The sequence below is a fragment of the Rana temporaria genome, chromosome 7 (assembly GCF_905171775.1).
Source record: "Rana temporaria chromosome 7, aRanTem1.1, whole genome shotgun sequence".
Taxonomy (NCBI): domain Eukaryota; kingdom Metazoa; phylum Chordata; class Amphibia; order Anura; family Ranidae; genus Rana; species Rana temporaria.
In genome coordinates this window covers 42,807,277-42,924,334 of record NC_053495.1, presented here as the reverse complement: position 1 = coordinate 42,924,334, position 117,058 = coordinate 42,807,277, and the positions used below count along the sequence as shown (strand labels likewise).

Sequence of the window (117,058 nt, the reverse complement as noted above, 5' to 3'; positions counted from 1 at the left end):
ATCTGGGATCTGCAGATTTCGAGCTGGGTCTTATTTTTTTCTAACTGGCAGCAGAGTAGCATAGTGGTTAGCCTGCCTTCTTCTGCCTGGCAGCACTACGGTCATTGGTTCAAATCCCATCCACAACATTACCTGCCTGGAATTTGCAAGTTCTCCTTGTGGGTTTCCTCTTACCCTCCAATAACATGCTGGTAGGTAAACTGGCCTCTGGACCTTAGACTGTAAGCTTCTTGAGTACAGGGACTGACTTGAATGAACAATATATACAGTATATCAAGCACTGTGTAAATTGTCAATGCTATATAAATGCCAATAATATTCCACTGGACTGGTGTACTCTTGGTATCTGACTGATAATCGGAATGCAAGAAAATTCACTCTGCCAACGTGAATTTTTCGCCCATGGCCCCTAAGGCCTTACACAAAAGGGTAATGTGTAGAAGTCAAGATATAAGCAGACAGTTCAATCAATTTTTTTTTAATTAAATTAATGTGTAAAACTGTATCTTTTTAGCCAATTTTCAAGTCGAGACATCCCTGTCAAATGGCACAGATAGGCTCTGACCTCCTATCTCCACTGCATTTGAAGCAATGTAGTTTGGGCAAAGACTGTCCAAGCTTGTGATTAGATAGTGAAGTGGCAGCAACACACTGATGATGACAGCTCTGTGCTCTATAACAGCCGGCACCTTCCTTTCTGCAATAGATTCTGATTGGTTAGTAGTGGTCTTCTGGGCTGAATGTAGGCTGAATCTTCCTGCTTTCAATTCAATAATAATAAAATACATAACATAGGTCCGCTTATCTATTTATTGACCTCTCATTCACTCACAAAAATATTGAAAATCCAAGTATTGTTCATAAGCTTTATTGTATTAACAGTGCCATTATTCAAAAACTGCATTGCAAAAGACCTTGAAATATGGAATGCTGCGAAGATTTGCTCTGCTCTGAGTTGGATGTTTAGACCATACTTTTAACAGCTTCCACAATAGCGTCTTTATCGATACCAAACAACTTGAGAAGCTCCGTTGGTTTGCCACTGCGAGGAACTCCAGATACTGCCAGTGACTTCACTTTAATTCCGGGCTCTCCAACCATAGAAGCTGCCACTGCCTCTCCAAGACCACCTAATGTATGAACACATGTATATCACATAACTTACACAAATTTTCAATTTACCTTTCTTTTAATAAAACGTCCATGACAACACATTGAGAAACACATAATTCACAATACAGTATGTGTATATTATAAATCACTACATGAACCTAACATTCTAATTAATAACTACCTTTTATTATAATGCCTTCACTCTGTAACTACTTTTTAAAAAGCCACAACACATAATAGACACATTTACAAACACTTACACAGTGGCTAAGTAGTTAGCACTTCCGCCCAGCAGCACTAGGGTTGTTGGTTCAAATCCCAACCATGGCACTACCCGCCTGGAGTTTGCATGTTCTCTCTGTACCTGCGTGAGTTTCCCTCCACACTACAAAGACATGCTGGTAAGTTCACTGGCTCCTGTCTAAATTGTCCCTGGTATGTGTATGAATGAGAGTTAGGGACCTTAGATTGTAAGCTCCTTGAGGGGAGGGACTGATATGAATGTACAATATATATGTAAAGCGCTGTGAAAATTGACACTGCTACATAAGTACCTAAATAAAAATAGATTATTTCCTTGCCATGCAATACATAGGTTAGAATTATAATGTTAAGGTAGACTTATACCTTGTACACCCGGGCAGATTTTTGACCGTGCAAAAGTAAGACGGAAAGAAAGAGAATAGGTTCTCTATCTAAGGTCCATCGGACTTCCGAGAAAAAAAGTCAGATGGAGGCTACACACGGCCGGATTTTCCGAGAAAAAAAACCTGTCTGACTTTTTTTCTTGGAAAGTCCAGCCGTGTGTACGAGGCATTAGGCTACAAAAGAAGAGGATGGTTAAACATGTACCGTATTTTCCGGCATATAAGACGACTTTCTTAAAAGTCTGGGGTCGTCTTAAACGCCGGTAACCTAACATCCTTACCTTATCCTAAGACATGCAGAATCGTGGCCGTACGTTTTTTCAAAAGCCGCGCCTCCTACGTCTTCTGTTCCGTGATAGGCGGAACACTCAGCTTCCCAGGAGGCACTGTGTTCAGTGTTCGCCTATCACGGAGGCCCTCTCGTCCTGTGTTTAGTGTCCGCCTATCACGGAGGCCCTCTCGTCCTCGGACGAGAGGGCCTCTGTGATAGGCGAACACTGAACACAGTGCCTCCTGGGAAGCTGACTGTTCCGCCTATCACAGAACAGAAGACGTAGGAGGCGCGGCTTTTGAAAAAACGTACGGCCGCGATTCTGCATGTCTTAGGATAAGGTAAGGGCACAGCGAGTCTGGCATGTAATGGGGCACAGTCTGGCATGTAACTGGGCACAGTCTGGCATGTAACTGGGCACAGTCTGGCATGTAACGGGGCACAGTCTGGCATGTAACGGGGCACAGTCTGGCATGTAACGGGGCACAGTCTGGCATGTAATGGGGCACAGTCTGGCATGTAATGGGGCACAGTCTGGCATGTAATGGTGGCACCGTGAGGCGAGGCATGACTAGTAGGAAGGGGGTAGTCTTATACGGCGAGTATATCCCAAAACCAACATTTTGGCTGGAAAATTAGGGGGTCGTCTTATACGCCCAGTCGTCTTATACGCCGGCAAATATGGTAGGTACAGCCCAGATGTCAGAAAATTATTTTTTTGCTAGCTTATATCATAAACATGCATGTTTGGGTTGCCCACATACATACGTTTTTAGCTATAGGAAAATTGGAAGAAATGAGCAAGACACCTCCAGCACTGGCCACTAATCATCAGGCAAGGTTTGCTAATCTGTACTACTGATCTTCTGTTCAAGATTGAATTGGTGGAGAATCTGCTAATTCCCAGAATTACATTTATCCCTTATTACCCCATACACAATACTGGGATGCAATGTAGTCTTTTTATAATACTACAAACAGCAATGTTCAAAGTACAGCAACCCTTAGCAACTAATTAGCAACCATTGTTTTGATGTTCTGACTACTCCAAGCTAATAAATATTCAAATTTAATTGGATTCTATTGATTAGTTCCCATCATTGCATTTGTGTTATCTTAGTGTTATCTTATTAATAAATTAGAACCTATTAGACAGCTTGCAAAATACAAACAACATACTGTACTTCCACATGTCCTCACCTTCATGGTAATGGTCCTCCACAGTTATAATTCGGCCCTTAGTGGCCTTGGCACTTTCAAGGATGGTTTTTGTATCCAGAGGTTTGATGGTGAATGGATCAATAATACGGATATTGATATTATCTATGGGGACACAAGAGATAATTTGAGTTCATGATGACTAATGTTAGTCAAATAAAAAATATTTTTACAAATTTTTTCCCCCTTTTCAGTATATATGGTAACAGACAGCCCTAAATGGCCAGGAAGTTGGACTGGCACAAGGCGTATTTGCCTCCAAGGCTGCGGTGGTTTTTGTAAGCTTCAGAGTTAGATGGTGTGTGATAGGAATCTTTTTTTCTATATTTTAGGCTCTGGAGTCTAGTCATTAAGAGTGAGAGTGGGCTCCACGGTCAGGTTTGGAAGCTAAGGCCGGGATTCACATACCTGGGCGCATAGTTATGCCGGCGTAGCGTATCGAATATACGCTACGCCGATGTAGTGTAGAGCGGCGAGCACAGTATTCACAAAGCACTTGCTCCCAACGTTGTGCCGGCGTAATGTAAATCCGTCGGCGTAAGACGGCCTAATTCAAAGTAAGTGGAAGTGGGTGTTATGCATTTAAATGAACCGTGACCCCATGCAAATGATGGGCCGAACGAATGGCGCATGCGCCGTCCCGTGGACGCTTCCCAGTGCGCATGCTCAGAATCTCTTCGGACCGAACGCCTAAGATACGTCGAATCACTGAACGTAACCTACGCCCAGCCCTATTCACGTAGTACTACGTAAACGACGTAAAATACGATGGCTGTTACGTGGTCCATACCTTTGCATGGGTTGCGCCTCCTATATGTGGAATAACTTTACGGCGGACGTACGCCTTACGTAAACGACATATATTCCTGTGACGGCGCAAGTACGTTCGTGAATCGGCGTATCTCAGTCATTTGCATATTCGATGCGTAAATCAATGGGAGCGCCCCTTGCGGCCAACGTAAATATGCGTCCAGGATACGACGGCGTAGGAAACTTAAGTTGGTCGGATGAAGCCAAATTTCAGGCGTATCTTGCATTAAGAGTCAGGCGCATAGATACGACGGCGCATCTGTGCACTTACGCGGCATATCTAGAGAAATGTCGGCGTAAGTGCTACGAGAATCCGGGCCTAAGTGTTTTTTAAGAACACAAAGTTTATATTTAAGGTCGGTGGTTTAGAAGTGCTAAAGTGAAACAACAAAACAAATATATAGGCAGCTGCATGGTGGAATTCCTAATGCCGCGTACACAAGATCATTTTTCGGCATGTAAAAAACAAAGTTTTTCAGCATGTAGAAAAAAACGACAGCAACGACAGCAACTTCATCATTAAAACGACGTTGCCCACACACGGTCGTTTAAAAAAAATGCTCTAGCAAAGCGCGGTGACGTACAACACGTACAATGGCACTATAAAGGGGAAGTTCCATTCGGATGACGTCACCCTTTAGCTGATTCCGTGTTAGTAAAAGACGATTCGCGCTTTTTTGTCTGTTAAAGCGTGATGAATGTGCTTACTCCATTATGAACGGTAGTTTTACCAGAACGAGCGCTCCCGCCTCTTAACTTGCTTCTGAGCATGCGCGGGTTTTTAACATCGTTTTAGCCCACACACGATCATTTTTTACAACCCAAAAAACTACATAGTTTAAAACGTCGTTAAAAAATGCAGCATGTTCGAATTTTCTTTTTGGCGTTTTTCAGAACCCGAAAAATGATGTGAAGCCCACACATGATCATTTTAAATTACTTTTTTTAAAACGTCGTTTTTTTACATGCTTAAAAATGGTCGTGTGTACGCGGCATAAATCTCTGTTTATGATGGATCTACCCTTGCAAGGGAAAAGTTGCAGTAAACATTATTTTGCAGAAAAAACATGGGCTGAAAGCCTGGTTTATTGGACTAACCTTTATGCATAATCAATCTGAAGCTATAACGTGTAAAAAATATACTCTGCCATTGAAATGCTATTTTTTTACCTTTCTTCAGTTGCGATGCTGCAGCAAGGGTTTCGTGCAAAGTGACCGCAGCACCAATGACTGTCACCTGATCATCTTTGCTCTGTTGCACCACCTAATACAAAAACAGACATATGGTAGAGATATTAGGCTGCTGTTTGCTATGATGGAAGAACATGTCACAACTGGATACCACAGAAGGTCCTTACATCTGTACACCATCCAGTGGTGTATTTAGGTTTTGTGCTGCCCTAGGCCTGCCTAAACTGGAGTGCGCTATGTACAGAATGTAGTGTTCAGGAGTTCGCTATCTATGTACAAAGTGCAGAGTTCATGAGTTCGCCATGTACAGAGTCCATCGTTCAGGAGTGCGCTGTGTACAGAGTCCAGCGTTCAGAAGTGCACTATGTACAAAGTGCAGTGTTCAGGAGTTCGCTATGTACAGAATCCAGTGTTCAGGAGTGCGCTATGTACAGACTGCATTGTTCAGGAGTGCGCTATGTACAGAGTGCAGTGTTCAGGAGTGCGCTATGTACAGAGTGCAGAGTTCGTGAGTTCGCCACGTAAAGAGTTAATGCATGAGGTGAACCTCTGTATCTCAGGTAAAAAGAAATACTAGGACTAAAAACTCTGTGCAAAAAACCCTACTGGGACTGGATTTGCACATTATTTATAGCGCAAGCACTTGACAAACACATGAACTGGTTTGTTTTTCAAGTATATGAAGCCATTGCATATAGCTATATTGAGATGTTTGAAGGAATTAGCTTAAAAATGTAATGGTTGGCAACTGACTTTAGTTTGTTATTTTATGAGATATCAGGTAGTGCAATAATATAGAAAGAACACATTTATAGTATTATCTAAAGCTGTTATTGTACATTTTATCACATTGTCCGCCTCCAGAAAGTAATGCAGGAAGTCTGTGTACTGTATGTCCCACTGAGGATCTTAACCAAAAGCCTTGCTGGTGTCACAATGCAGCATGAATAGATTGAGAAAATGAACTTGTCCTCTGAAGCTGTTCTTTCAACCTCTCAAATAAGGCAGGCTGGGGCATGGGGCAGGTACAGTGCCCTTCTAATTGGCTGAGGAGGCAGCAGAGGGGTGGAGCAGCTGAAGGCTCTGCATGTTTACTGACACTGAAGTGCATATAAATCCACCCCTGCCGGGACAAACTAAGGAGCAGCGGGTTTTGTGGCCAGAGCTGCTGTATCCCTCCACAGGGGAAAAAAGAGTCCCCAACCTTCTGGCATTAATAGAGGAATTTGCAGGTACAATGCTAATAAAAAAACAATGTTGCATGTGCAAGAAGCGGCTTGTGAATTTTGAATGTGCTTAAAGAATTATAGGGGGTGCTTTAGCACACCCAAGCACCCACCTGGCGCCGCCCCCTGGCTGCCGCTCTGTTCAAAAACATCAGGCCAGTCACCAGCCGACGGACGTCTTATCATACCGACAGCAGTGCCGCCACTTTATGGGGACCCCAGACCAATTTGCCTCCTGGACCCTGCCCCCTGGCCCAGTCTACCCCAGAAGACGGGTACAAAACTAAAAGTGTAGCGCAAGTCAGCAGTGATTCATGCGGGAGCCGTCTGTTTTTTTCTTGTGTGTGTGTGTGTGGGGGGGGGGGGGAGTGCCGCCCTAGGCCTGGGCCTTGTCAGCCTAGGCCAAGATACAGCGTCGCCAATTTTTTTTCTCATGGTCTTATAATGCAATAGCTAAATTACAAATAAGAATTAGAAATAAAAAATTAAGGTGACGATAGGGCTCAAAAGATCACACACAATCAGAAAAGTTATTTTTTTGCCAATCTAGGGCATAAAAATCCACGTTCATGGTAGTCCAGCTATAAAGTAGATTTATTGCCATATGGTGCAGCCAACCACCTCTGGCATCATATAAGGTATACGAACATGTCTAATTAATCCTAACATCAGAATTCATTGGTGGGGAGTCTGTCACATTCCCACTCATCCTACAGGACCTACACAATGTAATATCCTGTTATCCCTTTTAGTGCCCAAAAACTACTCCCATATTCTCAACAGTGTACTGCACAAACACCTTTATCATCATCACCGTCATCATTACATTTCTTTCATCTTATATTACCGAATGGTGGGCCTTTCTCCCATGAGAATTCCAACATATTGTCAAGTCAACCAGAGGATATAATCATTTTGGTTCATCTACCAAAGGGAAGTTGTAAGGTGCCTCAATCACCCACAGAAAGGCCATAGACCTTTAGGCCTCTTTTGCAAAGGCACCTGCATTAAGGGGGATTAGCTTGCTCAGCGGGGGAGCTCTCTGCAGATCCCGTGTCTGCTCTGCTATGCAAAGCGAACACGGACACATCCTGCTCTCGTCTATGGGGCAATCAGATGAAAACCTACTGTCTGTTTCCATTGGATCTGATCCACAAGACGGATGGGGAATAGGTCCCCCATCCGTCTGTTTTTGGCAAACAGAATCGGACTGGATGGCGGTGGGTGTCAGTGGACATGTGTCCGCTGACATCCGCTGCCCCATAGAAGAGACTGGAGGGTCCGATCAGGTCTGCATGAAAAACTGATAGGTGAACCTGATCAGATCGCACGTGCGAAAGGGACTAAGTCTGAAGTCACACCAGAAATCAATGTGTAAATGCATGTTGTGTAGATGGACATGGACAAGGGTTGATGCAAGTTAAATTGTGTTAAGAAATACATCTCAATCAATTAAATGGCAAAAAATACCTGATCAATACACCTATATGCAGCAAAGAAGGCCACTGCCCCCTTAAAAACTAACATATGTGAATAGTGGTGGAAACCCCCTATGTGAATGTGAATTACCAGAATGCTGTATCCAACTTAGGCTGATGGTAAACGGACATTTAGGAGCAGTTAAGAGTTTTTTTCAACTGCGCCTGAACTGTCCTCCATGTTATCTTTTCTGTCAATGTACACAGGGTTATTTACAGTCGTTTCTAGGCAGTTGAGTTTAGAGGCATTTTTTGGAACGCAAAAAATGGGTTCAGAAGCTGAGTTTACAGGCATTTCAAGCGCCAAACGCTTATAAACGCAGCTAAATGTGGTAAATCGCATTTCGTTTACAGGAGTCTCTAATTTTTGCCTATTAAAAAAAAAAACAACGCCTCTAAATGCAAACGCGGCACGACGAGGTTGTAAAAGCGTCCCGTGTACATGAAGCCTTATGCAGCATAAGTTGCTCATGAACACGATCTGAGTGACTGAAAACATATATAGAGTCTTAAAAAAATAAATAAAAAATACACATCTTTCTGTATCAGCTTTATTGATTCCATTCATGTACTGACCTTGGCTTGACCAATCTTGAATTCCTCATTGTTGTTGTAGATAACAGCATTCTCTGGGCGACTTGTTCTAATAAAGCAAATTCCCTGTAATAGAAAAAAAATGTTTTACTGTATTTATGCATCTTAGTTTAAGTTCTGCTGTTCTCATTGTATTACAGTTTCATAGGGAGTTGAGAGATGGAGGACATCATACGGGGTTGACGTCATTTTCACAATCTTGATCTGATGCCCAGACAGTAATCAAGAATTTGATGTAATCTGGCTGGACCTACCTTTGTGTTTGCAGCAAGCTCCACTGCTTTCTCTGTAGACACTGCATCACTTGGGTAGAAGACAGTTGCATTGGGGACAACTCTGAACATGGTCAGATCTTCCAGGCCCATTTGAGATGCACCATCTTCACCTGCAATGTCCAGAAATGTTAGTGTCAGAAGGATGACACTTGTGATGTGATTAGGAACCAATAAAAAAAACATACGCATCGATTTACCTTTGTGCATTAACGTTTCCACTCTTGACTGAATTTCTTTATGTTAGTTAAAGTGATCACTAGAATCTAGACAAGTAGTTTAATTGTAAGAAGCATTCTAGTTAAGTGGAGACTCTTTTAGTTTATAGTGGACCTTAAAGTGGTTGTAAAGGTTCATTTTTTTTGTAAATAACAAACATATCATACTTACCTCCAGTGTGCAGTTCATTTTGCACAGAGTGGCCCTGATCGTCCTCTTCTGGGGTCCCACGGCAGCTCTTGCGGCTCCTCCCCGTAATAGCTAACCCCTCTGGGAAGCTCTCTCCTGAGGGGGTTACCTTGCGGGCACGCTCCCGTGTCATACACTCAGTGTCCATAGCCACCAAGTGTATGACTCAGCCCCGCCCCCGGCGACCGCATCATTGGATTTGATTGACACCAGTGGGAGCCAATGGCTGCGCTGCTATCAATCTATCCAATCAGCTCCGAGACTCCGTGGAGAAGAGGAGCCTGGGGGACGTGCAGAGCAGGTGAACTGGCTCAGGTAAGTAAAATGGGGGGGGCTAGGGGTTTGTGAGCGTCTTTTGGCCGCACCGGTTGTTATCACTAAAAAGCCAACCACTGGCTCTAAAAAAATGGTACTCACCCCGGTATAACCCCTTCAAACTAAGAACACGTATTTGCGTAGGTCTGTTTGAAGGGGTTAAGATACATTATTAATTTTGTTTATTCAGCATGAAATGGAGCATGGGGCTGTATATTCTGCAATATTTACATCTTTGGTAAACTCATTCAATGAATCGAAGCTCTGCAAGCTTATGCATTGATGCATTTACACAATTTCACAGTAACCATTAGATAAAACAAAGCAAAAATAAGTCCTTACATGTAAAGAGTACCTGTCATTTCAGATCCATCATGCAGCACCTGCTACCACCACGTCCCTCACCTTGTTGTGTCACTGCCACATCAACAGCCACTCCATTAGAGTGAATGGGACTGTCCGGCAGTCAACACCGAATCAGGCTTTCACACTGGAGTGAATGGGGACAGATTTTTAAGGGCGTATTCCAGGTGCTATTTTTAATGCCTGCAATACGCTCCAGTGTGAAAGGGGTCTTAGGGGAAAGGGAACTACCGGTAGCAGCTAGCCAAAGAACTTGGGGTATAGACGATAATCAACCAAGTTGGAAATCATATCCCGATGATTTTGATTCTCACTCAATAAGAAGCTCCAGCAGTAGATTGCCTCCCCCTCTTCCCTGTGTTGACATAATCTTGCCAGGTCTGCAGGGCTAGCCTAGCAAGATTATGACGTACTCTACAACACTTTTTTTTAGACTTTTGGATTTTTTACGTCATAGCAGTGGCCAGGTTATATGTCCAATCACCTTCTAATCTCTACAAGGCACCCTATGCCTTGATGACTTCAAAAGATCCGGCCCACAGTCCCTGTTACTAACTGAAGACCAGCGACTTGGGACTTTTAGGAATAACTATTGGCCATTTTAATTTTTATTTTTTTGGTCCTATATACAGTATTGCAAACATTTTGCAAAAATGGGCCATGTTTAATATATACCTAGCCACTAATTTTATTGGAAAATGAATGCATAAAACACCCACAACAACCATTTAAGCGTTACCATGTACATGTTATATAAACAATTGTAACAGACCTTGAAGAAAAGCCAATTAGCGAGAATTAATTTTTTCATATGCCTAGCTTTTGGAATTACTGAAGGCGTATCATGAGTTTCACATGATTATGAACAGTCTCTGCAATATCAAATGCTCAAAACAATAACGGCAATCTTATGAAATGTAAATCCTGAGGGAGGTGGTTTAAGGAACAGTATAAGTGAGTCATATGTGCCCACATACTATAAAGTGTTGGATATGTCCCTAAGCAAACATAGCAGTAGGTGAGTAAAGAGATCAGAAACAATTAAAACTAAACGAGGACCTGCATAAAAGTGAACTTAAATGTTTTCCCTGCATAGGCAAAGTAAAGGATCATTTTACTGTACTGAAGAAAGAGATTCTTTATGTATGGCTCCGTTGGACGATGGCATATGATTGCTAAGCTTGGTAAATAAAGTCATGGTACAGCAGTTAAAAAAATAAAAAAAAATCACTGGAAGAACAAATCATTTAATGATGTTGGATAGTTTCCTAAAGGCCCGTACACACAATCAGATATTCCGACAACAATTGTGTGATAGACGTGTTTTGTTGGATAATACGAGCGTCTGTATGCTCCATTGGACAATTTTTGTCGGAATTTGCGACAACAAATGTTGGATGGTCATGCTCTCAAATTGTCTGACAACAAATGTGTGTTGTCAGATTATCCGATCGCGTGTACACAAATCCATCTGACTAAAATCCAAAGTGCAAACAAGCATGCTCCGAACCAATGCTAACCATAAGACAACAATAGCAGAAGTTACCCAAAGGAAGGCGCTAAAGAGCAAAAAAAACACGTAGTTTCAAGTTCACGACCAACGCCCTTCGGACAAAAATGTGCTGATTTGTTCGATGCAAGTCGTGTGTCGTGTGTATGAGGCTTTATAGGTAGATTCAGTAAGAGTTAGGCCAGCTTATCAGTAGATAGGCCGACCTAACTCAGAATCTAAGCCGACTTATGTTTAAGTGTATGCTCAAACAGAGATACGCTTAAACATATCTAAGTTACGACGGCTTGCGCCGTCCTATCTTAGGGTGCAATATTTCGGATGGCCGCTAGGTGGCGCTTCCATTGCGGTCGGCGTAGAATATGTAAATTAGTAGATACGCCGATTCACGAACGTACGCCCAGCCTCCGCAGTACATTTACGCCGTTTACGTAAGCCATTATCAGGCCTAAAGTTATTCCATCTATTAGATGGAATAGCAATGTTAAAGTATGGCCGCCGTTCCTGCTTCGAGATTCGAAATTTTGACGTTGTTTGCGTAAGTCGTCCGCGAATAACGATTTACGTCATTTACGTCCACGTCAAAATCAATAGGCCCGTGCGGCGTACTTAGCCGCAATGCACACTGGGAAATGTAGGCGCCCTGTGCATGCGCAGTAGAAAAAAAACGTCAAAAACGTAAGGTCAAGCCTTATTAACATAAAACATGCCCCCTTACACACATTTGAATTCGGCGCCCTTACGCCCGCCCACTTTAGGCTACGCCGCCGTAACATAGCAGGCAAGTACATTGTGAATCATGTACTTGCCTAGCTAACTTACGGTGGCGTAGCCTAAACACGCTAAGCTACGCCGCCGCAAGTTAAGGCCATTGTACCTGAATCTACCTATTAGTCTTTAAGTGTCCTAAGGGCAAGTGTAAATAGGCTTTTGTGATTATTTAAGGTCAGTTTGAGAGCAATTGTGCTTAGCCTTTGTTTCTTCAACTAACATAATGTAAATGCATCACAAACACTACACTTCACTAGCTCTAAGTTTACAGTCGGAAAAAGCTGAACTTGAGAATTTAGCTTTAGTACATTTGATATTTATTACACATGTTGACTGTATCAGCAGAAAGAAAAAGACAACCACACAAAGACCAGGGGTTAAGAATTCTTAGCTAGCATGCAGGACTACCTGGAGACACCAGTCTTCTTGTGTTTGGAAGCAGGAGGTAAAGAAAGAGAAGAAAACTAGAACAAAAAGAAAATTAGGGTTCAAGGCGAAGAATGAAAGAAATGTCGGAGGACATATTAGCCTGGAAGCCTTGTAAGATGACACACCCAAACACATAATATCACACCTGGATCTCTCAATACAGCAAAACTACTGAAGACATTTAATTGAAGATCTTAGTTTGGATCACTGAAGCCACAGATACTAATCCAAATTGAAACAATTTGCTTTCTAAACAGAATAAACCATCAAGAACGGATTTTCAGATTAATGGCCTGGGTGGACTGGCCTTTGTCTGCATCAGAACGGGTTCTCTCACCATACAAAATCTATGACCCCTTCCACACGGATGTTCAGATTGAGTCCGCCTATCCGTTTTTCAGGCAGACTCGATCAGAACCTCTCTATGGAGCGACGGATGTCTGCTGACACCTGCCAACATCCAATCTGATCTGCCAAAAACAGATGGATGGGGATCAGTCTAGCAAGTTGGATCGGATGACAGTCCATCTGACCTTCCCATAGAAAACAGCGGGCTGTGTTTGTATCCGCTTCGCATACCGGAGTGGACATGGACCTGTCATCCGCCTGCTCAGCGAGGATTAGCGGAGAGATCCCTCGCTAAGAAGGCGGATCCGGTTGATAGAGTTTGGCACATGCGAATAGGGCCTATGGGAATTCAAGAGCAGTTTGAAGCAAGTCGGATGGAGGTTAATTGCAGACCAAATGCACCCGTCAATGAATTCTAAATGGTCTTAAAAGAATCCCAAACTATCAAAAGCACACTAAGCAACACAGCCCAAAGCCCATTGACACAGAATCTTATCCCCGCTCATTTGTTACCCTAACACTATCAGATTATTGTAGCGCTCAGATGTCTTACATTGCTTCAAAATCACACAATTGATAACAGCTTTAACTTTATCTAAGCCTAAGAACAAAACAGTTACCAGTATATAATGCAGCTTAGCAGTCTTTAGATGAAGTGGCTGCATTCATTTTAAAATTTTGATTTTACTTTTCATTTTTCACCTGGTTATCCTGGCCATGCTTCCTGTCCTAAGCTGCCAACTCGCACTCTCAACTCACACACCCTACTGTACCTATTGAGGCCCAGCATGGACCCAGCAGGGACCTAGCAACCTAGAACAGGACTAAAGAAACCCCAACTCCTCTCCTCTTCTCCATAACGAATGATGTTACGTACAGCCAGCCTTTTTGATTTGTCTTGGTCTATCACTGCTGGCGGCTATAGCTGGCAACAGTGATCATTGTATTCTGATGGCTGGGAAACCTTCCGTGGTCAGAATACAATAGTGTAGTGAGAGGGATTCCCCGATCAATATGGACTTTCTTTCAGCTCATGAAGAAAAGAAAATGTTATAATATATGGCTTTAAATGAAGCTGTGACATATCTTTTAGCCCCTTGAAGTCTAAAATGAGTATTCATCTAAACATTTAAAAACAGAACAGTATAACTAGTCCCCCACTCCTTTCGGTAAAAAGGGTCCTACTTATCTCCAGTATGGCACAACTTCATGTTTCTCATAATAGAGGAAGTGCTGAGCTTCTCATGAACCATTACTAAATGGAATTACAACATTTCTGTACTACAAGATGCCAGATGGAAGAGGAGAGCGAGAGAGAGAGAGATAGGGGGGGGGATGTAAGATTTTAGGAAAGTATGGAGAACGCGGGAGGAAAATGAACACCGAAACACAGAAAACAGGAAAGAATACAGGTAGAAGATAAAGACGGGAAAACTGCCATGTTTGCTTTTGGTCGGGAAAACCGGCCGTGTGTATGCTCCATAGCAGTTTTCCCGATAGGAAAACTGCAAGCAAAAATTGAGAACTTGTTCTCTTTTTTCCTGCCGCGATTCTCTGCGTTTTTTTGCTCTGCAGTTTTCCTATGGGAAACACTGCAGTGGAGCATACACATGCCCGGTTTTCCCGACCAAAAGCTGTCATGGCAGTTTTTCTGTTGGGAAAACCGGTCATGTGTACACGGGAAAAGCAACCGAGCAGGTTCTCAGTTTTTCTGGCAGACTTTTGCCTGCCAGAAAAACCGATCGTGTGTACGAGGTGTAAGAGAAGGAAAGATCAAATGAGGGGAAAATAGAGAGCTAAAACATGTAGAATAATTAACAACACTCTGTCTGCACAGTACAGGAAAGGCCAGAGAAGCAACAGTCCAGAGTAATGTGCTACTACCCCTACTGCTACCATCTGAAAAATATGTAATCCGTGGTAAATCGGAGACTGTACTGTGCAGAGGATATCACTGAACCTACCAAAGACTAGATAGGCCAAGACATAGAAAGTCTAAGGCCCCGTACTCACGACCAAACATGTCTGCTGAAACTGGTCCGCGGACCAGTTTCAGCAGACATGTTTGGCCGTGTGTAGGCCCGAGCGGACCATTTTCGGGTGGATCGGACAGGTTTCCAGCGGACAACTGTTTCCTGGACTTGCTTTAAAACAGTCCGCTGGAAACCTGTCCGCCCGACATGTACGGTCGTCTGTACAGACCTACCGTACATGTCCGGCCGCCCGCCATCCCTCGCATGCGTCGAATGACTTCGACGCATGCGTGAAAGCATTTAAAAGGCAGGCCCGCCCACGTCGACGCGGCGACACCGCGGACACGCCCCGCGTATTGTTTACGCACGGAATTCTGTTCGATGGTGTGTACAGCCATCGAACAGAAGTCCCCGGGCAGACATGTCCGATGAAAACGGTCCGTGGACCGGTTTCATCGGACATGTCTGCTCGTGAGTACAAGGCCTGAGAGTTCCAAACAAAAAAGGTTTGTGTGGATGGACCGATTGAATTTAGAGCAATAGCCACCTACAACAAAGCATGTGACTGGTTTTCACTTACCTATAACTTACACTGTGATATTCTCCCCGGGCTCCACTGTAGCATTACATCTTTAGAAACCTAACCCCATAACACTTCAGTATATACATGCCACTCGAGTCATTTAATCAAAATATGTTAATGCTCTGTACACACGATCGGTTCGTCTGATGAAAACAGACCGATGGACCATTTTCATCGGACGAACCGATCGTGTGTGGGTCCCATCAGTTTTTTTTTTCATCGGTGAAAAAAAAATAGAACCTGTTTTTAATTTTTCGTATGGTTAAAAAAACGATAGAAAAAAACATTCGTCTGTGGGAAAATCCATCGGTCAAAAATCCATGCATGCTCAGAATCAAGTCGACGCATGCTCGGAAGCACTGAACTTAATTTTCTCTGCACGTCGTTGTGTTTTATGTCAGCGCGTTGCACACAATCTAATTTTTAACGGATGGTGTGTAGGCAAGACTGATGAAAGTCAGCTTCATCGGATATCTGATGAAAAAATCCATCGGTTCGTTTTCATCAGACAAACCGATCGTGTGTACAGGGCATTAATGAACCTTGACCAAAAATAAGAGCAGAAGAAAGACCATTGGACTCTAAACATACAACACCAACCCCACTTCAAGAAATCTTCTTTGTTTCCATTTTATATGTACAAATCATGACATTTTCAAGACAATTACATTCTAGTTGGTCTTTTTTTTGTACTAATAAAAAAAGAGGTCCCTGAATTCCAATTGGCCCCAAGGATTTAAAGAATATATAATCTCAGCATTTCATGTTCCTGATATGTGCCTGCTGTACCATGTACTTGCATGAAAAAGTATCTTGATCTCTTTGTATTGCTTCCTTTGTGTATTGCTTTCCTATTAAAAACCAACCACACTAGGAATGAAAGCAATAGCTGTGCTGCCCCCCTTCAATGTTCAGACTTGTCCTGGCATGCCCCCCCCCCTTCAGCACAGCAATTCACTGGGAAGACCAGTGTGCTGCTGATTCTGCTCCCCCAGCTTTTTCAGCTCCAAATGCAGCTGGGAACAGAGGGTATATGATCACTTATAATAAAAAAAAAGGAATAAAGGGTATTTATAATGTTTTTGATATATGTACAGAAATGTTTTGCCTTCCATTTCCTATTTTAATCTGAATAGGTTGTTTAACAGGGTATACTTTAAGCAATGCTCCTGGTTCTTGCAAATTTATAAATATGACAGTCCTGTACAGTACAGTATATTAAACTTAATAAGAATGCCTTGATCGAGTCTGCAGAACTAGGCATAGTGCAGATATCACTGGCACCTCCCTAATGTCATTAAAACTAGAGATTGGTAAAATTAATATTGAGTGTTAGATTCTTCTCTGGAGCTTGATTGGCCAAAGGTTGCATGCCTATATCATCAAATACCCACAAATATATGATTACCTTCTGATCCAACCATAATCAGATTTAGTAATCTTTCCATGACTGTGGGCACATTGGGCCAGATTCTCTAAGATTCTGCGTTGGCGTAGTGTAAGCCCTTTACACCACGCCACCGCAACTTACTGGAGCAAGTGCCGTATTCCCCAAACACTTGCTCCGTAATTTGCGGCGGCGTAGTGTAAATGGCCCAGCGTATGGCCGCGTAATTCAAAGGGGGCGGCTTGTATTCAAATTAAGCGCGCCCCCGCGCCGATCGAACTGCGCATGCGCCGGGCGGAAAAAGAGCCCAGTGCGCATGCTCCAGCTCACGACGGGAAACGTCAATGACGCCGACGTGAGCGTCATTGACGTAAAGTCGTATTCGCGGACGACTTAGTAAAACAACGTAACCGACGGAAAAAGACGACTCTGACCCGACGCCATACTTAACATGGCATACGGCGGACTGGCGTAAGGTTACCCCTCATATAGCAGGGGTAACCTTACGCTTACGGAAACAACGTAAACGACGACTACGCGACGCAAATTCGTTCGGGAATCGGCGTATCAGGCTCATTTGCATAGTCAAATGAGAACTGAACGTAAACGCCACCTAGCGGCCAGCGGCGAATTACATCTAAGATCCGACAGTGTAAGTGACTTACACCTGTCGGATCTTGGCCGTATCTATGCGAAAATGATTCTAGGAATCACTCGCATAGATACCCGGGCTCAGAAACAGAGATACGACGGTGTTTCCTGAGATACACCGTCGTAACTCTTTTGAGAATCTGGCCCATTCAGTCTCACCTATACAAGCTCACAAGTATGCAAATGATCTATTGAGAAAAAGTTAAATTGCCATGAAACTCACCAATAGAAACTCCACAGTGGGATCCACAAAGGTTGATGTTGCTCTCGGAGATGGCTGCCATTCTGATTTGATCAAAGGCTCTTGTGAAGAATGTGGCAAATGCACTGCCAAAGGCCACAGTACGGTCACGAGTGGTGCAGCCAACAGCCACACTCACCTACAGCAACAGAACATAATATGATGACATTAATACAACTTGGACTAGTGGATCATTCCATGTATAAAGTAACATTTTTGTTCACTTTGATGATCACTGTATTAAGGTGACCAAGTAAAAAGATGACCAGAAAAATTTGAGAAAAATTTGAGAAGCACGTAACATAATGTGGATATGATTAAATATATCATACAATAGCAGAGACTGTACATTGTATTAAAAAACTATAGCAAAGAGTTTGATTGTTACAAACACACGATAGTTAAACGTTTGTAGATACCTGACCATCACACCTATAAGAACTTATTTGGCATTGCATTCCAAAACCATTAACTTAAGCATTTAATGTATGTGCTTATTAAACCTCCAAACAAAGATTTCCTGCTCACTTACCAGCCAGCCTACAGTACACTGGGGTGCCATGACGTGGGCGTTGCAGCTTATACACATATTTGCAAATGTGTGCCAACTACACCCCTTGTTTTTAATGTGAACTGTTATGCCCTGTACACACGATCAGAGTTTCCGTCAGAATAAACTCAGGCGGGTTTTTCAGACAGAATTCCGTTCAAGCTGTCTTGCATACACATGGACACACCAAATTCCGACCATCAAAAACACGGTGACGTACAACACTACGACGAGCCTAGAAAAATGTTCAATGCTTCCGAGAATGCGTCAAATTGTTTCCAAGCATGCATGTTTTTTTCTCTGTCGAAGTTCCATACAGACGAACGGAATTTCCAATTTTTTCCGTCAAAATAAAAGTTCTCTTTCTAACTCCGTCGGAATTTACGACAGAAAAAGTCTGATGGGGCATACACACGGTCGGAATATCCGATGAAAAAATTCCGTCTGACTTTTTCCATTGGAAATTCCGATCGTGTGTATGAGGCATTAGACAGGATAATTTGGTTTGTTGCAGGCTGGCTGGTAAGTGAACTGGGCATCTTTGTTTGCTTTTTGACATGCGTAGCCCTTCCATGTGCTCCTTGCTGCAATGGCTAGTTATAGGTTGGGGTGGTCGCCATTTGTTTGTGCTTATTAAAACCCCCTTTAGGTTGTCATTGCTATCTGTGTGTCTGTTGGGGGGGTGGATTTCCCCTCCCTTTCTGTCAAGAAACAGTAATAGGAAATTGCTCCATTAGGGATACAGTCAAAACACATTTTTAGTAGAGCATCTGAGCCTTCCTGTCCCCATGACATCCCGAAATTCCACTTGGACCAAAGACAGAAAAAAAATCAAAAAAGTTTAACTGTATCCAAACAAAAGAAAATGTCTGGAATTAGGCATTAAAGCGACCCTGTCATGGAAGACTATGGGGACTACTATTGCTGAACCATGCATTTAAGAATGCTAGTTCTAGTGGCTAGTGGCTTCAACACTGTCTGAGCTGATGACCCAGACCAAGTATAGAGAAAAGAAACTCATACATTTTATTTAATTTCTGCACCTCATAATATACCCTGCAAAACACAGTAGACACAGTTGTAACAGACTTACCAGGTTTTGTTCAGCTATGTAACACTCAATGAAGCGATCTGGGTGCTCTTTTTTAAACAGCTCAGCAAATGTGGAGTTTTTGGTATCACCATCCAGAGCGATAACTCTGTCACTGCCATGTCCCAGCTTAGCCAGAGCAATACCGTAAGCCTTGCGCGTAGCAATCTGGAAGAAAAATTTTGTTGATGTATTTTGTTTCAGCAGAAATACATGATCGATAAGTCACACGCATAAATCTTTTAAAAGAATGTTCCTTTGAAAATGCCTGTACACTGCATCTAGAATCCTGCCACCCCCATACTTGTATAGCAAACAGGGTGACAGCACGCCATAGTCTGATGCAAAACTTAAAGTGGATGTAAACCCCAAAAATTTTATTTATTTTTTTGATGTCACAATGTAGAGTATAAGATAAATAGATGATAGGAAATCTTATACTCTACATTGTGACATAAAAAAAATGAAAATATGGGTACAGCGCATCTCATGTGTATCATGCATAACAGTACCTAATCATAGAAAATTTCATATTTATGCAGGAGAAAGCAATAGGTTCACTTTCATGTTCCCCTTCACAGCTACACATACCTACCTTTCCTTCACTTCTCTGCTGCTCCATCCATCTGTCACTAGGGAAGAAGGACAGCCCTTCTTAAGTTCCAAATGACTCTATTTGGGGATAACACATTGCTGAGACCAATCACCAGTACTGTCACATGGATTGAGTCACATGCTCCTCACTCTTTACTCCAGACAAAAAGGAAAAGGTCTGGTATCACCCGCAAACCACCTCCATCCCAATATATGCAAAAAAATAAAGAAAAAGGAAATCGACCCGGGACTTTAAATGAGGTGAATACGGTTAGCCAACAACAGCAGTCTCAAAATGTATTAAAATTGTCACGCAAACATAAACAACATGAATCAGCAAAGACACTGAAATGATACAGTAAAAAATGTCATTACACGTATCATGGTATAAAATGTAAATTGCAAAGTACACAGGCATGAAAAGTAACCCATCGCGTTTCGCAAGACCATGCTCGCTTCATCAGGGGTAGACGCGTGTGTAGTACACCAAGGCTGGATCAGACTACCAAGTGCTGAATGCGACGAGGCATCTGGCTTGGGACCTGAGGAGGCAGAGGAAAAACGAACCCAACAGAGCACAATTGGGGGGCAGACATGGCTGGGATTGGGGAGTGTGTCACCAAACATCTCCCAGTATCCATTAATAATGTCGACTTGAATGAAGTGAAACTGCTGCTTGTGAGTGAAACAGGAAATAGGAAGTCACTTCAGCACTTGGTAGTCTGATCCAGCCTTTGATGCATGCATGATAGGTGTAATGAAATGTTTTACTGTATTTCATTTCATTTCATGTATTTCATTTCATTGTATTTGTATTTCATTTCATTTCAGTGGCTTTGCTATGATTCATGTTGTTTATGTTTGCGTGAAATTTTTTATAAATTTTGATACTGCATTAAATTGCATCACTGACTAATTTGCACCTACATACTTTTTATACATTTTTTAGGGATGCAAATTTGGCATTGTGATTTGATAAAAAATGTAATTATAGGCTGACAAATGCATAAAAATGTATTTAAAGGGCCAGATTCACAAAGAGATACGACGGTGTATCTACAGATACACCATCGTATCTCTGACTTACACTGGTCCTATCTATGCGTCTGATTCATAGAATCAGATACGCATAGATAGGGCTGAGATCCGACAGTGTCACACTGTGTTACACTGTCGGATCTTTTTTTCAATTTAAAAATGGCGCCGGGGGCGTTCCCGCTGATTTACGATAAATAATATGTAAATCAGCGAGATACGCAAATTCACGAACGTACGCGGACCCGTCGCAGTGTTCTTACGTCGTTTCCGTAGCGGTTTTCCCGTCGTATACTTACCCCTGTTTTTAGCAGGTGCAGCCAATGTTAAGTATAGCTGGCGTTCCCGCGTCGAATTTGAATCTTCCAACGTCGTTTGCGTACGCCGATTCACGAACACGCGCGTCGCAAGTCCCGCTCACGTCGAAACCACTGACGTCCTAGTGACGTCAGTGGGAGCAATGCACGCCGTGAAATTCCCCGGATGGCGCATGCGCATTTAAATCGGCGCGGGAACGCGCCTGATTTAAATAGTACACTTCCCTAGCCGCGGAATTTGAATTCCGCCGGGGGATTTAGGATTCGCCGTCGCAAGTTTGGAGGTAAGTGGTTTGTGAATTAGCCACTTGCCTCCTAAACTTGCGGGAGCGGATCTTAATTCACGTAGATCGAGCGGATCTATAGATCCGCTGAGCTACGTGAATCTGGCCCAAAGTGTATAAAATGTAATAACGTTTTTTTATATGTAATAATTCATAATATTTCTATTATTATCATAAATTTGATAATTATAGCATTAATCATAAGGCAAGAGGCTGAAAGCTTAATTTTTTTTTTTAATGGAGACTCAAGCTGTCAGTGGCAGCCAGCATTGAACTAAGCGTCGGCTGGTGGCTCTCAAAGAGAAGAACATTTAAAAATGTTTTACCAGCACAGGGCCTTGTACTGGGTGATGTCTATATACAGATCATGGGCAGAAAGGGCTTAAAGCAAACTTGAGGGAAAATATGGGGGCTTTCATTACTAACCTCCTTCTGAAAATACTACTTTTCTGGTGGCTGTTCCCACTAGCTTCAATACTTTCACTGACCCAGAAAAAGTATGCTGACCAAGATAGTATGAGAAAAGTCAGAAGTCCTTATCAGGGATGACCTCAGATGTGTTCAGATACTAGTCCAAACCCGCTATTCTGGCAGGAAACTGTCACTGCAGACTGCCAATCATAAGCAGCCAAGGCATTCCCTACCCTGTATATATATATATATACACATTACCCTTTGTATATGTGCAGCTGCGGGGTGAGAAAATTTCTCTGCTGCTTATGATTGGCTTTGTGCAGTGACAGCTTCATGACGGGATAGCTCAGGTGGGTTTAGACTAGTACCTGAACACGCCGGAGCTCATTCCTAGTCCTTATCTGCATGCTCATTCTGGGTTAATGACCTAGCAGCCAAGTCACAAGCATTTTATTAAGTAGAGATCAGCAGTGTCAGACTCCATGTTTGCTCACATTTTTTGATGAGCCTTTACATACCTTGTCTCCTAACTTAAAATTAGGTGGAGAAGGCATCTTGATATTTTTAATGGAGACAGTTGGTGCATCTTCCACAGGGAGTGTAGGCGTTAACTTCTTATTGCTTTGGATTCTGCTCTGAATCTCCTTGATGGCTTGCTCCGCTGCATCTTTTGAAAGTGGCTTCCCATGCCAGCTTTCCTTATCTTCCACCCCTATCACCATGAAGTTATTGAGAAAGAGTGATTTGGATTGTCATTTCACCAAGATAGTCAGGAACAATTTATGAGTTATGCCCCGTACACACGATCGGAAATTCCGACAGCAAAAGTCCGATGTGAGCTTTTGAACGGAAATTCCGACTGTGTGTATGCTCCATCGGACCATACACACCAAGAAAAGATTAAGAGCTGGTTCTCAAATTTTCCAACGGAAAAAATTCCTATCGGAAAATCCTATCGGCTGTAGCAATTCCGACACGCAAAATTCCGATGCATGCTCGGAAGCATTGAACTTAATTTTCTCGGCTCGTCGTAGTGTTGTACGTCACCGCGTTCTTGACGGTCGAAAGTTCAGAGAACTTTTGTGTGACCGTGTGTATCAAAGCCAAGCTTAAGCAGAATTCCATCGGAAAAAAACATCCAAGGTTTTTCCAATGGAAAATCCGATCATGTGTACGCAGCATTAAACTGTTAGTTTGAGATGTCTATCAAGTTCTTTACATGATAAAAAAAATGAGCAACAAAACCACTGAAGCAGAGCATAATAATAATAATCATGGTGATATTAGAAGCACTGGCTCAACAACTGTGACTTCATTCTTCACCGGGGCCAATACATTATTCCAAAATGTGTAAAGATATCACCTAGCAATATACTATAAATTACAGCTAGCCTGTGTCTTGTAACAGGTTCAAGTTATCACCTCCTTAAAGTGGAGGTTCACCCTAAAACAATTATATAACATTACATCCAGCATACTGCCGACATGAACAGTATGCTGGTATTTATCTGTTTTTTCTCCGTACATACCGTTATATTGTCATTTTCCCCCCGTCTTCCGGGTTCTGATTCCCGCGGGACTGGGCGTTCCTATCCAGGAGGTAGATGATTGACGTCTGGTGAAAAACTTCCCAAGGCGCATAAGGCGCGTCACTAGTTTTCCGTAAATAGCCGACCTGCAAGTCGGCTCTATATGGCGCCTGCGCAGTTAGCTCTACACGGCGGGCGCAGGCGCCGTATAGAGTCGACTCGCAGGCCGGCTATTTACGGAAAACTGGTGACGCGCCTTATGTGCCTTGGGACGTTTTTCACCAGACGTCAATCATCTACCTCCTGAATAGGAATGCCCAGTCCCGCGGGAATCAGAACCCGGAAGCCGGGGGGAAAATGACAATATAACGGTATATACGGAGAAAAAAAAAATACCAGCATACTGTTCATGTCGGCCGTATGCTGGATGTAATGTTACACTGGCAATTAAGTTAGAGATTTATCTGCTTATATTGACAGTTTTATTAATAGTATCCTATTGATTTAAAGGATAAGTTTGGGAACATGTTACATGTTACACCCATTTTTAAGGTGGAACATGTAACATGTTCCCAATGGTGCAGCCGCTGTCCGATCACACTCCCCCCCATGACAGCAGTAGGGAGAGAAGTTCCCTGTACTAGCTGTCAGTGTTTGAAATCAGCGCAGCCGTGTGGGTACCGACCACCTTTGCTGATGTTGGCTTGTAGTTCTCAATGAACTGTCACGGCGCAGTGATAGTTCATCAATTCTTCCTCTCAGTGTATCTGCTTGCCCATATGGGATGTACAGGCACACAGTTACACTGACAGGTCTGCCGGAGACCTGTATAGCATCAGTAATCTGTTGATCGCTGGTGCAATGCTTTACAGGCTCCTGCAAAAAAAATTGTATTTATATATATATATATATATTTATATATATATATATATATATATTCATATATATATATATATATATATATATATATATATATATATATATATATATATATATATTTTTTTTTAAAGTGAACATATCCTTTAAGTTGGAAGCGCATGAGGCAACTGTCAAAGAGTAGTTACAGACCAACTCCAGAACAAACATTTTGTTTATTTTTGCATAAAAGAGAGTAGGGAGGATTAGAGCCCCCAGCTGTTTTTTTTTTGCCATCTGGGGCCCTATTAGTGAGATTACCCTTTACTTCCTCTCAGGACAGGAAATCTCTTCAACAGGGACATGGACAAAAAAAACATTTTGTGATCTGTTGATCCAACTGCTTATCACCAGGGTTAGTGATTTACTTTACAAACAACAGCAACCAACCTAATTTTTATAATAAAATTACAAACTGAATTTAATTTTACTTATAAGTTTTATTCCAGATTTAATTTGGAATTGTGATAGAAAATAACACCTCCACGTCCATAAAAAAAGGATAAGGACGTTTTTGGGAGATGAATGGATTGTGTCATTGCACAAGGACGATCCACCATATTTGATCTGTTTAATGCAAATCATCATGTGATCAGTAAGGCCTCGTACACACCGTACACACCGTTTTCATTGGTCAAAACCGATCATGTGTGGGCCCCATAGGTTATTTAACCATAGGTTAAAAATAAGACAACTTGCTTTAAAATAACCTATGGATTCCTAACCGATAGGTCAAAACCGATTGTTAGTAGGCACGACCATCGGTTAAAAATCCACGCATGCTCAGAATCAAGTAGACGCATGCTTGGAAGCATTAAACTTTGTTTTTTTCAGCACGTCACCGCGTTCTGACACGATCGGTTATTTAACCTATGGTGTGTAGGCGTGACGGACCATCAGTCAGCTTCATCGGTCCTTCAGACCGTTGTCCTCTGGTTAACCTACCGTGTGTACGAGGCTTAATCAGTGATCCAATCCCATGACCTACTGCAATCTTTGGAATGTTCCTAGTGTTGTATGCTGATAAACTTGTGATAAAGCTAAGCATTGGTCTATGAAGTGATTTAAGCTGGCCATACATTTTACAATTTTTTTGTACAACTGTCCTTTAGATTTACCAAAACGATATAAAGGAAATTTAATTAGAAAATTGTAAAATATATGGCCAGCAACAAGTAGGATATGGGACTGGCACTATGCATGTAGATTGAACTGGCACAATCTACTCACCTTTCCTTGAACACAACTACAGTCTATTTTTTCGGGAATTGGAGGTCTTCTTTGAAAATACATACCTGAGATGCCTTTGCCTTTGAAGGTTTTGGCAATGATTGCAGTTGGCTGATCCTTCACACCAGTGAATGCCTTACACAGTTCTTCCACACTGTGACCATCCACAACAACAGTGTGCCACCTAAGAACATAAAGAGAACATCAAAAACTCAAATAAAAAAATCTGAATTTTAATGTAAACAAAATATCAAGGGGATTGAAGCAGCAGAACATGGGTTCTTCTACCCAATGACCAGGTCACGTAATGGTGCCCAAGCCAAATACTTCCTCCTCCATGTATCTTTATTGCTTGCTGCCCACTGACTGGATATGTGAGAAGCACTGGGGTGCTTTACCGTAATTTTTGCGGCGCTATTTGGCCACTAGCAGGGCACTTTGAACCACCTGTTAACGGCCAAAAAAGGGTTAAAAATGATTGGTCTGAAGACATGTTCTCTTTAACTTCAAAATTATTTCTGAGATGGGCTTTAAAATATGTTGTCCACTGTCTCTCGGAAGTTCGGCCCCCTCCTCCTGCCTCCACACCAATTAGAAAGCGCAGCGAAGTAGGGAACTGGCTGCAAAGCCGAAAGGCTTCACTGCTGGGTTCCCTTAACAGGAATGGCGGCAGCTGCACCCGACAGCCAATCCGAAGATCGGCTGGAGTGCCAACATCGCGGGCTCCCTGGACAGGTAAGTGTCCATATATTAAAAGTCAGCAGCTGCAGTATTTGTAGCTGCTTACTTTTAATTTTTCTTGGGGAGGCTGGACCTCCTCTTTAGGGAGTGAAAGTGAAACTGAATGTACAGGACAGGGGTCAAGTCCTGGGGAAAAAAGTGTGGGAACTCCCACCCAAGATCCACGCCCCCACCAAAAAAAATACGCTCATATGCTTAATTACTAAACTGCATTTTTTTTCCCGATCCACTGTACCTTTGTAATCCTTTATGTTACTGGCCGTTTCCTGTATATGGATTCATCGGGTAGTGTGCGGGTATTCCGTCACTTCCTCGATGCCGCAATGTCTCCTGGGAGCTTTTGTCATTGTTCCCAGGAGACATTGCGGAGGTCTGCCGCGAGTTATCGCGGGATTTAGAAAGAACTTTAAGCAGTGACTCGAGCTGGGCATCGCCGCTTAGTGAAGGATTGGCTCGGGCGGCTCGGCTGCTCTCGGCTGCTCTAGTCTGCAAAGGGAACTGCGTTCCTGCTGTGAAAAAAGTGCAGGAACGCCGTTCCCACACGTTCCCGCAGGACTTGAGCCCTGGTACAGGAGCATATTCACTTTTTGGATGTATTTCTAGGATATCCTGGAGAATTTCTAGGCATTGGAACTGGGGCATTTCTTATCTAAACATCACCTACCCAAAGGCCTCACAGCGTTTCTGGTAGATCTCTACTTTATGCTGTAGAGGGGCAGGATCACTCTGTCCAAGGCGGTTAACGTCGATGATGGCGGTAAGGTTGTCCAGCTTGTACAGACCAGCAAAGTTCATGGCTTCCCAAACAGAACCTTCTGAAGTCTCTCCATCTCCAAGCAAACAGTATACTCGGTAGCTAAAAATAATACAAGAAAAATATTATTTTAATTGTTCAGAAAGTTATTTTCCAAAAAACTGTTTTATAATGGATAAGTGTATTTTATCAATAAAATTAAATGTATTGTTTTCATCTGTCCCCATTGGAGAGATTTTCAATAATAAAATTTCTCCTAGTCAGGCTGAAAAAGTTCATCTAGTACAACCATTAGGAAAAAAATATATAAATAAATTGCAAACCTCCCTATACAGAACCCTATAACCACAGTTGATCCAGAGGAAGGCAACATAAACCCTTAAAGGGTAAGACCACTTTAGTGGGGAAAAAAATAGCAAATAAAAAAATAAATAATATAGCGTATGCAATTGCGACACAAGTCATATTGTAATTGAATGTTATTAAAAATGACCTTTCCTTTTCAATCTGCAGCTCTGTAATTTTCTGTAAATGCAATGCACTATGGCTACCCAGAGGTGTTCTGTACACAGAATGTGTACAAAACTCCCCCCAGAAATATAATTTCTTTTGTATGTATTTCCTTTTGACGTTTTTTTGCTTTTTGTGTTTTTTTTGTTCCTCTCTTTTTTGTTCAAGGTGAAATATTGTATAATGAGTACTTCTTATTTGTGTTATGAAGATGCATTTATGAAATAGAAAAAGAAAAATGAAGAAATGTGATATAACTGAATGTTGTAAATGCCAATATATGAAAAAATAAAATAAAAATGTATTAAAAAAAGAAACATAATTTCCTACTTGTGATTGGCTCACTGATTTTCCCAGAAGTCTGCACTAAGATACAAGCCAGATTTCAGGCATCCCCTGCAACAAAAATTTCCTTTTTGGTGTGATACTCCCAATAGGAAATCACTTCCAAAGGGATGCAGACCGTGTAGATTTCCTCATTAGAGCCATGCAGGTGCAGCAGCTGGTTGATGATTATGAAACCACTCCCATTAGGGGAGGTCAGCACCATAAAAGGTGTATCAAGGATCTAGAATTGCCACATCTAGAACAAGCAGGATTGGCTCTTAATCCAATAGTAAACAGAAATTCCCGGGTCCTATACACCCTATGCAATATGAAAAACTGGGTAAACCTGTGCAAAGGTCAGACAGACACAAGGGGTAAACCCCAAAGAATCTTTTCTCAGACATTATTAGAAATAGGGCCAATGTTCCACTCCCACTTCTCCCTGGAGGGCAGGAGGAACTTGTGTAAAGTGCGCTCTAATGCCCTGCACACACGACCGTTTTTTCCGTCAGAATAAACTCGGATGTTTTTTTCGGACGGAATTCCACTCAAGCTTGGCTTGCATACACACAGTCACACAAAAGTTCTCGGAACTTTCGACCGTCAAGAACGCAGTGACGTACAACACTACGTCGAGCCGAGAAAAATTAAGTTCAATGCTTCCGAGCATGCGTCGACTTGATTCCGAGCACGCATGGTTTTTAGTGCGTTGGAATTCCATAGAGACGAACGGATTTTACGATAGGAATTTTTTCCGTCTGAAAAATAGGGAACCTGCTCTCTATCTAAGTCTGTCAGAAATTCCGATGGGGCATACACACGGTCGGAATATCCGATGAAAAGCTCCCATCGCAAAAGGGACAAGTGGGTAGTAGAGATAATGCCATTAGTAGAGGTTGCCTGGGCCACTCTCTCCAACACTGGCACAGGGGGAAATCAAACAGGGCAAGAAGAAAATTGGGCATGGAGAGCATGGCGCAGCTGCAAAACTGATCGATAGATCTCTGGTTCTGAGGAAATTCCCTTAAAAGCTGATCAAAAGGTTTCAGTGAGCCCCTCTCATATAATTGAGAGTATGGACCCCGACTTATTCCCACCGCTGAAAACCCTGAAGAGTCGAAAATCTCAGGGAACCTTTCATTGCCCCGAATAGGGGTACATTTTGTAAGGGAGGAAACCCCATTAACTTTTTAACAGAGTCCCACACCTTGTATATTAACGCAAGGATGGGCATGCTGGAAAAAGCAGAGCATCCCGACACCCCCTTTAGAGCAAGCAGGGGGTGGCGTCTGAAAAGCCCTGGAACTGACTGCATTGGTGTGAACTATGCCATTGGAAAGAATATAACCTACTCTCCATGCGTTTTTTAGAAACAAAAACGCACTGGACTGCATGTGGTGTGAAGTGGCCCTAAAGCATGATCCAATTTACTACAAATCTGCCTCTCCTGCACAAGCCTACACAGAGAAGTCACCGCTGACAGCGCATTGTGGGACCGGTCCGGATTGGCTGTAGAACAGGTAAGTATACTGATTTTTGCTTTACTGGGTTCGATAGAACAGTCTTAGAAAGTGGGTGCCAGTAGATTTAGAGTTAGTTTGTTTTAGGCTGACCTTCACAGAATAGGTTGCTGCTTCCCTAAATATACATTGCTTTACATTGTTTTTCTTCAGTTTTGATGCAAACAGAGCTTGGCGGTGTTCTTAAAATTGATTATTTTTATACATGTTCATTACAAGGTAAGCAAATCTGACATTATGTAGAAAGACTATCTCCCAGCAACGTCCTCAGGCAAAGAAAGGAGTCCATGAGAACACACACCTCCGCCTTACAATGCCTGCACGTCCCAGGAAAAAGTCAGATGAGGTAATAAAAAGGCGGGAAGGACATTAAACACTGCCAACAATGCTTAGCTCAAACAGACACTCCTCAACAAACACCGCAGACATGCCTTTCTCCTGCCCTTATCTATCACGGCTTAATAATGGGCCATTTTGCTGCAAATGTTTATTTTTAAAGATATCAGTTATGCAATATTCAATAAGTATCATCAGAGCCCTGGCAGCATGTGAGCCACAAAAGTTTACCTGAACTCTGGTCTTACCTTCAGTCTTGCACGGTTATACAGACTCCTCTCCTGTACTGAAAGTGCTTTCTGTGATTGCACTGGTTGTTGTGAGCTTCTCACAGTGTGCCAGTTGGATGGAGCCTGCTTTTTTTCCTCGCTGGCGGACATCCAGCGTCTACCAGCCATTACCTCCCCTGCCGAAGGCTGGGTTCACACTACTACACTACTTTCATCCTACTTTGCTCTGTGTTCAATGTTTCCCTATGAGAGCGTCTTGTAGCGTCCTACACAAGTCGGTCGGACTTTGAAAATGCTCCCTGTACTACTTTTGGTCCTACATTGATCCTACTTCAGGCCCATTGAATATCATTGAAGTCGGACCAAAGTAGTATCCTGTTCATGAAAGTAGGATGGATGTAGGACCAATGTAGGATAAATGTAGGACCAATGTAACAGAGCAAAGTAGGATGAAAGTAGTGTAGTAGTGTGAACCCAGCCTAACTGTCCCAGTTGAGCCCCCTCATTCGTTATGTTTCAGTTCTTTCAATTATGGCAGCTGGTGATCCCATGTGGGTGTTACCTAGGGCAGCCTGCCTAGGAATGACCACTCATTCAGACAGACACCCACATTTGCAGGCATTTTTATATCTGCACAACTGCTCCCATAACCCATGTTTGTGTCAGGACTGTGGGTTCTTGAGAGGTGTACCAAGCAGTGGCGGCCCTAACATATGGGGCGCTGCCCCCCTAATCTATACGCCCAGCCCCTAATCTCCATGCAGGGTGCCGGGCGCATGGATTTCAACTAGGTTTTTTATTTTCAGAAGCACATGATTCGCACCCGAGGCTATAATTGACTTAAAAAAAGGGTGGGCTTTGGGCGCAGAGTACTACACCCTGAGCCCACCCAGTTGTGTGAAAACAGCAAATTAATATTCACTATTGTCTTCCTGATGATGACATAAGGTATGTCATGAAAATAGAAAGATTTTTTAAAAAAAATAACATTAACAGGTTGATGGGTAAGGGAGAAACAGGGTAAGATAATTTTGCACCATATTACATGTTACACTCATATTTAGGGTATAATATGTAACATGGTGTAAATGAGATCCCTCCAGTGACAGCAAGAGATCTGTAAATGAATGAACTACAACACCCATCTTCCACCACAGCAGATGGACTTGCAGGGCCAGATTCACAAATGAGATACGACGGCGTTTCTCCTGATACGCCGTCGTATCTCTGTTTCTATTTATGCAACTGATTCATAGAATCAGTTACGCATAGATATCCCTAAGATCCGACAGGTGTAATTGTTTTACACTGTCGGATCTTAGGATGCAGTACCGCGGCCGCCGCTGGGGGGAGTTCGTAAACCAGCGTCGGGTATGCAAATTAGGAGTTACGGCGGATCCACAACGGTTTTTCGCGTTCGCTACATCGCCGCTAGTCTAGTTTCCCGCGCAAAGTTAGTCGTTTTTTTTGCTGCCCTAACTTTAGTCAGCAAGCGTATTGCTGTCTAAAGTATGGCCGTCGTTCCCGCGTCGAAATTCAAAATTTAACGTCGTTTGCGTAAGCCGTCCGGGAATACTTAAGTACGCTACGCGCGTCGCCGTTCAAAAAAATGACGTCACGGCGCGCAAAGCACGGCGGGAGTTAAGAAACGGAGCATGTGCAGTAGGTTCGTCGCGGGAGCGCGCCTAATTTAAATGGCACACGCCCATTTAAATTGGCCTGCCTTGCGCCGGAGGCCGCCGGCGTAGTTTTCATCGCAAGTGCTTGGTGAATCAGGCACTTGCGATGAAAAATTGCGGCGGTGTAACGTATCTAAGATACGTTACGCCGCCGCGATTCTACGTGAATCTGGCCCGCAGTTCTCAATGGAACAGTTATCACCACACTCGTAATCCATTGATACTTACATCATCCTCTGCAACTGGAAGTCTGTACCTCTGTGTGTGCAGAGAGCTGGAGGAAGATTGTGCAGAAGCATGGCACTGCACCCAAGATAGATCCACTGATCATTGGTGCGATACTTTGCAGGCTCTCATAAAGAAAAATTATACATGCAAAAATGTGTGCATTTATAATTTTCTTACATGTAAATCTAGCTTTTAATGCTCAGTTTCCAATGGAGGGATAATAGCACAGTACATGCCATGGGTGTCGCAAGCACCAGGTACTGGGTGCACATATCCAAGGTCTCCACCTCTTTGCCTCGGCTCTGTGATGCCCTGCGCTTTCCTGCTATGTGTGAGTCCCTGCACAGTTGTGGATTATGCCAACCAACATTATGCAGGGACTCCCACATACCAGCAAAAGTACCCTGCTTCCCATCACACATCAGATTAGAGCAACAGTGCAGAGGTGAGGTGACTCCTAGGCTCTGATGTGTCATATGACACAGCCAAGAAAAAGGTCGACCCTTGCTGCATGGGCACCACTATGTATGAAATATGATGAGTGCTTGGCAAGGGGATGCTGGAGAGATGGGGATAGTTGTGCTTGGGCAGGGGTAGGCAACCTAGGCCCTACAGCTGTTTTGAAACTACAAGTGAGACATTGCAAGACCCTGACAATCACAGGCATGACTCCTAGTGGGAGAGGCATGATGGGCATGATGGGATTTGTAGTTTCACCACAGCTGGAGAGCAGAGGTTGATTTTTGTGTTGGGTAGTGAGGATTTCTGCGCTGAGTAATGGGGATTTTGGTGAAGCGGGGTGGGAATTTTGGTGCCGGGGTGTGAGGAATAAGGTGCTTGGGAGTAGGGTTTTTAGTGATGGGGGAGAGGGTATTTTAGTTTGGTAAAGAGGAACATTTTTGTTCAGCAGGGATCTTGTGTTGCAAGGGAAAATTTCCTTGACAGGTGTGTCATTTGATGCAGGCTGGGGTGAAGGTGAGATTTCTTGGGGAAGCGGGGCTTTTTGCTGATAGAGGGGAGAAGGGTGTTTTCCTGGGGGTGCCGGAAGTTGTGCCGACAGGTGAGCAGGAGTTTTTTTTTTGGATGATTAGGGGGGTGCAGTGCTCAAAGTAATGGCTGCACGGGCCGCTCAGCCATTACTTTGACAGCCTGTCACTCAAACCAGCCCACTGAGCCATCGGCCCACCGCTTAACTCCCGGTAGTCCCAATGGCCAGTACATGCCTGGACTCTACCAAAAAAGTGTTTGCTGGAGTTGCCTTTTCAGTAGACCTTTCACCAGGGTATTCAGTGCAATTCAGTAGAAGTTTCATCCTCTATTTACTTTGTAGCTCAGATGCAAGGAAGAAGACTGAATAACATCTTTAATCTCTTTGCAATAATGACATATTCAGGCTACTTCATGCTAAATAAAGGCAGACGGATACAAGGAATACACCTAGATGAAAATAATGCACAACCCATGATGGAAAACAAATGCCTGTGTTAAAGTATAGCCCACACATTTCAATCTGGATGGAGTAGCTTTTTTTGGGGAGATTTCTCTTCACTTTCTGTTCTGTGGACACAACAGTACACAAGAGAAAATCTCTCAAAAGGGAGAAAAAAGTTCTTGTAGACAGTTGTCATTATTTAAAGCGGGGGTTCACCCTTAGAGGGCACTTTTCCCCCTTAGCTTCCTGCTCGTTTTTACTAGGGGAATCGGCTGTTTATTTTAAAATATGTGCAGTACTTACCCGTTTACGAGATGCATCCTCTCCGTCGCTTCCGGGTATGGGCTTCGGGAATGGGCGTTCCTTCTTGATTGACAGGCTTCCGAGAGGCTTCCGACGGTCGCATCCATCGCGTCACGATTTTCCGAAAGAAGCCGAACGTCGGTGCGCAGGCGCAGTATAGAGCCGCACCGACGTTCGGCTTCTTTCGGCTACGAGTGACGCGATGGATGCGACCGTCGGAAGCCTTTCGGAAGACTGTCAATCAAGAAGGAACGCCCGCTCCCGAAGACCCATACCCGGAAGCGACGGAAGAAGATGCAGCTCGAAAACGGGTAAGTACTGCTCATATTTTAATACAAATAGCCGATTCCCCTAGACCGAACGAGCAGGAAGCTAAGGGGAGATTTTTTTTTTTTTTACAAATGGGTGAACTCCCGCTTTAAGATAGAACCAGTACACAGAACAGAAGGGCAACAACTAGGCATGTGCAAAAGGGAAAAATGTGTTTAGTTTCGTTTTAATTTGTTATTTAATTAATTTCGTTAAGTTAGATTCGTTACATGTGTTAAATTCGTTTTCGGAATTCATTCGTTTTCGACCGAATTTCAAAAAATACGGTCGAATTCGAAAATATTTAGACCGTTTTCGGGATTCGTTCGTTTTCGACCGAATATCGAAAAATCCAGTCGAATTCGAAAATATTTTCTCTTTTCGAATAGAATTTGTTTTCGAATTCGATTCGAATAGAATATTTTTTTCGAATTCCAATCGAATTTCATCCGCGGGTTTTTGATTCGGAATCAAAAACATTCGTTCGGATTCAGTAAATTCGTTAATATTGCAATTTCGGGAATTCGTATGCATCCGAATGTCCGAATAATGAAAAATTTGTCCGAATTTCGATTCGGAACTAAACGAAATGCACATGCCTAGCAACAACCCCACCTCACTGCAGGGAATATGTTAAGCCTGGAGCACAATAATTCCTCTTGGCCTTCAGTAACTCAGACAAGATTGCTCACATTGATCCTGTGCCATTACCTGGCTTTGTCAAAGTGTTTTCCGGTGTAAGCCATGCCGGCAGCAGCTCCCAGCCCCTGTCCCAGTGATCCTGTGGCTACATCTGTAAATTCTTGCCTCTGAAAGAAAAACAAGCATGAAAGTATATTCATTGACATTTGGTAAAATTAAATTTCCCATTGAAAGCTCACTTTTAGTTTTAGGCTGGGTTCACACTATCTTCGTAGGTGGCTCACAGCAGGGTCCGGTACGTCCCCATTCACTGTGTCGGGTCCGATTTCAGCCCAAATTTTGGGCTGAATTCAGACTTGAAACAGACCAAAAGATGCACAGGGCTCCTGTGCAAATTTGCACCAGAGCCGCAGTGGAGATGTGTGAACCAGTGTAGTGTCACCATTTGCTCCCTATCGCAGAATGCTGCCTAAGTCACGTGGCGGCGAACTGCGCATGCGCAATGCGTTCCAACGGCAAATGTGATGCGTTCCAGGGGATTCACGACACTTCCCTTCAGTGAACCCATCACAATTTGTCACGGAAGTGACGTATTACCATAGACGGAGCGGGGGGGACAGAGAGAGAGACCCATTCAGAGCTACAGAGAAATAGACATATAGAGATACGTAGATACATTCAGAGCGAGAGAGGGATACAGATATAGAGATACTGAGAGAGAAGCGGGGCTCAGGGAGGGGATTACCTCCCCTATGTGCATTACTTCCGTTATCTATAATATATGTACACGATCTCTCTCTCGCTCTGAATGTATCTCACTATCTCTATTTCTCTCTCGCTGTGAATGGGTCTCTCTCTTTCCCCCCCACTCCGTGTATGGTAATACGTCACTTCCGTGACAAATTGTGATGGTTCACTGAAGGGTAGTGTCGTAAATCCCCTGGAACGCATCACATTTGCCGTTGGAGCGCATTGCGCATGCGCAGTTGCCCGTCACGTGACTTCCGCAGCATTGTAGGATAGGCAGCAGAATATGACACTGCACCGGCTCCATAGAGAACCGTTCAAAATCTCCTGCTATTGCAAATTGGTTGCGGGTAACCCGCATCCAATTTACAATAGTGGATTAAAATATAGGTTAATGGGACCCCAGAGGCCCAAAAAGACCAAAAGCAAGTGGGGGCAGGGGGACTATAGCGGTACTAGATAAGAAAATTTAGAGAAGAGTTGTGGTAAAGGTAAAAAAATAAGTCAGTTTATTTAACATAACATCAAAAAACAGGAGACACACATGGTTATAAAATACATCAACAGCAGTATAAAATGGACGTATTGTACGACCAGCCGTCCCAATCACCGAGATGGCATAAAACCCTAGACGGAGGGTGGCGGTGAAACCAAGGGGGTCATACAAGTCAAGATCTCTACTAGTTTCGCAACGATAGTTGCTTCGTCAGGAGAATTTCTAAAAAGATGATATATATTTGTTAACATCACAGGCTATATACATATAGGTAAATATGTACAAAACCACTCAGGTAAAGACAACAAGTATACAACTCATACATCAGAAAAGGTATATAAATATTCAAGGGGACAAGGCAAAAGCTGTGCGGCTTACCTGTACAGAGAGAGAGAGAGAGAGTCCACTCGCTAGGGGCCCACCGTGGAGAAGAATACTTGTTGTCTTTACCTGAGTGGTTTTGTACATATTTACCTATATGTATATAGCCTGTGATGTTAACAAATATATATCATCTTTTTAGAAATAGGGTAAATTGTCCCTGTGTTGGTGGGTCACTGAAAAAATGCATTAGTTGTGTCATTAAAAATGAAAAAATTTACCAGAGTGGTGGTGTAGTCGTAATAAAAAAAAATGGCCAACACCACCACAAAGCTCCCCCTCCCCCTATCCCCCAGTACAGAACTGTTACCTAAAACCTCAACCCCCCTCCCAAAAAAAAAAAACACTATAAAGCTCTCTCTTGACGGTTTTGAAAACAACTGTATTTCACGATAAAAGGTCAGTTTACTGGTAAAAATAAGTGTGAAATGCAAGACTCCGGTGGGTGTAAAAAGATGTCCGCTTGCTGCCTTTTGACTGTAGGCTTACTGAGGACAAGTGCTGGTGTGCCAAGATGGCCGCAATGGAATGCCACTTCATTTGCACTTTCCGATGGGTAGAGGCTTTCTGATAGAACACCTGCACTGACCTACGGACTGGCATATTCAAGGCTTTGGATATCTTTTTATATCCTTTTCCATCTTTGTAAAGTTTCATTACCTTGTTACACAGGTCTTTTGACTGTTCTTTTCTACCTCCTCATGGATCAGTGTCTAGCCTACTTGGTGCATCCATGTGAGAGTTAACAAACTCATTGACTATTTATACACAGACACTGATTGTGATTTAAAAAGCCACAAATGTGTAAAAATTAACCTTTAATTGCCATTTTAACCTGCGCCGTAGACAACGGCGATCAGAGTCTCCAAGAGTCGGAAGTGACTCTTGGAGAGATGGCGCCGATGGAGGAGGTGACCGAGCACCGCTGCGGGGGCTTCGATCTCAGGTAAGTACTTCATAATGAGCTAGTATGCTATGCATTCTAGCTCATTATGCCTTTGCCTTGCAGGGTGTTTAAAACAAAAAGAGGGTTTACTTCCTCTTTAAATAAAGATACATAAAGTAATACATACATGGTATTTTTTCTACAAAAATATACCCACCGGTACCGGATGTCCCTCCAGAATGGAGTCCAGCTTTCTGAGGTTGAGAAGTTCTGATTCAGGCAAAAACCCGGTCTCTGCCCAAGCTGCATACAGTATGGGAGCTGCATGACCCTGGATGGAGACAAATAATGTGTCGCCTTCATATTCCCACAGACTTTTTATCTTTTACTTATACAAAACACACAACAAAAAAGAATAGGCAACAAAGCAACATGTGATAGATGGGGCAGAAGATGCCATAAACAACCTGCTGTGGATCTCTAGGGAGTTAACTTCCCCAAACTTTCCCACACTGTATGTTTACTATCAACAGAAATAAAAGATATCAACGTAGTAAATAACTGAACATTTTTTACCCTAGAAAAATATGGGCCAGATTCACAGTGGACTTATGACGGCATATCTCTACGTACGTCGTCGTAAGTCCGAATGTGAGCCGTCGTGTCTATGCGCCTGATTCTTAGAATCAGTTACGCATAGATTTGGCCAAGATACGAGCGGCGTAAGTCTCCTATGCCGTCGTATCTTGGGTGCATATTTACGCTGGCCGCAAGGGGCGCTTCCATAGATTTACTCGTCGAATATGTAAATTAGGTAGATACGCCGATTCACGAACGTACTTGCGCCCGCTACGCCATTTACGTTAGGCTTACGTCCGGCGTAAAGTAACCCCTGCTATATGAGGCGCAGCCAATGCAAAGTATGGACGTCGGCAAGCGTATCTTTTTACGTCGTTTACGTAAGTCGTACGTGAATGGGGCTGTGCGTAGGTTACGTTCACGTCACAGGCATTGGGCCTGGCGTATCTTATGGAGTAAATTTGACGTGATACTGAGCATGCGCTGTTCGTTAGGCCCGTCTTTTATGTGGGGTCACGATTCATTTACATACAACACGCCCCCTACCAGCCTATTTTGAATTAGGCAGGCTTACGCCGTCCAATTTACGCTACGCCGCCGCAACTTACGGAGCAAGTGCTTTGTGAATACTGCACTTGCCTGTCCAAGTTGCGGAGGCGTAGCGTAAATAGGATACGCTACGCCTGCACAAAGATACGGTGAGATACGTGAATCTGGCCCTATGTCTATAGTTTGTAAAAAGACTGGAATTGTCAGCACAGGGACTTATGCCGCGTACACACCATCGTTTTCTGCGATGGAAAAATGCGACGCTTTATGTGCTTTAAAAAAACGTCATTTTTCAAACTTCAATTTGAACAACGACGTAGCATACACACCATCGCTTTTTCACAACGCTCTAGCACAGCGCAGTTCCGTCAATCACGCACGACGTCACTATAAAGGGTCGTTTCCATGCGGAAGACGGCCTCTTTTGCTGATATCGTGTTGCTGCGTGTTAGTAAAAGTTTGGTGAGATACGATTCGTGATTTTCAGTGACTGTGCTTTAAATTTCGTTTTCTTGTCTATAAGCTGAAAAACACCTTAACGAATGTGCTGATTCCATTCTGAACAGTCGTTTTACATGAATGAGCGCTGCCGTCTCCTAACTTGCTTCTGAGCATGCGCGGGCTTAAATCGACGTTTTTACGTACACACGGTCAATGTTTAGAACACAGAAAACGACGTCGGCCAAAAACGACACATAAAATTGAAGCATGCTTCAATTTTTTTCTGTCGTTTTTTAGAAGACATAAAACGACGTTTTTGCCCACACACGGTCAATTAAATTGACGTTTTTGAAAATGACGTTTTTTTCCATCGCAGAAAACGATGGTGTGTACGCGGCATTAGAAAATGTTCTACATCAATAGTGAGGAAGATTGCAGATAGAAGGAATCACTTGACACATTTGACACAGTTCCACATAAACGTTTACTGTACAAAGTAAAGTCTGTCGACATAGACCATAGGGTGAGTACATGGCTTGGAAACTGGCTACAAGGGCGAGTTAAAGCGGAGTTCCGGCCACAATTTCACTTTTTAAATATAAATACCCCTGTAATACACAAGCTTAATGTATTATAGTAAAGTTAGTCTGTAAACTAAGGTCCGTTTTGTTAGGTTGTTACAGCATTTAGACACTTTATAAAATAGAAATTGACTGGGGCCATCTTAAGTGTGGGCATCATGAAGCCAGACTGTATGACTTCCTGGATTTCAGCCTTGCAGATCTCGCAAATGCTCAGTGCTGCACAAGCAGTGTAATAGGTTTCAGATCAGGTTTCAGCACCTGTACTGTCCAAATCACATGATTCTTCGAGACTGGGGAGTGCACAGACTCCTTGAAAGTTACACCCACTACATTCCCAGGAGTCTGTGTGGTGTAGGTTAGGAAGCTTAAGCACCTAGGTGCAGGAAGTGGGAAGATTAACTATTCTGCCTAGCAACAACACTTTGAAGGCATCTAAAAAAAAATGTTTTTTCTTAAAGGACTAATGACATTTTTTAAAATCTACTGATGTAATGTTATATTTATGGGTGGAACTCCACTTTAAGAGGGTGGGGATAAATGGGGAGTACTCGGAATGGTCAGGGGTGGGTAGTGGGGTCCCCCCAGGGTTCTGTGCTGGGACCAATTCTGTATAACCATTTTAAAACCCGCACGCCGTCATATGACGTCCAAAAAGGGGATCTGTTATCCCGGGTGGACGTCATATGACATCCTGTACTTTGTGCAGGGATATCTGAATGATGCCTGCACCTAGAGGCATCATTCAGATATCACTTTCTTCCGGCGGCGATCCTGTACACCGTAAGAACGATCATAGCGGCGCTTGATCATTCTTATAGGCGGACATCCCCCCCTCCCGCTGCCATCCGGTGCCCAGAGAGATGATCGCCGTCCGCCGGATGTGCAGCATAGAGAGGCCCGGGCGCGATGTGATGAAGTCACGCCCGGGTACCCGTAAGTAAACAAACCGCAATTGGGGCTAGTAAGAATGAGATCTGTGAATTTTTTTTTTTTCACAATCTCATTCTTTCCAGCCTGGAGGAGAGATGTGGGGTCTTATTGACCCCGCATCTCTCCTTAAAGAGGACCTGTCACACACATTCCTATTACAAGGGATGTTTACATGCCTTGTAATAGGAATAAAAGCGATCGAAAAAAAAAAAATTTTTAAAAAGTGAAAAAAATAAATAAATAAGTAAAGAAATAAATTAAAACGCCCCTGTCCCCGGTAGCTCGCGCTCAGAAGCGAACGCACACGTAAGTCCCGCCGACGTATGTAAGCGTTCAAACCACACGTGAGGTGTCGCTGCGTGCGTTAGAGTGTGTGCAACAATTCTAGCACTAGACCTCCTCTGTAACTCTAAACTGGTAACCTGTAAAAAATTTAAAGCGTCACCTATGGAGATTTTTAAGTAACGAAGTTTGGCGCCATTCCATGAGTGTGCGCAATTTTAAAGCATGACATGTTAGGTATCAATTTACTCAGCGTAATATCATCTTTCATATTTTACATAAAAATTGGGCTAACTTTACTGTTTTGTTATTTTTTAATTCATGAAACCATTTTTTTTTTTACAAAAAAAGGTGTTTGAAAAATTATTGCGCAAAAACCATGCAAGATAAAAAGTTGCAATGACCGCCAATTTATTCCCTAGGGTGTCTGCTAAAAAAAACATATATAATGTTTGGGGGTTCTGAGTAATTTTCTAGCAAAAGAATGATGATTTGTACATGGAGGTGAGAAGTGCCAGAATAGGCCCGGTATGGAGGTGGGTTTTAAAGCCCTGTATTGAAGTGGTTAATTTATTCATAAACAACCTGGAGAATGGGATAAACAGCTCAATCTCTGTATTTGCGGACGATACTAAGCTAAGCAAGGCAATAACTTCTCCGCAGGATGTGGAAACCGTGCAAGAAGATCTGAATAAATTAATGGGGTGGACAACTACATGGCAAATGAGGTTCAATGTAGAAAAATTTAAAATAATGCATTTTGAGTGGCAAAAATATAAATGCAATCTATACACTGGGGGGAGAACCTCCTGGGGAATCTAGGATGGAAAAGGACTTGGGGGGTCCTAGTAGATGATAGGTTCAGCCATGGCATGCAATGCCAAGCTGCTGCTAACAAAGCAAACAGAATACTGGCATGCATTAACAAGAGGATTAACTCCAGAGATAAAGCGATAATTCTCCCGCTCTACAAGACTCTGGTCCAGCCACACCTAGAGTATGCTGTCCAGTTCTGGGCACCAGTTCTCAGGAAGGATGTACTGGAAATGGAGTGAGTACAAAGAAGGAAACAAAGCTAATAAAGGCTTAGGCCCTATACACACAGGCAAGAATCTCGTCAGGAAAAACCCGTCGTTTTCCCTGACGAGATTCTTGGCAAGAATCTCTTGCCGCCCGAGGGTACACACTGACCTTTCAAAAGAACTGCTGTTCTCCTGAAAGGCAAGAACGCAGTGACGTCATTGCTTACGACAAGCATGCGCTCGTCACATTTGATGCCGTCGCCGCCATCTTGCTTCACCCTACCTATGCCGTGGAACCTACTGCGCATGCGTCAAAGTCATTTCGAGCATGCGCGGGTTTCTATGGCGACAGGTAAGTATACACACTCTCGGGTTTCTCGTCGGGAAACAGGCCGCCAAGAATCTCGACGAGAAAAAAAAGAGCAGGTTCTCTTTTTTTCTCGTCGAGATTATGGACAGATTTCCAGATGAGAAACCCGAAAGCCTCGTACACACAAACGGTTTTCTCGGCAAGAAGCAGTTTTCTTGTACGAGGCTTTAGTCTGGAGTATATTAGTTATGCGGAAAGGTTGGGAGCACTGAACTTATTCTCTCTGGAGAAGAGACGCTTGAGAGGGGATATGATTTCAGTTTACAAATACCGTACTGGTGACCCCACAATGGGATAAAACTTTTTCGCAGTAGGGAATTTAATAAGACACATGGCCACTCACTAAAATTAGAAAAAAAACGTTTTAACCTTAAAGCGGAGGATCACCCTAAAAAACAAGTTTCTACCATGCCATCCAGCATACTAGCGTGAGCTACAGTATGCCTTTATTATTTTTTTGGCGCCGTACTCACAGTTTAATCCATTAGTTTAGTTTCAGACTCCCCGCGGGGCGTAGTAGGCGTTCCTATGCAGAGGGGAACATGATTGACGGCTGGCTATGGCGCATCACGCTTTCCGAATATAGCCGGAGTAGGACTCGGCTCTTCACGGCGCTAGACTAGGAGCTGACTGCGCAGGCGCCGTGAAAAGCCAAGTCCTATTTCGGCTATTTTCGGGAAGCGTGACGCGCCATAGCCGGCCGTCAATCATGTTCCCATCTGCATAGGAACGCCTACTCCCCGCGGGGAGTCTGAAACTTAACTAATGGATTAAACTGTGAGTACGGCGCAAAAAAATTAAATAATAATTTTTTTTTTAGGGTGAACCCCCGCTTTAAACTGCATAGAGGGTTCTTTACTGTAAGAGTGGCAAGGATGTGGAATTCCCTTCCACAGGCGGTGGTTTCAGGCAGGGGGGCATTGATAGTTGAAAAAAAAACTATTAATTAAGCACCTGAACGACCACAACATACAGGGATGTAACTGCCATATAATCACACACACATAGGTTGGACTTGATGAACTTGTGTCTTTTTTCAACCTCATCAACTATGTAACTATGTAACTGTTGTTATTCTACTTCATCAGCAGAATTAGTGCCTTACAATGGTGCAACTTATACGATAAAATAAACAGATGATTCACCCTGGGCTGAACTGTAGGCTTCCTTTGAACTTGATGACACCTGTTCATGAGTATTCCATGGAAGCAGTAATGAACCATAGTGACCTGAAAGTCGCGCATGTTACGGTGCGACTTTGCCAGGCTACTTCCTGGTGAGTTGAGTACTACTTTAATAGAAGTATAGAATATAAGTCGGATAGAAGTCACCTTGAAGTAGTACAAAAACCTTTTCTGAGGTTGGAGCAACTTCAGTAGTGCATTAGTGCACAGTTCTCATTGACTAACATGGGATTTCACATGTCGCGCTACTTGGGGTCTAACAAGCCGGATCCCAAGTCGTGGCAGTGTGAACCGAGCCTCAGTCCTACAGCAGTACTGAAACAATGTTCTGTGGACAAATGAGAATACAGTTATATTTCTGGCAAAAGTACACAGAGGGACCTATAGGGAAACCAAAACACTCCACAGCGGTACCAACACTTATCCCAACTGTGAAACATGTTGGATGGAGTGTAAGGTTTTGGTTGCTTTGCAGTCTCAGGGCTTGGATAGCTTTGAGAGATCAATAAATTCTAATTTGTATATAGAAATGTTATGGCAGGATATCAGGATGTCCTGTGGCTTTAAACTTAAAATAAGTAATGTAATGCATTATACTAATGATCAAAAAAACAAGGGTTACTAAACAAGATGGCCTATACATTTCATAGTGTTCCTCAACTCTGCTCTATTGAATTGCTGTGGTGTGTTCTGATGCAGGCCATTCAAGCAAAACAAAATACAATGGCCCATATTCTCTCTAAAAATCCGCGGGCTGCGCTTAAGGCACTTACACTCCGCTGTCCCAACTTACAGGAGCAAGTGTTGTATTCCCCAAACACTTGCTCCGTAAGTTGGGAGGGCGGAGTGTAAATGCCCCGGCGTAGCCTGGCGGATCTCCAAGGGGGCGGCTTGTATTCAAATTAAGCGCGCCCCCGATTCTAATGAACTGCGCATGCGCCGGGCTTCAAAAAGCCCAGTGCGCATGCTCCAGTTCTCGGCGGAAAACGTCAATGACGCGGACGTGTGCGTCATTGACGTAAAGTCGTATTCAAGAACGACTTAGTAAAACGATGTACCCGACGAAAAAACACGACGCGGACCCGACGCCATCCGTAACATGGCCTACGTGGGACTTGCGGAAACTTACTCCTCATATAGCAGGAGTAAGTTTCCGCTTACGCAAACGACGTTAGCGACGGTTACGCGACGCGAACTCGTTCGGGAATTGGCGTAGAAGGATCATTTGCATACGCAAATGAGTCCTTCACGTAAATGCCATCTAGCGGCGGCCGGCGTCATTACATTTAAGATCCGCCAGTGTAAGTGACTTACAGATGGCGGATCTTAAGTGTATCTATGCGAAAATGATTCTAAGGGCCAGATTCACGTAGCGCAGCGGATCTATAGATCCGCTCGTTCTACGTGAATTAAGATCCGCTCCCGCAAGTTTAGGAGGCAAGTGGCTAATTCACAAACAACTTACCTCCAAACTTGCGACGGCGGATCCTAAATCCCCCAGCGGAATTCAAATTCCGCGGCTAGGGGAGTGTCATATTTAAATCAGGCGCGTTCCCGCGCCGATTTAAATGCGCATGCGTCGTCCAGGGAATTTCCCGGCGTGCATTGCTCCCACTGACGTCACTAGGACGTCAGTGGTTGCGACGTGAGCGGGACTTGCGACGCGCATGTTCGTGAATCGGCGTACGCAAACGACGTAGGAAAATTCAAATTCGACGCGGGAACGCCGGCTATACTTAACATTGGCTGCGCCTGATAAAAGAAGGGGTAAGTATACGACGGAAAACCGCTACGGAAACGACGTAAGAACACTGCGACGGGTCCGCGTACGTTCGTGAATTTGCGTATCTCGCTGATTTACATATTATTTATCGTAAATTATCGGCGCCATTTTTAAATTGAAAAAAAGATCCGACAGTGTAACACATTGTAACACTGTCGGATCTAGCCCTATCTATGCGTAACTGATTCTATGAATCAGGCGCATAGATAGGACCAGTTTACGTCAGAGATACGATGGTGTATCTGTAGATACACCGTCATATCTCTTTGTGAATCTGGCCCTATGAATCAGTCGCATAGATACACGGGCCAAAAAAGGGAGATACGATGGAGTATCCTGAGATACTCCATCGTAACTTCTATGAGAATATGGCCCAGTAATCCCAGGTTCACACTGGGCTGCGGGAGTTCAGCTGAACTCGCACGATTTCACTCCCGCTGGCAGTCCCGATTTCGGCCGCGATTATAGAGACATCTGTACAGGTTTCTGCACAGATGTCAATGTAAATCGCGGGCCGAAATCGCAAAAAGTAGTACAGAAACTACTTTTTGAAATTGGTGCAGCGCCGCAGATGCGATTAGGACGGTGCTATTGCCGGCAATTTGCGGTAAATACCGCGACATGCCAAATCACATGTCAAAACGCACCAGTGTGAACCAGGCCTAAAGCCTTGGTTTGAGAGTAACTTGGTTTGAGAGCTTTTGCAAGACTTAAATAAATTTTGACTTGATATACAAGCGATGTCTTGATATAAGAGTACCGTCATGTCACAACTGAGTATAAAATAGAAGAGAGGCGCCTCCAAGTGTAGCAATATGGTTACATTTAATGAAGGTACAACATTTAGAAACTCACATGGTTGATGAAACAGGCACATCTAAGTATGCAGGCATCCAGAGTTCAAGCCTCGCTTTCAGATCGCTCTACTGCAGGGTAGTCTTCCCGGTCACGATTGCAGACTGATAGTGGTGAGAGTCGGCGGTGAGGAGGGCGGTCTATGTGAGCCGCTTTACCTCGGATGCCTGCATACTTAGACGTGCCTCTTTTAATCATCAACCATGTGAGTTGCTAAATGTTGTACCTTCATTAAATGTAACCATATTGCTACACTAAGTGGTACCTCTCTTCTCTTTTATACTCTGTAGCTCCTGCTGGATTTTGCTTCTAATCCCCTTGTAGAGGCTTCCATTTGTGGATGGACATTTTATGGCTACACAACCTATCACATTGCTATAATCTTTTTAAATGGACTATAAATTGAAGACTTATGAAAAAATGGTTGTGGAACAAATCAATTCAGTTTCCATTATTTCTTATGAGAAAATTTGCTTTGGATTACAAGCGTGTTTCTGGAACGAGTTATGCTCACAATCCAAAGTGTACACTATACCAGGGCTCTGGTAAGAACCAATTTACTGCCCATTGGACTTTAGAGGGGCCGGACTGTGGGCAGAAGGTGTAACAATGCCCCAGGCTTGGTAGTCAGGGGGAGTAAAAAAAAATACATAATGCCTGTGGATAGTGGGAGGAGAAATAGTGCCCCATTGTAGGTGTCAGTGGGAGGAATAGTGCCCCATCATTGGTGTCAGTGGGAGGAATAGAGCCCCATTGTAGGTGTCAGTGGGAGGAATAGTGCCCCATCATTGGTGTTAGTGGGAGGAATAGTGCCCCATCATTGGTGTCAGTGGGAGGAATCGTGCCCTATCATTGGTGTCAGTGGGAGGAATAGTGCCCCATCATTGGTGTCAGTGGGAGGAATCGTGCCCTATCATTGGTGTCAGTGGGAGGAATAGTGCCCCATCATTGGTGTCAGTGGGAGGAATAGAGCCCCATCATTGGTGTCAGTGGGAGGAATAGAGCCCCATCATTGGTGTCAGTGGGAGGAATAGAGCCCCATCATTGGTGTCAGTGGGAGGAATAGTGCCCCATCATTGGTGTTAGTGGGAGGAATAGAGCCCCATCATTGGTGTTAGTGGGAGGAATAGAGCCCCATCATTGGTGTCAGTGGGAGGAATAGTGCTCCATCATTGGTGTCAGTGGGAGGAATAGAGCCCCGTCATTGGTGTCAGTGGGAGGAATAGAGCCCCATCATTGGTGTTAGTGGGAGGAATAGAGCCCCATCATTGGTGTTAGTGGGAGGAATAGAGCCCCATCATTGGTGTCAGTGGGAGGAATAGTGTCCCATCATTGGTGTCAGTGGGAGACATAGTGTCCCATCATTGGTGTCAGTGGGAGGAATAGTGCCCCATCATTGGTGTCAGTGGGAGGAATAGAGCCCCATCATTGGTGTCAGTGGGAGGAATAGTGCCCCATCATTGGTGTCAGTGGGAGGAATAGTGCCCCCTTGATTGTGTCAGTGTAGGGAATATTGCCCCATCATCGGGGTCACTGGGAGAAACAGTGCCCTATCGTTGGAGTCAGTTGGAGGAATTATGCCCAACTGTTGGTGACAGTGGAGGGAATAGTTTCTCACTGTTGGAGTCAATGGGAGTAATAGTGCCTAGTATCAGTGCACTGCACTATACATAGACTAAAACAGTTTTGAATACAGAAAAGAACAAGGTATGATATGATTCGTTGCCCTGGTAGCTTTTGCTATCAGTCTCTAAACATGCTATTCAAGAAAGAAATGGTAATATCATACATTTTATGTGTCAATAATAAAAAAAATGTTTACATGATTCAGATGCCATTTTTGGAACTATTAATGCAAACATCTAGAAGATTTTGGTAATTCTTAAGATAGTTTACCTTTGGGGCCATCTATTGTAATTTTGCATGTAACCCATACCTTAGACATGACAAAACGATCATTGTTGGGATTCTTGGGGTCTTGAGGCTTATACTTCATGATATGGAAGAAGAGCACGGACATAATTTCGGCTGCGCTGCAACATGATGTTGGATGTCTAGAAATAAAATGAAACAATGATATGAGAACATTAAAGATAACCCACGGCCAATATACTATGTTTATAGTACACAGAGGTACATTCCAGATGCATTAAAACAAAGGGTATGAAAGGTTTTACAGTATGTATACTTTATAAAGCAGCCATAGCCTGAGTAGAAAAGCATGTCCCCTACCAGCATACATCAGAAGGACCCTTGCTCTCGATGTGTAAGCAGTGGTCTCCCTGCAGAGGTCTGACACACCCCCTGTTAAAGTGGTTGTAAACCCCCTTTGGCTACTTCTAACTATAAGTAAGCCTAGAAGAAGGCTTACCTATAGGTAGTGGAAATATCTCCTAAATGTGCGCTGTTTAGGAGATATTGAACTTGTAGTCTGCCGAAAATGTTAACGGCACAGGGAAGAAACTAAACTAAGTGCCATTTCTTCCCCAGCCTGTGCCGCTAATGGCGGTTCTCGTACGCATGCGAGGAAGTGACGTCACGCGGCTCCGGCAAATCACAGAGCCGGAGTCCGCAGCCCGGAAGGAAGAGGAGACAGAAGATGGACGCGGCCTACACAGGGGACATTGCTGGATTCTTTTGCAGGCAAGTGTCACATAATAATAATAATAATTATGCTTTTAATTTGCAGACTTATCAGGTAGCAAAAGGTAGCAAAACCCTGATGGGTTTACCGTACTTCCTCTTTAAGTCAGATCTATAGTTCTGCAGCAAAGCTCATGGGGCCAGATTCACAAAAGAGATACGACGGCGTATCTCCTGATACTCCGTCATATCTCTGTTTCTATCTATGCGACTGATTCATAGAATCAGTTCCGCATAAATAGCCAGAAGATCCGACAGGTGTAATGGACTTACACTGTCGGATCTTAGGATGCAGTACCGCGGCCGCCGCTGGGGGGAGTTCGCGTCGTAAACCAGCGTCGGGTATGCAAATTAGGAGTTACGGCGATCCACGAAGATTTTTCCCGTCGTTACGGCGTCGCAAGTGTTAGATTTCCGTCGCAAAGATAGGGCACCTTTAACATGGTGTAAAAGTACTCCACCATGTTAAAGTATGCCCGTCTTTCTCGCGTCGCTTTTGAATTTTTTTTAAATCTTTTATTTTTCCCGGCGTAAGTCTTTTTTCTCGTCGCGATTCACAAAACGTTGGCGCGTCGTAATTTCGCGCAAAGCACGTCGGGAAATTTGCGACGGGAGCATGCACAGTACGTCCGGCGCGGGAGCGCGCCTAATTTAAATGGTACCCGCCCCATTTGAATTGGGCCGCCTTGCGCCAGACCTGTTTACGATACACCGCTGCAAATTTCCAGGTAAGTGCTTTGTGGATCGGGCACTAAATCGGAAAAATTGCGGCGGTGTAACGTAAACCGGTTACGTTACGCTGCGCCCGCTGTACGTGAATCTGGCCCATGGTCTCTGCTGATTGGAGATCTCTAGCTCTAGGTGGTGTGTGAGACCTTTGCAGAGGTGCCACAGCTTCCACGCAGAGAACAAGTGTCCTTCTCTGTAGACTGCTGACATGGGAGAGGCTTTCAGGCTCAGGTTGTGGCTTCTTTCTAAAGTAAACAAACTGCAACACTTTGCACCCTTTTTGTTTTGACGCACTTGGAATGTACTTGGCTGTTTAAGGCCTCATTCACATTGGGTGTAATACAGTGTATATCTGTGTGAGGGTCATGTTTACCCACATAGGGATGCACATGTGTTCCCATAGGTGTGTGCAGCCTATTGCATTAGGGTGTGCACCGCAAAGCTCCAACACATATGCGTTTGACATATTTACTGACCCTGATCCTAAAACAATGGGAGGAAGGGGGAGCAAGGGAGCACATGGGGGACCCAGGCAACAGGAGAAAGAGGAACAGGGAAAAGAGGGGTGGCATATATTAGTACCGATCCCCTATATTTTATTCCTGTGGCAGCTGAATGTTGACAAAATGGAGAGGAGGAGAAGCCTACTTTCAGCTGCTTCAGGAGGAAAATACAGATCGGTTCCACTAAATTCCACCCCCGCCGCCTCTCCTGTCTAGGTTCTGAGGACCAGCAAGGATTGCGGTTTACCTGTCATCTGCCCACCATCGACAGGTTGCCAACCCCAGGATTAGGGTGTGCCCAGGCACACCCCTTACGCACGCCTATGGGTGTTCCACACATTCCCGTGCAGGCAGACCCATTCCTGTCTATTGGGACGCGACGCCTGCTCTGACACAGCTGCTGCTTCTAATTGGATAACTGTGTGGGTGCGCGGCCCCAAACGTACAATGTCTGCATTTCAAACCGTCCCCCCGAAACTGCATAGATGTTCTGTAATACACCACTGGTGAACAAGGCCTTAAGCTGAAAGTCCAGTTTAAATCCTAAAGTAGAACTGCAGGCAAGTTTTTTTTTTTTTTTTTCATTTTGGAGAGAGCAAGGGAGGGTTATAAACCCGCTCAGATTTTTTGACATCTGTGGCCCATTGCGGAGATTTTCCTTCACTTCATGCCCCGTAGCCAAACAGGAAGATTTCCCCTCTATTACTTTTCTGGGGACAACCCATTGGAAGATTCCCCCTCTTTTCTGGGGACAACCCATTGGAAGATTCCCCCTCTTTTCTGGGGACAACCCATCGGAAGATTCCCCCTCTTTTCTGGGGACAACCCATTGGAAGATTCCGCCCTCTTTTCTGGGGACAACCCATTGGAAGATTTCCCCTCTTTTCTGGGGACAACCCATTGGAAGATTCCGCCCTCTTTTCTGGGGACAACCCATTGGAAGATTCCCCCTCTTTTCTGGGGACAACCCATTGGAAGATTCCCCCTCTTTTCTGGGGACAACCCATTGGAAGATTCCCCCTCTTTTCTGGGGACAACCCATTGGAAGATCCCCCCTCTTTTCTGGGGACAACCCATTGGAAGATTTCCCCTCTTTTCTGGGGACAACCCATTGGAAGATTCCGCCCTCTTTTCTGGGGACAACCCATCGGAAGATTCCCCCTCTTTTCTGGGGACAACCCATTGGAAGATTCCGCCCTCTTTTCTGGGGACAACCCATTGGAAGATTTCCCCTCTTTTCTGGGGACAACCCATTGGAAGATTCCGCCCTCTTTTCTGGGGCAACCCATTGGAAGATTCCCCCTCTTTTCTGGGGACAACCCATTGGAAGATTCCCCCTCTTTTCTGGGGACAACCCATTGGAAGATTCCCCCTCTTTTCTGGGGACAACCCATTGGAAGATCCCCCCTCTTTTCTGGGGACAACCCATTGGAAGATTTCCCCTCTTTTCTGGGGACAACCCATTGGAAGATTCCGCTCTCTTTTCTGGGGACAACCCATTGGAAGATCCCCCCTCTTTTCTGGGGACAACCCATTGGAAGATCCCCCCTCTTTTCTGGGGACAACCCATTGGAAGATTCCCCCTCTTTTCTGGGGACAACCCATTGGAAGATCCCCCCTCTTTTCTGGGGACAACCCATTGGAAGATTCCCCCTCTTTTCTGGGGACAACCCAAAATTTGGGATTTTCTTTTACTTTACTTTCAATGACAATGATAGAACAAATAGAGGGGGTGAATCTACTTAACGGGGACACAAAACTGACAAGCCTTCTAATCTCTCTCCACTATCCAAAACGTAAAAGAAAAAAAAATTGCCTTTAGTTATACTTTAAATCTGATTGGCTGCATTCAGTGGCCCAGATTCAAGAAGCACTTGCGCCCGTGCAACCATAGGTTGCGCGGCGCAAGTGCTTACTTGCTCCGGTGTAACGAGTGCTCCTGATTCAGGAACCTCGTTACACCGACTGCAGCCTAAGATATGACAGGCATAAGCCTCCTTATGCCTTCATATCTCAGGCTGCATTCTTGCGTTGGCCGCTAGGGGGCGCGGCCATTGTGATCGGCGTATAGTATGCAAATTGCATACTACCACCGATTCACAAAAGTTGCGCGGGCCCTGCGCACGCAAGGTACGGAGTTTCCGTACGGCGACTTTAGCGCAAGGTTGCTCCTGCTATAACATTTGCCGCAATGCACGTCGGGAAAGTTTCCCGACGGAGCATGCGCTGTTCGCTCGGCGCGGGAGCGCGCCTAATTTAAATGATTCCCGCCCCCGGCGGGATCATTTACATTAGGCAGCCTTACGCCCGGCTATTTAGCATATCGCCCGCGCAATTTACGGAGCTACTGCTCCGTGAATCGCGGGCATTTCAAAATATTTGCGTGGGCGCAGAGCAAAACTCGTTGCCCTGTGCCCACGCAAATATTGCACGGATCTACCTGAATCTGGGCCAGTGCTGCTGCTTATACTGTATATCTATTTTCATTTTGTAATGCACTTTAACATTTCAGGATCGTGGATTTGTCAGAACAGGAGTCGCTGCAGTTGAACATCTGGTATTTATTTCTACTTTGGAAAATAGAAAAGGCAGACCACGTAGTTCCAACGTTCGCCAATGATCGCCCTATACGCTTTTTGATTACACAAGTCTCATAATCCACATGCATGTTAGAACGTAAACATGCTGGAAATTTTGATTACTCATCCCTACAGTGCAGAATGAATGTTAAGAGTTAAGACATAAACACACAAAACATATTTCTCAGCAAACAAAAAAATTAGTCATAATTAGTACATGCGGGTTCAACATTTTCAATCCTGCAAACTCCAGCAGTACTTATCCAAATTCTACCGCCGTCTTCTCTTCACATCCTGAAATAATGAGCGGGCACCGGTGAGAACACACCCTTTAGAAAAGAAATCTGTCAGGAAACGCATAGCCCAAAGGTCTATACAGCCTTGGGCGTTCCAAGAACCAAAGATAAGTAACAAAAAAGGTTTTCTTAAAAGAGAAGTACAGTAAAACCTTGGTTTGTGAGCATAATTCGTTCCAGAAACATGCTTGTAATCCAAAGCACTTGCATATCAAAGCATTTTTTTTACAGGGTATAAAAGAGAAGAGAGGCACCTCTAAGTGTGGCAATAAGTTGCTAAATGTTGTACCTTCATTAAATGTAACCACATTGCTACACTTAGAGCCGGTTCACACTGGGGCGACTCGTCAGGCGTCCCATTCAATGCAATGGAACCGTTCTAATAGGAGCGACTCAAGTCGCTTCGACTTAGAAAAAGTTTCCTGTACGACTTCGGGGGCGGCTCGGGGCGACCTGCATTGACTTCTATACAGAAGTCGTTTTGCAGGTCGCCTCTGAAGTCGTCTTCAGGAACACTTGCAGAGTCACCCCCGAAGTACTGCCGCGTAAGTGTGAACCGGCTCTTAGAGGCTCTTCTCTTCTTTTTTATACTCAGTTGTGACATGACGCTACTCTTATATCAAGACATCGCTTGTATAGCAAGGCAACATTTATTAAAACATGTTGCTTGTCTTGCAAAACGCTCTCAAACCAAGTTACTCTCAAACCAAGGTTTTACTGTATGTTTTTTTTTTTTTTTTTGCAGAATCATACTTACCTAGATGGATGAAGCATCGGTTTGATGCTGCATCTGTCCCCTACCGGTGACTTGTCGGAATGGTTCCTCTATCGAGATGGTTCCTGTAAGGACTGAGCAGGCGCAATCCTTGCCGATAGATATCTCCGAACCTCGGCCGGCATCCAGGCTCATTCCTTAACATCCTCGTGGATTGGAGGATGTTAAAAAAAGAGCCAGGAGGCTGAGCGAGCGTAGCAAGCCGTCCAAACGAAGTGAGGATGTGAGGCCGACTGGCCACTTACCTCAAATTCCACGTCGCCCTGGAGGTTCTGTGATTTCCGTCAGCAAGGATTGCGCCTGCGCAGTCCTTACAGGAAGCTCGATAGCCGAAACCATATCGTCAGATCACCGGCACTAACACTGACAATGTGATCCTGACCATATTGTCCCGACTTTCCTAAGCCTGGGCCAGCTCTGTGACATCAGCAGGCAGCAGACTTCAGCCTGTTGTCTGCTGAAAACGGGTCACAGGAGTACAGAATCAACTGCACTCCTTTTATCCACAGGAGAAGTACAGCCAAAGGAGCTTATGGCTGTACTTCTCCTTTAAGAACCTTGAAATAAAAGGGGTGTCCTTGATCTATTGTTGCTGTCAGTGGGACGAAAAGCGCCCCATCATTAGTGTCAGCGAGAGGAATAGTGCCCCATTGTTGGTGTCAGTGGGAGGAATAGTGTCCCATTGTTAGTGTGAGTGGGAGGAATAGAGCCCCCTCATTGGTGTCTGTGGGAGGAATAGTGCCCCAGTGTTGGTGTAAGTGGGAGGAATAGTGCCGCCAACATTAGTGTCAGTGGGATGAATAGTGCTCCATGATTAGTGTCAGTGAGAGGAATAGTGCCCCAGTGTTGGTGTCAGTGGGAGGAATAGTGTTCCATCAATTGTGTCAGTAAGAAGAATGTTATCAGTGGCATGAATTATGCCCCTATTGGTGATGTCAGTGGGAGAAATAGTGCCCCATCATTGGTGTCAGTGGGCAAGAGAGAGCTCATCATTAGTATCAGTGGGAGGAATAGTACTCCACTGTTGGTGTCAGTAGGAGGAATAGTGCCCCAAGGGCCGGATAAAGGCAAGCAAAGAGCCGTATCTGGCCCCCGGGCTGCAGTTTGGAGACCACTGTTCTAAATCATATTGTGCTGATTACAAATTTAAAACATATTTTTTTAATTTAAAATGTTATTCCTTCATTTATAAAACAGTTTTTTCCCCCTGCTGTCTGCACTTACAATGCAGGGCACAGATGGAGGGGGCCGGCCAGAGAGAGGTATAAGGTAAGTCTTATGCCGTGTACACACGACCATTTTTCATGACGAGAAAAATGCAATTTTTTAAATTGGTCATTAAAAACAATCGTGTCCAGAGCATTTTTCTCGATGAGAAAAAATGGGCATTAAAAATTTAGAACCTGCTCTATTTTTTCTCGTTGGTAAAAAAATGGCCGTGTGTAGGCTTTGACGACGGGGAAAAAAACGTGCATGCTCAGAAGCTAGTTATGAGAAGGAAAATTTGCATAATCAGCCCAAAGGGTGGCGCCATTCGAATGGAACTTCCCCTTTATAGTGCCGTTGTACGTGTTGTACGTCACCGCGCTTTGCTAGAGCATTTTTTTCACGATTATGTGTATGCAAGGCAGGCTTGACAAGAATCACGTCAAGAAAAACAACGTTATCAAAAAATACTGGAGGAACATTTGCAACATTAGCCAGGAAGCCGCGCATGGGACGTACTTGGACATTCCAACATGACGATCCAAAACTCAAGGCCAAGTCGATCTGTCATTGGCTACAGCAGAATAAAGTGAAGGTTCTACGGTGGCCAGAGCACAACTGTATATCTTTATTCCTTGCTCCTGCAAGCTTTCTACAACTGGTCCCAATAGGTCGTTCCTCTTTAATGGCTGTGCAGCTGCCCTCTCCTCTGAATCCTCAGGTACAATAAAGAACCATTAGCCCTGCATTGTATATGAGGACGTCAAGGGCCCATACACATTTCGGCAATGGTGGAGGGTGCAGGAGTCTGTGGAGTAAGGAATAATAGGATATGTATTCCTCTACTTTACACCTCCCCTAGATTCAGCAGGCATTTAACCCTTGCTATCTGAATGGAAGCCACAAACTGTTTATATTTAAAGCGGAGTTCCGGCCACAATTTCACTTTTTAAATATAAATACCCCTGTAATACACAAGCTTAATGTATTCTAGTAAAGTTAGTCTGTAAACTAAGGTCCGTTTTGTTAGGTTGTTACAGCATTTAGACACTTTATAAAATAGAAATTGACTGGGGCCATCTTAAGTGTGGGCATCATGAAGCCAGACTGTATGACTTCCTGGATTTCAGCCTTGCAGATCTCGCAAATGCTCAGTGCTGCACAAGCAGTGTAATAGGTTTCAGATCAGGTTTCAGCACCTGTACTGTCCAAGTCACATGATTCTTCGAGACTGGGGAGTGCACAGACTCCTGGAAAGTTACACCCACTACATTCCCAGGAGTCTGTGCGGTGTAGGTTAGAAAGCTTAATCACCTAGGTGCAGGAAGAGGGAAGATTAACTATTCTGCCTAGCAACAACACTTTGAAGGCATCTAAAAAAAAAAAGAAAAAATTTAAAACTACTGATGTAATGTTATATTTATGGGTGGAACTCCACTTTAATGGTTCACCAGAGTTGTGGTTTAATTCCAGGTGTGTTCTGGTCGGTCCATTGATATGATGGACCCTTAATCTTCTGCTCCTGTGTAGCACTGGAAGGTCCTTATTGCAGTTCAGAACAGCACTTGTGAAAGGACATGCAAGATATGGGTTGAATGGCACTGCAGGTCACCCAACCTAGAAGAGGGCCATCTACTGCAAGAGAGGCCTTTCTGTGTCAGATTGAAGGTGAGTACTGCAGCAAACGCTCCTTATTTCTGGTAGGGGGGGGGGGGGGTTCGGTAAAATAATTTCGCATTACTCTTGCCAACAAATTATTCCCCTAAGACTTTATTACAAGCTAAAGTAAAAATTATTTTAATATATAAATGTATTCTAAAGTAATGGTCCTGAAACATTACTCAAACATCGCCATGATGATAATTGATAATAGCTGCTCTTTGCAGCACCCCTAACACATTGATAATAACCCCGGTGGGTCCCTGTTTTGCAACGGCAATAACTCTTGAACAATTTCATAGATTGCGCTGTTCTGACATGAAGACTGTAATAGTTCACCATCCTTCCCTTTACTGGGCCCCTTACACAATGACCACATGTGTCATAACAGGTCAATACTTCCACAATGTGGTCAGATGTGATCACTCAATACTGTGCTAATCGTGTTCCTTTCACACTACATAAGATTGCCTCAAGAATTCCAGTGGCGTTAACCAGTGGCATTAACAATGCAAACTCAGTATGATCGAGCTGTTTTAGGACAAGGCAAGTAAAGGCCGTTTACAGGCCTGACTACCCACAAGGAATGAGAATGCCAGCTCATCATAATCTAAATCAACAATGGCAGCATTTCTTCTGGATAGATTTTTAAAAGGAGTTAGACTGGACGGGAGCTAAGTATAGGCAAGGGCATACAAACAGTCCTATATACCAACATTTTTATATTTAAAGGGGTTGCAAAGGTTTGTTTTTTAATTTCTAAATAGGTTCCTTTAAGCTAGTGCATTGTTGGTTCACTTACCTTTTCCTTCGATTTCCCTTCTAAATGTTTTTTTTTCTTTGTCTGAATTTCTCACTTCCCGTTCCTCCTCAGTAAGCTTGCCCCCATCATCCGAGCCGTTCTGGCTGGGGGTTAGTCAGCGTGCTCGCCCCCTCCCTTGGCACTACATCCCTGCGGGGATACGCTGTGAACGTTCACAGGGATGTAGTCCCAAGGGAGGGGGCGAGCACGCTGACTAACCCCCAGCCAGAATGGCTCAGATAAGGGGGCAAGCTTACAGAGGAGGAACAGGAAGTGAAAAATTCAGACAAAAAAACATTTAGAAGGGAAATCAAAGGAAAAGGTAAGTGAACCAACAATGCACTAGCTTAACCACTTGCCGCCCGCCATATAGCAAAATGACGGCGGCAAAGTGGTTTCAATATCCTGACTGGACGCCATATCCCCCCCCCCCGGGGGCGTGCATCGCGACGATCGTTGTTGCAGGATGTCAGTCTGACACCCCGCAACACCAATCTAGGTAAAGGGTCTCCGTCGGAGACTCTTTACCATGTGATCAGCCGTGTCCAATCACGGCTGATCACGATGTAAACAGGAAAAGCCGGTAATCGGCTTTTCCTCACTCGCATCTGTTAGACGCGAGTAGAGAAGAGCCGATCGGCTGCTCCTCTGACAGGGGGGGTTTGTGCTGATCGATTATCAGCACAGCCCCCCCAAGGATGCCCACACTGGACCACCAGGGATGCCACAAGACCACCAGTAATGCCCACCACAGGTATGCCACCCTAGACCACCAGGGATGCAAATCATAAATAAATAATGGATGCCAATCAGTGCCCACAATGGATGCCAATCAGTGCCCATAATGGGCATCACTGATTGGCAGGCATTATTGTTTGGCACTGATTGGCATCCATTAGTACAACACATTACAGTCTATCATTGCCCATCCATGCCCATCCGTGCCACCTATCAGTGCCCATCCATGCCCATCTGTGCCCCCTGTCCGTGTCCATCCATGTCACCTATCGTTGCCCCTCCGTGCTGCATATCAGTGTCACCTATCAGTGCCCATCAGTTCCGCATATTAGTGCCCATCATCAGTGCCCATCAATGCCACCTCGTCAGTGCCACCTCATTGGTGCCCATCAGTGCAGTACCATGAAGTAGACAACATACTTATTTACAATGTTTTGTAACTGAAACAAAAAAAAAAACGTATTTTATTTTCTACATTTTCTGTAATTTTTTTATTTTTTTAGCAGAAAATAAAAATCCCAGAGGTGATCAAATACCACCAAAAGAAAGCTCTATTTGTGGGAACAACATGATAAAAATTTAGTTTGGGTACAGTGTAGCACGACCGCTCAATTGTCATTTAAAGTGCAACAGCGCTGAAAGATGAAAATTGGTCTGGGCAGGAAGGTGTATAAGTGCCCTGTATGGAAAAGGTTAAAGGAACCTATTTAGAAAATAAAAAAAACGAACCTTTACAACCCCTCCTAAGGGATTTTTTTTTTGCTGGCAGGAAATTATGGTTTTCATTTTCATCAATAAGATTTGAAGTGATATGCCGCGTACACACGACCATTTTTCATGACGAGAAAAATGGCATTTATTTAATTGATCGTTAAAAACGATTGTGTGTAGGCTCCAGAGCATAATTCTAGCCCTAGACCTCCTCTGTAACTCAAAACATGTAACCAGTAAAAAAAACGTCACCTATTTTTAAGTACCGAAGTTTGGCACCATTCCGCGTGCGTGTGCAATTTTGAAGCGTGACATATTAGGTATCTATTTACTCGGCGAACTTCATCTTTCACATTATGCAAAAAAATTGGGCTAACTTTACTGTTTTTTTTTAACGCATGAAACACGTTTGAAAAATTGCTGTGCAAATACTGTGCGAGATAAAAAGTTTCAATGACCACCATTGTATTCTCTAAGGTCTCTGCTAAAAAAACATATATATAATATTTGCGGATTCTGTGTAATTTTCTAGCAAAAAAAATTATCATTTTTACATGTAGGAGCGAAGTGTCAGAATTGGCCTGGGCTTCAAGTGGTTAATGTGCTTTTTAACCACTTAAGCCCCGGACCATTTTGTTGCTAAATGCCCAGGCCAGGTTTTGTGATTCGGCACTGCGTCGCTTTAACAGACAATTGCGCGGTCGTGCGACGTGGCTCCCAAACAAAATTGGCGTCCTTTTTTCCCCACAAATAGAGCTTTCTTTTGGTGGTATTTGATCACCTCTGCGATTTTTATTTTTTGCGCTATAAACAAAAATAGAGCGACAATTTTGAAAAAAATTCAACATTTTTTACTTTTTGCTATAAAAAAAATCCCCCAAAAACATATATCAAAAATATTTTTTTCCTCAGTTTAGGCCGATACGTATTCTTCTACCTATTTTTGGTAAAAAAATCGCAAAAAGCGTTTATCGATTGGTTTGCGCAAAATTTATAGCGTTTACAAAATAGGGGATAGTTTTATTGCATTTTTATAAATTAGTTTTTTTTTACTACTAATGGCGGCGATCAGCGATTTTTTTCGTGACTGCCACATTATGGCGGACACTTCGGACAATTTTGACACATTTTTGGGACCATTGTCATTTTCACAGCAAAAAATGCATTTAAATTGCATTGTTTATTGTGAAAATGACAGTTGCAGTTTGGGAGTTAACCACAGGGGGCGCTGTAGGAGTTAGGGTTCACCTAGTGTGTGTTTACAACTGTAGGGGGGTGTGGCTGTAGGACTGACGTCATCGATCGAGTCTCCCTATAAAAGGGATGACTCGATCGATGCAGCCGCCACAGTGAAGCACGGGGAAGCCGTGTTTACATACGGCTCTCCCCGTTCTTCAGCTCCGGGGAGCGATCGCGACAGAGCGGCTATAAACGAATAGCCGCGCCGTCGTCCCGGATCGCTCCCCGCGGGAATCCGACCGCCGCATCCGACCCCCAACCCGCGGAAAGGCGGGGACGTACCTGTACGCCCATCTGCCTGTACGTGCCATTCTGTGGACGTACATATACATGCGGCGGTCGGCAAGTGGTTAAAAAAAAAATGTATATGTATAAGTGAATCTTTCCAATTATGTATAAATAAAAAAGTCTCATAAATAATTACACTTTTAAAATACTAGAAAAGCTATGTTTGGATGGAGCCAGCTCTCAAAGCAAAAAAGTGTGGATGAAGGCAGAACTTAATTCACAATTACGACAAAGGACGTAGGAGTAACTTTGATATCGGTTCATCTGCTGGAGGATAGTCATGACTATGACTGTGTCCAATCCTAAACCTGATAAACCGTTTTCATCGGTCAAAACCGATCGTGTGTGGGCCCCATAGGTTATTTAACCATAGTTTAAAAAAAAGCCAACTTGCTTTAAAATTAACCGATGGATTCCTAACCGATCGTTAGTAGGCACGACCATCGGTTAAAAACCCACGCATGCTCAGAATCAAGTCGACGCATGCTTGGAAGCATTGAACTTCGTTTTTTTCAGCACATCCTTGTGTTTTACATCACCGCGTTCTGACAAGATTGTTTTTTTAACTGATGGTGTGTAGGCGTGACGGACCATCAGTCAGCTTCATCGGTTAACCTATGACAACGGTCCTTCCGACCGTTCTCATCGGATGGACTGATCGTGTGTACGAGGTTTTAGAGTCACCTTTAAATATCAGTGTGTATCTATTGGGCGGCTTTCACCATTTTCATCCTCACCCACATTAGGACATAGATTAAACATTCTTCTTTAGCAACAACTATTTCAGTGGCTTGCAGTTACATCGACATACTTCTGTTTTTTTGTCTCTTTCAAAATGTTCGCCTCAAGTTTCAAGTGAGCTTCCTTCATGGTTGGTACTCCCTTGTAATAACCGAATACTGTAATACTATTGTGTCATAACAACATTTAAAGAGCAACAAAATCCGATGGAGCATACAAGCCGATAAAAGCCTGTCATCACACAATTCTCGCCGGATAATCCGATCGTGTGTACGAGGCTTTAGACTACCCTGTCCCCAGGTACCCCCAACAGGCCATGTATGCAGGTTTTCCTTTATCTTGCACAAGTGCTTTAAATCAAGTCAATGGCAATGCTATGCATGAATCTATCTATTATACATATAGGGGGGTGGCATGGATAGAGCGGGTGGCGCGCGGGCGCCCCTAATGGATGGGCCACCACTGCAGTGCATATCTCTTTTGTAATAAAAGCCTGCTCTCTGTTTCTTATAGAAGAACTTCCTTTCCATGTTAAACTTCTGTTAAAGTTGTAGTAAACTTTGTTTTTTATTTTTGCCTATAGATGAACTTTATTATAAGTAAAATTAATATCTCCTAAACCCGCACTGCTTAGGAGAAATTTGAGCAAACAGCAGCCAGTGAGGTCCCCATCCTTCAGAGCTGTGTGCCGTGACCGAGACTCCCAAAATCATGCGTGAGAGTGACATTATCACGGCTCTGCCAGTCCACAAACCCGGAAGCAAGACCGGGTGAAGATGGAAGCCTTTGCAGCGGTGACAGCACGCCGCTGGAGGGCTTCGTTTTAAGGTAAGCCTTTCATAATATGCTAGTATGCGGTGCATGCTAGCACATTATGATATCGCCTTGCAGGGTGAAACTTTTTTTCTTATTTAGACTTTACTACTGCTTTAAACCGCCTGAAAAACTGACAGGTGGATCTGATCAAAATACTTGTCAAAAAGGACCCTAAGCCCCCGTTCACATCGACGCGGTTAGAAATGCAATTTAAGATGTCAAATCGTAGTCTATTGCCTGCAATGGCACTGTCCCAATTGGTGCAACGCCGACTTTGCAGTGCCGCACTGATTTCCAAAAGTAGTTCCTGCACTAATTTTGGCAACTTCGCGGGCGATTTCAATAGACATCTGTGCATGAACCCGCACAGATGTCTTTGAAATCGCCACCGTACTCGCACTGAAATGCGGGTTTGAAAGATCAGCTGAACTCGCACGATTTCAAACCTGCGTTCAGTGTGAACGAAGGTTTAGGGAAAGTCATGCGTGCTGCATACACATGTGCTGACAGGGAACATACTGACAGGAGAAGACAGCAGGGTGACCAGAGGGATCGTTTCTGAAAAATCAATACAAATGTTATTTAAATATGCCCCCCCCCCCCCCACAAACACACATACATATTTCTATCACTGCAAATAAAAAAATCGGAGAAAGGACAATGAGCAAAACTGACTTTTTATACTATTCATAAGCCCTCCTAGAAGCCCGCTGTTTGTGAATGGAAGGACCGGAGGTATGCGACGTGTTTAGAGATGTCGGGAAGCGGATAATCTGATGTGTTTGGGCAGAACAGACTATTGGAAAAGTCTGTGGATCTGGCGCTGGCCCTCAGGACATCTGGCACACCAGCATACATACCAAGGGCATCTTGTGTTTGTGTTATTCATTCGTTCTGACTCTGCTATTCTGTGCAAAGCCGCATAAATTATTGTGCTCTGGGCCATAAATCAGCCATGTTTTTATTATGTCCCCACGCCATAAAATTAGGGGTCTCATGGGCTTAGAACAAGAAAAAGAGTGCAGAAGCCAGCTTATCCGATTTCACTGAAGATTTCTAAAAATGTCAGTTGTGCTGGAAAGCAAACAGCCGTGGCTAAAAGTTTTAGCTTTCTTAGAATATCTGGATTTATTCATTTGAAACTTTGTGACTCCAGAGGTCATTTTAACTGCGTAGCCTGTGGCTATATATATCCATGCCATTAAAGAGGAGTTCCACCTAAAAATGGACCTCCGCTTAACCCACTCCTCGCCCCCTTACATGCTACATTTGGCATGTAATTTTTTTTGGGGGGGAGTGGGGGCTTCAGGAGAAGGGGACTTCCTGTCCCACTTCCTCCTTCCGCCGAGGGGCTGAAAAGGCGATTAGCTTAATCGCCTTTTCACAGCCCCTCCCTGTAGGCGAGCGCCTGTCCAATCGGATGGCGCCACGCCGCTCGCGCATGCGCACTGCCGCTCGCGCATGCGCAGTGGGTGCCCGGCCGTGAAGCCAAAAGCTGTCACTGCCGGGTGCCCACACAAAGAATGAAGACGCCGGCCGGCGAGGGGGGGCGAGAAGCGGAGCCCCAGCCGGCGCGTCGCTGGAGCCATGGAGCAGGTAAGTGTCAGTTTATTAAAAGCCAGCAGCTACACTTTTTGTAGCTGCTGACTTTTAATAAACTTAAAAAAAAGGTGGAAACCCCTTTAAAATATATTACATTTATTATATTGCAGTTTACCAATCCTTATGCTGCGAACACACCATCACTTTATGTGATGAAAAAAAACGACATTTTTTGTGAAGTAAAAAAACGACGTTTTTGAAACTTCAATTTTTAAAAACCACGTTGCCTACACACCATAGTTTTTTCTAAATGCTCTAGCAAAGCGCGGTTACGTTCAGCACTCTTTTCCATTGAAGCTTGCTTCATAACTTGCGTGGGTTTAAAAACGCTGTTTTAAACGTCGTTTTAGCCTACACGCGGTGATTATTTGTGACACAAAAAACGACACAAAAAATTGAAGCATGCTTCAATTTTTTTTGTCGTTTTTCACAAGACATAAAACGACGTTTTCCCCCACACACGGTCATTTTAATTGACGTTTTTCAAAACGTCATTTTTTTCATCACATAAAGTGATGGTGTGTACGCGGCATTAGATGTGATGCCTGCATTCGTTTTCTTTTTTAGGCTCCGTTTCTCTTGACTTTCACTTGGTGATCCAACCAATACATCTGTTATTTTTCAACTTCCTTTACCAGGTCAAGCTGTCCAGACTAGGTAGGAGTTAAAGGGGTGAGACAAACACCATCAGATGTGTTTACAATGATCAGCTGTCAGGCTGCATGTTTGTGACTGAGGTTGGGTTCACACTGGTCCGACAAACGCTCCTACATTGGGAGCTCATGTCGCATGACGTGTGAAAATCAATGTTTCCCTATGGGAGCCGTCTTAACTGGTCCAAAACAAGTCGGACCGACTTTGAAAATGCTCCCTGTACTACTTTGGTCCGACTTTGATCCTACTTCAGCCCATTGAATATCATTGAAGTCGGATCAAAGTCGGAACGCCGTCTTGCATGATCCGACTTTGGCATGCGACTTGTGCTCTGCTGATCTTGAGGGGGAACTCCACGCTAGGGCCGAAACAACTAATCGATTAATCGACAACTAATCAATTATGAAATTAATCTATTACAATTTTCATAATCGATTAATGGGGTTAAAAAAAACTAAAATTAGCCCTTTATGGTACAAAAAGAGAAAATCGCTACTGTAAATATTACTTTCACTGTCCCACAGTAAAAAAATGAACCCCTTACAGTAGCGATTATTTGCTCCTTTTGTAATTATTTTTGTTTTTTTAACCCCATTATGTTACTAAACATCTCAGGCCTGGGTCACACCTCTGTTTTTTGGGGCTTTTTGCAGAAACACACTACAGTTCATTTACATGTTTTCCTATGGGACACGTTCACATCCATGATTTTTTTTTTCAGCTGCTGCGTATTTGGAAAGGGCAAGGACATTTTAACGCAAAACCTTGCTATTTAGTTATTTTTGGTTCAATATACTTCAATGGAGAAGCTGCAGAAAAGCATGTAATGCGTTTTTGCGGCAATTTGTGTTTTGTAATCTACCCAACAACAAATTGGGCCAAAATTTTTTTTAAATGCAATTTTTTTTAAGGCTATTATCCGATTAATCGAAACAATAATCGGCTAACTAATCGATTATGAAAATATTTGTTAGTTGCAGCCCTACTCCACGCCAAATTTTAAATAAAAAAACGGCATGGCTTCCCCCTCCAAGAGCATACCAGGCCCTTGCGGAACCCCTACGCCGAAAAAAAAAAGAAAATTCATGCATCCGGCCCCTGAATTACAGCTGTTGCTGTTGTAACACTGATCCTCAATCTGGCCAATCAAGAAGCAGGACTGAGTCCCGTTTTATGATTGTCTGAAAAGAGAAACTCCCGATTGGCCACCGAGGAGGAAGGAGGAAACTGAAACCGCCGATGCCCGTGGAGAGCAGAGGAAGGGAAAGCTGTCGCCGCCGCACATGGGAAGTCGCTGGTGAAGCACTGCATAGATGGGGCAAGTGCACCAGACCCACCCGCCGATTGAGCGACCAACGGGGGGAGTGTTACTGTTTACCGCCTCCCCAAAAAACAATTACCATCGGCTGCCAATGCTTAAACAATAAAAATAAATTGTTGGACAGGGCTGCCCCCTATGCCCAGCCCTCGTTATTCAGGCTCTTGAACCCTTAGCGATCAGGCTCCGCAACGATCCTAATATGTCTGGAGTCCTATGCATGATGGTAATTATAAGGTCAATCTCTTTGCGGACGATGTCCTTTTGGTTCTGACAAATACCCTCACCACTCTCCCTAACCTGCTAAAGGTTCTGCAGCACTTTTCAGACCTTTCTGGGCTTTGTTTTACCCAGATAAAATGACTTCCCTTAACATTTAGCTCCTTACTTAGTCTCTCGATTGCAGTCACACACTGGACATCCTTCTCGATCGACTACCTAGGAATTAAACTGACTCCTACTTACTCATTCTCGGTTCTGCGCTAACGATTACCCTTTGTTGCGCTCACTGACTGCTCTTATGCATTGCTGGAGATTCGCCCACCTTTCCAGGATAGGACGAATTAACTCAGTTAAAATGACAATTCTGCCCAAGGCCCTCTACTATTTTAGAACATTGCCTATATAAGTTCCCCTGTTTTTTTTGCGCCTTTTGCAGAATTAAATTTGCTGTTTTATATGGGCCCAAAAACATCCTAAAGTCCCTAGATCAGTGATGGCAAACCTTGACACCCCAGATGTTTTGGAACTACATTTCCCATGATGCTCATGCACTCTGCGGTGTAGTTGTGTATCATGCGAAATGTAGTTCCAAAACATCTGGGGTGCCCAGGTTTGCCATTGCTGCCCTAGATCTACTCTTTTCATGCAGAGAATACAGGATGGTCTGGGAGTGCCTAACATATGCAAATATTACTTGGCAGCAAAAATGTTGCAATTATCTATGCTTCATGCTACCTTAGACATCCCGTTATGGGTGCTCCTAGAACTCCCGAACTGTGCACTGATTTTTATGTAGGCCCTCCTCTGGCTTCCACACAAATTGGCCTTTCGGCCTCAAGCCCTTTGATGGTGCATAGTATGAAAACATGGGACTCGGTTTGGTACACAAGCAACCTTATGTCTCCATTCCTGCCTCCTGCCCTTTGTCAACAATCTGCTATTTCCACTGGGAATGGAACAACCCTCTGCCTTCTCCTGGTGGGTTTTAAAAAATGTTCATCCACTCTGTCTTTTCTGATGTCGGCTGTTCTTCGGGAGACGCATAAGGCCCCACAGCTTGAGTTTTTCCACTATCTTTAACTCTAACATTGGATATCGTCCCTTCATCACACCGCTGGATACCCATTTCGCAATTCAAGCTTTGAACATGTTTGTCAACATGCCCCGGGTTCGCCAGTCCTCATTTCAGCCCTCTACTCCTCAATTTATGGTCACGCATCCTCAGTGCCATCTTAATAGCATAATGGGCCCCTGGGCAAAGTAATGCTCTGGGGCCCCTACAATGGAGACAGTGCAGGTAAACAGAAATCAAGTAAGTAGGAGGTAGGGCTGGGGGGACATCTGGGATGTAGAGGGGCAGTCCGGGCTCAAGGACAAGCTTCTTTGGGGAAAGAGCAGGGCCCCCCATGCAGCTGGGGCCCCTGGGCAGTGCCCAGGAGTGCCCTCTCATTAAGACAGCCCTGCGCATCCTCACTCAGTGAAGATTCCCACTGTGACTCAGTGGGAATGAGATTTGATGACTACCATTGATCTGGCAGACAGGAGCAAGGCCTGGTCTTTTAAAACCCTTGAAGCCACTTTTAATGTTCTCTTCTGGTGGTATTGGGTTCCTGCCCGGATCACCCACAGCAATCCTAACTGTAGTAAAACATGTTTTGGGGTTGTGGTCATCATGGAGATGTCCTACACATCTGGTGGACATGTCCACAATTAGTGGGCTTTTGGTCCCGGGTCCTTTGTTTACTGTGTACCTTATTTCATTTTACGATCTGTAGTGATGCTAAATTAGCCCTGTTGCACTGTGCCATCCTGGGTCTATGCACTCACCAACAGAAACTGGCACCAATTAACGAACAAATGTCTAGCATTCTGAAGGATTCCCATTTCAAGTTTCTCAAAATTTGGGAACCTTGGATCGAGTACTCCTTCCCCTTGTTAAACCTGACCAGTATTGGTCGCCTAGGACCATCACTTGGGGTGGTCCCAAGTGCCTGTTCACCTCACCCCTTTCTTTCCCCCTCTTTCTTCTCATTTACTCTAACCTTCTTTCTTTCGCCTCCTCTCGGGGTTTCCAACCCCTCATTCCCTATCTTGCGTTTCTTATTTTGGGTTGTTCTGGGATGGGGAGAACACAGTGATGATTCCCTGCCGGAAGAACACAATGATCACTACTGGAGACTATAGCTGCTGGCAGTGATCGTATGAAAAAAGTCAGACAGGCTGGTTGTACTGAAGTCGACTGATTGATCAACTACAGTACAATCAGTTTTGCAGAAACACACTACTGTCCATTTAACATGGTTTCCTATGGATGTACGGTACTTCATATCTGTGCATTGCATGGAAAAGGCCAGGGACTTCTTTCTGGTTTTTGGTTCCATAGAGTTCAATGAGACAAAAATGTGTAATGAAAAAAGCAAAATGCACCTGGAATATGCAAACTGCAACATGCATAGATGTGAATCGACCCTAAAGGAGCTGGGAATCTTCACACAAAAATAGCCGGTTCAAACTGCAAAGCGCATTCGAACAAATGCGTTCCTGTGTGATCCTGCGCATTCCCGCGCAGAGAGATTTTTTTGGACAGTCCCTTTGCTGAAAATCACACTGGAAACGTGGAAAAAACAGTGCAAGCAATACTTTTTCAAAGTGCACTGCACCAAACCGCATGGTACTGTGGATGCAATGTGGTGCCCACAAATGCACTTGTTTACAATCTGTATTTGGGGCGCCATTAACAGGACATTGGCACTCACGTGCAGATCCCAAGGGCAGCACGTTCACCTGCAGTGCGGGAAATGCGCGTTTTGCTGGGAACCGCCCCTAAATGTGCAGATCAAATAAGTATTCAGCGCTTGTGAAAAAAAAAATTAAACAATTACTCGGCATGCTGCTTAGGGCTCAGGGACAGCAATCAGTCCAAACTAATGATCATGAGTCAGCTCCTCCCCCCCTGGGCATACAGATCCTATTAAGGGGACACTGGGGCTGGGTGAATGATCTTATCCGTATACATGTTTTTTTTTTAAACAATGCTCCTAGAATTTGTAATTACTTGTATATGGAGGCAGCCATATTCACTTATTACATACACAAGTCTCGGTTCCTGCTTTACAGTGCTACACAATGGTCCAACTTTACTGCTCCATCTCACTATGCAAAACAATTCCCACTGGGGTTGATTTACTAAAGGCAAAAAGACTGCAGTTGCTACAGAGCTTAGTAAATGAGCAGAAGCTCTGCTGACTTCCATCATCCAATCATGTGCAAGGAAAAATGCATATTTTTTTTCCTGGCACGTGATTGGGTACACTTTGCAAAGTGAAGCTTCACCTCATTTACTAAGCTCTAAGCAAAGTGCACAGTCTATTTGCCTTTAGCAAATCAACCCTTCTGTGTTGTGATTATCTTAGTTGTTAAAAGAGAGAAAGAGTATTGAACCGAGCCACTGAGAGCTCCCACTACTGGCCAATCTACACATTTTTATTACAAATATTAGAGGCCGGTTAATGCCGGGATCCCATGAGAACGTGCACGTTCCTGTGCGATTTCCGCACATTCCCATGCGGTGCGTTTTGACAGCCTATTCATTTGAATGGGCTGCAAAATGCACCAGACCACGCCAAAATTATGCACTACTTTGAAAAAACACACTGCACCAAACTGTGGTACCATGCTCTTAGGTGCCAGCGAATGCACTGCATTTCCGATCTGCATTTGAAGTGCCAGTAACAATACATTGGCACCCACATGCAGCTCGCAAGGGCAATGCGATCGAATAAAGTGTGAGAAACATGCACGGAAAGCTTTTGCGCACCGCAGTCTGGTGTGAAGCGGCCCTTGAGGCTTGGTGTGGCCACGGGTGTGAGAGTCGCATCTGTTCCCGCACCCACAACCACCCACAGCAAAATTGCACTGCCCTTAGGAGATGCGTGTGGCTGCCATTTATGGCACCCCCTCACATCTCAGCACACATCATATTTGCGGGTGCGGGAACCTCAGGAAAATCGCATGGTCAAATTTATATGCAAGTATTCCAGGGAGATACACATCTTGATTTCCTTTGCCACTACCTTCTTTCTCACTATCTGGGCAAAGCATTACATCCTATTTGGTACCTTTTTAATTTTTTTCAGATACGCTATGCGTTTGCTGCTGAATTGTGCCAACTGGCCACAAAACGCGTCAAGACTATCAATATCATCATGTTCCCAACACATAGCTTGACCTCAACTGTGATTTATTTGCATCCTATAACCCATTTGTATCCATTACTCTATAAGCATTGGCTTATACTAGTTACTTCCATGGGATACTATGGGATTTCAGATGCGTGCATGTACATACATGAATTCTCCTCTGCATGTCATTGCCTTATGTATATATATAAAAATACTCACGCTCAATGCTTTGTTTATATGCCAATTAAAGTGGAGGTTCCGCCAATTTTTTTTTTTAAAAGCCAGCAGCTACAAATACTGCAGCTGCTGACTATTAAAATATGGACACTTACCTACTCAGCGCGCCCGCGATGGCGGCAGCCGAGGCCGAGCAATCACTCGTCCCTTGGTCATCCTTGGTGAGGGAATCAGGAAGTCAAGCGTTGCGGCTTCACTGTCCGGTTCCCTACTGCGCATGCGTGAGTAGTGTGGCACACCGTCACTGGTCCCCGCTCTCTCCTGGAAACAGTGGGCTAGATTCAGGTAGGGGCGCGCAATCTAACGGCGGCGCAGCGTATCGTATTTACGCTACGCCGCCGCAAGTTACAGGAGCAAGTGCAGCATTCACAAAGCACTTGCTCCGTAAGTTGCGGCGGCGTAGCGTAAATGGGGCCGGCGTAAGCCCGCGTAATTCACATGTGGAAGGGGGGCGTGTTTTATGCTAATATGTGATGACCTGACGTGATTGACGTGATTTACGAACGGCGCATGCGCCGTCCGTGTACATATCCCAGTGTGCATTGCTTCAAATGACGTCGCAAGGACGTCATTGGTTTCGACGTGAACGTAAATTCCGTCCAGCCCTATTCGCGAACGACGCAAACAATTCAAATTTCGAAGCGGGAACGACGTCCATACTTAACATTGGCTGCGCCACCTAATAGCAGGAGCAACGTTACGCCGAAAACGACCTACTCAAACAACGTAAAAAACTACCGCCGGGCGCACGTACGTTTGTGAATCGGCGTAAATAGGTAATTTGCATAATCTACGCCGAAAACGACGGGAGCGCCACCTAGTGCCCAACGTGAGAATGCACCCTAAGATACGACGGCGTAAGAGACTTATGCCAGTCGTATCTTGGGCTAATGACGGCGTATCTTGCTTTCTGAATACAGAAAGAAGATACGCCGGCGCAGATTTGAATTTACGCGGCGTATCTATAGATACGCCGGCGTAAATTCTCTCTGAATCTAGCCCAGTATGTTTCCCAGAAGACAGCAGAGGGTGCGGGAAGGGGCGTGACTGCTGCAGGAGTGTATTCCCGGAAAGTGGGTGCAAATACCTGTCGTACACATGATAGGTTAACCAGAGGACAACGGTCTGAAGGACCGGTGTCATAGGTTAACCGATGAAGCTGACTGATGGTCCGTCACGCCTACACACCATAGGTTAAATAACCGATCGTGTCAGAACGCGGTGACGTAAAACACAATGACGTGCTGAAAAAAACGAAGTTCAATGCTTCCAAGCATGCGTCGACTTGATTCTGAGCATGTGTAGGTTTTTAACCGATGGTCGTGCCTACTAACGATCGGGTTTGACCTATCGGTTACCAATCCATAGATTAATTTTAAAGCAAGTTGGCTTTTTTTTAACCTATGGTTAAATAACCTATGGGGCCCACACACGATCGGTTTTGACCGATGAAAACAGTCCTTCAGACCGTTGTCCTCTGGTTAACCTATCAGGTGTACGAGGCCTTAGACAGGTATCTGCACCCCCCTACCACCTCAAAGGTGCCAAATGTGACACCGGAGGGGGGGAAGGTTCCGAAAAACTGAAGTTTCATTTTTGGGTGTAACCCCGCTTAAAAAAAAAATCATAATTTATCCTTCCACGTGTCTTGTGCTTCACTCAAAGTCCCAAAAACCCCTTTCTTATAAAAGACCACACAATTACATGTACGTACCTGTACGTCCTCTGCTAGACGTGGGTGGGGGGTCCGATCGGGACCCCCCCCCCCCCCGGGACATGCGGAGGTCGGGTCCGCTCGGGGAGCGATCCGGGACGACGGCGCGGCTATTTGTTTTTAGCCGCTCCGTCACGATCGCTCCCCGGAGCTGAAGAACGGGGAGAGCCGTGTGTAAACACGGCTTCCCCGTGCTTCACTGTGTCGGCGCATCGATCGCGTCATTCCCTTTATAGGGAAGACACGATCGATGACGTCATTCCTACAGCCACACCCCCCTACACTAGTAAACACACACAAAGTGAACACTAAATGTTACAGCGCCCCCTGTGTTTAACTCCCAAACTGCAACTGTCATTTTCACAATAAACAATGCAATTTAAATGCATTTTTTGGTGTGAAAATGACAATGGTCCCAAAAATGTGTCAAAATTGTCCGAAGTGTCCGCCATAATGTCGCAGTCACGAAAAAAATCGCTGATAGCCGCCATTAGTAGTAAAAAAAAATAAAAAAAATAAAAATAAAAAAAAACTATCCCCTATTTTGTAAACGCTATAAATTTTGCGCAAACCAACCGATAAACGATTATTGCGATTTTTTTACCAAAAATAGGTAGAAGAATACGTATCGGCCTAAACTGAGGAAAAAAAAAATATATATGTTTTTGGGGGATATTTATTACAGCAAAAAGTAAAAAATATTGAATTTTTTTCAAAATTGTCGCTCTATTTTTGTTTATAGCGCAAAAAATAAAAACCGCAGAGGTGATCAAATACCACCAAAAGAAAGCTCTATTTGTGGGGAAAAAAGGACGCCAATTTTGTTTGGGAGCCACGTCGCACAACCGCGCAATTGTCTGTTAAAGCGACGCAGTCCATGCTGCAAATACATTCAAATGACACCTCACCTTTTCAGGTAATAAATGTTTCTTTTACAATTGTTTCCTGGTCTGTTCCATGAACAATGTATGACTCATGTCTGTTACTTTAATTACAATATTAAGTTATTATTGTGCAAGTTAAGAAACACGAGGAAGTTTTTGTATGAAATCATTCGGGAACCAATCACACTTCCTCGGCCGGACAGATTTCTCTGATACTCGGGAGGAAGTCTCTGCAAAAGTTGTAACCATGTTTGTGAGAGATGAGGAAGTGTTTATAAAGACACACGGCTACATTGTATATTAATGATCAGACGAGTCTTCTAATACACAACACAAATGATACATTTCTCTGTAAACACTATTTAAAAAATAAAATAAAGAACGTATAAAAACAAAAAAGAAAGATTTCACTTCTACGGATAGGAAAACCTTTTTACGATTTGATATAATGGCTGCATGGTGCGAATAAAATTCAGTCTCCCAGTGTGAGTATACAGTGCATGTTGTGTGATCTTTAATAGAAAATGTGACAGTAAATAGTCTAATAATAACAAATAATAATCATTGTAATAATAATAATAATAATAATAATAATAATAATGATGCTGATAATAATAATAATACTTATAATTAAATAATAATAATAAAATTACTTATAATTAAATAATAATAGTTTTACGTATAATTAAATAATAATAATAATGTAATAATAATAATAATTTATTATTATTATTAATAATAATAATAATAGTATTATGTATAATTAAATCATAATAATAATACATTTTTTTTTTAATAATAAAATTAATAATACCAATCATAATAATAATAATAATACTTATAATTAAAATAATAATAATGTTGGCACTATAGAACCACATTAAGTGATCAATCTGCCATGCATCAGTCACGTTTGTATATAGGTCTGTCCACCAAGAGCAGTGCCCTAAACTCACCACACACATTATAATCTGATTGTACAATCTCCTTTAGATTGACCATGAAACTGCCTGATTGGATACAGATTGATTGGATACAGTAGATTAGGTAGGTCCTCATATAACATTGTTGTAGGAAATGTAGGAAATGTAAAATTGATTGTACATATACAGCCCAGAGGCGAATCAGTTTGCATGTGTAGCGCTATAAAAGTCATTCATTCATTCAATCACAGCCAGATTCATGTAGAGATACGACGGCGTATCAGTAGATACGCCGTGGTAACTCCGAATCTGCGCCGTCGTATATTTAAGTGTATTCTTAAATTGAGATACACTTAAATGTAGCTAAGATACGACCGCCGGCGCCGTCGTATCTTAGCTGTCTATTTACGCCGGCCGCTAGGGGCGTGTACGCTGATTTACGCCTAGAATGCGTAAATCAGCGAGATACGCCTATTCACGAATGTATACGTGTTCACGCCGTTTCACGCCGTGAACGCACCTAAACAATCTATTCAGTTACTATAAAATCCGGCAGGCCTTGCACTGCATAATTCATGGAAGATACAATCTGATTGTACAATCAATATGGTGACCATACACGCTTCACATTTATTATCCAATCGATGTGCAATTTGATGAAAACAATTGAACAGGTATAACTTCTCTGCCGATCGATTTGGATTCAATTTAGAATAGGTTCAATCATACTGAATCCCTCGGCTAGGGTGGAATATTCCAAATCATGTTACATCGATCGGCGGTACTGAGATACGTTGTTCATGAATCCAATCATATCTTGATCAGTCAGATTATCAGATTACATGGTGACAGCAGAGATGTGATCGGCATAGCCGATCCGCCCTATAGGCTCACTATGCAAGCCACTTAGGGCCCCGAAAAGCTGCGGAGGGCCCCCCAAATTACTAGAGGCCCGCTTCTCACTTTAATGTGACGTGTCATTTTACTTAGGGCCCCAGGGAGGTCTAAATCGGCACTGGTGATCGGTTACTTACAATCGTATCTTCCAACCATCTATCATAGTGCACTTCTCCATTTGTATCATAGCGATCAAATAGGATGTCAAATATAGATCAATTATTTGAGATTGATCGAAGAAGAAATCAATCAGTTATTGAAGTGTGTGTGGTCACTACTGGGTTTCCCATTGACTGATGCCAGGGCCTGCCTGATCTCATAGGAACTGAATGCATTGATCAGACTTGTCTTCATATAACACAGTTTCACCACACACATTACAATCTCTGTACAATCAACTTTAGATCTACCAAACGTATGTAATATGAGGATCTACTGTACCTAAATATATAAAATCAATCCGTATCCAATCACGCAGGTCCTTGCAATGTATTATAGTTGTTGAATGTAAAAGGGAGATTGTACAATCAGATTGCAATGTGTGTGTTGATCTTAAAGGAGATTATACAATCATATTGTGTGGCTTTAGGCATGGTGAGGCTATCTATGGATCATTGTGTACAGTGTAAGGTGAGTGTGATGATTGGGGGGGGGGGGGTATGAAGTGCCCATATACACTGATGGATGTGTGGGTAGGTGTGTGTGATGATTGGGGGGGGGGCACCTGGGGGGGTGTCCTCCAGGTATGAAGTGCCCATATACACTGATGGATGGGTGGGTAGGTGTGTGTGATGATTGGGGGGGGGGGGTCTCCTCCAGGTATGAAGTGCCCATATACACTGATGGATGTGTGGGTAGGTGTGTGTGATGATTGGGGGGGGGGGGGTATGAAGTGCCCATATACACTGATGGATGTGTGGGTAGGTGTGTGTGATGATTGGGGGGGGGGGACACCTGGGGGGGGGGGGTCTCCTCCAGGTATGAAGTGCCCATATACACTGATGGATGGGTGGGTAGGTGTGTGTGATGATTGGGGGGGGGGGACACCTGGGGGGGGGGGTCTCCTCCAGGTATGAAGTGCCCATATACACTGATGGATGGGTGGGTAGGTGTGTGTGATGATTGGGGGGGGGGGACACCTGGGGGGGGGTCTCCTCCAGGTATGAAGTGCCCATATACACTGATGGATGGGTGGGTAGGTGTGTGTGATGATTGGGGGGGGGGGGACACCTGGGGGGGGGGTCTCCTCCAGGTATGAAGTGCCCATATACACTGATGGATGGGTGGGTAGGTGTGTGTGATGATTGGGGGGGGGGACACCTGGGGGGGGGTCTCCTCCAGGTATGAAGTGCCCATATACACTGATGGATGGGTGGGTAGGTGTGTGTGATGATTGGGGGGGGGGGACACCTGGGGGGGGGGTCTCCTCCAGGTATGAAGTGCCCATATACACTGATGGATGGGTGGGTAGGTGTGTGTGATGATTGGGGGGGGGGGACACCTGGGGGGGGGTCTCCTCCAGGTATGAAGTGCCCATATACACTGATGGATGGGTGGGTAGGTGTGTGTGATGATTGGGGGGGGGGGGCCCCTGGGGGGGGGTCTCCTCCAGGTATGAAGTGCCCATATACACTGATGGATGGGTGGGTAGGTGTGTGTGATGATTGGGGGGGGGGGACACCTGGGGGGGGGGGGTCTCCTCCAGGTATGAAGTGCCCATATACACTGATGGATGGGTGGGTAGGTGTGTGTGATGATTGGGGGGGGGGGACACCTGGGGGGGGGTCTCCTCCAGGTATGAAGTGCCCATATACACTGATGGATGGGTGGGTAGGTGTGTGTGATGATTGGGGGGGGGGGACACCTGGGGGGGGGGTCTCCTCCAGGTATGAAGTGCCCATATACACTGATGGATGGGTGGGTAGGTGTGTGTGATGATTGGGGGGGGGGGCCACCTGGGGGGGGGTCTCCTCCAGGTATGAAGTGCCCATATACACTGATGGATGGGTGGGTAGGTGTGTGTGATGATTGGGGGGGGGGGACACCTGGGGGGGGGGGTCTCCTCCAGGTATGAAGTGCCCATATACACTGATGGATGGGTGGGTAGGTGTGTGTCAGGTGTGTCCTCAGCATGACATGGTATTCCTGCCTCCCTCGCCCATGGCGGGCTGCAGCTGGCAGATCAGTCCCCCTGCCCCCCTCCCCTGGCACTCACCCAGATCCAGCCGCAGTGGTGGCCTTGATGGACAGGATCCTCAGCCTGTTGGCTGTGTCTTTCAGGGCCTGTAGAGTCAGCTGGTCGGGCTTGTGATAAGCGGCCATGGAGAAGACGGCTGTCGGGGATTAGCGAGCGGTATGCGGACACAGGACAGCTGCAGGAACACCGGGGGAGGAGGACAGCGAGCGGTAATAAAGGCAGACAGGGGGCGGGGCTCAGGGACTGGCATACACGAGGGCAAGGGGCGTGGCTGGGAAGGAGAGTGGCAGAATAGTGACAGCTGGGCGGGGAGTGGGAGGGGCTGTATGGAGGAAATGACAGGGGGAGTGCAGAGGACACAGGCAGCGCCCACACTGTACACACAACACACCTATAGAGGTACACTGCCTGACATACTCAATGCTGATTGGCTGAAATCATCAGCCTGGAAGTCATGTATTTCCCCATAGAGAGGAATGTACATCAGACATGTTCTTCCCCCACACCACCCATCATAGGAGGAGGAGAAGATGCTGCACACAAGGAATTATTCTATACTGTTGCAATCTCTCAAAGTGTATGTGATCTGTAAAGGTGACCACACACTATACAATCTTCTTTAGATCGACAATAAACTATTCAGTGCAGGACTCTGCCAGACTGCATACACATTCAATTGGTTGTTCAGATGTGTCCTTCTATTACATCATTTAGATAAATCTAAAGGAGTTTGCATACAGTCAGATTGTACAGTTTATACCCAGCAGGGGCGGACTGACAACTCATGGGGCCCCTGGGCAATAGAAGATTATGGGGCCCCCGGGCTTACAGGTTGCCACCACGCCAGGAGGCAGTGCAGAGGCAGGGCAGCTAAATTCTCATGATTTTCACATCAAAAGCATGTCGGTTTCGGACATTTAACCACTTAAGCCCCGGACCTTTAGGCAGCTAAATGCCCAGGCCAGGTTTCGCGATTTGGCACTGCGTCGCTTTAACAGACAATTGCGCGGTCGCGCGACGTGGCTCCCAAACAAAATTGGTGTCCTTTTTTCCCCACAAATAGAGCTTTCTTTTGGTGGTATTTGATCACCTCTGCGGTTTTTATTTTTTGCGCTATAAACAAAAATAAAGCGAAAATTTTGAAAAAAAATGCAATATTTTTTACTTTTTGCTATAATAAATATCCCCCAAAAACATATATAAAATTTTTGTTTTCCCTCAGTTTAGGCCGATACGTATTCTTCGACCTATTTTTAGTAAAAATAATCGCAATAAGCGTTTATCGATTGGTTTGCGCAAAATTTATAGCGTTTACAAACAGGGGATAGTTTTATTGCATTTTTATTAATTATTTTTTTTTTACTACTAATGGCGGCGATCAGCGATTTTTTTCGTGACTGCGACATTATGGCGGACACATCGGACAATTTTGACACATTTTTGGGACCATTGTCATTTTCACAGCAAAAAATGCATTTAAATTGCATTGTTTATTGTGAAAATGACAGTTGCAGTTTGGGAGTTAACCACAGGGAGCGCTGTAGGAGTTAGGGTTCACCTAGTGTGTGTTTACAACTGTAGGGGGGTGTGGCTGTAGGACTGACGTCATCGATCGAGTCTCCCTTATATAAGGGATCACTCGATCGATAAGCCGCCACAGTGAAGCACGGGGAAGCCGTGTTTACATACGGCTCTCCCCGTTCTTCAGCTCCGGGCAGCGATCGCGACGGAGCGGCTATAAACAAATAGCCGCGCCGTCGTCCCGGATCGCTCCCCGAGGGAATCCGACCGTCACATGTAGCGGGGGGGGGGGGGGTCCTGATCGGCCATTTGCCTGTACGTGCCATTCTGTGGACGTACATATACATGTGGCGGTCGGGAAGTGGTTAAAGCGGGGGTTCACCCTATTAATAAAAAAAAAAAAAAAAAAATGTTTCCTCTAGCATAAAATGAGGCATAGTAGCGCGAGCTACAGTATGCCTGTCTTTATTTTTTTAGTCCCGTACTCACTGTGCAATCGTAGAGACAAGATTCCGACTCCCCGCGGGGAATGGGCGTTCCTATGGAGAGGGAAGGTGATTGACGGCCGGCTCTGGCACGTCACGCTTCTCCGGAAATACCCGAAATAGGACTTGGCGCTTCACGGCGCCTGCGCATAGTCTGTGCGCAGGCGCCGTATAGCGCCGTGAAGAGCCGAGACCTGTTCCGGCTGTCTTCGGGGAGCGTGATGTGCCAGAGCCGGCCGTCAATCACCTTCCCTCTCCATAGGAACGCCCATTCCCCGCGGGGAGTCGGAATCTTGTCTCTACGATTGCACAGTGAGTACGGGACTAAAAAAATAAAGACAGGCATACTGTAGCTCGCGCTACTATGCCTCATGTTATGCTAAAAAGTTGTTATGGAGGGTGAACCACCGCTTTAAGGGACAGATGTAAAAAAAAACAGATTTTTACATACATCCCTGATTTTATTGAGCCTGCCAACCCTGATGGGACCCCCTAGTGGCATGGGGCCCTCGGGCAGTGCCCGAGAGTCCCAATGGTCAGTCCACCCCTGATACCCAGGTTCTTATGCCCCGTACACACGATCAGGCTTTTGCCCGGCCAAACTCACATCGGAATTCCGACGGAATTCCATCGGAGTAAAAGATTTCTCTATCTAAACTTCCGATGGAATTCCTCGGAAAAAAGTCCGATGGGGCATACACACGGTCGGACTTTTTCCATCGGAAATTCCGATCGTGTGTACGGGGCTTTAGGCTCCATTCACACCTAGGCGTTTGGAATCGCGAGCAGAATCGGCACCATTCTGCCTACGATTCCAGAATCGCAGCAAAACGCGGGACGTGATTGCGATGGCGTTACTTGTTAATGGCACCCCAATTGCAGTGCAATCTTGTCGCATGATAAATCTCACTGCAAATTACAGTGTGCTACGCTGTGGCCCAAAAGAAGCTCCTGCACCCTTTAGAGCGACACGCTTCGCACATTGCAATTTTGCCGCGGTTGCAGCACGATTTATCACCTGCCAATCGAGGAAAAATTGTACCGTGATTGCTATTATCAATTATTGGCACTGCAATTGCCTCCCGTGTTTGGCCACAATTATGGAATCGTGGGGCGATTTCACCCGTGATTCCAAACGCCTAGGTGTGAATGGAACCTAAATGGCAACCCAAACCCTACGTGATTTTGCGTGATAAATCACGTTGCAATCGTGGGAATTTGCAAAGCAAATTCGCAAGAAGTTTCTTTCAAATCACCCAGGTGTGAACAGAGCCCGACTTCTTTTATTTGCCCCCTTTTTGGTCTGTTAAAGTGTTACTAAACCCACAACAGTAAAATAAATCTGTATATGCAGTAAAGCACGCTTGTTATACTCACTGTGGAACCTAAGGGGTTAATCCTAAACAATTGTGTAAAAGGCTGTTTGATCCTGTCTTCTCTGATCCTCCCCTTCTTCCACAGTCCCCAATCCATCTCCTGAGGCTAGGGGACAAGCTGCACATGCTCAGTTTGGTGTGTAATACTAGAAAACATTTTTTTGCTTGGGAGAATGCATGTGATCAGCACAGGGCCAATCAGCACTGTCCAGACAGAGGGTCAGGGGTTCTGCAGCCTCAAAGAATAGAATGAAAACATCCTGCTACTAGCTTTAACCAGACACTGATATACGTTACAAGACTGCTATGTACTGCTGATGAGAAAAGGTATTTAGCGGTTTATATTTACTAAAATAGTTGCATTTCCGTGTTCTGTGTACTGTGGGAGATATATTGAATGCAGGCGCCTGGGTATAGTAACACTTTAAATGAAACCATACAAAATGTTTTGTTCTATCCATTCAATAAGTGCAAAACATACCTGTTGATCCTGCCAGAAATTCAGTGAGCTCCTTGGGGTAGATCCACATACAAATACATCGGCACAGCGTATGTGAGATACGCTACGCCGCTGTAACTTACTTTTTGCTGGTTCGAATCCCCAAAGAATTTGCACCGTAAGTTACGGCGGCGTAGTGTATCTCAAGCGGCGTAACGGCGCGGAATTCAAATCGGCGATTAGGGGGTGTGTTTCATTTAAATGAAGCCCGTCCCGCTCCGAATGAACTGCACATGCTCCGTTTCTAAATTTCCCGCCGTGCATTGCGCGAAATGACTTACGTCCATCCTGATTCACGAACGACTTACGCAAAAAAAAGAAAAAATTCAAATTTCGACGCGGGAACGACGGCCATACTTAACATGGCAATTCTAACTATACGCCGCAAAACACCAGCTTTAACTATACGCCGGAAAAAGCCGACTAGAGACGACGTAACAGAATGCGACGGCCGCGCGTACGTTCGTGGATCTTCGTAAATCGCTAATTTGCATACCCGACACGGAAAACAACGCGAACTCCATCCAGCGGACGCCAAACTATTGCATCTAAGATCCGAAGGCGTACGAAGCCGTACGCCTGTCGGATCTAACCCAGATGCTGTCGTATCTTGGTTTGAGGATTCAAACTAAAGATACGACGCGGGAAATTTGAAATTACACGGCGTATTAAGTGATACGCCGGCGTAATTTCTTTGAGGATCTGCCCCCTTGTGTCTGTGTTCTCTGTCTTTTAATCATCCTTTATTTGATTTTAAACAGCAAAAAACAGAAATTCACAAAGACCCAAGAGGCATTCCTCTGGTTTAACCCTCTCATTTACATAAGTCAGGGATATCAACATAGAATTCATCAAAACAAGAAAAATAAAACTCAAAGAAACATTTCCCCAACATATCATTCCCCATGAATACACAAGGAAGAAAACAATCGCCATACATTTTAGGTATTCTTATCTTATCCTAATTCCCTTCCCCTCTATCTGTTATCTGAGGGCCGCTCTTTACTCTGATACCACCTTCTTTGCAATAATACTATTTGTCCCTTTCCTAGCGGGATCCCCATGTCCCGCCAGAATCAGGGCAGTTAAACTGTCTCTCTCTGTTTCGCTTTACTTTACCTCCCTTATACCCCCCTTCCGTAATCTGTCCCCCCAAAAAAAAAAAAAAACAAAGAAGAAAGTTTGTCTCCCCCCATGTGTTCTCTGTCATTGATATCAGTTATTACTGTTCCCAGTTATCTCAAAGGGCAACAGAACACCTCCCCTCTATGTAATAAAGATAAGGGGGGCGGTGTTCTGCAGTCCAAACACTTCCTGTCCAAGGATGACAACGGCTGCATAGATACAGTACAGTGAGTGAGAGTTGTCAAGGAGGATGGTGCCAATGTCTGCAATGTTTATGGCACGCAATAATTAGTATCAATCATTTTGGTACCATTCAGTAAGCTGTGGTGAGTCTGTGGTGTCACTAGAAGGAAAAATATCCCTGTGTCCGTGGTGTCATTGAAAGGAAAAAATAATCTCCCTGAACATATGGTGTCACTAGAAGGAAAAAGGTCTCTGAGTTGGTGGTGTCACTGAAATGAAAACATGTACAAGAGTCTGTGGTGTCACTAGAGGGAAAAAATGTCCCTGAGTCTGTGGTGTCACTAGAGGCAAAATGTCCCTATGTCTGTGGTGTCACTGGAAGGAAAAAATGTCCCTGAGTCTGTGGTGTCACTAGAGGGAAAATGTCCCCGAGTCTGTGGTGTCACTGGAAGGAAAAAATGTCCCTGAGTCTGTGGTGTCACTGAAAGAAAAAAGTCTCTCTGAGCCAGCGGTGCCACTGGAAGGAAAAAATGTCCCTTAGTCTGTGGTGTCACTAGAGGGAAAATGTCCCTGAGTCTGTGGTGTCACTAGAGGGAAAATGTCCCTGAGTCTGTGGTGTCACTAGAGGGAAAATGTCCCCGAATCTGTGGTGTCACTAGAGGGAAAATGTCCCCGAATCTGTGGTGTCACTAGAGGGAAAATGTCCCTGAGTCTGTGGTGTCACTAGAGGGAAAATGTCCCCGAATCTGTGGTGTCACTAGAGGGAAAATGTCCCTGAGTCTGTGGTGTCACTAGAGGGAAAATGTCCCCGAATCTGTGGTGTCACTAGAGGGAAAATGTCCCTGAGTCTGTGGTGTCACTAGAGGGAAAATGTCCCCGAATCTGTGGTGTCACTAGAGGGAAAATGTCCCTGAGTCTGTGGTGTCACTAGAGGGAAAATGTCCCTGAGTCTGTGGTGTCACTAGAGGGAAAATGTCCCCGAATCTGTGGTGTCACTAGAGGGAAAATGTCCCCGAATCTGTGGTGTCACTAGAGGGAAAATGTCCCCGAATCTGTGGTGTCACTAGAGGGAAAATGTCCCTGAGTCTGTGGTGTCACTAGAGGGAAAATGTCCCCGAATCTGTGGTGTCACTAGAGGGAAAATGTCCCTGAGTCTGTGGTGTCACTAGAGGGAAAATGTCCCCGAATCTGTGGTGTCACTAGAGGGAAAATGTCCCCGAATCTGTGGTGTCACTAGAGGGAAAATGTCCCTGAGTCTGTGGTGTCACTAGAGGGAAAATGTCCCTGAGCCTGTGGTGCCACTAGAGGGAAAATGTCCCTGAGTCTGTGGTGCCACTAGAAGGAAAATTTCCCTGAGCAAGCGGTATCACTGGAAGGAAAAAATTTCCCTGAGTCCAGGGATGGACTGGCCATAGGGACTACAGGGAGTTTCCCGGTGGGCCGATGGCTCAGTGGGCCGTTTTTTAAAAGGGAGATGCTGCTTGGAGGACTTTTTTTAACGCCCTGGCAGCACCCCAGTGTGAAAGCACTCAGGCTTTCACACTGGGACTGCAGCGGAAGCGATTTTCAGCCGCTTTACAGGCGCTATTTTTAGCCCAAAAGCGCCTAAAAAACTCCTCAGTGTAAAAAGGGGTCCTACACTCACCCCCTCTCTTTTACACTCACTCTCTTTTTCTTACACTCACCCCCCTCTCTCATCCCCTTTCCCTCAACCCTCCCTCTCTCTCACCCTCTCATGATATACAATGATGGATGTGGGGGCCTTTTGGTGGGCGTGATTTTATTGAATTGAGTCTGGATGAAGTCCAGGGCCAAATTTTTGTCCCAGTCCAGCCCTGCCTGAGTCTGTGGTGTGACTGGAAGGAAAAAATGTCCCTCAGCATGTGATGTCATTAGGGAAAAAATGTCCCTGAGTCTGTGGTGTCACTAGAAAGAAAATGTCCCTGAATCTGTGGTGTGACTGGAAGTAAAAAATGTCCCTCAGCATGTGGTGTCACTTAAGGAAAAAATGTCCCTGAGTCGGTATCACCGAAAGGAAAAACTGTCCCCAAGTCTGTGGTGTCACTAGATGGCAAAAAATGTCCCTGAGTCTGTGGTGTCACTAGATGGCAAAAAATGTCCCTGAGTCTGTGGTGTCACTAGAAAGAAAATGTCCCTGCGTCTGTGGTGTCACTAGAAAGAAAACGTCCCTGCGTCTGTGGTGTCACTGAAAGGAAAAATGTCCCTGCGTCTGTGGTGTCACTGAATGGAAATAATGTCCCTGAGTTGGTGGTGGAACCATAAAGCTGCACCCCTCCCCGGTACAGAGCTCTTTCAACCCACCCCCAGCTACTTACCCAGTCCTTTGTGCAGGAGGAGCAGCTACCAGGAGGCTGGGCTGTCTGTGTGAGGAAAAGCACGCCATCCCTTCCTCACCCAGAAGTAGGCGCAGGAAGTTGGCTATTGTTTGACAAGTGACAGCGGAGAGCACAGAGCTGGTGCCAGACAGAGGCGTAGCTAGAACCTTCAGGGCCCCGCTGCAGGAAACCATGACCCCTTCCCTCCAGGGAAAGGGGCTCTTCCCACTTATCCCCAGGCAGTTTACTCCCAATGTGGGACCCTTTATTATGGTCCTGCAGTGGGGCCCTTTCTTTAGTGGGCCCCCTTGCTGCTGTCTTGGGGCCCTTCCCCAGGGAAGCAGAACACCAGGGCCCAGTCGCAAGTACAACCCTTGCGACCCTAGCAGTTCCGCCACTGGAGTCAGTAGTTCTTATTATTTATTAACATATAATCAATTTATTTATTTTTTACAATGACATTTTTTAATTATTTTTTACAATTTTTTTTAGGAGGGTGCTTTGATGAGATATCAGGTGGTCTAAACAGATCTCTGATGTTCCACCTTTGAGATAGAGAAAGGAGATTGAGTACAAAGCCCTCAATCTCCATCTCTGCAGCCTTAGCTGCACAGAATTATTGGACAGGAATAGCTCTGTGCCAAGCATCCTGTTCATTCACAAACTGAAGCATAGTAAACACAATTAAATATGCTTCGGTTATGAATGTACAGAGTCGGTGATCAGTACTGTGACGAGATCCTTTCTCGCCCAGGTCCTGCTCTCCCGACACTCCTCTGCTACCAGTGAGTCAGCTTGCAGATTGCAACGTCTGATGGTCCAGTCATCCAAGGTTCCGGGATCCGAATTACAGCTATGTGCCATTCGGACCCATTGAGAACAAACACCAGGCAGGCTGTATGTAAGTTCCAACAGGACTCTTTATTTTCAATTACACAGCACACTTTTATACAGAATTTGGAACATCCCACTCCCAACAACCGCTTTCCTATTGGTCAATTGTAAAGTATATGCAGTCTTCACTCAGGTCCCCCTTGACCATGCAAATGAGGACTTGAAATTGTCAACAGGGATTGGTCCAATAGCTTGGATAGAAAGACTTGTGTATTGAGACAGAAGCCCCAGGGGGTAATCAATATACACAATAACCCGGTCTACTTAATTACTACCTCTGAGAGGTTACATTGCTTTAGACAATAGAATGCTAATTCAATACAGCTGACAGGAGGCTTCTGACCTTTAGAACAATAAACACATACATCTAGATTCAATTAACCTTCAATCCATAGTTTTTAGCCAGACGGAGCGTCTCCGACACCCGCTCTTAACCTGCAGAACACAATAAAAGGTATTTCTCTAGCTGGTTCCACTTAGCATTTCAATAACCGATGTCCTTGCATTGAATGTCCCTCTCCTGTGTAACAGATGTCAAGTAGAAACATTTTAATATCTCAAGGTCCATGACATTACTTCCCCTGGGAAACAGTCCAACAGCCGCAGTGGGACCCAAACGGGTCAACTCGAGGATGTTGGAAAAATAGTCTTAAAGTTCCAGGACTGTCTGCTGGGATGACCCATCTGCCTTCCTGTTTTGAGGTCCTGGCCCATAATCGGACGGCAAGAGGCTCACATTCAGTCCTCTCCAAAAGCCCCTGTCCCGGCTAGGTCTGTCACACATCTCCCCCTTTGGCAGGAGACTAACACTGGGAGAGACCCCAATTCCGGTACCCACCCAGTACCCCAGATAACTTGTCCCAAACAGAGCATTACTCACCCAGCCAATCTCTGCCTCTCTCAGAGAACACGCCTGCCGCTGGGGAGAGGCCTGGACTGGCCCTTCTCCCTGGAGTCCTTTCAGCCGCTGGAGAGAAGACAGGGTGGCTGGGCTCAGTTCATCATGCCGTTGGGAATCTGGGCCAACTGGCCACCATTCCTGGGGTATACCAGTGGAGACTGCAGTCCCATCCACTGATGCTAGGTAAAAATCCCCCGGTGCTTGCAAAGCAAAGCCGACATCCTCCTGTCTCAGTGCCGCACCATGTTCTGGGGTTGTGTCCGTGGAGATCGCAGTCCCATCCACTACCACAGGAACCCCCTCTCCTGTTAGTTGAGAGCAGAGGCCTGGGGCACTCTGCTCTGTTGCCAGCTCTTCCGCTGGGTTGCTGTGAGTGGAGACCACAGTCCCATCCACCGATATCCGCTCAAGCTGTAGTGGGGTGCAGCCGCCAGTAGCATCCTGTCCTGCTGCCAGTGATTCAGCTGGGAGTACGAGCTTTACCACCTCAGCTTGTTGCTGGGGAGGGGGGCCAACCGCCCCGGCTCCCTGGAACTCCACAGTTGGTCCCAGTGCTGGGCAGAGATGGCTAGCATTCTGCCCTGTTGCCAGCACTTCTGCTGGGGGTGCATAATCCATAACATCCTCTGAACAGTCCATACACTCTGTAATCTGTGGCTGGGGAGTGATCGCCATCTTCTCACCCTGAGCCTCCGGAACTGCCACAGGGGTGGGGCAGAGGTCTTGATCCCTCTGTCCGGTGACCAGCGCTTCAGCTGGGGAAGTTCCTTGTAACTCCACAAATACTGTCCTTGGTGCTGGGCAGAGCACAGTGAAGTTTGGCCCTGATACCAGCTCTTCTGTTGGAGGCTCCCCAGGTTGTTCTTCCTCAGCAGAAAAGTCTATCAAATCCCCTGTCTCTACAACTGGTGTCTGGGGATAGAGGTTCACCATCTCCTGTCCATGGAACCCAGAAGATGCTATGGGTACTGAGCAGAGGTTAGCAGAGCTCGGCCCTGCGGTCAGCACTTCAGCTTTGGGAATGGCAAGCTCCCGATTTTCCACTGCTGATTCATCAGCCAGGATTTCATCACTGTCAGCTGATATTTCCTCATAGTCCCAGGTAAAGGGAACCTCACCCTGCTGCTGAGCGGAGTCTAGCAGCTGTTTGTAGGCGATTTCCAGTTCCCATTCCTGAGCGGCCAGGAATTCCAAATCTTCCTGTAACCAGTGCACTTCCGGAACATTCAGTCTTCGCTCTCTGTGCTCCATTATTTCCTCCCAACGCCACTCCCGATCGCTCCCAAAGTTGGGATCCCTGGACATCCTCCAATACAACAATCCCAGGCCATCATAGTCAAAGCCTTCCGTGGGGCTGTCATCCGCTGACCACGGGCACTCTTGGACTACATACCACCGGAGGGCTCTGTAGCTCTCGTCCAACCGCATCTCTTCCCGGATCAGCCTGCTTAACTCTGCTGTCCACTCCTGCTTTGGTTGTTCCCCCAATAACAGCATCCGTACTTCATACTGTGACCAGTACCTTACATGGATGGAGGGGAGAGCTTTTCCCTGGTGTCGCTGCTCGCGGGCTAGCGCTTCTTTCCAGAGTTCGCAGCGGATCGAATCAGACCATCCAAGCAGGACCTCCTCTGATACTGGTCCTCTGCGCTGTATCTGCTTCTCTCGCAACCTCCTTCTGAATTCCTCTTCCATGGTTACTATTATCTGTACCTCTCCTCTTCTTTCATTTGGTGCTGCTTCTTTAGGCGTTGTTACCAATCGCCGTATTTCTGCAATTCTCAGCTCCTGTTGCCGCTCTCGTTCTCTCTGTTGTCGCTCTCGTTCTCTCTCATCCTGCCACTGGAGGTCTCTAATGGTATTCTGTATGGCGGTCTCTGATGGGTTCGCACCATATAATGCCAACCGCTGTTGAACTCGCTGCTGGAACAAGTCTTCAACTGACCGGGGTCCTGCATCACCATCCCTCTGATCCATCTCGGCTGGCGCAATGATCAGGGTGGCCTTGTTCTTCCCACCGGTCCCTCCACGGCTCTCAAGCAAGTCTTTTAGCATGGTTCTCCTCCAGGCTGCATAGCTGGTCATTCATGGTGGTGGTTTGGAGTTGTCCCAGTAACTGGAGAGCAAATCCCACCGCTGCCAACCAATGTGACGAGATCCTTTCTCGCCCAGGTCCTGCTCTCCCGACACTCCTCTGCTACCAGTGAGTCAGCTTGCAGATTGCAACGTCTGATGGTCCAGTCATCCAAGGTTCCGGGATCCGAATTACAGCTATGTGCCATTCGGACCCATTGAGAACAAACACCAGGCAGGCTGTATGTAAGTTCCAACAGGACTCTTTATTTTCAATTACACAGCACACTTTTATACAGAATTTGGAACATCCCACTCCCAACAACCGCTTTCCTATTGGTCAATTGTAAAGTATATGCAGTCTTCACTCAGGTCCCCCTTGACCATGCAAATGAGGACTTGAAATTGTCAACAGGGATTGGTCCAATAGCTTGGATAGAAAGACTTGTGTATTGAGACAGAAGCCCCAGGGGGTAATCAATATACACAATAACCCGGTCTACTTAATTACTACCTCTGAGAGGTTACATTGCTTTAGACAATAGAATGCTAATTCAATACAGCTGACAGGAGGCTTCTGACCTTTAGAACAATAAACACATACATCTAGATTCAATTAACCTTCAATCCATAGTTTTTAGCCAGACGGAGCGTCTCCGACACCCGCTCTTAACCTGCAGAACACAATAAAAGGTATTTCTCTAGCTGGTTCCACTTAGCATTTCAATAACCGATGTCCTTGCATTGAATGTCCCTCTCCTGTGTAACAGATGTCAAGTAGAAACATTTTAATATCTCAAGGTCCATGACAAGTACTGACTCTGTCCATTCAGAAAAAGAAGGGGCCAGTATATTACATGTTTACCAGCCCCTTCCCCCACTTTCCATCCTGATACTTTGTATCTGGTACGAAGGGGCCAGGAGAGCACTTAGGGGGCAGCAGATTCTAAATAGGAGGGGTGGTGGGGCAACATACAGTCAGGTCCATAAATATTGGGACATCGACATCTAATCTTTTTGGCTCTATACACTACCACAACGTATTTCAGTTTTGTCTTCAGGATTCAGGTCAGGTGATCGACTTGGCCATTGAATAACATTCCACTTCTTTCCCTTAAAAAACTCTTTGGTTGCTTTCGCAGTATGCTTCGGGTCATTGTGCATCTGCACTGTGAAGCGCCGTCCAATGAGTTCTGAAGCGTTTGGCTGAATATGGGCAGATAATAATATTGCCCGAAACACTTCAGAATTCATCCTGCTGCTTTTGTCAGCAGTCACATCATCAATAAATACAAGAGAACCAGTTCCATTGGCAGCCATACATGCCCACGACATGACACTACCACCACCATGCTTCACTGATGAGGTGCTATGCTTTGGATCATGAGCAGTTCCTTTCCTTCTCCATACTCTTCTCTTCCCATCACTCTGGTACAAGTTGATCTTGGTCTCATCTGTCCATAGGATGTTGTTCCAGAACTATGAAGGCTTTTTCAGAGGTTTGGCAAACTCTAATCTGGCCTTCCTGTTTTTGAGGCTCACCAAGGTTTGTGGTGATCCCTCTGTATTCACTCTGGTGAAGTCTTCTCTTGATTGTTGACTTTGACACACATACACCTACCTCCTGGAGAATGTTCTTGATCTGGCCAACTGTTGTGAAGGGTGTTTTCTTCACCAGGGAAAGAATTCTTCTTTCATCCACCACAGTTGTTTTCTGTGGTCTTCCGGGTCTTTTGGTGTTGCTGAGCTCACTGGTGCGTTCTTTCTTTTTAAGGATGTTCCAAACAGTTGATTTGGCCACACCTAATGTTTTTGCTATCTCTCTGATGGGTTTGTTTTGTTTTTTCAGCCTAATGATGGCTTGTTTCACTGATAGTGACAGCTCTTTGGATCTCATATTGATAGTTGACAGCAACAGATTCCAAATGCAAATAGCACACTTGAAATTAACTTTGGACCTTTTATCTGCTTTTTGTAAATGGGATAATGAGGGAATAACACACACCTGGCCATGGAACAGCTGAGCAGCCAATTGTCCCATTACTTTTGGCCCCTTAAAAAGTGGGAGGCACATATACAAACTATTGTAATTCCTACACCGTCCACCTGATTTGGACGTAAATACCCTCTAAATAAAGCTGAAAGTCTGCAGTTAAAGCACATCTTGTTTTTTTCATTTCAAATCCATTGTGGTGGTGTATAGAGCCAAAAAGACTGGAATTGTGTTGATGTCCTAATATTTATGGACCTGACTGTATAGAAGAACCGACCCCCCCATTTTCCTCCTGCAGCTAGTCACGATTGTGACCCCTGTAGGTATGCTTTTGAACCCTGTGGTGATTAAATACCACCAAAAAAAACTAAATAATAAATAAATTTCAGTGTTGCATGGCCACACAATTGCCTGTTAAAGTAGCACAGTGCTGAAGAGCAACAAATGCTCTGCTCATAAATGGGGTAGGGCCTTTCTGGTGGTCAAGAGGTAAATGGGCTTCCAATACACCAGAACAGACAAATAAACATACCTGAACCTTTTTTCCCCAGTACAGCGCACCTCAACACATGGTTGTGGGTTACTGTGCATTGTGGTGTGCGGCATTGCAAGTGCATTGGAGGGCTCATTCCAAATGAATGGCCCTTTCAAGCTCCATTGTGCTTAAAGGGTCACTAAAGGAAAAAACATTTTTTGCTGAAATTACTGTTTACAGGGTATAGAGACATAATAGTTAACTGATTCCTTTTAAAAATGATTACAAATAGATTAAAGCCAATCATATAATGTACCTGTAGTTTAGTTTTGTTTTTGCTGTTGTTTCCTGGTTCTCTGATGTACAGAGACAAAGAGTCAATGGAGGGCAGTGATGCTTTGTAAAACGAAACTGGATTGGTGCTGACACACTGGCTGCATTTACAGTAAATATCTCCTAAACAGTACACGTTTAGGACATAATTACACTACCTATAGGTAAGACTTATTATAGACTTACCTATAGATAAAACTTTTAAAGATGGAAGTTTACTTCCTCTTTAATGGTCATTGAGTATTTGAAACTTTCATCATCCACCAACAAGTCATAACAGCCGTACACTTTCCTATACAATGAAAGATACTTCACTACAGAACAATATTGGGGCATCGCCTCTTCTAAATCTCATTTGCTGTAACTCATTTATAACTCTACCACGACTGTCCAAAATACACTACAACTCTCTCATCTGCTCCTCTTCATCATTCTTAACCTGTGAAAGTAACTGGCCTGCCAGAGGTCCTGGTAGCCACACTTTTGGAAGAGAGGATGCATCCTCATTACTCAAATGGTATCTAAATACTAGAGTTTCAAATGTATTGGACAGACTCACTGTCGATTGCCGGAGTTTAAATTCACCAAGAATCTGGCATAAAGTAAGTCTACCCTGAATTTTGTGCTCTAGGTGCAACAGCTGACTGTACTTCGTTGTGGTCATTCCCCTCATTGTGAAAATATTAGCCAATTGACATTTCCTTTTGTGTTCATTGAGTGATAACATACATTGCTCTTTAATAAGAAGTTGGGAGTTTGGATGTGCTAATTTTCTCTCTAAAGACATAACCAACTCTTCCATCTCAGACAAAGTTATACACAGTCACTCCACAAGCTTGCTGTTCATATCGCAGTCCGCACCACACCTTTTAAGCTGTTCTTGTACCTCACAATTTCTTTTGGACAAATTGTAGCTCGCAATTCATTCATTTCAGTATTGGAGGCTGTTGCAACCTTTAGAAAGTTTTCACAAATTTTCTCTATGTCTTTTCTGAGACGCCTCCTTGCTCCCCCTTTCTTTAGATATACTGTATCTTTAATTCTGAACAATACAGCAATTTAATTTGCTCATTTCTCTTTTTTCACTTTCTTTGTTAGCTATTTACCCAATAATTTACTATTGTGTTGCTGACACTGAGACAATAGTACATTACACTGTCTACTAAGAGATTCCTCTGCACGTGAATGATAACTGGCAGCAGTGGCGGCTGTCTCATTAGGAGCGCAAGGCCACTGCTCCTTTAATCCATGCGCCCTGGCCCCAAATCTACAGGGCTCCGGATGCATGGATTTCAGTGTTTTTTTTTTAACCACATGATTAGAGCCTAAGGCTCCAATTGGCTTAAAAAAAGTGTGGGCTCAGGACGGACAGCACAGTAGCAAACTATTATTCACTATTGCCAGACTCCTGCTTCTCCTCCTGGCAAATCAAAAAGCGGGTCTTAAGACCCGATTGGCCGAGAGGAGAAGTGACTGTATTGGTCACCAAAGAGGAGACGCAGGGGAATCCATCGAGGATGAGACTCAGGGGAAAACGGCCGAAGCTGCCCATGACCTAGATAGGGTAAGTGTGGGGCAAGTGATGGGGGAGTGTTGGGTATTTTGCCAATCGACCTGGGCGACGGGCATGATTGACGGACCGACCAAACAGGGGGATAGGGGGTTTGACAGATGGTCCGAATGAGTGGGGGTGGTGGGTGGTTTGTATGTGCCCCCCCTAAATAGAGCATCGGCCTCCTCTGACTGGCAGAGACATATTCAATTGCTTTTATTTCTCACAACTGTTCACACAATTCAAATTACAAACAAACCAAAAACATATGTATAAACAAGTTCCATTTCACAACTATGCAATCCACACAATACACAAACTCTATTAATATTAATGTTTCTAAACTGACCAAAACTAATTTTTAGCTTTACAACTTTTCACACAATTCAGACTACAAAAAAAACAAAAACAAATAACTCTCCTAGCATTCATTATCTTTTGTTCAACACACAAGTGTCTGAAATCACACAAAACACTTACGCCCAACGCACGACTGCAAAAGACTACCAACCTCTAGCCTCCCCTCATAGCTGGTCCAATGCAGGGCTGCAAAAAAAAGACTACTGGCCTCCAACCTCCCCTCAAAGCCAGTCAAAGGCCCATCTGCAAAAAAAGACAACAGGCCTCCAACCTTCCCTCATAGCCAGTCCAACGCACGCTGGCAAAAAAAGACTACTGGCCGCCAAACTCCACTCATAGCCAGTCCAACCCATGCCTGCAAAAAAAAGACTACCAGCCTCTAGCCTCCCCATCTTAGCTGGTCCAATGCACAGCTGCAAAAAAAGACTACTGGCCTCCAGTCTTCCTTCATAGCCAGTCCAACAAACACACCTGCAAAAAAGACTACTGGCCTCCAACCTCCCCTCAAAGCCAGTCCAATGCATGCCTGCAAAAAAAGACTACTGGCCTCCAAACCTCCCCTCATAGCCAGTCCAACGCACATCTGCAAAAAAAGACAACTGGCCTACAAAATCCCCTCAAAGCCAGTCCAACACACGTCTGCAAAAAAAGACTAAGGCCTCCAACCTCTCCTCATAGCCAGTCCAATGCACGCCTGCAAAAAAGACATTGTGGCAATCTTGTTGGCAAATAGAGCTAGTGGTAGTGCTCTCTTGGAGATAGGTGCTAATGAGAATCTAAGTACAATCCATCCCTGCTATTGATTAACCAACTGAAAAGTCAGCTGGGTCCTCCATAGCCCCACCCAACAATTTTTCCAATCAATTTGTGATTGCCTTGTCTGTCCCTCTAAAAGTTGAATCCCCTACCACCAGTATCTGCCTATTATTTCCTGTAACCCTTCCCCCTTCTTCACTGGAGGAGATGTTCCCAAGGTCCCTGTCATTTTGGTGGCTTCTCATTGTGAGCCTCACATTCTGATGGAGTTTCATTGCGAGCGTCACATTCTGTTTGAGTCTTAATGAGAACTTTACCTACTGGTGGAGTGTCAATGTGAATTTCTTCCAACTTTTTGGTCATCTTCTCTCCAAGCAGAGCTACACCCTTCCCATTTAAGTGCAGTCTGTTCCTGCTATAGAGCCAGTAACTGAAAAGTCAGACAAGTTCTCCATGAAGCCAAACCCTCCTCCCTGCACCAGTTCTTCAGCCATTTGTAAAGGTTCCCTAAACTACTGCTGCCTTTCTGGTGTGGCTCGAGGTACAGACAGTATCTCTGAAAATACCTATATGTACAATGACAGCTGGGTCCTCCCCAGCTCAACCCAACAATTTGTCCAAGCAATCTATGATGTTCCAAATCCAAGTGCCTGGCAAACAACATACTGTTCTTCAATAATGGTCTTTGTGACAGATTGCCCTGTCTGTCCCTCTAATAGTTAAATCCCCTACCTCCTGTATCTGCCTAAACTTTCTTGTAACCCTACCCCCAGAGGTGATGGTCCCATGGTTCCCCTGGCATTTTGGTGATACCTCAATGTGAACATCACATTCTGGTGGATTCTCAATGTGAATGTGACATTCTGGTGAAGTCTCAATATGACTGTCACATTCTGTTGGAGTTTCAATGTGAACCTCACCTTCTGTTTGAGTCTCAATGTGAACATCACTTTTTTGTGGTGTCTCAAAATGAGCATCACATTCTGGTGGAGTCTTAATGTGAACATTACTTTTCTGTTGAGTCTTTATGTGAGGTTCGCATTCTAGTGGAGTCTCCTTGTGAAGTTTGCATTCTAGTGGAGTCTCCATGTGAAGGTCACACTCTGGTCAAGTCTCAATGTGAAGGTCACATTCTTGTGGAGTCTCAATGTGAAGGTCACATGCTTTTGGACTCTCCATGTGAACGTCACTTTTTAATGAAGCCTCAATTTGAACTTCTCATTCTTGAAGATCACATTCTGGTGGAATCCCAATGTGAAACACACATTCTGGTGGAGTCTCCATGTAAAGGTCCCATTCTGGTGGAGTCTCAGTGTGTAGGTCACATTCCTGGGGAGTCTCAATGTGAAAGTCATTTTTTGTGGAGTCTCAGTATGAAGATTGCTTTTTTTGTGGGGTCTTAATGTGAAGTTAACATTCTGGTGAAGTCTCCATGTAAATGTCACATTCTGATGCAGTCTTCATGTAAAGGTCACATTCTGGTGGAGTCCCACTGTGAAGGTCAATTTTTGGTGGAGCCTCAACGTGGATTTCACATTCTGGTGGAGTCTTAACGTGGATTTCACATTCTGGTGCGGTTTCAATTTGAACGTCACATGCTGGTGGAGTCTCAATGTGAACATCACATAGTGGAGGAGTTTCAAAGTGAGCGTCACATGCTGGTAGAATTTGAACATGAATGTCACATTCTGGTGGAGTTTCAATGTGAACTTCACATGGTAGTGGAGTCTTAATGTGAATATTATATTTTGGTGGACTCTCAATGTGTATGTTGAATTCTGTCTCGCTCACTGGGGCAGGTCTGCTGTGTGAACTGCATCTGCAGTAAATCTCACCTTCCCCTGCAATAAAAAAGAGAAATTGGATTTAGCACCTGCAGCTACATTTCATATATTTTTCTTTATACAACATCAATTTATAGAGAGAAAAACTGAAAACTCCTGTGCCAGGGACAAAAAATAAACTCAACATGACAGGAACTACTATTTTTGACCTTAGTATAAAATGCTGGTTGACTGGCAGTTATGCTGACCGACTAAAGTTGGGTAACTCAGGAAGCTGGTAACAAGCATTTTCAGAGGTGTATGATTTATCAGCCCTGAGATCAGATAGGAGATGGGTCAGCCACCCATGGATGCATGTGTGCGGTATGTGGGTGTTATGCATACTTGCCCACTGTCCCATATTTGCCCGGTCATGCTGTTTTGTATGTTGTCCCACCATGGCTCAATCCTGGCCTGTGTCCCGGCATCAGGGCCAGGGTGGGGGACAGCAGCAAATGGGACTCACATGTGATCCCTGATGATGTCAGACGTGCTGGCAAAACGCATTGGGTGTGGTCAAGCATGATACATCCCTTCCACCCATAGTAGAACGCAGGTAGAGAGCAAACGGCATCCCTGCTTCCACCCTTTTTTGTATTGTAATTTATATGCACTTGACTCAAGTGGATTTTTTTTTTGCGCTTTTTTAACTAAACAAACGTACTTCACCATGGAAGATTGTTTCTTCCTTATATTCCCATACTGACATCTGGAGATTTGGTGATTTCTGCTCCAACTTGTCCTGTCTGCTGAACCACTGAGACGAATATCGTAATCCTGTGTCATATTTGCTTTATATGACTCCTTTAATGGGGGGCATGTAAATCTGTTGAGTAGGCTGTGTGACCGGTGTTGGTGGAGGAAGATACTGTTGGATCAATGAAATCAGATGCACCATTGGAAATCATTTGATGGAAATTTGGACTTTGCACTTTTTATTAACATTATAATTTTTTTGGACACTGCACTTTAACATTTATTGTCACCCACTGGAGATATCTGGTGGTAACTCCTTGCATATTTACATAGAAGCACTTTTAAGTTCATTTTATGTGATTGTACTATTCAATCTTGCACTCAGGCTGGGGACACCTAGTGGTCGTTTCATGTTATCACACTTTTCATGCACTTTATGATGTTAATGCTTTTATGGTGCGCAGTTCATCACAATTTTCCTTTAATTTTGTTTGTTTTTTTAACCTCAAATGAGCAACTCCTAAAAATGAAATATAAATATTATATTACATATTTGCACAGGTAAGGAAATAGTACCAAGTTTACTCCCCCGTCTTTACGTATATCCTCTGTCTACCTTGTCCTCACCTTTTATGATCTGTATGTCCAATTTCAAGCTCTTATTTTTGACTCAAATACACCAAAGAAGAACTAATTGGAATGGGCAGTCTTATCTTCCTGGTACTGCATGCAGGTAGCCCCAGGGGTCAAGTGCTGGGGAAAAAAGTGTGGGAACTCCCACCCAAGATCCACTCCGCCACCAAAAAAAAAAAAAAAAGATACGCTCATATGCATAATTACTAAACCGCATGTTTTTTTTTTTTTTTTTTTCGATCCACTGTCCCTTAGTAATCCTTTATGTTACTGGACCGCTTCCTGTATATGGATTCATCGGGTAGTGTGCAGGTATTCCGTCACTTCCTCGATGCCGATATGTCTCCTGGGAGCTTTTGTCATTGTTCCCAGGAGACATTGCGGAGGTCTGCCACGAGTTATCGCAGGATTTAGCAAGAACTTGCTTAAAGCGGTGGTTCACCCTAATTTACAAGTTCTGCTTGTTAAAAATGTCTGCCATGGTACACAATGTGTTCGTTTATTTAATTTTTTTAATCGGCCTCCTTACCTTAAACGAGGCCCTTTTGTGAGCTGTCACTCACTATTCCCCGCGGGAGTGGGCGTGGTTTTCGAATATCCCCCATCAGCGCTCCCTCCTGGGAGCGTCTCCTGAGAATTCCAGGAGACGCGCTGTGTCGAAATCCCGCGATATCTCGCGGGTCACGTGACGTCTGGCGGGTCATGTGACTTCGCCAGCGTGTCAGGATTCGCCGCATCCCGGAAGAAGAACGAGCAGGGCTTCACAGTGCCCACAGTAAAGATGGTAACGTCCATCTTAGGATTTTATAAAAGATCGTTTTATCGCGATTACCACTGCAGCGGGCTGAAAGACTGGGACAGATGAGCTTTTACCTACACAAGGTAAGAGCGCCAGAAAACTTAAAAAAAAAAAAAAATTAAACCCGCGGAACCCCCGCTTTAAAGACATTAGAGACATTGCGGCATCGAGGAAGTGACGGAATACCCGCACACTACCCGATGAATCCATATACAGGAAGCGGCCAGTAACATAAAGGATTACTAAGGTTCGCCTGCCCCTGACAGTGACTGGAGCTGGGAAGGATTGGCTCAGGCGGCTTGGCTGCTCTAGTCCTGCAAAGGGAACTGAGTTCCTGCTGTGAAAAAAGTGCAGGAACTCCGTTCCCACGCATTCCCGCAGGACTTGAGCCCTGGGTAGCACATTGAAGTAGGATGCAGTAGTGGCTGCACCAACACAGCAGCGTGTCCTAATGTTACAGGGGGGAGGGGGGGGGCAGTGAGTGCCCTGTATTGACTTATGGGCCACTGTAGCTAATCCCTCGGACAGCTGGTTGGAGACTTCCGCACTTTGCTGAGACACGACTGACAGAAACTTCTATGCACAAAACGGACATTCTGACAACCTTCAGTGTTACCATCGGGGAAACAAAGACAGGTTAGAGATCACAGCAATTCCAGCCACTATTCCGGAACGTTAAGAGCCTTCGGGCTATGATTTAAATTTACTGCCTCGCTCCTATACGGAATAAAAAAATTGATTGCATCTCTGGGAACTGTGCATCCTTTGCAATGTCAAATGTGGCTAAGTGACAATTGAGGTTTAAAAACGCATGTAAATACGTGCTCAAGCCATTTATCAACCCCATGCTGACAGGCTTTCCCTGAAGCTGAATTTTGATCCATCTATGATCAGCTTTAAAGGAGTTGTAAAGGGAAAAACATTTTTTGCTAAAATTACTGTTTACAGGGTATAAAGACATAATAGTTAACTGATTCCTTTTAAAAATGATTAAAAATAGATAAAAAACAATCATATAATGTACCTGTAGTTTCAGTTTAGTTTATGCATATAGTTTCATGCTTCTGTGAAGTACAGAGACACAGAGCCAATAGAGGGCAGTGATGGTTTGTAAAACGAAATTGATTGGTTCTGTGGGGTTTTAGACACACAGTAATCACACATCTCTTTTTTCATCAGGAAACAGACTGTTCAGAACAGAGAAGGATTACAGCAACATCATAGCAAAAATGAACAATGAGGACATGAAAACAGGACTGCAGTAAGGTAAAGGAAGCTATTTAGCTAAAAAAAAAAAAATTCCTTTAGTGACCCTTTAACTTACCAGTCAGCAAGATACATGCAGTTTTGACAGTAGATTTCCAAAAGGTTTAAAAATAAAATAATATATGAAGGAACCCGAGATTGATTCCTGACTCTAGAAAGTTAACACAACACGCAACCTGTCTACTAAAGAATAATCTGCACAGTCATGCTGGATGGCACAATCCTGTATAGTAACAAAGGGAATGAATATGTAAGCATGACAAGAGCCTGCCGAGAAATGTTCTATAGACTTGTGTCAGCACTGCTGATCATTAATACCAGGACAACTGTATTAGTTTATTTTTTGGTCCTTTGCTTCCTGCAAGAAAATTAAGTGCAGGTTTTTCAGGGATTAGGAACATGGATCCATCAATGGATCCATCAGAGGTTCACGGGGCGGATCATTACTGACCTGCCCCGTGTGAAAGGGGCCTTAAAGTTTAACTAAAAGCGAAAAAAATGGTAAGGGTTGTAACTCTCCCTTACTCTATCCAAAATGAAAAAGTTTGCCTTTAGTTCCACTTTAAAGTGCAAGTCTAGACAAAACATTACATTTGTTTTAGGGCCAATTTACACTTATAGTAAAACATATGTAACATCCTCTAGTGTGCCACGAGTGGCAGTATCTAGTGGCAGTATAGGCAAAATTAATCTTATGACTCATGGTAAGCTATGCGAGTCAGAAATTGGGTCAGCATAGGTGTGCACAGCCTATCAATTTTGGTGTGCACCCCCCCCTCCCCCAAAGCTCAAACACACATGCATTTCTCTGCAGCCTCAGCTGCACTGGACAGTGCATGAACAGGATAGGGTCCTGTGCCGAGTGGCTTCCTGTTCATTCACAAACTGACTATGCTTCATTTATGAATGAACACAGTGAGTGAGTGTGTTTACTGTGTTCATTCAGAAAAGGAAGGGGGCTGGTGTCCTGACAAAATAGATAATGCAGCAGAAAATCTAAACCATATCACATCCACTTTCTTTAAACCATCAATACAGGTGGTTCTCAAAAAATTAGCATATTGTGATAAAGTTCATTATTTTCTGTAATGTACTGATAAACATTAGACTTTCATATATTTTAGATTCATTACACACAACTGAAGTAGTTCAAGCCTTTTATTGTTTTAATATTGATGATTTTGGCATACAGCTCATGAAAACCCAAAATTCCTATCTCAAAAAATTAGCATATCATGAAAAGGTTCTCTAAATGAGCTCTTAACCTAATCATCTGAATCAACTAATTAACTCTAAACACCTGCAAAAGATTCCTGAGGCTGACGCAATCATGGGTAAGACTGCCGACCTGACTGCTGTCCAGAAGGCCATCATTGACACCCTCAAGCAAGAGGGTAAGACACAGAAAGAAATTTCTGAACGAATAGGCTGTTCCCAGAGTGCTGTATCAAGGCACCTCAGTGGGAAGTCTGTGGGAAGGAAAAAGTGTGGCAGAAAACGCTGCACAACGAGAAGAGGTGACCGGACCCTGAGGAAGATTGTGGAGAAGGACCGATTCCAGACCTTGGGGGACCTGCGGAAGCAGTGGACTGAGTCTGGAGTAGAAACATCCAGAGCCACCGTGTACAGGCGTGTGCAGGAAATAGGCTACAGGTGCCGCATTCCCCAGGCCAAGCCACTTTTGAACCAGAAACAGCGGCAGAAGCGCCTGACCTGGGCTACAGAGAAGCAACACTGGACTGTTGCTCAGTGGTCCAAAGTACTTTTTTCGGATGAAAGCAAATTTTGCATGTCATTCGGTAATCAAGGTGCCAGAGTCTGGAGGAAGACTGGGGAGAGGGAAATGCCAAAATGCCTGAAGTCCAGTGTCAAGTACCCACAGTCAGTGATGGTCTGGGGTGCCATGTCAGCTGCTGGTGTTGGTCCACTGTGTTTTATCAAGGGCAGGGTGAATGCAGCTAGCTATCAGGAGATTTTGGAGCACTTCATGCTTCCATCTGCTGAAAAGCTTTATGGAGATGAAGATTTCATTTTTCAGCACGACCTGGCACCTGCTCACAGTGCCAAAACCACTGGTAAATGGTTTACTGACCATGGTATTACTGTGCTCAATTGGCCTGTCAACTCTCCTGACCTGAACCCCATAGAGAATCTGTGGGATATTGGGAAGAGAAAGTTGAGAGACGCAATACCCAGCACTCTGGATGAGCTTAAGGCCGCTACCGAAGCATCCTGGGCCTCCATAACACCTCAGCAGTGCCACAGGCTGATTGCCTCCATGCCACACCGCATTGAAGCAGTCATTTCTGCAAAAGGATTCCCGACCAAGTATTGAGTGCATAACTGAACATAATTATTTGAAGGTTGACATTTTTTTTATTAAAAACACTTTTCTTTTATTGGTCGGATGAAATATGCTAATTTTTTTAGATAGGAATTTGGGGTTTTTATGAGCTGTATGCCAAAATCATCAATATTAAAACAATAAAAGGCTTGAACTACTTCAGTTGTGTGTAATGAATCTAAAATATACGAAAGTCTAATGTTTATCAGTACATTACAGAAAATAATGAACTTTATCACAATATGCTAATTTTTTGAGAACCACCTATATTTGCTGATTTGGACAAATTGGTGTTTGGACACAACACCAGTTCCCGAATGCAGTCCGGTACATTTTCACAGCACAGCGGCTAACAAGGACAAAGTTGTCACCGCCTCGGAGACAGACATTTTCTTGGACGGTTTCAGAGCATCAATCTCCGCTCATAATATCGTGCACCGGACTCTATTTGGTTGCCGGTGTTGTGTCCAAACAGCAATTTGTGAAAATAAACAGCAATTCCTCAAAGTATGCAATTCATGATAATTTAAAGAAAATCCTATCAGCATTACGGTTTGAGAAGAAATCGTGCCTAAATAGCAGAAGGGAGCAAAGAGGACAGAGTAAGTACATCAGTACACCCAGTGATTTCACAAGAGGAGAGACTGCCATATGTAGCAAGCTTTCAGATGGACAGCGCTGTGCGTAACCCTTTTATCTCTTGCCCTGGGAGATCTTTTTGCAGCCAAGAGGGCTGATCGTGCCTGCAGACAGTGGAGCTAGAGATACTCCTGCATGCAGTTTGCAACATGTAGTGCTATTTTTCTAACGGGGACTTGGAGCTCTAGTCCTCAAAGGACTTTTGCCACTGATCCCTAAGGAGGGTGTCTAGAAAGGAGAAGAGTCCAGGATCCTTACTTTGTACAGTGGGAGACGGTTGTCCCCATTCATTGCTTTTCATCAAGTTGGGCATCCCATAACCCCTTTACCCCATCCAAGTTGCTATTCCTATTTAAAAAAAAAAAAAAAAACCAGGGATGGATTTCTTGCGTCCGGATGCAAGTGTAAAATGCATGTTGCCTGGCTGTGCAGGAATATGGGAGCCAGTTACCAGCAACCCCTGTGGGGGTATTGCTACACATGCATTACAGCAACGTACTTGCTCATTGTGTAGCACATTGCCATGCCATTAATTTTTTTACAAATCTTCCCTCGCTTGTCCTCTGTTGAAACCATGCCATTCATTGGGAATGGCACCCCTACACACTGTATTGTAAAGAGCAATAGATGACACTTCTCAGCGCACCAAATCACATGGTAAAAAAAAAATACACCAAATTGAATTTAAGTGCACACATACACAATATAATCCCCTATTTTTTTGTGCAGTGTTAAAAATGAGGTTCTGTTGAGTAAGAAGATGCAGAGCCTGTGCATCCAGGTCCATACAGCCAATGCATGTCCACTCAATAGAAACTCACTCATATGTTCAGAAACCTTTGCCGACTCTCACAGGGCCCAAAGCTGGCCATACATGGATCGAAATTCAGCTGGTACCGGACAAATTTTGGTCCATGTATGGGTTGACTGGTTGTAGACAAGACACCATCAGCTATAGTTGGGCAACACTGATCATTGTATTCTGACAGCAGAAAATACAAAGGCTCAGTGAGAGCGATTTCCACATCCCGCTGGTTGAAGAAGAAAAAAAGAAAAGAAGAATCTTGTATGACCAGCCTTAGTCTTATAGCATAACGAAAGAAAGAAATTTGCCAGGTTTGTATTGCCTTCTACACCCTTTTTCGGCACAGTTTGCTCTTTCACCATTTTCACTGAGATGTCTGCCACATGTCGCACTTTAAAAAGTGGAGACAAACCATTTACAACCAATAGAGGTATTTACAATGATCAGCTTTTACTTATTCATTTAAAAGGTTTATCTCAAAAAGAAAAGGAAACACTTACTGTAACTGCAGTGTGAGCTGGAGTTTGGCTACTAATTTATTAGTGCATCTAAATCTGCTAGTACATCTAACACTCCCCCATCCCTCAGATTGACAATGCTGCCGTCTTTTGTGCCCCCTTATTCAGAGTGGAGGCACTCTAATTCAGGATATGTGTTACTGGCCAGAACACCAGATGAAAACGGAAAAGAAAACGAATGCAGCCACCATATTAAATGATTGGTAATCTGCAATATATTGCATTTCTGGTTTGGGCTTTAACCATAAATGAGAAACCTAAAATATCTCTCACTCCAGCGTGTACAGCAATACCCACTATGTTACACAATTGTTTATATGTGTGTTCACATCAGTTTGGCGGGTGCGTCCGGTGAGCCTGTTACGTAAAAGCAAGTTTGTGGCCGTTTCCACAGCCGGCATTACATTTCCTCTCATTTGCACCTTCAAGACAGGAAATGAAGAGAAACCACACTAGCGGAGGGCAGGCAGCAAAATATAATCCCGATGGGGGGGTTTAACCCTTCCCTTTTCTCAGGGAACATTCACATTGCCAAGTTAACAGTCTGTACTTTTTTAGTAAATCAACCCACCTGTGCTGTGATAGACCCCATTCACACTGCTGCTGTGCATTAGTGTATGTGTATCAATGTGCATTGCATTAAGGCAGCCTATTCTTTTGAATGGACTGCATAGCACACTAAAGTGCACCAAAAAAGGAGTGTGTGCTTGTTAGTTTGCCGTCACTGGACGTGACTATCCTTGGGTGATACCCAGAGATGAAACAACCCCTCCTACATAAGTTGTACTTGATTATATGCAGCCTTCTCTTCTCTATAGCCGTTCAAAGTGCTGAATTTCTAAAGCTTGTCAGAGTTGAGGAAAAAAAAAAAAAGGAGGGTTGAGTACTGAAGGTACATTTTGCAGACCTTAGTGAGGCGCGCTCAGAGCTGATTGGAGGAACAAAGCTGAGGCTGTCAATCAGCTGGAGATCCCTCTGTCACCTTTTTTTCTCTTGGTGTCGGGAAAACTTGGCAGAAGCGATTCATGCTGATAGAGGAATGAGACAGCAGACAGAAATTACACTTCGGGGAAGATTTACCAAGACTGGGGAGTGCAAAATCTGGTGCAGCTCTGCAGAGACCAGTCAGCTTCCAGGTATTATTGTCAAAGCTTAAGTGAAGAAGCTGAAGCTAGAAGCCGATTGGTTACTATGCACAGCTGTAGAATATTCTGAGTGCTCCAGTTTTAGTAAACCTTCCCCTTCGTGATCTTAATTGAGACAAGTACACACACACTATAGAGGGATATGATTTGTTCACATTTCATGTCTGAGGTTTACAACCACTTTAACTGTGTGGCGCTGCACAGCTTTTGCTAGTAAATAGTCAACCATGCGGTTGTGCAGCACATGCCCTTTTCATTCCTATGGATAAAGCTGTGCTCCGGTAGCAGAGCACCCATATACTCATCGTGCTTAAATAAAAGCGTAAGCTTCTCTAAATAAAGGTTCACCTTTTGGAGCATATTACACCCTTACTTTCCGCTCTGTCCTTCGGATACAGCCAATCACAGATCGGGGTGCAGTGCCAATCACAGCAGCCCTTTACCATGTGATCAGCTGTGTCCAATCACAGCTGATCAAAACGTAAACAGAACTTGCCGTTTATTGGCAGTACTTTCCTCACGCGCTGTCACAGCGTGGGAAAAGCATAGCCGGTAACCGGCCAGTGTCACAGGGGACATCTACACAGCCTTATTGCCCATCAGCACACATCAATGAAGGAGAACATTTTTTAACAATCACTTTAAGTTGGAGTGCGGATGCAATGTACAATAAGGGGCTGATACTGAACAAACATTCACTGCAGATGAATCTTCCAGTTGCATGTGCTTTAATATGACAGTGATTAATTCACCACCAGTGCATGTTGGATGAAAGCCATAACTGCTTTATAAACATGATCCTAAAATTTTAGAATTTGATATCAATGTTAAAAGCCAAATTCCACATTTCCGTCCATGTTTCATGATGCACCCATTTTTAGGATGCAACATGAAACACTGTCACAATCCAAAGCCCCCACCCTCAAACTGCTCTACCTCTTACCTGAATTGCAGATTTCTTCTTCTTCCCGCAGCATCATGTATTTTAATAGAGCTCACACAGACCTGTGAATGGAGACTATAAATCCTGGTACACACAGGCTGAATATCAGCCGGTTCAAAAGAAACCGGCCGACATTTAGCCTGTGCATACGGCAGCATGACCGGCTTCTGTAGAACAGGCATGCCAGAAAATCTGCCGGCAGGCATCCGATCAGTGTTTTTAGCACTGACCGGTGTGTTGTGGTGGTGGTGGGGGGGGGGGGGGGGGAGGTAGTTCCCCTGTCAGAACATAATAGCTCAGTGGGGAGAAAAAAAAAAAAAAAAATCGCTGTACCACACATTAAACCTAGTACACACAAAGTTTTGTTCATTCAATCCAGCAGGGCTGAAAAAACAAAAAACAAAAAAAAAAACTGACAGTCCCCACACCAGAACACTACGGTCAGCGCTCTCAGCCATTGGCTGAGAGCGCTGATCAGGAGGCTGATCGGCAGACCTTTTTCAGTCATACCCCATCGAATGCAGCTGGTCCAACAGAAGCCAGCCAGTGTGTATCAGGAATAAGTCTCGTCAGCAAAATGACAAGGCGGCGATTAGTATGCACCGACCTAGTGCATTACCACAATACATTTTATTAGAGAATAAAATCAACAATTATCTTCAGAGCCAAAACAATGAATGAAAAAGTAATTAATTGTTTTGGCTCTGAAGGTGGTTAGCCCTTGAAACGCATCAGATATTACAGAGGCCACCAGGTCGTCCCACACCTTTGGTGGACTACAGCAGACCTGAAGGAAATCGGTCCAATTTTGCCTAAGATGAGTACACGTGTCATGCGTTTCTGAATATGACAACTGTTGAATTTACTCTCCAATAAAATGTATTGTGGTACTGTATTAGGTTGGTGCGCCCTTCTCTCCTTGTTGTTTGGCAGTCTATAAGGATACCCATTGTCCTGAGGGGGCAGCGAGGCCACAGGTGCCGAGGAAGAATCTTTACACCACATACCCCATAGCTCAGCTTTTGGCTGCAGGAGTGCAACTTGTGAATAAGCCTCATCTGCCATTGCAACAGAGGGACTCGTAGTTCTCAAAGAAGTGCATGTGCTGTGATATCACCAAACTCATAGTCCATGGTCTACTTCCTTCAGTAGAAAAACTGGACCTGGGGCTGGGGGAATAGTCAGCAGGAGCCTGTACATTTTACCCATGATGCACCGATTGTGGATGCAATGCAGATTTGTTAATTATGGGTGCATTTCCTAATGCTTTTATAAAAAAGGTGGAATATGCCTTTAGTCCTTCAAGGCTTCAGTTAACAAATTATACGCAAACACGTCCCCATTTCCCAACCAAATGTGCTTTTTTATTTACACAAAAATGTACACAAACTAAAATTTCAAATAAGTTTAGACGCAATATCAGCATGGCACTTAAAATAAGTTTCATTAACATAAAATAATTTGGCTTTTTACAGACACAAGAAATTATAATTAAATATTGCTTGCTCACCATATTTTAGACAGACTGTGCTGTTAACATTTATATTTTCTGCCAAATTCTCTTCTTTGCGTATAATACTTTGGTATGGCAACAGCTCGTGTCAGGCCCCATGTATGCTGGGCATTTAGCTGCAGGCAGAAGCTACAGGTGCACCCCTGCTGTTGGCAACCTGTAACAGTCTATGAGAGGCTCACAGCTGGATAGTGCTCCGAGTACTACTAAGGTTTGGGTCAGTATGCAGCCAGGGAAGAATGCCCAGAGCGCAGACTTCTTGCAATAAGGGCTTTCATCCCTGGGCGTATACTGTCAAACATTAATAGCACTTCGTGCATCGTCCAGCTTTGGCTAAACGCCCAGTGCATTATTTACAGAAAATAGAACCATAGACTATACAACAGATCACCAACTTCAGGTAGTTCTGGCTGAAATACTGCACATATCCCTGGGTACAGCAACACGTTTTGGAACATATAAGCAAGAAGTGCATTTACCGGCTGAGTATTCGCTAAACTCCAGGCAGCAACTAAAAACACAGGTATTCATTACAAACACAATAATAAAGTGTTAATACGCGACTCTACTAATTGTATTCATATTTAATGTCAGCCTTCTTTAATCTCTTGAACATCAGGCTCCACTCTTCAAGAGAGAGGGCCAGCACTAGACGTCAATCAGTGCCCTAGACATCAATCAGCAGCACAATGGTCCGAAATAGAACACTGGAAGTGTACTGATTGGAAAGCACAAAGTGGTCATTCATCATTGTGACTGCTTCTTCACTGTCCAGTGAGCATACTAAGGGTGCATTCTGGACCAAACACTCCTGCCTGCAGTGGGGGTCCAGAACCTTCTAATGCTGTCTGGCAGCAGTGTCTGTATAACCAGATTGGCTGAACAGAATTGCAAATCTTTGGCCAATAAGACAGTTCACATATACTGTATATGCCTAAACTGTGCATTCGGTTGCTTGCCTGGAGTCCGGCTGTAGACTGTACTTGTATTGAGTTGGCATGCTTGCAATGGGACACAAAAATGGTGTAATTTAATTTAGTGCAACTTTAAAGTTCAATCTACACAACACTAATTTTTCAATAGGCAAATACATTTCCATGGGAGAAACAAAGCCCTTGTGTTTATCATGTTTCTCAGGAACTTCAGTTGTCATGTCTGTGCACACCTTCTAAAGCCATGATCAGATCTTGCTCTCCTTGATCAATCTGTAATTTATTATTATGGAGAATTAACAATGAAAAGTGGGAATGCCTAGACAAGGATGGAAACCAACACTTCTCAGTAGACAAAAACAATGAAGCCACTGAGTTGAGTCTGTTAAAAATCTAAAGCCAGATTGTGACCTAATCCATGCAGGTTACACCTAAAACTAAAATATTTATTTTTGGTTGGCTGACCCTTTAAAAAAAAAGGGACGCAGTCATATTTCCCACTATGTGAAAAAATTGCATACTGCGCCTCCTCCACTGCCATAATTATGTGGCGAAAGCACCAAAATAGAAAATGAGCAGCAAGCAGTCCAGCTGCCAGAATAATGTACTTCAAGATTAAATTCCAGTGATCCACCAGGGAGCAAATTGATTCTTTAATTTGTAGCTGATCATTGGTTGTCAAATGGTGAAATACTAAATAATCAATAGTGCATAGGATGGCTCATCCAGCGACTTCCCACAATAGCTAGTGCTGCATATATAGCAGGTATCTGAGTGGGGTGACTGCATTTTATGCACCTAATACACAGCTTATCAGCCCTATTGAATTGTGCCATTCTGTAAGGCTACCAAGACAGCGAAGGGACATAGAACTAAAATGTGCCGCCCAAATCAACTAAATTCTCTTTTTGTTTCTTAAATCTGCAGTTGCAATCTGGCTGAAATTTCGAATAATTTTAAAGCCAATAATTAAAATTTTTAAAATCAAATTACTTTAAAGCGAGGGGGAAAAAATTCAAGCCTTTTATAAAAATAGGATGGTTTGGGATTTTAAGAACAGAATAAGGGATATTCGTAAAATAAAAGGTTTCCTTTAACTCCAGACAAAAAAAAATCATTTTTTTTCCCCTCTTAGTTTTTGATAAGGTAGGGAAGGTTTTGAATCTGCATTGAGTATTTATTGCCATTAGATGGCTCCTTGTGGAGGTTTCGCCCCAAATCCTATCCACCAGAAAGGAAGTGAGGCAGGATCTCTAGTTGGACACAGAGAAATAAAGAGCAAATTAGAGGAAATGTTTTCCTATTTACAGATTTTAGTGTTTTTAATGTGGACTATAGCCCTCTTGGACACGTTCCCTCTGTGACACGTTGTCTCAGGGACAGGAAGTAACGGTAAGGCTTCATGCACATGGCCATGCATAATCACTTCCTGCTGCAGCATACAGCCGTCCACCAAAATAAGGTAGAAGATAAAGCTGTACGTGGTTATGCGCCAGGGGTTGCGCAAAGCACTGACACAGACTTAATGCTTCGAATACGTGGTGTGCATTTAGAGCATACGTCCAAGTGCATGCTTTGTACAACCCTCGGCACATAACCATGTACAGCCACATCTTCTAATTCATCTCAATGGGCCGCTGTACACAATTATGCAGGCGCTGTACAGCCAACGTACAGCTGTGTTCAAGAGACTTACATCTCCCTCAAAATGGCGTGAGACGTAAAATTGGTAGGGGTTCCAATTCTTGCTTACTCTATCCCAAATAAAGTGGAGCTGTAGCTCTAACAAACATTTAAACCAATGTTCCTATTGAAGTTGTGGGTAGCTACAGGTGCTTGTATGTCAGGTCTTCTCCAAAGATCGCCCAAGGATCCCCCAACACTGGTTGATCTTGTACAAAAACAATAATTGGCCTTGTGTGTGTCACTATTCATTCATGAGTCAAGCCTCGTACACATGCTCGGTTTTCTCGCCAAGAACCAGCAAGAAAACTGCTGCTGAGTAAACCAAGCGTGTGTACGAGGCTTTCAGGTTTCTCGTCTGGAAATCTGGCCAGAATCTCGACGAGAAAAATAAAGATCTGCTCTCTATTTTCTCGTCGAGATTCTTGTCGGCCTGTTTCCAGACGAGAAACCCGAGAGTGTGTATACTTACTTGTCGCCGTGGAAACCCACGCATGCCCGAAATGACTTTGACACATGCGCGGTAGCTTCCACGGCATAGGTAGGGTGAAGCAAGATGGCAGCGACGACATCGAATGTGACGAGCGCATGCTCTGTGTACGCAATGACGTCACCGCATTCTTGCCTTTCAAAAGAATCGGGCGGCAAGAGGTTCTTGACAAGAATCTCGTCAGGAAAAAACAACTTTTTCTTCCTGACGAGATTCTAGCCCGTGTGTACGAGGCCTAAGGTTTGGGAGCTACAAGGGAGTTAAAGGGTAAGATTTTAACAGTTTGCTACAGCCACAGGTTTACTTTAATGGAAGGTAAATTTTTTGTTATTTTTTTATGCTCCAGTAGGTCTGTCAGTTATTTAACCTTAATGCTTTTTTCATATTCCTTACTGGACCATGCCTGTTAATATAATGTTCCTGTCCTATTTGTAGATTTGTCTAAAAGTCTGTTAAAGAGTTTATAAAAAAAACAAAAAAAAAAAACGGTGCTACTAAAGTCATCTGGCACTATATAACTGACATTTCTGGTGAATTTCATGTAAAAAAAAAAAAAAAAAATTATTATTCTGGGACTAAATGTATAAAACTGATGTCTAAATAAAATTGCTTCTTGTTGTAACCAGTCGGATGTTGGAATTCATTTTCTAACCTGATCTTAAAAAAATTAAACATGGAATAGGAATGGTAGATGTAGCACCAGCTGTACTGTTTTTGCTCCAGTATTTCTAAACTGGCCATGTAGTGTAAGTATATATAATCTATAAATCTGCAAATTACAGGAACTGCTTATATTAAAGCCAGTAGAAAGCAAGTCCATGCAAATTGACATATTAAACATATATATATAGCAAACGATCCTTCTTTCGCCAGATGATTTGTATTGTTTTGGTTGTGGGGTTGTCGTGAAAATGGAGTTACCATTGGCTTCTTTTACTTATAGCTTGACATTGTCCATACTTTTGGTAAGCACTTGTAAATAAGCTTCGTGAACTGTATTGAGAAAGCTGGAGTCATTCTAAAAAAAAATAAAAAATAGAAGCATATTAGTAAATCACTCTACAGCATCTCAACATACCACAAGGAAATTATTAGGGGGGTCCACTGATATAGTATTTTCAGGCAGGGCCGATAACCGATTTTTCAGCTGCCTTTAAGGCCAATAGCCAATATCAGGTGCCGATATTCTGTAGATTTAATAGTTTTTACTTTTACACTGTCCTTTTTTTATCTTTTTATTTTATCATCACTTTTATTTATTTTTTCACAAGGAATGTTAACATCCCTTGTGACAGGAATAGGCAGCAACAGGTACCCTTTATGGAGGGATCTGGGGTCTATAAGACCCCAAACACCTCCTCTACACTTAAAGCAGTCAAAACGCCAAGATCTGTGTTTTTGATTACTTTCTATTTTTTTTAAACTGGTCGCCTTTAGGATGAGAGTAATCTGAAAGTGATGTCATGACATCGCTTCCAGTTTACTAGATCCAATACCCAAACAAAGCAATCGGCTATGTTCCGGTCTCTGGCCAGCTGGCGGACATGTGTGGGACGAGAGACCCGGGCCGAGTGTCGGATGACGGGGGACCGGTTGTTATTACAAGAAAGCCGACTGTGGTAGCCGAAGGGTTCCACCACTTTAATCTATACCGGTAACATCGTTAACCACTTGCCGACCTGCCGCCATCATTATACTGCGGCAGGTTGGGGCGAAACGTCGTAGCTGTATGTCGGTTCCTTTAAGGGGGATAGCGGGTGTCCGTCTCCAAATATGAGAAGCGCTTATTGCGCACAATATACTTTTATGCTAAAAAGGCCAACCTACTCACATGGAAGGGTGTCATTGTCCCTACTATATCCATGTGGCTACAGTCAATTAACAAAAGCCTCCCACTTTATAAAATCACCTATGAGCTTCAGAAGAAGCCCATTCTGTTTGATGCCATTTGGAACTGTTGGCTATCTAACCCACTTAGTATTGCCTCTGTTACACCAGAGTCACTGAATGTAAACTCCATACTTTGTATTATGATCTACAGCTTCATTTGACTCACAATATTTGGCCTATCTAAATTACTATACTGATTCTGTAAAGCATTGGCAAACAGCTCAGAGTGTTTGTTTTCTCTTTTTAGGGGGGGGGGAATTTTTCTATGAAGGTAAATAAACGGATCTTTTTTTTTTTTTTTTTTTAAAGCGAGTGAGGAAAGTTAACCTTTTAAAAACAGACGTGAAATTTGCCCTCACTACTTGTTCTGGTGCCATTATAGGTTTCCCATCACCATCTGTCCCGGCGATAATGATACCAGGACAACTAGAGAGGGTAAATCTAACCAGTACACAGCAATAAAAAGTTGACAAGTGTTCTTATCCATTCTTACTCTATCAAAAACTATAAAAGGTTTGGCTTTACATAAGTCCTGTTTTACCTTCAGAAGGTGTAAAAGGGTTTCCTGGAGCTGAGCACGGCTAAGGGCAGGGCCAGGTCTCGTGCGATCCACACTGTGATGCATCAGGGGTGGAGTACCGGTCCGGTCTGCCTGACCAGTGTGCTTAGGAGGAGGTTGCTGGAATACACTGGGAGACCACAGGACAGATGTGGCTTCAGTACCTGTATGTGCAGCATACTGGGGAGCCTAAAAACAAAAAATAAATAAAGAAAGAGCCTTAGAAAAATGGCTAAACATGTTTGAGAAAATATACATTTGTAACGTAAATTTGTAAAAGCCAAAAGCAAATAAAAATGCAACACCACCGGCATCTTTTCCAGATCATGAATAGAAAAGTAATTGTAGATGACTTTTCACTACAACTCCCTCACATGGTTTCCCAATATTGCAGATAATATAGGAAGGAATAAGAATCCTAAAGCTGGCCATACACTAGTAGAATTTTGTACAAACATGTCTACCACAATTCTCATTTAAACATTCTAACAAAACATTAAGAATGTGGAGGTGCAGCGGCAGGCAGTAAACACTCAACAGTCCAGTTGCAGAGAACAGAAATTATTTTAATGTGAACGTTCAGTAATTCGCAACAAGTCTGGTGGGAAGGCGTGGACTGGGAACGCAAGAGCAGTGTGTAGCAGAGCAGGTTTTGGATGTGCCAACAGCATCTGTCTTGAGTGGTGGAATGCGGCCTGGCTTGTCCGTACCCAAATAGGGAGGTCTACAAGAAGGATGGCGTGTCCTTATACTTTCCCTACGCATCTGGAACATCTTCCTAAAGCTAATCACTGTTCCTGTCAGACACGTGACCTGTCCCCTAGACACGTGAATTGCTATCCTAGCCTGGGAACCGGGGCCTTAAATAGGCTTGGCCTGACTCAAGATGGCTGCCAAAGTCACACGAGTTGGCAGCATCCAATCGGATAGCTCCCCCAGTGAACCAGGAAACCTTAGCGGAACCATGTTTCTCTCTACTTTTCCTCCAATTGCAATGCTGCTGCGGTCAAGCACCACCTACAGTGGATAAAATTAAGTGCACCTGCCTACATGTGTGCATCCACCTTGGAGCTGCATGAAGGCAGCCCATAGAAATGGATGCACACACAATGATATGGACACAATCGCATGTCAAATTTAACATGTGGGCAGCAGCGGGGCATGGATCCGAATGCAGAGCCTCTGCCAGCGGCTCTGCAGGGAGGACAGCACGAATCTTAGACATATTAAATAGATTACAATATGTATTTTTTTTTGCAATTTTCCTGAACAAAAGGTTTATATTTCAAACTAACCATTAAAACCATAAAAAATAATTTTTTTTTTTTTTAAATGTTAAAAAGTCATACAAAATTCTACTCATGTATGCCCAGCATAAGAAACAAGAAAGGGTTAAATCAACATTAACCACTTAAGACCCGGACCAATATGCAGGTTAAGTACCAGGCCTCTTTTTGAGATTTGGCACTGCGTCGCTTTAACTGACAATTGCGCTGTCGTGCGACGTGGCTCCCAAACAAAATTGGCGTCCTTTTTTTCCCCACAAATGGCTTTCTTTTGGTGGTATTTGATCACCTCTGCAGTTTTTATTTTTTGCGCTATAAACTAAAATATAGCGACATTTTTGAAAAAAAATTCAATATTTTTTTCTTTTTGCTATAATAAATATCCCCCCCAAAAAAAATTATATATATATATATATATATATATATATATATATATATATATATATATATATATATATATATATATATATATATATATATATATATATATATAAAAATATTGTTTCCTCAGTTTAGGCCGATATGTATTCTTCTACATATTTTTGGTAAAAAAAAAAAAAAAAAAAAGGAAAAAAAGAAATAAAATCGCAATAAGCGTTTATCAGTTGCGCAAAATTTATACCGTTTACAAAAGAGGGGATAGTTTTATTGCATTTTTATTAATAATTTTATTTTTTTACCACTAATGGCAGTGATCAGCGATTTTTTTCGTGACTGCGACATTATGGCAGACACATCGGACAATTTTGACACATTTTTGGGAACAGTGTCATTTTCACAGCAAAAAGTGCTATAAAAATGCATGGTTTACTGTGAAAATGACAATTGCAGTTTGGGAGTTAACCACTAGGAGGCGCTGAAGGGGTTAAGTGTGACCTCATATGTGTTTCCAACTATAGGGGGGTGGGGCTGCACGTGTGACTTCATTGATCGCCTTTCCCTATATCAGGGAACAGACGATCAATGACAGTGCCACACACACCTCTCCCCGTTCTTCAGCTCCTGTGACCGATCACGGGACACCGGCGGCGATCGGTTCCCGTGGCCACGGAGCTTCGGACCGGGTCGGGCGCGCGACCCACGGCTTAAAGAGGACGTACAGGTACGCGATTGTGCCCAGCCGTGCCATTCTGCCGACGTATTAAGACGTTAGGCAGTCCTTAAGTGGTTAAAGGGGTTGTAAAGGTATTTTTTCCCCTAAATAGCTTCCTTTACCTTAGTGCAGTCCTCCACTTACCTCATCCTTCGATTTTGCTTTTAAATGTCCTTATTTCTTCTGAGAAATCCTCACTTCCTGTTCTTCTGTCTGTAACTACACACAGTAATGCAAGGCTTTCTCCCTGGTGTGGAATGTTGTCCCTGGTGTGGAGTGTTGTGCTCACCCCCTCCCTTGAGGGGGGAGGGGTCGAGCAGGAGAGTCAGGACGCCCACTAACATACAGCTCCTTTATCTGCAACGTAGAGAGCGTCCTGACTCTCCTGCTCACCATCTCCCCCCTCAAGGGAGGGGGCGAGCACGACACTCCACACCAGGGAGAAAGCCTTGCATTACTGTGTGGAGTTACAGACAGAAGAACAGGAAGTGAGGATTTCTCAGAAGAAATAAGGACATTTAAAAGCAAAATCGAAGGATGAGGTAAGTGAAGGTAAAGGAAGCCATTTAGGGGAAAGTTTTTTTACCTTTACAACCCCTTTAAGAAGCTGCTCACCAAATAGGATTTCATACATTTTTAAATAACTGCTTCTGTATATTAAGACACTCAACTGATGTTTGACTAGAAGAAAGTAAAAGTAAATTTTCATCTTCTAAGAATAACTATCCATCAAAGGAAATACAGAATAAAATATATATATATATTTTGTTGAAGCGAGAACTTCACACTGAAATATCAGAAAGACAGATCATCGTCTATATCTGTACGAGCCGTTCTTCTATTCCTGGACTGTGGTTCTGCATTTATAGAGCCGATTATTCCCTGTAGGCTCAATGTTATCTTTTTTTTCATTACAAAGCCAATGTTCAATGCTTGCCAGCAGCATGCAGAACAGTTGGCATCAGTGCCACAATGCTCAAGCTTTGTTATCAGTTTGAAGACATTACTTACAGCTACCACCTTGGATACACCCAAAGGCTGGGCAAATGATTCAGGTTCCCTCTTTTCATGAGCATTCTATAGAAAAACAAAAAGATAAAAAAGCGAGATTATAAAAGGATTACGCAGTGTATACCTGAATCATTCATGCTAAGCACACGCGGTTAAATGTCCTACTTGAAGCAGAACTTTTCACTTGCCAATTAAACTAAGTATACAACGCCTAGCAGATGCAGAACATAATGCTCATTTTCCCAGGTGATGATTTATCAGAAGGAATAAAGTACAGTTCTGCAGTTTGTCCGGACAATTCAGGTTGTGAGGACCAGTCCCCAACGGGTCCCGTCATTGCCTCATCATACACAATGGAGAACCAGCAGCTACCACTGGTCCTACATTGTACATGATGATGTAGAGGGCCTGGCCACATTTTAATGCTGGAGAGCAGAGGATCGAAGGCTGGCTGCTGTGGGACTGTAGAGTAAGGCAAGTAATCCTGTCTATAATCCGGTCTATAAAATAACCCCCCAGACAAAACAGACATTATATTATACATGTAATACAAGGAAGAAAGGAGGAAAACATGTAATTATTTGGTCAGATTCCCAAAGAAGTAGAGTGGTGATGATGATGGCGGCGACTGTCAGTTCGCTTATAACCGCCATTATTGTGATCCAAGTTCAAGTAGATCTGAACAATAGGTGTGTATATGGAAGTCTGAGGTTGTGTGTTTGGATTGCACTCCCAAACCACTGACTGTGCTGTCACAGTCTGCTCTCAGTCACGGCTTCTGATCAAATGACTGCTGTGAAAGCCAATCACAGCAGTCATGATCAGGATGCTGCTCTGACTTCCTGCAATAAAAGTGATTGCCAAGTATTTATTTTCCCCTCTTTTTAAAATGATAAACATGGTATACTTACCTTATATACTCAAGTATAAGCCAAGTTTTTCAGCCCTTTTTTTCCGGGTGAAAATGCCCCCCTCAGCTTATATTCGAGTCAATACTCCTGACTGTGTACCTGAATATGGTGCAGAGTCAGAAGGCGGGCATCCATTGTTGAAAGGTCGCGCCTCCTCCTCGTTCTGTTCCGTGATAGGCGGAACACTCAGTTTCTCAGCAGACGCGGTGTTCAGTGTTCCACCTATCACAGACGTCCTCTTGTCCAAAGATGAAAGGACGTCCGTGATTGGCGGAAAACTGAACACAGCGTCTGCTGGGAAACAGTGTTTTGCCCATCACGGAATAGAACGAGGAGGAGGCGCGACTTTTTAACAATGGATGCCCGCCGTCAGACTCTGAATGTCACCATAATCAGGTACACAGTCAGGAGTATAGAATCAGGTATGGCGATCAGCAAAACTGCAATGGGCACAGTTGGGTGAGGCTGCAATGGGCACAGTGAGGTGGGCAAATGGGCATTGTTGACCCTCTTTTTTGCTTACAATAGCTGCAGCATTCTCACTCTAGGCTTATACTCGAGTTAATACGTTTTCCCAGTTTTTTGTGGTAAAATTAGGTGCCTCGGCTTATATTCGGGTCGGCTTATAAGTATATATGGTACCTGCTCTGTGCAATGGTATTGCACAGATAGTCATCAAACCTCTTCGGGGGTCCTCCTCAGAGTTCGTCTCCACAGAAAGCTGCTTTCTATGGAAGCAGATGTGCAGGCTCGCTCCTGAGATGGACTGTGGCCATAGACACACACAGTGCAGCACAGCTCCCTCC

At 44.1% G+C, this 117,058-nt stretch overlaps 2 protein-coding genes across 2 annotated transcripts in view; both read right to left on the bottom strand.

Moving 5' to 3' along the window:
- Positions 1-852: 852 nt before the first annotated feature.
- On the bottom strand, positions 853-76,627 carry TKT (transketolase). The gene is made up of 14 exons (XM_040359273.1): positions 76,430-76,627; positions 47,794-47,911; positions 37,496-37,609; positions 34,838-34,935; positions 27,163-27,354; positions 25,823-25,941; positions 22,602-22,795; positions 19,443-19,607; positions 17,782-17,938; positions 8,803-8,933; positions 8,531-8,614; positions 5,230-5,323; positions 3,232-3,354; positions 853-1,130 (listed from the first exon to the last, which is right to left on the bottom strand). Exons 1-14 carry the CDS (start codon positions 76,534-76,536, stop codon positions 964-966), a joined length of 1,863 nt encoding a protein of 620 aa, XP_040215207.1. The 5' UTR covers positions 76,537-76,627; the 3' UTR covers positions 853-963.
- A 33,051-nt stretch (positions 76,628-109,678) lies between these two features.
- Positions 109,679-117,058, bottom strand: part of DCP1A (decapping mRNA 1A) — a 69,191-nt gene continuing 61,811 nt past the window's right edge. Inside the window, exons 8-10 of the mRNA XM_040359272.1 lie at positions 115,342-115,407; positions 111,934-112,140; positions 109,679-110,520 (exon numbers count right to left, since the gene is read on the bottom strand). Coding sequence (XP_040215206.1) covers positions 110,440-110,520; positions 111,934-112,140; positions 115,342-115,407 — 354 coding nt within the window. The 3' untranslated portion in view covers positions 109,679-110,439. The remainder of the gene's footprint in view (positions 110,521-111,933; positions 112,141-115,341; positions 115,408-117,058) is intronic.

Bases quoted from the DNA above. Each gene is read 5' to 3' on its own strand.
- TKT (XM_040359273.1), bottom strand. From the start codon at position 76,536: ATGGCCGCTTATCACAAGCCCGACCAGCTGACTCTACAGGCCCTGAAA. The intron at 8,934-17,781 runs GTGAGTTTCATG...TGGACATTGCAG, and splicing joins CCACTGTGGAGTTTCTATTG to GTGAAGATGGTGCATCTCAA. The intron at 1,131-3,231 runs GTGAGGACATGT...TTCATACATTAG, and splicing joins GGAGGACCATTACCATGAAG to GTGGTCTTGGAGAGGCAGTG.